The sequence below is a fragment of the Rosa chinensis genome, chromosome 1, assembly GCF_002994745.2.
Source record: "Rosa chinensis cultivar Old Blush chromosome 1, RchiOBHm-V2, whole genome shotgun sequence".
Classification (NCBI taxonomy): Eukaryota; Viridiplantae; Streptophyta; class Magnoliopsida; order Rosales; family Rosaceae; genus Rosa; species Rosa chinensis.
This window is the reverse complement of record NC_037088.1, coordinates 8,541,389-8,685,567: the sequence shown is the minus strand read 5'-3', so window position 1 is coordinate 8,685,567 and position 144,179 is coordinate 8,541,389. Positions and strand designations below refer to the sequence as shown.

General features: G+C 38.9%; 9 protein-coding genes and 3 long non-coding RNA genes across 20 annotated transcripts; 6 read left to right on the top strand and 6 right to left on the bottom strand.

The window, feature by feature from the left end:
* Nucleotides 1–14,383: 14,383 nt before the first annotated feature.
* Nucleotides 14,384–22,557, bottom strand: LOC112182869 (CSC1-like protein At3g54510). Its single transcript, XM_024321428.2, has 10 exons — nt 22,139–22,557; nt 21,237–21,398; nt 20,164–20,227; nt 19,787–19,999; nt 18,249–18,467; nt 17,512–17,810; nt 16,561–16,840; nt 16,089–16,367; nt 15,107–15,340; nt 14,384–14,821 (listed from the first exon to the last, which is right to left on the bottom strand). Exons 1-10 carry the CDS (start codon nt 22,453–22,455, stop codon nt 14,660–14,662), a joined length of 2,229 nt encoding a protein of 742 aa, XP_024177196.1. The 5' UTR covers nt 22,456–22,557; the 3' UTR covers nt 14,384–14,659.
* Nucleotides 22,558–23,718: 1,161 nt separating this feature from the next.
* LOC112199925 (E3 ubiquitin-protein ligase RBX1-like) lies at nt 23,719–24,069 on the top strand. The gene has a single exon (XM_040518795.1). The coding sequence runs from the start codon at nt 23,728–23,730 to the stop codon at nt 24,067–24,069; it is 342 nt and encodes a 113-aa protein (XP_040374729.1). The 5' UTR covers nt 23,719–23,727.
* Nucleotides 24,070–24,750: 681 nt separating this feature from the next.
* On the top strand, nt 24,751–28,524 carry LOC112181906. Its single transcript, XR_002929184.2, has 3 exons — nt 24,751–25,310; nt 26,075–26,179; nt 28,203–28,524. It is a non-coding gene; the product is annotated as an uncharacterized LOC112181906 (long non-coding RNA).
* A 529-nt stretch (nt 28,525–29,053) lies between these two features.
* Nucleotides 29,054–32,371, bottom strand: LOC121052076. Its single transcript, XR_005808020.1, has 7 exons — nt 32,290–32,371; nt 30,848–31,326; nt 30,240–30,386; nt 30,055–30,168; nt 29,840–29,941; nt 29,677–29,757; nt 29,054–29,522 (listed from the first exon to the last, which is right to left on the bottom strand). It is a non-coding gene; the product is annotated as an uncharacterized LOC121052076 (long non-coding RNA).
* A 764-nt stretch (nt 32,372–33,135) lies between these two features.
* On the bottom strand, nt 33,136–35,973 carry LOC112177133. Its single transcript, XR_002927298.2, has 3 exons — nt 35,816–35,973; nt 34,350–34,725; nt 33,136–33,478 (listed from the first exon to the last, which is right to left on the bottom strand). It is a non-coding gene; the product is annotated as an uncharacterized LOC112177133 (long non-coding RNA).
* Nucleotides 35,974–64,893: 28,920 nt separating this feature from the next.
* On the bottom strand, nt 64,894–68,920 carry LOC112199917 (protein FAR1-RELATED SEQUENCE 5-like). The gene is made up of 4 exons (XM_040512713.1): nt 68,461–68,920; nt 67,860–67,956; nt 67,491–67,627; nt 64,894–67,154 (listed from the first exon to the last, which is right to left on the bottom strand). Exon 4 carries the CDS (start codon nt 66,850–66,852, stop codon nt 64,996–64,998), a length of 1,857 nt encoding a protein of 618 aa, XP_040368647.1. The 5' UTR covers nt 66,853–67,154; nt 67,491–67,627; nt 67,860–67,956; nt 68,461–68,920; the 3' UTR covers nt 64,894–64,995.
* Nucleotides 68,921–77,643: 8,723 nt separating this feature from the next.
* LOC112194564 (U-box domain-containing protein 24) lies at nt 77,644–81,256 on the top strand. Its single transcript, XM_024334787.2, has 3 exons — nt 77,644–78,869; nt 78,954–79,254; nt 79,742–81,256. The coding sequence occupies exons 1-3, from the start codon at nt 78,132–78,134 to the stop codon at nt 81,193–81,195; spliced, it is 2,493 nt and encodes an 830-aa protein (XP_024190555.1). The 5' UTR covers nt 77,644–78,131; the 3' UTR covers nt 81,196–81,256.
* A 1,489-nt stretch (nt 81,257–82,745) lies between these two features.
* LOC112176023 (U3 small nucleolar ribonucleoprotein protein IMP4) lies at nt 82,746–87,579 on the top strand. Its single transcript, XM_024313838.2, has 9 exons — nt 82,746–82,985; nt 83,082–83,165; nt 84,244–84,353; nt 84,495–84,545; nt 85,388–85,531; nt 85,813–85,902; nt 86,305–86,411; nt 86,572–86,656; nt 87,328–87,579. Exons 1-9 carry the CDS (start codon nt 82,874–82,876, stop codon nt 87,424–87,426), a joined length of 882 nt encoding a protein of 293 aa, XP_024169606.1. The 5' UTR covers nt 82,746–82,873; the 3' UTR covers nt 87,427–87,579.
* Nucleotides 87,580–97,320: 9,741 nt separating this feature from the next.
* On the top strand, nt 97,321–107,801 carry LOC112179391 (tetratricopeptide repeat protein 27 homolog). 4 transcript variants are annotated; one of them, XM_024317797.2, is made up of 21 exons: nt 97,322–97,843; nt 97,942–98,071; nt 99,136–99,467; nt 99,641–99,722; nt 99,805–100,129; nt 100,601–100,659; nt 101,344–101,433; nt 102,012–102,103; nt 102,233–102,331; nt 102,438–102,515; nt 102,759–102,843; nt 102,929–102,987; nt 103,170–103,239; nt 103,415–103,506; nt 104,168–104,230; nt 104,356–104,422; nt 104,725–104,958; nt 105,849–105,965; nt 106,530–106,682; nt 106,862–107,009; nt 107,212–107,801. In XM_024317797.2, the coding sequence occupies exons 1-20, from the start codon at nt 97,428–97,430 to the stop codon at nt 106,955–106,957; spliced, it is 2,739 nt and encodes a 912-aa protein (XP_024173565.1). In that variant the 5' UTR covers nt 97,322–97,427; the 3' UTR covers nt 106,958–107,009; nt 107,212–107,801. The 4 variants fall into 4 exon arrangements, with proteins under 4 accessions (XP_024173581.1, XP_024173565.1, XP_024173560.1 ...); XM_024317792.2 differs by having other exon boundaries at nt 106,862–107,010; nt 107,215–107,801; XM_024317813.2 differs by lacking the exon at nt 102,438–102,515 and having other exon boundaries at nt 97,321–97,843; nt 106,862–107,010; nt 107,215–107,801.
* A 523-nt stretch (nt 107,802–108,324) lies between these two features.
* On the bottom strand, nt 108,325–109,086 carry LOC112199909. Its single transcript, XM_024340901.1, has one exon. The coding sequence runs from the start codon at nt 109,084–109,086 to the stop codon at nt 108,325–108,327; it is 762 nt and encodes a 253-aa protein (XP_024196669.1).
* A 111-nt stretch (nt 109,087–109,197) lies between these two features.
* LOC112199901 lies at nt 109,198–112,497 on the bottom strand. The gene is made up of 3 exons (XM_024340889.1): nt 111,838–112,497; nt 111,435–111,672; nt 109,198–111,263 (listed from the first exon to the last, which is right to left on the bottom strand). Exons 1-3 carry the CDS (start codon nt 112,495–112,497, stop codon nt 109,198–109,200), a joined length of 2,964 nt encoding a protein of 987 aa, XP_024196657.1.
* Nucleotides 112,498–113,165: 668 nt separating this feature from the next.
* Nucleotides 113,166–124,489, top strand: LOC112199888 (putative disease resistance RPP13-like protein 1). 6 transcript variants are annotated; one of them, XR_005803595.1, is made up of 9 exons: nt 113,166–117,582; nt 117,838–117,871; nt 121,135–121,778; nt 121,868–122,187; nt 122,268–122,354; nt 122,480–122,651; nt 123,022–123,127; nt 123,440–123,486; nt 124,245–124,489. XR_005803595.1 is itself a non-coding variant. In XM_024340878.2 (3 exons), exon 1 carries the CDS (start codon nt 113,499–113,501, stop codon nt 117,573–117,575), a length of 4,077 nt encoding a protein of 1,358 aa, XP_024196646.1. In that variant the 5' UTR covers nt 113,166–113,498; the 3' UTR covers nt 117,576–117,582; nt 117,838–117,871; nt 118,246–119,232. The 6 variants fall into 6 exon arrangements, 1 of the variants encoding a protein (XP_024196646.1); XR_005803593.1 differs by having other exon boundaries at nt 117,838–117,883; XR_005803596.1 differs by having other exon boundaries at nt 117,838–117,883; nt 123,353–123,486.
* The last annotated feature ends 19,690 nt before the right edge of the window (nt 124,490–144,179 follow it).

Here is a 144,179-nt window from a genome sequence, read left to right as displayed (position 1 = left end):
ACCACTTACCCACAAAATATCAAAATACATCTCATACGCTCCACCAACTTATTTTTATCTCCATTCACACAAAAAAAATTTCTTTTTCTCCCAACTATTCTTTTCACTTAATGTTGATACCATTAGTACCCTTCCTTCATCTCTCTCTCTCCTATCTTTGCATATTACTATTAATTTGAATAGTTTCTTTCCTTTTGATGAAACGTGGTGGGCTCATCATGAATTCATTTGTCTAGACTATAATTGCAGTTAAGATTCATCCTCTATTAGAAGGTAAACAGGTAGTGTTCACTATTCAAAATTTATATCGTAGACAGATTAAAGTTGATTGCAATTTCCAAAAATACAAGTAAAGAATTAGCTGAAGAAAAAGAAAAGTTGAGAAAGCTGAAAGATTACAGGTCAAGGCTTACAAGAGAAACTCCCGATTATTGGGATATTATTTTTATAGTCCAGAAAAGAATTTACAAAGTTGAAAAATCAATCGGAGATCTTGAATATATTCTCCAAGATGAACAAAAACCTCTTGATTACTTAAGTATTGGTTAGATCCGCAAATTACTGGTATCAAAGCTTGCAAAGAGCTCAAAAGGGGAATCCCCAATGGGGACAATGTCTGAATTACTATTAGAGAAGTTGAATTCTCTACTAAAATTTTCTGATGAGAAACATCAGAACTTGATACAAGAAGTATCTAGATGTCGAGATCATCTAGAAAAAGTACCAGATATAATCGCCAAAATGGAAAAATTGGAGCACAAAATAGATGATATCAAAGAACTTCCTAAAAGGGAAGAAGAACAGCTAACAAGTGTTGGCAGAAAAATAACCGAACAGCAAAAAACACTGGATTCTATGAAAGATATACTGAAGGATAAGAAAAATCCTCCAGTAAAAGCAAAGAAAGCTAATGGGTTCAAACTATTAGAAAAACCAGAGAAGAATCCTATGCCAAGCATGATTTTTCCAGAACCTTCTACTAGTCTGACTAGTATCAGGTATGAAAAACCAAAGCACTTGGTAGCAAGAGATGTCAAAATGATGATCATCTTTGGAAAAAAGAAAGGAGTACAACTCCTAAATGCTGAAGAATTTGAATGCAACGAAATTGAACAGGAGGTAAAAAACTCCGCAATTCCAAAGTTAGATTTTAAACAAATCTACAAAAGGGGAAAGTTTGAACTGATGGATAGCCATCATTTCAAATTATTGGAATTTACAACCCCTTCTACTACAGGAGAAACAGATCTCTTGATGATCACTCCTGAAGAAGTTGCTAGAGCAAGATCAAAGAATTATCAATTTATGCACATTGGAGCAGTCCAAGTTGGCATAAAACTTCTTGCCTGAGAAGGCATAAACTGTTCAGTTCTATATGTCCTACAAGACAATAGACTAATAAATTTTCAAGCTAGTCTGCTGGGAACACTTGAAGCATCCTTATGCAATCAAGTACCATATTTCAACTGCTTCCCAAACTTCTCAACCAGCTTGAAAGATGCAGCTCATTGTCTACGACTAAGAGGCAAGATAGATGGCATATCAAGGAAAGAAGATATTCAAGAACTCACAATAGTGTACAAAATATATAAACTGATGAGCACCACCGTAGAACCTAAGACAAGGATATCAAATATCTCAGATCTTACGGATATCAAATATCTCAGATCTTACTACTGGATTCCTCACAAGTCAGAAGAACCATTCACAACAGATTTTCAAGGTTAGTTGGAATGAAGTAACTTTTCCTATTGAATGGAAATTATCTGGTCCGAAGAAACCACCAGAAAGTGCGAAAGCAAAAATTTATGAAAGCAAATAGACTGGAGAGATCAGTCTAAATTTTGAAAATCACAGAAAAAGTGATGCATGTCCTGAAAATATCATGATAACAAAAATCTTCTCAGAAAAAGCTACATCACTAGAGAAGCTAGTGTTAGCGGTACTAAATACTCTGAAGAACCATCAGAGCCTATTACTGAAGAAGAATTAGAAGCTAATCTAAACAGACTAGTCAATATGCTTAGAGCAGAAAGGCTCTATGAACTCTATGATGAAGCAGAATCTTGCGAAAATCCTGAACAATTTTCATTTCTTAAATTAGTTTTTCTTTTTTTTGAAAGGAAAACTAATTTCTTCGATTAGTTTTTGAAAACCTTTAAACCAGGAAAGGTAAGAAAAATCCTTCCTTATCAAGATATAGAAATGGAAGACGGAAAAAGCTCCTGTTCCAAAACTTTCATCATTAGAGAAAAGGGAAAACTGAAACTCCCTGTACAGAAAGCCCCTACGGGTAGAAAAGAAGAAAGAAATTCTCAAAGATTTGTCCCATAGGACAATATGCCTAGGGTGCCAATCACAAGCTATGACATATGGCTAAATCTGGATAAAGCTCTAGATAAAAGAAAAGCCATTGACCAATGGGTAGATAGCCTGATGATGGCCTCTGCTCTTACCCTTGAAAAATTTGAAGCACCAGATCTTCAGGTGTACTATGAAACTACTCTCACAGGAGTAGCCAAAAAATACTATTTGTCTTCCAAAGAATCTACCAGAGGAAGAGACTGGTTAGAAGAGATAAAAAAATTCAAAATCTTCGTATGATTTTGCAGTACCCCTGTACGATCAATTCTATGGAGATCTCTCAAATTTGAGTGAAAAGGCTAAAGAAATGGCCAAATCAAATATCTATGCTCTCAAAATCTGTGACATGAGATATTTTGAAGAATACTTGAATGAATTTCAAGAATATTACTGTACGATCGGTGAACTAGAGAATATTGATCTAGTCAACCCGTTGCACAGAAAACTCCCTGAACCATGGAGAACAACTGTGAGAGAAAGTATAGCAAATCGAAAAACCAATTGAAAGATTTTCAGTTGGAGAAATTGCCGACAGAATCAGGCAATTACTGAAGGAGCAATACAAAACCAATCTTAGAGAAAACATGGCCAAGTAACAACTCAAAGGAGTTGAAAATTTCTGTTATGGAATACTGGATATGCCAACCAACTGGGGAAGTCATGAATCCAAGTTCCACAGAAAAAGAAAAGAAAAGAAAAATATTACTCGAAAAGATTCAGAAAGAGTAACAAGAAAAGAGATTAAAAATTTAAGAAAAGTTCTAATTTCAAGAAACAATAGGATGAAGATCCAAAAAAGAAATTCTTCAAGAAAAAGAAGAATCACCAAGCCAACCATCAGAATAAACAATCAGGCAAGAAAGCTTGCAGATACTGGTTATGCAAAGCTGAAGAGCACTATGCCAATGAATGCCCGGAAAATGGTAAAAGATCTACTAAAGCTCTATTTGAAGAATACAAGACTATAGTAGAAACAGCAAATATGAAAGGCTACGAAATAGCCTATTCTGATGATGAAGAAGATGACAGGTCAGTTTACTCTGCCTGGTCTGAAGAAAGAGAAGAATCATCTGATTCTGAAACAGATTCTGAAGTAGAATACTTAGAATCAAGACAGATGAATATTCTCAAAGTCAAAAACTGGGAAGAAAGAAAAACATAAGCAATAATGTCTTCTTATCAGGTGAACCCTGGTACATTCGTTTGTGACTATTGCCTATGTCATGAAAAGAATGGACTTCCTATGTTTTGTGAAGAGTCAAAAAAGACTTATCACAAAGAATGCTTCATAGCTGAAGCGAGAAGAGAAACCAAGAATGGCCTTATTAGCCAATTGGTGGAACAAGAATATGAAGAATATTTCTCTGAGCAAAAAGAGAAAGAGATAGAAACATTGTTCCAGGAAATTAAGGAACCTTCTTCCTCAAAGATAAAGGAAGAAAATATCGATGAAAATATAGAACTGGTAGAACCACCAGAAAATATTCCAGAAGAATGTAAACCATTCATACCACAGGAACAAGCTCAAGAAAATGAGCTACAACAATCAAAAATCATCTCTACTAGTAGATACAGCAACTACATAAAGATTGGATTAAAATTTCAGGATCATAAGAAATATCATCTACATGCATTTGTAGATAATGGATCGGGATTTACAGTTGCAAAGAGATTTGCAATTTCAGAAGAACTCTGGAAAGAAGATAAGAAAAGAATAGCTACTGGTGTCCAGTTTGATGGAAGCCACTTAACTATGAACAAGGTAGCTAGAAATATTCACATCACCATTGATGGAGGAACATTTGTTATAAACACTCTTTGGCAATCAGAAGGCCAAGGATCTGATTTCTTGTTGGGAAATGATTTTATTCTCCAACAAAGATTTATTCAAGATGAAGAAGCGATAGGCTTCAGAAAAGGAGAACGAGTGTTCTGGGCAAACCGGCTTACGCAAGCAAAAAGTGTAGAAGGTCCAAACTTTACTACTCAATATCAGAGATCGCAACAGAATAGTGGTGATCATAAGCCCTACAAACCCAAATTTGAACCTGTGCTTCAAATCAAGCAACAACAAGAGTTGTTGTTTATCAAAAATTCTTCTTCTGAAGAAGAAACTAGTGAAGATGAAGAAGCTAGTTTCATGCATGAGCATAACCTCAAGCACTTCCAGAATGAGCTTGAGTCTCAGAAAATCCCTACTCTTGATAAAATCAAGAAAATGCTCGAACAAAATATCGATGTCGACCCTCAGAAATTTTGGGAAAAAGACCCCATGGTCTGTGAATTAAGATTGCATGATATGAACGCCATCTGTCATGTCAAAGCTATTCCTCAGTACAAAGGGGAAGATAAAAAAGAATTCAGAAAAAGATATTGAAGATCTTCTGAACAAGAGATTAATTCAACCATCCACTAGCCATCATCATGCTCCAGCATTCTATGTGAGAAATCACGCAGAAAACCTTAGAGGAAAAGCTAGAATGATAATTGACTATATAGATGTCAATAAGAAGACCGTTAAAGACGGTTATCAAATTGCTCAAGTAAGAGTACTGATCAACCAGCTCAGAAGAGTTAAAGTCTTTTTAAAATTCGATGCAAAGTCGGGTTTTTGGCAAGTCAAGATGCATCCAGATAGTGTTCCCCTCACTGCATTTGGAACACCACAAGGTCATTACGAATGGTTAATAATGCCTTTCCGCCTAAAACAAGCCCCTTCGATTTTTCAGAGAAAGATGGATGACATCTTCAAACACATTGCGGAATTCTGCATCGTCTACATTGATGACATTCTTGTCTTCTCCAAAAACAAAGAAGAACACATGAAACACCTTTATGAGGTTGTAAAGCTGATAGTTCAGCATGGAATCATCTTAGGAGAAAAGGAAATCTTCTTTATCTTGGATGAAGTTGATTTTCTTGGAATAAACATCAAGGATGGAGTGATAAAACTCCAACCCCATATCCTTGAGAAAATCTGGAAATTCCCAGATAAAATTCCTGATGCTAAGAGTCTAGAGAGATTCTTAGGAGTCATTAATTATAGGAGAGATTTCATTCCCAAAATCTCAGGACTAACAGCAATGTTATCTCCTAAAACAAGTTCCAAAAGAAAATGGAACTTCACTGAAGATGATGAAAAAATTGTGAAGTAGATCAAAGCTCTCTGCAAAAATCTCCCTCCTCTTCAACAACCAGAGGAAAATGATGAAATCATTCTCCAAACAAATGCTAGTGATAATTACTGGTCCGGTGTTGTTCTGGCAAAAACTCATGGAACTAACATTGAAAAGATCTTTAAATTTTGTAGTGGCAAGTTCAGCCCTGCAGAACAAAATGATCCTACAGGAGAAAAAGAAATTTTGGCTGTCAAGAAAACGATTTTAAATTCCCCAACTTTTCTTGGAAAACCATTTACTGTACTCACCGATTGTGCCAAAGTAAAGAATTTTAAAAATTTTAAACTAGATAAAGCTGGTGATAGAGGAAGATTAGCAAACTGGCAATTATTTCTTAACCAATATGATTATAATGTTGAGTAGATTGCAGGAAACAAGAACTATCTTCCAGACGCCTTAACCAGAGAAATGGCAATGTTCAGCCGAAGAGATAGCAACGAAGGTCACAATCCCAGAAACAGAAGAACTAGGAAAGAACATGAAACTGCTGAGGATTCTAAAGAAAAAGTCCTCAAAAGGTTTCTGCTAAGTCCAAAAGGTCTAGCCACAACTGATTAATCCCAGGGTAAATGATTGGCTAGCCCGTCTCAAACGGCAGACGGTAAAGGCTCATCAAGACCATTAAAGGCTGTTGCTTTGCCAAAAAGCAAATCAACTCCAACTGCAGTTATAAATGTTTTTAATTATGAACTAAAAACTTTTGCTGATCCTGTGTTCAGTACTGGCAGGAGGCTAGCATATCACCAAAAAGCAATTTTAGATAACCTCTAATTTGCTTTTCAGGAAAGAATAGTGGAATCATGTTCCCAGCTCTGTTTGCATTAGCTGAAGAACTCCATGAAAATACACAGCAGAGTGCTGTCCAGAATGAAAAAATCCAATATCTAGAAGATCTTGAGAGTGCTAGAGTTCCTGTTTTAGCACTAACAGAACTAGACTGGTATGACTTTCATAATCTTATTGGAAGTCAGAATTCTGCCTCATTTCCTCCAACTCTCTTTGTCATCCCTGGATCGTATGTTGGAAGATATGTGGTCAATGTTCAAAGTGAGCATCCTCAAGAACACAAGCTCTGGCTTGTTGAAAATGGTTTTGTCCATAACCTTTGGACCAAGACCAATGATGATCTCAAGGGTTTACCACCCGTCATAGTCAATACAGTAAAAAATTATCAGAAAAAATGACTGTATCCTCAGGCTGAAATTCAGATCCACTCCTCCATAATGGATTCAAAACAGAAATGGTGAAGTTGAATATATTTCACCATATCATTATGTGACGATTATACAAGGAAGATACCTCAATCCTGCATGCGTCGGATACAACGGCCAGCCAAACTCCAGCATCCCTTGGATGAAGGCCATTTCCCTAGACTATATCCAAAAGATCATTGAAGAAGATAAAGAAAATACATTCCTGGCAACAGGAGAGAAAATCTTAATCACTGCCTATGATCACCCTAAAGTGGAAAGCAGTGACGTTTTCTTATCTCTCAAAAGAAAGGAAATCAACTTTGTGCTGGCATGCTTATAGTCAAGGTTCTAAAAAATGCTAGGCGCTAGTCGGGCAGAAGGCCGGGGACTAGCGCCCAGAGGCCTAGGTGGTGGGCCTAGGCGGTTTTAAAAAAAAAAAATTATAACATATTATATAAATAAAAATATTAAAGGCATTATAATGTTTGAAAATAATGAAAATACTTCAAATATAAATGAGTTCATAGAAATAAAAAAACAATTGGAAATTTGATTCTTGCAACTCTTGTACCTGCCAGAGCACAAATGCACAATCAATTGCACAATACATATTTTCATACCATCCAAAAGACCAAAACTGGCAGAGCACAACAGACTGAATAGAGCACAATGAATCATAAAATTTAATTCCTATCCAAAACTGGAACAAAATCAACAAATGCAAGAGACGAAAACTGGAACAAAATCATACAAATGCAAGAGACGAAAACTGTAGTTAACCAATTCAAAGCACACACATTTTTCATAACACAATCACCAGTAACTGTAGTTGACCAATTCAAATAAGCAACTAAAACCAATACATCAAACAATTCAATGCTTTACCAACAGGTATAAGAGTAGAAATAGTCAAATACAACTACAAATGCCACTCAATTTCAAAGTTTCAAGTCAAAACAGAAAGGGGCATCCACCTTCAAGTTCGAAACCCAGAAAGGCAAAACCGATTTCATCTCATATGTATAGCAAGAGTAACAGATGCAGTTCGAACCCAGAAATCGAAGCAAAGGCGCAAGGCAGCAACTTACCAAGCTTGAAGAATCCGAAATCGGAAAATCGAAAACTGAAATCGAACCCAGAAATGAGAAATCTGCTTCACCCTTGAAGACGTCTATGCTTTGCTGCTTCACCTACTTGAGTTCGAGCCAAACCTAGACTGAACATTGAATACCCAGAAGCAGAAAGTAAGAGAAAACCATAAATCGATTGAAGAGTGAAGAGTGAAGAATGAAAAACAAAAACCCAGACTTACCGCGCACCGTCAGTCCATCACGGCATCACCGTCGAAGAAAGAAAAGGTGTCCGTACGTCGTGCGACAGTGTCGGAGAGAGAAAGAGAGCACGAGAGAGGCGAGGGGTTTGAGTTTAGGTTAGATCGGGTCTAGTTTTAGGCGTTCTAGCACGACTTAAAAAAAAAAAAAAAAAAAAAAAGGGATGGAACGCTTAGTAGCTAACCGCCCAGCCCCCAGTCAGGCCCGCCCAGCCTACCTAGGAACCGCCCAGCCAGCCTAGGCGGCCGACTTTCTCCCTCATGCCTAGCTCGATCGACTAGGCCATAATCGAAACGGCTTACAGACGCTTGAAAATGACAACCACTACAAGATGTATGCAGACACAGACGTAGAAGATAATGAAGTGAAAGCCAGGATGAATGACAACTCTCTTGTCCTAGGCCACAATTCTGAAACAGATGAAAACATGTGAAGTAGCAGGTGTAAAAAGCACTGAAAGCAACTTTGGCTTTTCCTAAAGATGCTTTTGCTTTTCAGAAAAGAACAAGGTGAAAAACATTTCACCTAAGGGAATGTGCTTTTCGCCAACCGACCTCCATTATCAGGAGCACTCATGAAAGCAGACAATAATAGAGTTGTGAAGCACATTTTTATGTTTTGAATTCTGGTTTGAGTTCCGCTCCCTATATAAGAAGCTTTAGTCTCAGTTGTAAGGCATCAGAAAATTTTCATATTAGTTCTAGATCAGGAAATTGAGTAGAAGAGTCTTCTCTCAAGAAGTAAGAAAGTCATAGTAGCAGTGTGCTCTTTTCTTCATGTCTAGTGTGAAGTAATGTGCTTTCATTCCAAGTAAGTATCTGTACTCATTCTTATGGATAGCTAAACAGCTTTTTAGCTGTTGTTGATATCACTTATACCACATACCGCCAAGCAAAAGCAACGACCTCATAGGTGGGCCCCACGACATGGCTAGCCTCGCCTATGGCATGCATCCGGTAGACCGACACCCGAGCTACGTTGTTATGGTGGAGGCCGGCCGGTATCTAGTCAGGAGGCCACTCTCCCATGCTTTCCAAAAGGCTTCAAGAGAAGTAAATATATGTATTATGTCCCACATCGGAAATATAGAATAGAATGAGACTTCTTTTAGCTATAAGAGGAAGTCCTCCCCTTCTTGGAAAGGGATGGGGTCCATGATCCCCACACTTGTATACTACAAAGGCTACATGGCCTTACTCATAGTGAATTCACTAAGTGGACGTAGCCTTGCCTCAAGGGCAAGGTGAACCACTATACATGCTTCTCTCTCTCTCTCTCTCTCTCTCTCTCTCTCTCTCCCCCATCATGATCCATACATGCTTCTCTCTCTCTCTCTCTCTCTCTCTCTCTCTCTCTCTCTCTCTCTCTCTCTCTCTCTCTCTCTCTCTCTCTCTCTCTCTCTCTCCCCCCATCATGATCCATACTTAGTTCTCATTTTGTATTCTCACACAGAAACATTGGCGCTAGAAGGAGGGCCCCTAGGTTTGGGTATGAACCTCCGACCTTGAGCAAGGGTCATGTACGGGAACCACTAATCATGTACACGAGCCTCCGAGTACCAGGAGCCAGCGGGTACACGCAAGACACTCTTCACCTTCCTCAACCAAGCCTCCGAGGAGCCACTAGGTACATGAGCCTCCGGGTACCACGAGCCAGCGGGTACACGCATGACACCTCTCACCTTCCTCACCCAAGCCTCCGAGTACATGAGCCTCCAGGTACATGAGCGTTCGGGTACCACGAGCCAGCGGGTACACACAAGACACCCCTCACCTTCCTCACCCAAGCCTCCGAGTACATGAGCCTCCGGGTACCACGAGCCAGCGGCTACACTCAAGACACCCCTCACCTTCTTCACCCAAGCCTCCGAGGAGCCACCAGGTACATGAGCCACTGAGTACATGATCCTCCGGGTACCACGAGTCAGCGGGTACGTGCACATCCCACTCCCGAGTACCTTCAACCTCATCCACTCCCATGCTCCACTCTTCTCCGGGAGTCTCATGAATCAACAGGTACGCGGGACTCTCAAGAGTCATCGAGTACGCACAAGTCCCCCAAATCCCAATTTTCACCTCCTCCGATTAGCGCAAGATAAGTTCTCATTTACACTTTTTTTTTATATATTTAAGCTAATGCAATGCTTTACATGCTTCAATAACGAATTCTATAATCTAAGAATGCCTCCGACATTTTCTCATTTCAATATCATATCTATTACGCCTATGTGTTAATGTCATGCTTTATTTAATTGTCCGTCAATTAAATTTTCTATATATATACATGTAAACCTCACTAAATAAATACAACATGCATCTCATAAACCCTTTAATCATGCGAGGTACCCCATCGGGTACGAGGCTCAAACCCTCATCCTACCCCACCAGGTACGAGGGTATACGAGGCTTAAACCCTCATCCTACCCCACCAGGTACGAGGGTATACGAGACCAAACCCTCAACCTAACCTATTGGGTATACGAGGCTCAAAATCTCATCCTAGCTACCCCACCGGGTACACGAGGCCCAACCCCTCATTCTACCCAAGGCCACGTCACCGGGTAAAGGAGGCCCACCGGCTGTCATTCACCCCACAAGGTGCTGATATGCTCATATTTTCCTAATTTGTTATGCCTCTTAATCTTGATTTTTATGTCTAGTTCTCCTTATTTATGATTCATTTACATCTTTTAGTGTTTTTGTAGGTTTGTTCCATAGAAAGAAGAAAAGAAGCCAAAATGAGCTAACTAGGATTGAAAGGCAATGTGCAATTCCAAGTCCCAGAATCTGTTTGTGCAGAACATCCAACTTCACCGAATTACTGGGAGTTACTCAGATCGAATCAGACAATGAACCTTATATCAATGGAAAGCTACGGATGTCTACTTTCTGTAGAATTTTACATATCTTGATTTCGATACTTCTAGAGAAAGTTAAGATTATTTGAGTGAAGATAGGTCAGACAGGAAATCTGCTCGGGAATTTACAACCATTCATGGAGAACTCAAGTTCCATGGCACAAGATGGTCAATCCTAATGTTTCAAGGAAGTTAATTCAGATGAGGATTAAATGATGAACTTATTCCTACTTCTACAAGAGATATTTCAAGGTTTTTCCATTCCAAATGAAGAAAGGAATCTAAACCCAAGTTTTACAAGGAAACATGAAGCCAAAGATGAGCAGAAATATTCCCTATATAAGGGAGCACGAATTATACATGGAGGGAGTCTCGGGAGCACATTGAAGACGCCTAAGGAGCGGAGACGACTCATCCATCTTCCCCTTCTTTTCTCTTTCCATTCTTTACATGTTTTTCCTATGTTTTATTTAGTTTTATTTTTCTAAACTCCTTTTCTAGGGCTAGGATGAGGCCCTAGCATGATTGTTTACATGTTTTGATATTCAATTGATGGATTATTAGTTTCTTTTCAGATGAATTCTTAATCTCTACTTGAATTGTTGCTTATGTTAAAGTTCTATTGATTCGCGACCTTTAGGGCTTTGCATCTAGTTATCAGAAGATGAATTTGAGCCATAGCTGCAATATAATTCATATTAGCTTCATGTGATTAAGAATTGTAAATTACATTATTACTTGAGAAAGAATAATGATTTGCTTGATTTCCTTGTTTTCTAAAACATAATGAGTCCTGCATGTTAAATTTATACCTGAGAAGGATAAACTGCATAGTTAGGATATACGACCTTTACCCGAGAGGGAGAGAATCATGCACTTAAGGAAAACTATGGTCTAGAGTACCTGAGAAGGACTTAGATACGGGAATTATCATCTGGAGAAACGAAAGAATCCATTGGTTGGTTCAAAACGTAGATAAGATTGCTTGTGGTTGATTCCGACACCCTAGGCTCATCATCATCACGTTCTTACTTCTAATCATTAGAAACTCTTTTCAATTTCAGTTTATTTAGATTTACTTTTTAAGTTTCTGTTTTCAAGTAATTTTCCCATTATCATAAACTCTTTCAAAACCGTGAAAATCATAAGTCCTAGTTTGAGTCATTGTGTTTGTCTTAGTCTATTTGTGTTTCTTGTTTTGTGTGTTTGTTAGTTTAGTTAACTTAGGTTTTCATATTGTGAGTTGAACTAATATCCTCGTGGGAACGACAACCCCTCTTCTTCCATACACTATATTACATCCACCCTGTATACTTGCAGGAATTCCATCAGGTGCTATGGCTCTAAGCCCATCTACCCCACCAGGAATACAAGGCTAAAACCCTCATTCGACCCCTCCGGGTCAAGGAGGCTCTAGCCCTCATAAATCCTCTACTCGAGACAGGTATCCCAACAAGATCACTAAAGGGTAGCTCCCTTACATAAGCCAAGGTCCAGTCCCTTGCTTTTGAGTCATCTCACCTCCCGATTCTTCTATACACTTGGGGGACTTATTCATACCACTTATCACAAGTGGAGGTAGTACCCGACCGGGACTATCATTGAGCTTCACGCTCATGCTGTCTAGGCATCTCCAAACATCACGTTTGTGCCTTAGCAATACGTGTGAGTTTCATGTTATGGTCTATTAACGGAAATATTGAATTTTTCGCCAATTGTTGATCGCAATAATTAAATTCTTTTTACATCCCATTAATAAGACCATAGGACAAAATCACACATCCTACCCACTCGACATGAGTGAACTCAACCCTTACATTGACTTGGGGGACTCGGCGAGTAACAACACTCCCGATCCTAACACATGTGCATCATATGCATACAACATATACATATCATTATGTATGTGTCATCGTGTTCATCACACATCTTTGCACCATATGGACGTACTTTGTATGCTATCACGACCACATACATTTCAGACTCATACGTCATACTTCAACATTACATAATACGGGTATACACACAATGCGTAACATGCATCTCATATAAACATTCATGCACCTCGATGCATTTTACTCAAATTTCATTTAGATTGCCCTAGCGCAATCAATATGCTCTTTGTACACTCTTATCTTATTTGCAGGTACTAGCTAGATGATGGGCCCCGTGGCACCAACCTGTCATGGAAACTTCACAAGACCTGGAAGAGTCCATTCTTACTTACGGAATTGCGGGACTAGTCTGGGTACGACATTCAACGAGATCATCACTCATACTTGGCGGCATCACATTTAAACTCCCCAACCAAGAAGCGCCTCTTACTCAGGGACTTGGGGGACTTGTTGATATCACTTATACCACATACCGACAAGCATAAGCAACGACCTCATAGGTGGGCCCCACGATATGACTAGCCCCGCCTATGGCATGCATCTGGTAGACTGACACCCAAGCTACGTTGCCATTATGGAGGTCGGCCGGTATCTAGTCGGGAGGCCACTCTCCCATGCTTTCCAAAAGGCTTCAAGAGAAGTAAATATATGTATTATGTCCCACATCGGAAATATAGAATAGAATGGGACTTCCTTTAGCTATAAGAGGAAGTCCTCCCCTTCTTGGAAAGGGATGGGATCCATGATCCCCACACTTGTATACTACAAAGGCTACATGGCCTCACTCACAGTGAATTCTCTAAGTGGACGTAGCCTTGCCTCAAGGGTAAGGCGAACCACTATACATGCTTGTCTCTCTCTCTCTCTCCCCATCATGATCCATACTTAGTTCCCGTTTCGTATTCTCACACAGAAACAGCTGTTTACCTGAGAATGAGGCTCTGAATTTTTAGTCTGTAATTATTTTAAATAAATCATTTCAGATTGCTCATCCACCTCATCAAGTATTACAGTTTCAAATTATATGTTATTGTGTTCTATTGTGTCTGTCGCTATCTTATACTACCTTTAAGTTCAGAATTTCTGTCTCTTAGGAAGATTTGCCTCAGCTTAGATAGAAACAAGCAGCAGTGATTCCGCATGTTAAAGTAACCGCTAGGCAGGGAGCCGTTAGTGAAAAACTTGGGCATATTGAAAGCTAGTTTTGTTTTTCTCATAAGTTTGAACAGGTTTTCCCAAAGAAAAAGTAAGTTTTGAACCCAAAAGTCAGCATAGGATGCATTAGGCACTACTTTAGAAATGACTACCCTTATGAGTCTTTTCCCCTAAAGTTTGTGTAATTGGGCAAAATACCTCATGATTTTGCGCAAACGGGCAAAACCCCAAGATTAATATGCCAATTACATAAAATAGCCAGATTACATTTTACATTTTTGTTAAATATTTTACAAATTTCTCCATCCAAAATATACTTGACAAATGACTGAGAACTATTGGTAAGAAGAAGCTTCCTAAAATTATTGTTGCTGTTTAAACCCAGTACCATTTTCCTTTCACTCGAAAATCAAGGAAAAGATTATTGGACAAGCTGAGCAAATTCAATGTCATCACATAAGGTTCAGTATACATGTCCACCTAAAAATGAGCTACTGTAGAATCAATTGCACAACAGCTACTTCTTTCTCTAGCCCTTGCTACTTATCCCTATACTGCATGAATTAAGCTTCTGACTTGGTGATGCAACAAGTAAAAAGAAGTTACAACATAGTGTGGGGAGATTTTTCCTGCCAGATTTTCCAAATAAGAGGATGGGCATTTGGGAAACAGAGATGGAGAGAGTTTAAATCGATGATGTAGAAACTATGGAAGGTGAATAGCTTGGCTCTGATTCCATCACGTTCAAGGGACGCAAACAAGGTGGGCAATATGCAATGCTGGCACTCTCATGGTTAAACTCCATCTGATTGCACTTCACATCAAGTTCATCAAATTCCTTGGCATTCTGAAATCGAAAGTATCCAAATTATTAAGTTAAGTAACGTTCAAAATATATACTATCGAAGAATTAAGTTTAACTCAGTCAGTATGAGCTCTATAGTTCATGGGACAGTCTAGTAGAGCGGAAGCTGCAGGTGAGATCAATATTAGTAGCAACACGTACATATTCTCATTTTAATCAATATTAGTAATAGATAGTCGCTAATGGAGATGCTATATTTTCAGTTCTTGGTCTATAAATGAAGTAAATTCACAAAATTACATATATAACTTCTTAGATCATGTATACCTGAATGGATAAAAGGTGGAATGTAGGAAGAAAATGAATCTTGCAATACTCATTAAACATCAATGTCAGCAAGAGAAGTGGAATTGTGGAAATGGATGCAGCTGGCTTTGATTTCAGACCGAAAAGACCAATCATTGTAATTTGCATAAGAACGAGTGCAATGAGAATATAATGGTGGATGTATGGCCAATACTGTCCACATGTGTCATAAACTGTTTCATACACATCTTCAATCTGCAACATAACAATCGTTAATATCTAAAGTGCTCAAAATGCTGCTCAGCCATATATATATTCATGGTTGCATGTCTGTCATTTCAGATTCTAGCACCATGGAAGATATGTAGAAATTTTAGAAAATACTGAATTATAATTTCATGAGACAAGCAGAACTAAAATATTTTGAGACTATATACAGCAAGAATTTAATCACTCTGTAGGAAAGAACAGATAAAAGTCCCAGAAGGATGTTTATATAGATATCAGTAGTTCAGTACAGAGAATGGATTCGACAAGGGACTGTTTTAGAAGCTTGAAGAGGCGTGACAGAGACCATTGTGGAAGCCATGAAATGAAAGCATCAGAGGCGGTGAAATGTAAGAAAACTCTACCACCTCAATTTGAAATTGCATCTAATTTTTCTAAAATAACGAATATTATGACATCCTGCAACTGATGAATGTAGCTTTTGTGCAGATCAGACTTTAAAAATGAACTTCTCAAGACTGAAATAAACTGAGAGAGAGAGAGGGAGAGAGACAGAGAAATCGAGTCTCTATTTCTTTCTTTTTGGATTGTAATATGAAAACAGAATAGGGGGTGGGGAGAGACATATCTATAAAAGGATGTGTATGTGTAACAGTAATAGTACTATTGCTACTACAATCTCAATCTCAATCCCGATACGAATACCAACACCAACAACGATGAGAATAATAACAAGAACAACCTTGGATTTTAAAAGCAAAGTTAGAATATCAACCTGATTTATATATACAACATAGCCCAGACAGAAGTAGCCAATCAGCAATGGGAGCAGAAGTGGTGTGACAACCGCATATACCATGCCAATCAGCACAGACAGTGAGACTGAAGGAATGATTCTGTAGTAAGGTAATGAGTAAAGATAAGGAGTTTTCTCTTTCCCCCGGCCATATGTACAAGACTTTATAGCATCCCAACAAAGTAAACCTGGTTGAAGGATCTCCAAAGAAAACCCTGACAGTCCATCTGTCAAAATATATGTCACAAAGAAGTCTGCCTGAAACATGAGAAAGCAAGCTATTAGGTTGAATATTTTTTGCTTACAAGATGAAGATAAAACCATGGAACTTCGTTTGGTCTATAGGACCACAACGAATATACAGAAAAAGGACTGAAACAGCTTTACAAGGATAATGATATATGTATACAGTATACTATACCTAAAGTATTAATGAAAAAGATCAACTCACTTGAGCAGAAACAGCAGTAGCAAGGTGACCAGGAATATCTTTCGGATGAGTAAAAGATTGCCCAATTTCATCTAGTAAAGACCCAGATAACAGGCTCCAAAAGAACACATTTCCGACCAAAAAATAAAAAACCATGTTGGAAGCTTTTATTTCCTCCTTGCTTTTGGATATACAACCAGCTAGTTTAGCCATTCCAAGCATTGCAAAAGGAACAATGTATATGAACCCTTTCAGAACAGCACTTGGAAGATATCCTGTTATGATAGAGCTTAACCCTGGTCTGTATAACATGCCAATAGTAACAAAAGATTACACATAATTTATGATGAAAAAAAAAAAAGCAAAACATTACAGAGAATGACAGAAACAAATATAGAAGATGAAGACTCAGAGCTCCTGATTAAGTTCAGAAGATGTCCAGGAAACCTTGAAGAATCCGAACATAACTATATGCTTCACTACTTATAAAAACTAAACTACAATTTTTCTCAAACTCTGGTGCAACACTTCTAGAGCAAGATTCCAGAAAAGATGCCTTGCATTGTTGCTTAGCAAGTTAGCAATATGCAACGCTTAGCCTAGATATTGGTGGCATATATACAATGGAAAAAAGAGCACAGACTGTATTACAGTAATTAAATTCAAATAGAAGGCAAAATATACAGATGAATATATTACAGTGATTATATATATATATATATATATATATATATATTAAAAAGCAAGATTTGCAAATGAATGTGATTCATCAATTTGCAACACTCAGATATTTACGAAGCAGAAATAATCTAAACATTATTGGACAATCAGTAGTTTCAATGAGTACAAAATGATACTAGTATCTCAACAATAACACGACAGATAACAAACAAATGGTGATGAAGTAATGTGAAGCACATCTCACAGTTTGATGTATCAAAGTTCTAGTTTTATAATCAAGATAAGTCTTACATCAACTGTAAAGCCATGGCTGGAGGAAACCATTTTTTCAGTTTCTCAAACTTGGCTATACCCTGGACAGCAGTGACTGGGATTGCAAAGAAAATTGTAAGAAGAGAGGCTGCAACAATGACACCTAGCCTGCAAAGTGGCAAAACTCTGTATGGTATCACCAGATTTCTCCAAGATACATCCCTCGGTTCTGGAGCCATGTCAGTTATCCAAAGAAGTGGATCTGCATGCTGCTGAGATTGGGAAACTAATGCTGCACCCAACCGAGACTTGAATGTAACAAAAGCAACAGGTAACTCCTACAAGTATACAAGAACTCGGGATGTTTATTTCATCCAAATTACAGATCGAGAATGGTTCATTCAATGATAAGCTAGAATATAAATGTATATTATCTAAAATATAGAAAAAAAAAGTTGACTACTGTTGTTGCAATTATCTTATGAAGAGTTTTAAATACAAAAATCCAAAAGAAGGGATCACATTTCAAGAATCCAAACAAATGTCTTCCAAGAACATGCCTCTGTGTTTAAATGTTGCACAGTATATTCAAGATAGACTGACATTTTAGAAGTTAGATCTATCAATGACAGCTGTTCAATAATATACAAAGTAACAATACTCGTGGAATACCATTCAGAAGTAAATTAAAATAGCAGCTGTTCAATAACTGTTACAGTACATGCCAGATAACCAATGTATGTATTATTAAGCCAATTATCATTATAATACCTTACCTTTTCTTTAAGCATATTTTCAGACTGTAACTGGTGTATCTTATGATGAAGTTCTTCAAGCTTTTCCTCATGTGAAGCTAATTTAGCAGCATCTTGATGAGAATGATTAGAGAGCAAAGGCGTCTCATTATGTTTCTTTCCCATGGTCTCGTTTTGTTTCTTTCCCATGGACCGCTTGCTCAAGTCCTCTATCTTTCTTTCAATGGATTTTGCCTGGCCCTAGACACAAGATTATCTGTATGAGATGTTTATCCAAAATAAGATCCAATATATATAAAGAAGGAGAAGGAATCAAGAACTACAGTGGGTAACAATACACCACAGTCCCTTGTTAATATGTCACAATTCAAAGTGAAAACACCATCATGACATCATCATCAAGAAAAAGTACTGGTGCCAAGGTGACATCTGTATTTAAATCATTACTTACATTCTTATGACTGAAAAAATACAAACATAAGATCCAAGAGCAAAAGGCTATTATAAAAATGCAAACATAAAGCCAAACACCAACAGCTGAGCTGTTTGGAAATTCTGTGGATTTCCATTAACAAATCACTACACAAGACCTTCTTAACCAAAGCTTCATTGTTTAAATACATAGTATCAGGTCCTCAATAAGCAGTGCAAAGGACTGCAAATTTCAAATAAGTAAACACACTCAATTGTTTTAATCTCATGACATAGGATTTCCTTTGAACTTCAGCATATCCATATGTTGCAAGAAATTGTCAATCAAATACAACCACCCATACAAAATAAGTGATTTGTCCAACACAGGGTTTATCAATGGATTGTCTCCTTATGTGAGATAGAAAAAGCTTTTATTGTGTGGCTCAAGTTATATAGGAAATCTTGAATCCCATAAACCGAACTCCAAGAGCTGATTATGTTTCAGAAATATCAATCCAACATGCATTCCATTAAATGGCCGGTTAAGTTGTACAATATCAGTGCAATGCAGGAGCAAGCAATGTGGACCCCCAACACTTAGTAAGAGATCATGTTTACATACTGATACAAACTTCTGCATATTGTTTAGTGACATAAAAAATCACCAATGATTTGCAGACTGAAATCATGTTAAGTGAAATTTTCATTATTAAAACAGATGTGCGCAAACTTACACATTTTGGTCATAAATAACTTATAGGTGTTATCATATAAAACTACTGATCCACAAAATAAAGCTCTGACTGATAGACAAATTAGGGAAATAAACCACAACGTCCATAATAGGCATGATTATTAGAAATGAATCCCATCCATATCTCTATCTCTCTCTCTCTCTTAAAGGGAAAGCAACTTCACCCACATTCCCTGAGCATCTTAATTACTTTTGTGTTTCACTAAATCCACAAGAATCCTCTGATAATAGTGATGTTCTTCAAGAGATGTATACAAGACACTTTGAAGATTATAATTTTTTTTTTCAGGAGAACATAATTATAAAGACTCCTAATATAAGTAACCAAAAAAAAAAATCATAGTGCTGATGTTGATATACAGAGGATGACCTTAGAATGTGGAAGCCTTACCAGCAACTCCTGAAATTCTTTTCCATCGTACAAAATCTGATAAGAATGATAAGCATATGGATGATGCTTAGAGAAGAATTTATCAACACAACATCCGCGAGATCTGTGATCATTGCAGAAGGGAATTTCCCGGACTAGAACAGTGAACTGATCAGGCTGATGCCTAATGTTACGAAGTTGTTGAATCCTTTTAGACAAAATCTCATTATATTCCTGAAGAAGAAATGATGCAGGAAGTCACCTGTTACGCAAACTTATCTGAGTGTTAAGGTCCAAGCAACACTATTAATTCCAAAAACCTCTACTACAACTTTCATTCCTAATATATATTATAATTGATTTTTAACCATATGGTTTGTTAAGAGTATAATATTTACCTTGTACAGTAGATATACTCCATACAGAGATATAAACCATAAGCATGAACAATGAACCCAAAGCCTGCGGATTTGGAAATGAACTTGGTAAGTAAATTGAGTTAGAAGCCTTGTTGATATAAAAACATCAGCAGATAAACAATAAATTAAAAGAACACGCCAGCTTATTTCCCCCTAAGCTGGTTTTCAAGAATGAGCTCTGTCCTTGGGTTTAACATTAGTTGCTCACAGAGAAATTTAGTTATGGAATCCCATTAACAAGTACAAATTTCCATAAATAACTCACTACTGATCAGAAAATGTTGACTGAATAAAGAAAAAGGATTCTCACTCACTGGTGACCAAGTAACAGTACTTGGTCTGAACTATCCAAATCATGTAACATGACCACTATCAATGTGACTAATATAAGAAGAAAGTTATCATGTAAGTTCAGCACTCCAGAAGAGAAGCCAGAAGGTTTGAGAAGCAGAAATGCTCAAACTGCATGCTCTCTAAGGGATCCATTGTCATATGCTTAACATGGCCAGCGCTCCATGAGTGTGGGCTCAACTTAAACATATGAAATGCATAAACTTTGAATTCCTAATGTCTACAAGAAACTACGTACACATGGAGCTTTCCTTCAGATGTACTATAAAATGCCGACACCTTTTCCTATATCTACACTCTACAGAGGTCGTTATAAGCCCTGAGCCTTTTAGAGAAGGGATCCTAGTGCACCATGCCCGTTATTGGAGGTAAACATGTGGCACAAAGACTTTTATATGGAATATGAAGTTACAAATAATTCATCTAGCAGTCATACCAACTCTACAACCATAAATTTGAGATAATAAAACTCTATAATCCATGCTTCTTATTTTATGGAATGTGATATATCATATTTCAAATAAAGAATAAAATAAAAAATTAGAAGTTAGTAGCAGTTTAAATTACCTTGTTTGGACAAGTACACTCAACAGTTACAGCCACAAATTCCAAATTAAAAGATAAGATAGTCAAAATTTGCATTATACAAACTTAACTTCTCCTTATGAATGGCCTCATTTGCACAATAACAACAGTCTCACCTGTTAGAACCTGGACTGATGTTAGATATACTGAAGAGATCCAATGAATGGTGGCTCACAGCTAGATGACTCTGGTGGGCTATGAGTTGACCCTGGCCACAGTAGTTTACTGGAACAAGTACTGCCAATCCCACAAGAGAGCAAACCAAAAAGAATTTGATACTGCAAAAAATTATGCCTGTTACTTCCATCTTAAATTGAATTAGTTTCAACAAAATCCACTAAGGACTGTAAAAACTATTGTCCGTCAGTAATGTCATTCAATGCATCATTACGGTGTCATATCTAAGCTATTGATTTTAAGTCGATAATTTGGTGTGACCTAAAACATAAAAGCTTGACAGCTGGGCTTGCGGCAGACCTGTTTCTCTAGCAATCGAAGCCGTAAAGTCTGTTCCACTCCTATATCTATTTTTAATGATTAAAAGAGATCAGTATGGTGAAAAAAAAAAAGAGCTATTTCTATAAATGACCACAAAATCAAACTCACTGCATATATAATATTACCAATTTTTTCTCTTTTCCTCCACCCTAATTCCTTAGACCAACATCGAGTCTGACACTAAGGACGCCCTGAAATTACAATATTTATCGTGCTGCATTGGAGGGTCATTATGATAGATACAGTATTTTCCTTCCTCCATTTACTTTCAAGGTAAGCAATAAGCCATATTAAAGCAAGTGAAGCACGAATGTTATTATGATGTCTCCTAAGTTGAACCTTTCACATCAATATAGTTCTAACCCTCCTCTAGCAACGAAAACGGCACCAACTAATATCTAAGATGATGTGTGTCGTGTGTGTGTGTGTGTGCAACTCAATGAGCAAAATGATCGAATGCACGGCCTCATATATATAAAAATCAGAGAAAACCGGAATGAAAGCCATGAGTGTTACTGACCCAAACTTGAAGAGCCTGATGATGATGAGGGCGTCGAGGCCACTGGTCTCGAGGATCTCATCCTCGGAGACGCGGCAGGCGCGGCGAATCCAGGAGAGGGAAGGAAGGAAGCGGCGGACAGTGAAGGCTTCATCGAAATCCGGAATGTTGTGGCGGTGGCGCTGCGACGGCTGCGATGACTGCGACTGAGAGAGGCGGCGAGGGTAGTAGATAGGGGTGTACGAGGGTTGCTTCTTCAGGATGGAGAAGAGTGAGAGAATCACGATGGCCAGGCCTATGTTTATGGCCGCCGAAGCTATCAGACTTTCAGGGTTCATAATCCTCGATCCGTTGCTTTGAAAAGCTTTCTTCTTCTTCTTCTACAACGAAAGAAGCAGAGAGAGAGATAGCAAATGAGAGATTGTTGCCACCTTTGGTAGTACGTGGCGAAGTTTCATGAGAAAGATGACGTTATGGTAAAAAGAGGCCAACTGCTTGGACGTTTATAAGCGGCAGAGTTTGCTTCTTTTAAGGGGTTCATGTTTGAAATTTCTCTCTGTTTTCTTCACTTTTTTTTTTTTTTTTTTCAGAAGTAGAATTGCATTTATTTTGCAATTTAGATAGGTACATCAGTTATAGATACATCGTATAGTCATTGTGGCCCATATTCTATCCAAACTTGAAATGAAGGAAACACAAGTGAGTTCCTAGCTAATACATTTGATGCCTGATTGCATTTTCTAAGGCAATATGTACAAAATAACTGTATTGAAAAGATGAAACATTGTCTTGACCTCTTCAATTAAAACATTCTGTTTTCTTCACTTGAAAAAACAAATATCGCTATTGTAAACCTTATTTCTAACTAAAATTTATTTCAAGAAAATTATAATTATAAATTGACCACAATCACGGTTTATCTTTAATTTCAAATTCATGCTGCAACTTCTCTTGTTGACATACTTAATCATCAAAATGCAGTTCAGTGAATCAAATGAAGCATGAGACCTAATTAATTAATTAATTTTTTTACGAAATTTAACCTTTATATATTAAAAAATTATGAAATATAATTAATTAATAAGAATAATATAGTAAATTGTAAAATAAAAATAATTTAAAAAAAGAAGAAGCAGAAAATGTGACAGTTATATGAAAAAGTTGTAAAACCATCGTTAGTAGTAGATTTGTTGGTTAACTTCTGCCTTCGATCAGATTTAATATAAGAATGTCGTTTGTCCCAAAAAAAAAAAAAAAAACTAATATAAGAATGTCTTTGTTGTCTTTGTTCGTCTACAAAGAAACAGCCCCTCAACTGGACTCTCTTTGTTCCTATCCTAGTCTACCTAGGTCTATCTCATTCCTAGTTTAGTTAGGTTATCTCATAGAGTTATGTACGGAATCCTTGTCTTAGTCTAGTTTGTTATTCTTTCCTTTTCCTTGTTAGATTATGAGTTGGTGCGTGGTCTATATATAAAAGACCCGATACCTTGCATTGTATATTTTTCATTAGAAATTTGCAAGCTTACGTGCAAGTCTCGTTGTTCTTACAAACAGAAACAAAGCCAGATTTCCTGCTTATTACAACTAATCCATTGGACTCTGACGTGATGATGGCTCCGATGGGGGTGGGATCGAGCAGTGGTGCAGGTGCTTGTTCTGGAAGCAAGAAGAGCAACAAGCGATTTGAGCTGAAGAAGTGGAACGCAGTAAGTCTGTGGGCGTGGGATATTGTGGTGGATAACTGCGCCATCTGCAGGAACCATATAATGCACCTGTGCATAGAGTGCCAAGCCAACCAGAAAAGTGTGACCAGCGAAGAATGTACGGTGGCTTGGGGAACTTGCAACCATGCCTTCCACTTCCACTGCATCAGCCGATGGCTCAAGACTCGTCAGGTCTGTCCCTTGGATAACAGCGAGTGGGAGTTCCAGAAGTATGGTCATGATTAAAACCATGCATGTCAAAACGAGGCACTTGGTTCTTTTCTCTTGATCACGCGCCTTTGTTGTTTTCTTTTGCATATCGTAGGTGTGGTGAACTGGTGATTGTTAATTCAAAATACCTTTTGCTCAGTTGTGTTAGTATTATGAATTAACTGAGATCGAGTTTTAAAATTTTATTTTATTTTCAATTTAAAATAAGAATAAACGTTTGAGAATTAGTATATATACTAGGCATCGACCCCCGCACGAGGCTGCGGAGTAAGTCTAACTACAGCAATTACAAACGTTCCAAATCTGGTATCTTCTACACCAAAATCTGGTATGTAAACCAGATATGTAGATATTGCAAAAACAAAAACAGATATGCTAACCAAAGTAGCACTATGCCAAAAAGTTAATCATATGACAGAAGTCTAATTTTCTGTCGTCTCAGTTTTTCAGACGACATAAAAATATAACTCTGTTGTCTGAATATGCACTGAAACACACTTTTTTCATTTTAAATAGAAGGGTGGCATTCAGACAACATAATAACTTTGTTAATTCAAGATAGAAATATACCTATAATTTTCATTCATCTGAAGCCGAGAAGGTAGTCATATTAAGGCTGAAATTTTGAAAGTATCCCTATGTGGGACTAGAGTGATCTTTCAAACTTTCTTCTATGTGGGACTAGAGTCCCACAAGTTCCAACATATACTGGAGTCAATTTTTTTTAATTTTTATCTCTCAAATTTGAAAGCCCGCTCTGTCTTTAAGCCCGATCATTCAGTCATTCGGTCAAACTCTGAGCTTTCTCAAGTCTCGAGCAGTTCGCCCCTTCTCTTTTCTTTCCCTCTCATCAGATCTAGAATCGTAGAAAGCTAGAGCAGTTGCAGAAGGCATGGACCCAAAAGCCGTGAAATCGGACCTAGTCCTCATCCTCGACTACGGCTCCCAATACACCCACCTCATCGCTCGCCGCATCCGATCCCTCTCCGTCTTCTACCTCACCATCTTCAGCACCAGCCCCCTCAAGCCCATCACATGGAGACAAATTGGGTTTAAACCCCAGAGTAATTGAGTGTTGGAGAGCCGATTTCAGCCCTCTCTGTTCCAATTTCCAAAAGGTAGCAAATTCCATCCCTAACCCAGAGTTCGATTTCGATTCGCAGCAGTCAATTTGAGCTAGATTGGAGGTCGATTCGCAGTAGGCTATTTGAAGGTATTGGAGTTGGATACTTGGATTCGCAACAGGCCATTTGAAGGTGTGATTCCCGATTTCCCGCCTATATTTATCTGGGTTTGAGTTGTTCTTGTCTAGAAAATCATAATATGTATCTGGGTTTGAGTTGTTGTTGCATATTTTGATTTTTTTAGATATTCTTGTTTGTGGGTTACTATCAATTTTGCAGATATTCTTCTTTGTGGGTTACTGTCAATTTTGCAGATTTTGATCTAGACTTCACTTTGACTTGTGTGGTACTAAAATTGTGAAACTGTTTGCATTTATATTTTGAAACCCGAACCTATACACCATTCAAAACAGAGACCAAATTCACAGAACAAAAATTGATCTACAGTACTGTATTGTATTAGCAATTAATTGATTTTGATATCAGTACATCTACAGGGAATAAAAAGGAAAATAGATCTAACTAAACTCCAAGAAGTGGTAGTGCATGTCTCTAAAAGAGACCAGAAATGGAAGAACGGACACCAAAAGTAGTAGCATACAATACAGTTAAATTTGAATCAAATGTCTGACAAAGATAGGAACACCAAAACTTAAGAAAAAAATATGTGCCTCACTAATAATGATACCAGTAGAGTCCAGTACCATATTCCATAATAATTGAGTGTTAATTGATATGCTGCTCGAAATGGTCATGTTTTGAGGTACTTACTTCCTTTTATTCCTTGTTTCAAAGAATGAAGAGATTTTTATTGGCTACTTAATTTTGATCTCTAAATGTTCTACCCAGTTAGCATGTACTGACTCGGTCTCTTTCCTTTTATCTCGTTTCTGTAGATTGTGCCAGCAATAACTGAGCTTCTGAATGCTCAATTTATGTGGATGGATTATGATAACCCCTTGAAGACTATATATCTGTACATAAATTCATTTGGAACACAGGTTAGTGTTGGAATTATTAGTAACTCTAATTCAATCTACTTAATGAAGAGTGAGATACAGTTTGAAGGTTGCCTGTATCGTATTCATTATTTGATAGTGCATAAATGAAAGTGATCCTATGAGAAAGTATATTGAATTTGAGTTTCTATATGTTCAAACATTAGGACCACAGATGCCATGTTTGGTTACAATCATAATTCTAGTTATCGTGTTTTCTTTTCTCTGGCTCAATCCACTACTTAACTTCTGTTTTTTCCTCTTCATTTATAATTATAATTAACTTTGATACTCAAGGCAGGCAAAGAACTATGAGACAAACAAGAGGCCATCTATTCTTCTCAAAAAAAAAAAAAAAAAAAAAAACAAGAGGCCATCTAATCCACATCAATCTAGTTGACCCTAAATTAATTATCTTACTTGTCTTACGACAATGCCGAGAGAAAGAAACATATATAAGGTGGCTTTATAACTTGATGAGTTCTTGTCTTTAGTATTTGTTGTGGTTGGAGCATCTCGGCTGAGAGTTTTTCCATTACGGTAGCTATGTAAGCAAAACACTTATCATCATCTAGTAAGCAAATTTACTTGAAATTTTTTTCGTTCTTGACGTTCCCCTTTATAAATAATTGACACAGCTATCAAGACTTACCAATTAACAGCTGGAACTTTATGTTGTTTCTATGGAAGGCAGAGTCAGATAGCTTTCACAATTTTCTCCCAGTTTTACCTTCAGTAGTTCATGTCCATCTCCTAATATATTCATTCGTCACAACTACTTGGCATTATTTTTCAGAAAAGCTGTATCTTTGTTATATTTAGTATTTCTTACACACCTCAGGTTCTGTTATCACCATTTGAGTCGAATGACCATGCCACTGAAAAAATTCTTCCCTACGGTAAAAGTTAAAATGTTTATAGAATTTGCTGTGTAACAACATTTTAATGTATGCCGACTCATGTGGAGAAGTAAGTTTTTTTTAAAAATGTAGAGCCATGGGGATCCAAAAAGTCAACTTAGTTTGTGTTTATTGTGAGCTAGAATCGAGGTATAAACATTTCTGCTGGCCCCAATTATCTTTCACCATTATAGCTAGAATCTAGGTATAAATACTTTTGCTAGCCCCATTATGATCAGGCCCTGCTATATGTTGTATAGCAAACTGATAATCTTGGATTTGCATGAATTGTGTTGTTCTTGTTCCTATCTTTGGTCTGGAGGAGATTCTAGCTGTAATTATTTGAAATCTATTGGGGTAACATGTGGATTAATTGGTTAGCAGCCAGCAGCCTATAAAACTCTACTTTAACTCTAAGCTTATTTGTAACAAACAATTCTGAAAAATACAGAAACTTTTCTCTTAATTTCTCTCAAATTGTATATTGTTCTTCATAATTCATTAAACTCTTCTTAAAATTCAGTGTTGGTCATAGCTGAAATAGCTTGTGCTACTGATCATATGGCCATGTTCAGATATTTGTTTCTTCTTACAATGCTCGATTTAAATTTTCCGCAAGTTTTCATTGAGATTTGGTTCATTTTTTTCATTGCCTCACCTTGATTCTTGATCTTGATCCTTTGCTGCTTTTTGTTTGAGCATTTTGTTGAACACCAATGCTTGGAAGCTCAACTTGAGTATCATCATAAATCTCCTTAGTTTTTTATTCAAGTACTAGAATCTGCTTTGTTCATGACTCTTCAGCGTATTGGACAGAAAATTGTAGCGTGTCACTTTCTTGCTTGGAGTGTGTACCCCCAGTAAACTTGATCTGTGAGTTTATGTGAAAATTTGACAGAAATGAAGTGAGAAGCTGGTTTCCACTTTAATTTCTTTATTGTGCATATTTGCTACATAGCTGTACTGCTGAATCAATTTGCAACATTCTGATCATTTAGAAATTACAGAAATTTAACTAGAATTATGAAAAACAACCAAATCCCCAGTCTCAGGTTTAGATAGATCACATTTTACACTTTTTCTTACATTCCAATTAATATTAACTTTCATATTTTCTGTTGTTGCAGTGAGAGAGAAAAGCAAGCAACATGTACACACAAAATGATATTGATGAGGTTCGGGCCGAGTGGGCACAAGATATATATATATATCTGCTTTTGGACATGCATCACCTATATAACCCAGATTTGAAAGCTATAGGGACTAGTTTTTTGCGTTACATGCTCGATACTGTGATGTTTGTTGGGTTGTCTTTATCGATCATGTCTTTTGTTTCATGGATGGGTTGAATTGAACTGATGCATAGCAGGTTGTGTTATATACTGAATGATGAGATGGCATTTTCTGGATTTCCAGATTACCTAATGAACAGTACATAATGATTTTTCAGATTTGATTTGATTCATTTCAGTACTTTCCAGATTACCAAATGAACAATAATTGTGTTGTCTGAACTACCGTTCAACAACTCACTCAAAGCCAAAAGTGTGTTGTTGGATCAAATGGAAAACAATAGAAATGTGAAAATTCTATTGTTGTTTACCAACTTAGACGACAAAAAGTTGTAGTTTTAATATCACCATGTAGACAGATATATGAGAAATTACGTTGTCCATTTAATTAAACAACAACAGGACTAGGAAAATTCCTGTGATCTTAGTAGCTTAATATCAACATAATCATATGGTCCTAATTGATATCAGACGACAAATAGTTGTCGTTCAATGTTAGATACAACCACAAATAATATGTTTCTAATTGATATCAGTGATATCAAACGACAAATAATTGTCGTTCAAGGGTATATACAACCACAAATACTTGTCATTCTAATTGATATCAGACAACAAATACTTGTCATTCTAATTGATTACAGACAACAAATAAATTCTCAACACTTAATATTCAGTTCATTCATATCACAGAAATATCATGAATACTGTCTTTGAAATAGCTATTAAACAATAGAAGATAAAGATTGCTGATGCCTGTTTATATATAAGGTAACACATTTCTGTGGTCTGATATGTTCATAACACACACCTGTACACGTGAGGAATCAATCAGACAACAAAAGACCAAAAACATGTCTGTCGTCTAAGTGCAATCAGACAACAGAGTTTCTATGTCGTCTGATTGCACAAGAGACGGCAGCGCCTCAAACGACAGAAAATCATGCAATCAAACGACAGATCATATCTGTCGTCTGATTAACTTTTTGGCATAGTGTAGGTTTTTATGTACATATTGCAAAAAATGGTTGGGCTTAGCAAAAGGGCTCTATGTTTGTAGTTAGAACCAACTATTTTACATTAACTCCTCTGATGTGTCTTCAGTTGATTCTATCATGTCTGCTGCATCTTTCTCATTTGAGCGGCTGTCACCCACTGAAAGGTGAAGGATTGAATGCATATGCAAATTGCTGATTTGAAATCTGAGATTGACATGTACGAATTAATGAGGTGAAAGCTTACGAAAGACGGACAGAAGGACAACCATATTTAGAACACAAATAATGTATGTTTGTAAGAGAAGTTGGACCTCTATATTTCTTTTTGGCTAGCTAGAGATAATCATCGAAGTTTCATGATGAGATAACTCTCCACCTTTCCCTGCCTGAGCCTGAGGATGAACAATAGAATGTTATATAAAAATTAATTATAATCACTTTCAACTACCACAGAAGCATATGCAAAGTAACCACATGTAGTAAGAAGCAAACTTCATTCGCCTGCAGATCCCACCAATTTAGCTCTGCTTGTCAGAGGACCGCAGAATGCTCTTTTCCAAGGAGACAATCCAACAGCTGTGCCATTAATGGTCAGAATTGTTAATACACAGAAAGAGAAAACCCTACATTAGTGTTTCATCTATGGTGGAATGATATTATAACAATCAAAGGTATATAAAATATATTACCTTACTGAAAGGGTATGCTATGGGGAAAAAAACCACCAGAAGTAATCCTATCAAGTAAGACCCTTTTGCACCAAGACTCGGTCCATATCAGGAACATACAGCTTGAGTAATGATCTAAGAGAAAAAATACATATGGAAGATAAGATAATAGTAGTGCATATAAAGCATTTAACCATGGTCCTCACCTAGTAACAAAAAGAGTTCCACAGCATAACAAAAAGAGTTACTGCTGCTATGAATAAGAGGCTAGGTAAGGTCTTCAGTGTCAAGATTAAACTAATGTATTTGTGCAAGTCTCATCTGATGGGGCTGCTTCATCTTCAATGCTGACACTGAAGGTCATATTCAAAGCATTGACACATCAGTTATAGGACCAATTATAATCAGTTAGAAAAGCTAATTAATGAAATATAATCAGTGAGCAAGGAGCAAAAAGGATAACATTTCCAGCAAACAAAGTGAGGGGTCCATAATTTCATGTGTCTACTCTTTGTTAACGAATCATGCATATCTGTTACTACTTGGCACCATAGTGGATAGGCTATATTGATATATACAGAGATGGTTAAGAAGTGCATTGATTTGAAATTAACTCAAACATTACCAATTGCAGCATAAATAAAAATGTCAAATTAGGATAAAAGCTAAATGATTTAATTCGCTAATAAAAAATGCCATGCTGTAACTCCTTCAAATTTCAAAATAGTAATTGCTGCTAAAGGTCCATATGGACATCATATGCAAAACTCAGAACGGGCATAACCAATAGCTAAGCTATTTGCCCTACGCCAACCTCTCTGCTAGACATCATGTAGCCCAAAACTCTGACTCTGCCCTTGTCAGCAAGTCTACCTTGATAAGTTTATCCTATAATTAAAGATGTCAGTGTCCCCTGCATATGTAGGCTCTCTCCATTACCAAATTAAAAGACTCAAGATTGTACTGCAACTTATGATAGCTTGTTTGCAATGACAAATTTCCAAATTCAGCATTTTTTGCTATAGCCCTTTCTATAATTGACAAATGAAAGACCGCCCAAAACCCAAAATGCACTCTACACAAACCATTATCATGACCTCACGATGTTTGTAAAAGAGTAATCAAAGAGGTCCATTCATGTTTTCAATTTTTTTTTTTTTTGAAATGCATGTTTTAAATATCTTATATCAATTAACAATGCAAAAATTGAGAACTATAGAAAATTAAACCACAGAAGTTAGCTGCTGGAAGGGCTAAATCAGTTGAAGGAGAAGCAGCAGTAATAAGAGAAATCTGCAACAAAATAAAAAATATATAAAATTTGCACATAAAAGCAACAACATAAATGAATTGAAAAAAAAAAAAGTGCAGAATCAAAATATGCTCATTCCCTCATTCTTCGTTCATGTATATATTTCGTTCAAGTATTTTAAGTAAAAATACTTAAAATAGGCAGTTCTAGTATGTACAGAGTGAAACATATTATTATCTCTGACTTGTTCAACTTGGTGTGTTCATGAACTTATTTTAATTCAACCTGTAATTCTGTATACACCCCTGGAATGATGTAGACTGTAGAATAAGGAAAGCAGATATGATGGAAAAGGCTTGCAGATAAAATCACAACATTCTATATGACCATGCCAAATCCTTGCTCACACAGGGTTTCAAGTGCTCCATTTAACTCAACCTAAATAAAAGGAACAAATGTAGTTTTATTTATACTTTCAATTCACCTGTTGACATATATATATATATATATATATATATATTTATATATTTATATATAGGCTTAATAATCCTTCTCCATAAGCTTGTCATCAGCGTGTTTTGATTTGGAAATACCTTTTAGTAATAATGCTAAACAACCTACGGGTTCTTATTCCATGTAATAAACTAACAATTACGAAACAGAAACAATATGCACTTTATCATCCGAAACATCATAAAGCAATTGTACTATAGGACTGTTTAAATTTTAAGATATTATGAAGATCAAGTGTGCTTATTGTGGCATGCAGAACTGAATATGAGCATGCTTTCTGAGGACTTACCATCAAATAACAAATTGATGACAGTAACATATGTAGCTACTTCATAGCATGACTTTTCAAGGGAGCATCATATCCAATGCAAAACTAATTGGGTGATCCGATCTCCCAAACCATGATGAATGAGGGTATAAAGTATCAGTATATGATGCATATTACAAAAAAAAATTTTTAAAAATAAAAAATTAGTCAACTTCAACTTTACCTCAATCGGTTCTTTCTGAGACGGCTCTGTAGTCCAAAGAGTGTCCAAATTGTAGGAAGCTCTCTAGCATTTTCTTCAAGAGCACGAACTATTACTTTCCCTGAAAAAGTGAAGATGACTATTACAAACCCAAAAACCCACAAAAAGAAAATATACCGTCCCACATCAATGAGGGGCTTGATCACTGTGCACCACACTGTGAACATTGTAATATATGAAAGATTTCAAAGTAACAGAAGTACAAAAATAGAATTCATTATCTCTGCCCCCTCAAATACCATAGATTCCTCCCTCTTCGGTGAATTTATATTGTTGTCACTTTCTCGTTTATTTAACTATAATATGCAATCAGATTGTTTGTGGCTGCGCTTGAAGTAGTCAGATGAATATTCAATCAGTCTAATCTGTTTATTTCATTTTTAAATATGAAACCATGAAAAGCTTACTCAGCTGAGCTGAATATGAAAGGAGGAGGTAATAATGTAAGTATGTAACCAAAAGGTGTTGTTGGCAGGGAAACTTTTGAAACTGTACGCCGAAGGGAGAAGTCAATTAAACCCAAATTTAGAGGGAAATCCTTTGAAATAATATCAAATAGCTCTAAATTTGGTAAATAATATGAAAATCAATTTACAGGATGAGCATCGTAAATTCACAATCAATTCAATCATATGATGAATCAATTTACAGGATGAGCATCGTAAATTCACAATCAATTCAATCATATGATGAATTGTTCATCCTCCATCCATACTGGCTTTAGCATGACTGCAGAGTTGACAATTGATTTAACATTTGAATAGGTCAAGTCATAAAAATCATTTGACTTCTCTGACTGGACATGGCTATAGCAATACTGATGCCTTCCTTATTTCATAGAATCGAAAAAGTCGTTTACATAACAAAATAAGGACCAAATTCTCTAAGTTCTACAAACATTTAATAAAAGAAGGTTTCTTACAACTAAATTCTTTAAAATAACTGAAATCTTTTTGTATCATCATTGGCTGTTTGAGGCAAAGCGAGGACTTCTCCAATCACAAGTCCGTTTACAGAATCTCTGCCATCAACTTCTACAGAAACCCTGTATCATCATTGGCTTTTTGTATCATCATTGCCATCAACTTCTACAGAATCTCTGTCCGTTTACAAAGAAACACCTTCTCAACTGGAAATTATGGACTTCAACCTGGAGATGCACATACACAAATAATCAAATATCTGAGTCATCTTCCACTGCAAATCAAATTACAAAGTACAATCAAGCCTCAATTTTGATAAGGGTCATAATCACATAATACACTAAAAGTGATATATTCAGAAAGAACAAAGGAAAATTCCTTTCTCTCATGGTAATACATGACAATTAAATACAAGTTCATGATATCTCAGCAATTAAAAAGTACTCATGAAATGTACACTAAATTATTCAATTGAATGCATCATATCTCAAATCAGATCAATCAGATATCAACTGTAAGTGATAAGACGAAAGGATATTGATCAACTAAGATTCAGACAAAAAATAAAATTACACCAAGAAAAGACAAAAAACACATGGTCCAGTACAGTCCAACCTATCTCTATTTATTGGTAAAAGCAAGGTATACATAAGCAGATGGTTCATGATAGCATATGCTGATTCTTCAAGTTAATCATGAGTGGAAAACAGTTTGGTCCTTCAAAGCCCTCACCACAGGACATAAAACCATTTTCATTTTATCTAAAAGGGATCTAAGAGTAAAATCATAGCTCAATTTTCAAATATATACTTACGTGAAACCAAGCAGTACAAGGGCTAGTGAATGGCCAATCACCATATCAATAAATCAATTTGAGATTCTTATGCGCGATCAACTCTAACTAAGAAAAGATCAGACCAACAAATTATAGCCTTCAAATTTAACATTCACCAAGTCAACTTGCTGACAAAGTTGTTATGAAAGCAACCATAACTGAACCAATGCATATCATCTTGTCCATTCTGAATACAATTCAATATCACATTCTACTTAAATAGAAAATATAAGGTGACTGGAAGTCTAGTAAAGATATCTTACCCCAATTCTGCTCCAGGAGTCGTTTCAGTTTCCTTATTAAGCAAAGCCTGGAGTTTTCCCTTATCCAAACGGGTCTTGGAATTAAATATAATTTCGTATTGAGCTCCAAGTATACGCTGGCGTTTTAACCAAAAGAACTTCTTTTGCAACTCATTTGCCTTCGTGTCTATGACCAGAAGTTGTTTCTTGGTTATCATATGAAACTGTTCTCTGGACTTCTTATCAATATGAGGCGATCGTAACACAGTATATAAGACTCGTGTGTCAGGCAACCGAATCCTCCGCGTGCAAGGCGGAAGTCCCAATGGGTGTTTCGCAAAAGATCGAATCGCAACGCATATTCTGGTTGTCATTACTGCTGCTCCAGCCTCAATGACTATAACACCAAGCAGAAGGCAACCAAAGACACATATCAAAACACAGAAATTACAATTGAAATCAGATGAATATATAGCAAATCAACACAACCAGCCGCACAACTTTCAACAGAACTCCAATTCCCACTAAAACCAAAAATTACACAACTCCAACAACCCAAAGATAGAAACTCCCAAAAAAGTAGTTACAAAATCCAATAGAAAACAGAAAACCAGAAACACCTATATGCCAAGAACGAAGTAATTTTTTTTTTCCCCTAAACCTCAAAAACTGAGTAACTACTCATAAGAAAGTGACAGCAATATATTTAGTCATTCAAAAATTCGGACCACAAATACAGAGAGAGGTGGTAGTGGTATTGGCAAGAGAGATAGGATGAAACTCTCCAAGAATCATATAAGCTCACTTTGCTTTCAGTTTTTCTTTTGTTTTCTGTACTTGTTTAATATCTCCCTAACTGGAATTTTAGATTCCTATATTCATAACTTCGAAAACTATCACTTTACTAAAACCAAACGCTATGTAACTAACAACCAAAGTAGAATCCAACTAAAATAAGGCACGTATGGGCGTCTATACATTAATTGGAGAGATCATGAAGGACCACTTATTCTTGTAGCAGTAATCTCTAGAGCAATGTATGAACTATTCGTCGATTTTTCATGCCTTAGATTTGAATTAACAGCAACATTGAATCTAACATCCAGAAAACGCAATGCATTTGGCTTCACCAGCCACCATATAACAATCAGATTATAAAACTAAGACCATGAAGAGCATTAGCCAAAATTGGATTCAATCGGAAATATAGCAATTAGAAAAGTTAAAACTTTGATTTTATTCTATATAGTGTGCACACTGCAGTCTAGTGTTGTTTGAATCAAAATTAATCAATAACAATGAATTCCCAATTAATCAAATCCAAATCACATAACGAAGTGAAAAGTAAAGGAATTGATGGGTATTTTGGCTCCCAATTCACCAAGACCCAAAAGAGAAATGAAGAAATTGGATTCTGGAGTTGTGGAAAATCAGACTAAAGAAAAGATTTTTTTTATCTACAACGAAATATAGATAAAATGAAGTACCTATAATGGAGATATCGGCGATTCGAGGGGCTCCTTCTGCGATGAAACCGCGGCGGTCGGCGGTGGAGGGCGTAAAAGTAGAGAGTGGAGAGTGGAGGGTGGAGTTGGGTTGAAAGGGTTTAGCGGCTCAAGAAAGAAAATACGGCCGGGTGTAGGTTTTTCTCTTCTTTTGTTTTTTGAATTTTATTTTATTTTATTTTTTTCAGACGAAAGGAATTTAAAAAAAAAAAAAAAAAAAAATTTAGAAGAACAAAACTTGTATTGCTGGATGCACTACTTTTTCCAACTTTTTTGTGGTTGTTTTCTTTCGATAGTCTGCTAACAATCAGGAGGAGGATTTTGTTATCTCTTGGAGATAGCTTTTGGTCAATTTGACTTGTCTTGGTGTTTGAATTGTTCGGCCTGTTGTGTTGTTTGACAGTGCAAGATCATGGTGGCACTGATCGCTGTAAGAGCCTCTGGTATTGGTCTTGCGACTAGGATAGGCTCTGTTGTTTTTGTTCTGTTTTTTGTACTATACTAGCAGCGGTGCCCGCGGTTTGCTGCAGGATGTGCATTGCAACCACGAAGCCTACTTAAAGTTAGGCAGGTCTGTCTCTGAATTGAAGGCTTCCATTTACTACATAGTGCCTTTTCCTAGTCCCTCTTGTTGATCCCCTTTAATTGTTAGTATAGAATTAATCTTAGAAGGACAGAGAACATAAACTAAGATAGCCTATTTGTTGGCAGCTGCTATTGATATTGGAAACTTTGATTAGATCTCAAAGATAGGACATGATCTAATTCATCTTTTGTTTTAGATGAACAGCTTAGGAGAACATGAAGATTCATTCAAAGAGTACATAACCATTACAATGTTTCCCATAACCCACAGAATTTTCTTGAAAAAAACAAATGTAACTGAGAAGCAAAAGACACAAAATATTTATACTCTATGATGAAAAAGCCGGAAAGAATCATGAAAATCAAACCAGGAATGTTGAGGAAACATTGGTTTTTGGGAGCCATTAACAATACAGAAAATAGCAAATGGTCTTGGCAACCAATCCATACCTAGAAATTGACAACCCTTGCTTTTCAGATCCTCAGACTTTTGCTGCAAAAGCAATATAAGGAAAAACATGAGGCAATTTCTGGAATACGCCCTACGTAGCCTACGCCCTAAACGTCCGTTAACGGAAGGGTAGATTCGTAATTTCTGTTCACACAAATGACAAGCATTCTGTGAGGTGTAAAAACTTGTTACCGCGGCGCCATTCATCCTACTTTGCAAGGGCAAAAGGGTATTCTCATTTATGATATTGTGGATAACCTCTGTCTGAGACGTGGCACAGTCAACCGAAGAGGGCACTAATACCAGTATTTGAAGATACCGCGATACAGATCTGAAACAACAGAGGCATTGGGTTGTAGACGAGAACCACAACTCCGGCTTGACCTTGAAAGACAACTACTTGTCAGAACTTCGTGCAGAGGTTCAGGCGTTCATTACATTGGGTAGAAGGAATTTTTGGTCCGGGACTGTGCAGACTGCTCGATACACACCAGACGCCGGTCGCCTGTTCGATAAACTAGAAAGGTACACAATCTATTTGTAATTCCGGTACATTAGTTCCAGTTATAGTGAATTTTGCGTGGTTGAGTATATATGTCTAATTCGGAGTGAAGAAGATTTTGGCTCAATTAGTGTGATTGATAATAGGCAGCGTTGATAATGAGGAACAATAAATAGGATATGTATGAGGATGTCCACGGTGGTTGCTTTGTATACCTATTCGAAAATATACAGATGATATGAACTTACAGATGACCGATTTTTCAGGCGACTTGTTAATTGAGAGAGGCAGTTGTTGTAGAAGGCAATAGGACTTGGAAGTGAACCGCAAGATGGAAGAGGGATGGAAGAGAAATCGTGATCTTTCCCGAAGCAGAAATGATGCGCTCTGCGCTGTTGAGACGTAAGATACTATAGTAGATGTTGTTTCCATTATGAACAATGCAATTCATCAGAGGGTAGAGTATAACAAACTGTTTTGTGTTGTGATTTATATCCGTAACACAGGCAAACAGGAGGTCATGACCGGAAGCGGAAGAACGAAAGCCATAATGTAGAAAAGAAGGTCCATTGCATCCTTTAAACATTATTTTGTGTGTTGTTTTAAAACCATCAGAATTGGACAAACAACTGTTAGGCTTCCCTAATGTTTGACCCACACATGTTTCAGGGAACCGACTCCGCTGTTGTATTATCAAGTGGGTCAGGCATTGATGATTGTATGACATTACCCGGTGGTAAGGAAGAATCAGACAGTCAGGTTACAATCAGGACAGCATGCCGAGGAAAACACTTCACAAAAACTATGTCTTCCCTATCAGCTGGAAAGTTAGTTGCAACAATAGAAATGGGGTTTGGGTCACTTTATGAATTTCGCTGTACGAAAGTGAATCTCCCACTTTGCCAAGTGCTGGTTGAAAATTTTGACGTGGCGAACTCAAGCATCAACATTCATGGAAGGAACCTGACAATCACACATGAGGACTTTGAACGCATAATGGGCGTTAGGAATGGAGGTTGTGATGTGGAGGTCGAAGGAAACACCGAGGACCCTGATATATTGGCCCTGGAGAGGAAGATTTCGGGGAAGGAGAATCAGATAACAATACATGGATTGAGGAGGGTGCTGATTGAGTCTGAAAGCACTGATGAGATATTTAGGATCAGCTTTACCTTGTATGCCCTTGCAACCCTGTTATCTCCAGTAACAGGAATCCATGTCGAACGAAGATATCTTATTCCACTTAAGGATCCAAATGGCCTGTGTTCAAAAAACTGGGCAAAGTTTGCATTTGATAAGCTCGTTGAAGGGGTGTCATTGTTTCAGGGCACGGGGATTGGATTGGCCGGAGGTTGTATTCTGTTCCTTCAGTTGTTCTATCTGGACGTTGTTAGCAATGGCATGTTTGTTTTGTCGAAGACTGTGAAACCTGTTATGATATGGGGCGCGGACGAGGCAAAGAAAATTTATGAGCAGGTGGAGAGCATGGGGGGATGGAAAAGTGAGTCTGTTTATGTGACAAAGAGGTATTTGTGGGACAGAACAATTCAGTACAGTGGATCGGTTGATGCCAGCACAGGGATAAAAACCAATGTCGTGGAAGACTTGTCAGAAGTGATGGCTGATGTGGGTGTCGTTAAAGGGGACATCCGGAATCTAAAGTCAATGGTCGGTCAATTGGGACCAGATATGTGCCGTTTGAGGAGCGCAATTATGACGTTAGAAACATCTCTTGAGAAGCTGAAGGCTGAGGGCCTCTGTCAGCTTGTTTCAGACACTATCATGGGAGTGTTTGAGGATAAGCAGAATGATTATGTGGGCAATGATGGGACTGATGTTTTTGTTGATGGTCAAAAGCAGCATGGTCCAGAATTTGAGTCAGATGACGATGGGATGCCTAATGCTAAATCCAAAATTGTAAGTGATATCATATACTAGAAAATGTACACATATAGAATAATTTCAACATTAATTAAGAATAGCAATATGTTATACACCATGGAATAACACAATAGAGTAATGTGATGTTTGTGTTGGAAGGTTAGTTCTCTTTACTTTGTTGTTGGTTGCATTATTAACGACATCTGTGGTGATACTAATGTTCCTTGCACAGGTCATTTCCAATGAGGTGGTAGCATACCGGGATCGCAGCACTGAGGTTGAGAGAAATGAACAGACGAGGTTCGAAGCGGTGGCCGAGATTTCAGAGAAGGATGCATACTTATTGGCATATCTCTTCAGCAAGAAGGTTTCTGCAGACGACAGTTTTGGGAGGTAATTACGGACCAAAGTTTGATATATGTAACATACGTTTTTGAAAATATTATCTAATCCCCAATTGAACACAAAATAACGAATGAGTAGTTTAATGAATAAATACTTGAACCATGTGCTTTATAAATAAAGTAAATGATGTACTACACCACATAAGTAAATGCACAAAGATGGTAATATCTGTATACACATGACCGGCATTAAATTTCCCTGCACAACAACAACGAAGTTGCTAGGTTCGAGGATTCAGGTGTATCTCGCTGGGACCTGAGCTGCTTGTCCCAACGCAGTCGTTGACTACCGAGGTAGCAACCTTCAACCTAACCCTACTATATTTAATGTGTTATGTTTAATGAATGTGGTGTGGAAGCATATGCATATATGGAAGTAAATGATATTGTATTAACATGCTTCAAATGGGGTTGGCCCTGAACTTAGGTTGTCAACATATCAGCTGCGTACTTGTGCCAGAGCGGATCTGAGAACTGGTTCTTGCCAGATACAGTGTCGGTATGTTATGTAGCCATTCAGACTACTTTGAATATGTGATGATTTTGGAATAAGTAGTGATTGCAATGTAGTACAGATTGAATCTATTTAACGGCTTTTATTTAACCACGAGCCTCTTATGTAATATTGCAGGAGCGTGCTAAGGAGATTTCGGCAGGTATGCTAGTGGAAGCTATTGTGCCTTCGACCATTACACTCTGCAAACTGGGAAGATTTATTGGCCGATTATCGTCATGCAATAAGGTAACGACCTTTGATTTTACAATACCTTATGTAATGAAGCGTGTTTAAATGGTATGTGTGTGATTGTTAAAACTTGAAATATCTGTGCAGATGTTCCTCCCCATCCATGACGGGGTAGTGAAGCATTGGTTTTTGGCTGTGGTGAACATACCGGACGCCGAGTGTGAAATATGGGACAGCAACCCTGTTGATTCTGCTAATACACGCAGGCAGGAATATGCCATTGCATCGGTAAGTGAATCCTCCATCAATACTTTGCAGTTTGTATGTTTTGCTTAACCTTGATAGTTCAACATCTGTCTGTCCAATCGTTTTATTTGATGACAGATGTGTTTGCTTGAAAAAGTATTTGGCAATGAACTGCGAATGGCACCCGACCTGTACGCACGGTTTGGATCATTCTCCATTAGTTATCCAGAGTCTTGCCCTCTGCATCCCAGATCTGAAGACTCCGGAATATTTGTGATAAGAAACATGCAGTTTTACAGACAGCGGTGGTACCTAGGGGTGAGTACTAGCTATGAACAGCAACCCAAATATATGGCTAGTTTAACGTGTCAATACCATAAGGTGCATGACTGTCCAATTATCGTTTTTTTATTTGAATCAGTTTAACTCCTGCGACCAGAGGGTTCGTATGGCACTTGAGATTGTCAATCACCCTACGAATGAAATTCGTGAATGGGTGTGGAGTGCCGCCGCCGAGGAAGTCCCATATGATGTACCTACCACGGGCGTGCCACCATTATCTCTGAAGGAGGATGCAGTTCTCCCAACTTCGGGCATGAAGTTCAATCCACGCCGGTCTAGGCGCGGATAGATTTTCAATGCATGTTCTATTAGTAACCCCCTTAATCACCATATTCGGAACTTATGTGTTAAAGGACTATGTAATGTAATTTTACGGTATACTTTGGTTTTATTTATAATTTTTTTGTTATTTAAATTTGTGGACAATGAACAAGTTGCCACTAGGCTTGTGTAGCAGATTGTTATGTTTGAACTTGATCGGAGGAGCAATTATCAGGGTTTCTAATTCGCTAGGAATTGGTTTGTGTACTTGGAATATGTAGGAATGTTAACAACATACATATATAGCACCACACTGAATACACTAGCTTCAATATTAATCGAGTTGATTACCTTTAATCTCAGAAATCAACTTCATATAATACATGTATTAAGCAACACCGAATGAAGTCGAAGAAGATTTTGCTGAGTGAAATTTACCCGTTATGTAACATTGCCGGCGTATCGGAGGCAGTTCCTGTAACCACAACTGCATCGATCAGGCGCTTCCTTTTAGTATATCATTGTTTAGACATGTTGCCTGCACCATCAAGCACTTGAACGGTAACAATGGATGTAGTTTGGAGGGCCTTACATTTCCTTCGTTCACCCACCTTACATGATGGTTGTGGCCCTTCGGTCCCAATACCCGTGCCTTCATCGGCAGCTCCTACAGTATAGAACTCCTTCCCATTGTTGGGATGATGGGAACCCCCCCCCCCCCCCGCGGCACGACTGAACTGGTGTTTGAATGCCTCAGACTTGTGACTACCCTTAAACCTCCCGTCAACTGTGCGTCCCGGCCTCTTGCCACCACCCATCTCACCGGTGAAATGCTGCTGTCTTTATAGAAATGGCCCAATGATTGGTCCGTGAAGTCATCGTCGTCATGCACAGCGGTGTTGGGACTGAAGGCATTTCTGGCCATGGAGCAATGAATTCTCAACCACACTGAGCACTCCTGCTGCCCTTATGAAAGGATGATATGTATAGCTCCAGTCACTGCCCTTCATCGAATGGCATTATAAATAAGGTTAGAAGGTTTAGGTGGAACGGTTGGAGACAGTAATGGTAGCCCACATTGTCATTATGAATCCCTCCTTCAACCGCATATTAATACAGTTGTCCTGTTGGGTGGATTGCAGCAACACATTAACGGCATGGCTGCATGACCTAGCTAAGTGGGTTGGTGTGGTTCACTTCCCTTGCATATTTCAGGTCTCCATCACTAAGGAAGTGGCAATTTTCGACTTAATTGAGGGCGGGGATTGTCGCATTCAATCTGTTACAAGGCCCATTATGCAGTAGGCACCATTGAGATTTATTGTGGATGTGGACAGGTACACCAGTTACGAGGCCCAGTATGCATTAGGCATCATTGAGGTAGGAGTTAAGAATGTGGATTGTCATATTGAATTTGTTACGATTGCAGTTTATGCTTTAGCCACCAATGATGTATGGTTTAGAATACAATTTAATTTAATGGTGGTTGAACTCAGTTTGTGCAGAATCGTATCTGTATTGAAATTTGTAGACCCTTCCGCCAAAACGTTGATGAAACTGGAGAAGCCAATATTCTGCGTATCATACGAACGTCAAATCTCCTACGGACCATAACTTGTAAAAAACTGTAGGATACAAGATATCATAAACTAACAGAATAACAGTTATGGCATTGCAGTCACGTAAGTAGTCCCAAAACTGACGGCATTTTAATGTACGATTAGCGTTCCAACTTAACCCTAAACTAGTATCGAACAAGGGCAATTTGACAAAAATAGTCTTTGTTACCTAAGTCAATGTCCGACGAATGAAACAAGTGGAGTGAGCCGGCAGTCAACTACGGTGAATGTAAATAGCCACACGATGCGTCGGTAGGCGCATTATGCACCTTCCTGTGGTGACCGTGCCAGAACTTCATATTGAGTGAAGGAATCAAATCCTGCAAAATGTATTTTGCACTCATCTCCCCATATGAATTGTGGCCTGTGGATTGGACCCTGCATTTTACCGATAAACATTCAAGTTAGTTATACAATTCCCTAATAAAGATACACACTGAGGAGTGAATTGATTTGAATAGGTTTTGAAAGTAAAGTGGATATACTGACAGGGTAACCATAGCAGAACCAATAAGGCCTGCCTGGATTATATTCAGATCGTGATATAAACGACATCATGAAGCCATCACACACTTCACAATTAGGACCGTACATTGTGAGGTTCGGACGTGCATAAATGTCCTGCAACCACAACATGAAAACAGAGAAGTCGTATCTACTTTGTGGTATGGCATATGAATATGTCACCCCTGCTTTTTCAGTTAAGACTAGTTATAGCGAAGCACTACATTATATCTCACCCCTGCATTATGCTCGGTGCATCCCACGGTCATCTCGTCCACCCATCTATACCCCCTGCAATATGGGAACCCCTGCAAGATGAACCGCCAACTAAGTATTAATTGGATTACGGATTTGACATAGCTTATCTATATACGCGGTACAAAAATGAAAGGCTATAAAAATCGAAGTCTAGGGCATCTCACGTTGGTACCGGCACACCTCCAGTACGGCCTCAGCTTCTTGATTTCAGGCACCCAATGATGCATCACCGTCATGTTCCCTTCACAGAGAGGGCATCAGGGACTTTCGTCCGGCCCTTCCTTGGGAGGGTGCTTGCCGTCAAAAGGTGGGCATTCTTCAGAGCGTGGTCCTTTAACTACCTGCTGGACCTGGCCGCATAGGTGACACCACCTTTGAATAGGACAGTTGACATCTTCACTGCATGCTCCCGCAGTATTCAACCTGTTTATGTGAATAGCACAGAATGTTAGGTATCCATCACGACGACGACCCATACTGTAAATGGTTAATATACTGAGCCAACTGAAGAATTTGATAGTCGCCTAGCTTTCATACACGGAATAAGAATTTAAAAACCGGTTCGGCCGGAACTTAAGACCGCCAATGTAATCTGAACCACAGTTGATTCAGTTAGAGATCACAATCTTCATTGATGACTATATTAGACAGAGATTAGAGATTTATATCTGTTGTTTAGGATAATAATAATGGGATGGAATCAGATTATTGATGCTACATTCGTGTGGTCTATTAGTTATCGACGAACTGACATTCAAACATGTTTACATACCCGCTAGTTCTGATGTTCCCAGCCGAGTCCATCTCCCCTCCTGGTGGTTGGATTTGCAAGTGGTCGGCGAGTCGCTCAAACGTCTGTTTGCTTGTTTTCAGTGGCTGAAAAGAGAAGAGTTCCGGGAACGGGAGACATTTATGCTAGGGTTTGTTCCGGTGTCTGGGCCGCAGTTGGAATAGGGTTTATTACGGTGTCCAGCCCACTGAAAGGTGGTCCAACATACCACCTGAGTTTATTTTATTTGATTTTTTAAAAATATCAAGAAGCAAACCGGATCAACATTTCGCACCTAGTTGACAGTATATAAAAGTCAACATGAACCCTGCCAGTGGGACCTAATGTAGAGAAAGTGGTGAGCCGGTACGCATATACTTGAATGGACACTGGTTCGATTTTCCCCATAAATCCATGTGATTTATTTTTCATTCTTATTTTTCATTATGGTTGATATATTTATTTTTCATGCATGAGAAAAAGTTACAAAATCGTCACATACTAAAACACATTAGTCTTACAATTGTCTATAAATTGTTCAACATTTTTCTGTATCGAGTATATGCTAAAAAACATGAGGGGGTGTTTTGATTCTTCTACATTTGCCTTTGCTTTTTAATTTCAGCATTCACCTATTTCCTTAGCATTCAATTCTGTTACTTTTGACAATGTTTTCTACTATTTTAGGGTTGCTTCTGTTGCCTATAAAAAATCACCTTGGCCAGGAAGCCGAGAGATCAAGGAACAAATGTCCTTCTTCGTGAGTAGATTGCGGGGCGTGCCAGCACACGGCCAGAAGGCCAAGTGTGCAATTGTAGTTGTAGTAGATGTAGTTCTGACTTATCAAGCAATTGTTGGCCGAGGAAGGAACTGATTCTTGGCCGATAGTTCGCTGCCTTTGGATCAAGGACTTGATGGCTGAAGGTCGGGTGAATTGTGTGTGGTTGTGAGAGTGTGAGTGAATATGAATTGTCTGGTCACAGGGCTTAAGTCAATTGGATCCAAGTAATAACAAGTAACAGTAAAAGTGAACTCGTAACGAATGAAATCTTCAAGATTGATAGCTACTATGCGACTACGAACAGTAAATAACATGATCAAACAAGTAAAGCATAAAGACAATAAGGAGCAAATAAAAGATTCCACCTCATCTTTATCGTTTATCAGCTTACTTTATTGATTAGCAATATCCTCCCAAGTTGAGTTCGAGTTGGAAACTGACTAGAATGACTTCAACAATCGGCCGATGGGCTTTTAGATAATAAATCTCTTTTTCGAATTGATGACTACAGGCCGGCGATAACTAAAAGTCTAACTTTTATCTGACTCAACGTGGACCAACCAAAGTGTCCAATTATTCATCGGCCACCATTTCTAGCTATCAGCCCAAATTACTTGTTGAGCGGCTCATTGTAATTAGAAGTCATTCAAAACTATACACATTAGCTACGTCGGAGTGGACATGCAAATGTGGGTACAAACAGCTTCAATTAGTTGTTTGTTTGTTGATCTATATTGTTTTCTTCCTTTAGTCAACGTGTTTAGTGAATCACTCAGGCTGTGTACTTGAAGGTGAAGATGAAGGCACGGGATCAGACATAAGTGACAACCCCTAGCATGCATATAGATACAATTCTCCCATCAAATATAAGTTGATGCATAACATTAGTGACATGAAGGACATGATTTGGGTACTGCCTGAAATCTAAATATCTAGCTACAACCTGTGTCTTTTAGTTTGGCCCTTCATTTTTTTGTTTAGGAATTGAGAATCCATTTCCAGGTGCTAAACAATTAATCACTTTGTCATGCATAATATGGAGAATTTGCGTTTTTGAATTGTGGTTCGGATTGATCAATTATGGTTTAAACAAAACATGGACATGGAAGATGATGAGGTCGGAAGAAGGATGCTTGAACAGTATGTTATATTTATGACTTTCAACCAAACCTTGTATATGATTGTTGGTTACGAACAATGTAATTAAAAAAAAAAAATTCATCAAATCTCAAAACTAAGGTGTTATTATCGAATGTCAACTTGACCAATTGTCTGGCGTGGATTATAGAAAAACAACAGAAGAAGATATTGCACCCAATGGAACTACTTGTCGATACATAAATAGCCGCCTATTAATAACTGAACTTAATGAGCGCACACGCGAGCGCGGCCCTTTGGGTAGTTCATGATAACCACAACCAAGCAAAACCTACTAAGTTACAAGCCATAAACCATGTTCCGGTTTTAATAAGCAAACATGTTGCCCCCACTAATATCAATACCCAAAGCAGCAATTAAACTGGAATTGAACTGGAATAAAATGTACTAATATCATAGTCCTTAATATCAAAGTCCAAAGAAAATTAAAATCAACTTAACTAAAATGTACTAATATAATTGTCCGTTGAAAAAAAAAACCGCACCTACAAGAATTCCAAAAACATCCAGAAACACAGATGGATGAGCAGAAACATTAACACATTTCAGTTTTCGCCAACCATATCCCCTTCACTCGAAAACCAATCTGTTGCCGTCAACCACATGGAGCTCGATTGCAGACCCTATAGGCAGACTGAGGTCCTCCCTGAATTTGGTGTACCCTTTACTTAAGTAGTGAGTGGTATTGGATGGAACGGCTTACATTCTCCACAGACGTCCGTCAGATTTCTGCACCTTTATCTGAACTGGTGTTCTTCTAGGAAATGTGGACTGAGCAAACTTGGCTGGTAGATACTACAAGAACAGCACAGTCCTTGGTTAGTTACCTCATTGATAAACGATTTCATCCTACATGCATAGTTTATGAAAATTTAACAAACCATATTCGACTTTTTAATGGAATCAAATGGCGCATACTGTCGGGGCAGTTTGGAAAGTAACCCATGTAACCCTAAACCCTAAAGGCTTTAACAAAATACTTACACCGTGACATCTCTGGATTGTGCATTGGCAGGATCTCCCTCTACGCCATGAAACTGGCACCCTTTCCTCCGGAGGTTCGTCGTCGCCTTCTTCAACTGCATCTTCATTGATTCCTTGCTCCATATCTTCCTCCATATCTTCCACCCGTGCCCCATCCTCATCCCTATGGTCCTCCTCAGGGTCCAGATTCCCCTCTTCTTGGTCAATACCATTGGTATGTGGAGCCGCGTCTGGAGCACGGGTGAATTGCAGCGGCGTCGTGCAAATGGTTCCTCGAACAGTGTCGAACACAAGAACCGAGAACCGCAGATTTCCCAGGTAGGTGAACACACAGCACCGACGTTTTCCCAAGCGATTCTCCAAGTGAAAGCGTTCCCATTCATGTACGAATCTTAGCTTCCTACGTCCTCCCGTGATCTCCACCTGCTGGAATACTGGAGGATCCGTCTCCCATCGGAAGTCACAAACAGCAGGGGCTCCGTCCGCAATCAGCCTATCATGGACGACACCTCTTGGTACGACAGGCTGACATTGTCAAATGCGCCCAAAACAATATCAGTCGGTAATAGGTATTTAGGAAGTATACCACATAAACCATATCAGTGATGGGAAATTGTTACTTACCACAGTGACCGTGTGATCCCAAATGTCAGATACGAAGCCATCGAATACCCCCCTAATAGTGGGTGATGTGGGAGGCGGGCGACCGAATCTGGGTAGAGGAGAAGCGTACATCAACGCCCCGTTCACATCATACCGGCGCACGACGAACTTCATTCCGCCTTTGTACTGGAGTAGCAGCACCATTCGACCCTGACCGTGTCGGACATTGTCGAGAAAGCTCCCCAACCAGAACCCAGCCAATGGTCCTGCCCTTGTGGGGTAACCTTCACATAATATGAACACTTCCTGCATCCATCCAAGACCAGTCGAGCGACGTCAATGTCATCGTCCCTCAAGTGCTCCCTACTAAAGCGCGGTGGAATTTTCTGCAAAATCAACCATCAAAATTATACGACCACCACCTAAATAACGCTAAATTTCATATAAATACAACCCAATGGAAACCATAACTGTTGAATTGAAAACCAAAACACTCTTAATTGCACTGTTATGATAACCCAACCCATGAAAACCTAACAGTACTCCAACCCCAACCAACAACTCACCGCATCTTCGACGTTCTGTCCCGGGTACCGCACAACGACGATGAAGCTTGGGTGAAACATTGTGCTGAAATCGGCCATATCTGCATCAAATTCCGAAACTGGAATTGAAATTGAAGTACATGATCAGTACCAGTACGAAAATCTACTTACAAAATGAAAATCGCAATAGCTGCTTAACACACCTTCGGATTGGTATCTGCGATACTGTCAGCCGTACCGGAATGATAATATGGATTGATCAATTAGGAGTTCAATCTGGGTAATTAGATGGGGAGGCGACTGTTGCCTCTCGTTTTAGGCAATAACCTTTCCGATTCTTCGTTCGGAAACACGGGCGGCTTGACTTAATTGATTACGTGAATCGATAGTGGTAGTGAATTTACCATATTGGGTCTTACATTTACCATACTATCCCTCCAACGTTATCTACATTATCATTGTGTAGACTAAGGGTTTGAACTGGAATTTCCGACGTCAAGACATTAATGATTACCGTTCTTGGGAAGACGTGGTCTGGCACGGTCGCACTGGTTTAAGAGTCATAAATTAAGTGAGGCCAGCCTATTGAAGTCGCCTCCTCGTAAATATCTCCATTTATCCCCTTACCTCCCCAATGTATCATAATTTCGTTGATACATTGTGGCATACATTGTACATCATTATGTAAAATGTTACATGTATAGTCTTCTTTCCTAATTACATCTTCGACGGTACATACCACCGAGACAGCCGATTGAAAAAATTCACTGTAGTCATTGTCGTGATGAATACTTTGTTGCATTGCGTAACATTTTAACATATAAGATCAATCTCATATTACGACCGTTTAATGAAAAAGTCGAAATGCAAAAAACATTTCAAATGTTCCAAGTTAACATTTGCATTCTTGTTAATGTATTTATCTAACCAAATATTAGTGCAACGTCTGTATTCTTGTATAATATGTTAATATATTGAAAATGAGATCACCAAAATCTCACCTTGTAATCAGTGTTTGGTGTTCACAATGCTTTAGGTGAGGCTTATTAAGAATGGCATGTTCGAGTAACCAAGGTTTTAAGTTTCTCCGAAACTGCCGAAATTTTTGTAAATTTCGTAAATTTGAAGTACCGAAACGAAATTCATATGCTATATCATTTACGTCAGGAGTTTCCCGAAATTATCTGCTACCAAAGTACTCATGCTCCAAGTCTCCAACCACATCATGATTCTATTTGCAATCGTGAGGCAAATTATGGAAATGATTGGGGGAGTGGCAAATCATGGCACTACAACCAATATAGTAGTGATGATCATACTACTTATCCTGGTGCAAATCGTGAATACAATTCTAGAGCTTGGGATGCACAAGGAAGACGCGATAGCCATTTGTCTCTAAATGAGTTTGAATCACTTTCTTCAAGTCTTCACTCAATGGACATAAGAACTCAATATAGTGAATTAGTGATAACCCTAACCCATTCCATTCTCATTATCCTCATCATGAAATGAGTTCTAACTCAGAAAGTACTTACAGAATTGGATCAAGCTCAGAAGGTAGAAGCAGATATGGCCTTTTTGATCATTCTCCATCCCAAATGCCGTATATATGCTTCATACAATGAAACACCATATTGGGCAATTCCACAATATCCGATATATGGATTGCATGTGGGAAGAGATCAACACACACACATTACCCATGTGATGAAGTACCAAAATTATTGCGAGTAACTGAGATCATATATTAATGTAGCAAATTACCGAAATCGAAACCGAAACCTAAATAGTTACCAAAATCGAAACCGAAACCGAATTTTGAAACCTTGCGAGTAACTGAGATCATATATTAATGTACCAAATGGCATGATAGGGTTTAGGGTAAATCAAAATGTGTACACAAAGTTATAATCAACATGAAAATCACACCATTGTTGTCTCTGGTCAATTGTTTGTGCCGTTGTCGGGATATTGGTTAACGGGGTCTACAACTTGGAGGCTTCTTCATTCATGCTTCAGTGTTTCGGTTGCCTCATGGTCTGGGGTTCAAGGTTTATTTGTCGAGACTTCTTCTTTTATGTTAGGTTTATGGATTTAGGGTTTATAGAAAGTGTTAATTTGTATATGTCGAACAATAGTTTACGCATATAAGCTATAAATTTACTTATAAGATTCACACGATTCCGCATAATGGTATGAATTCCTTTTGCAATAAATAAAACTAGCCTTCTCCATACATGCTCTGCATGTCAGCATGTGTAGTAGTTTTTTTATTTTATTTGAGAAAATAAAAAAGAAAAGAATTGAATAAAACAGTTATTGTAGAGAGAGATAGTGAGAGAAAAAAGTGGGTTGTGGGATAACTTTTTTTTTTTAAGAAAAATTTATTTTATAATTGTCGTATTTACCCTTGTGATTTAATTTATTATCAAAATATTTTAATCTTTTACGGTTATTTTTGTCAAAATTTTGAGTTTTGGCTAACAAAGGCTCTTCTATTAACAATAGTATAGATGTTAAATAAAAAATAAGATTTTTAAAAATAAAAATATAAATATAAATATAAATATAACGACAACCAAATGGTCTGAATCCCGTTCCAACCTACACAAAACATGCCACTGAAATGGGTATACAGATGGCATCACCGGGTTGCCACTGAAAAGGGTGTACCCATGGCATCACCGGGTTGCCACTGAAATGGGTGTACACATGGCATCAGCGGGTTGTTTCACACTAACCCATGCATAGTGTGGGGGACAGAGTGTAGTGGACAGTACGCCTCCTAGGAATGTTCTCACCTTCCATCCATTTCCTTAGCAGAGTTGTCCAATCGCACTTATTTAAAGACGGCTTCAATCATGTCATGTTGACCCCACTTCAAGCAGTCCAATTTCCCAACAAAAGGGAGAACGTCTTCCATGCTCCGAGGAACAAATTCTCGGGCTTTTTGGGTCCACGCACATGACTTTCACGTGCCTACTTATTAAGATGAAATTCACATGGGAAAGGCTTAGCCTGTTCCCGGTCATTTGTTTCTCAATTAAGTTTTTACCAGTTATAGGGTGAATCTATTTGGGTTGAATTGGGTTTTACCCAGAGCAGACCCAAGTGAAATGATGAGCCAATCTCTACACCTGTAATTACCTCTGATGATAAGAGGGAGATCTTGGATCAAGTTATGTAGCCTGAAAGTGTTCATCACCGTGCTCGTCACCCATCACCACAACCCATTCTCTCTAGCTACATTCTTGAAAACTTTTTCTCACCTTCAGCTATTTAGTTTCTAGGACGCCATCTTCTCCGGGCAATCCTTGTGTGGGAGACTTGGACGGGCAGGTTGATGGGGTTGAGATCCGGCATGAGGGGATTAAGGGCTGATCGATAAGGGCGAGGTTAGGTGACCGTAGAGATCGACGCAGTCAATGGAAGGTAGCGTTTGGCTTGAGGATGATGGGACGACGGCGGGAGAATTCCGGATAAGCTGCTGGCAGTGCGTTCCTTGCAGACCTCAATCCTTTTAATCAAAGAAGAAGAAGGGAAGAAAAAACAAAAAACACGGGTGCAGGGGCTGGGTTTGTTTATTTTATTTTTTTCGATGATTTTTTTTTTTTTTTGGTTATAGACTCTCTCTTTTTTTGTTTGTTACACCTTAATCTCTCTTCTTCTTCTTTTTATTTTTTTAATATATAATAAAGTAATAAACTGAATTTGTTTTGATTTATTAGTTATTGTTTTTGTTTCGACCATATTAGTGTCATAGAAATAAAATAAAAAGAAAGATTGAAAAAATTAAATTTTCTAAAAAGATGTTGACTTGATTAAATTTTATTTATAAATTTAACGTTTAAGTGTTTAAAAAAACTAACTACGAATATCAAGTCCCTCGAGTTTTTGGACATGAGTAATAGAGGTATATCATTTGAGAAATGGTCTTGAAATGCTCTTATGGCCCATTTGGATGGCAAAAAATCATGGTATGGAATCAGAATTAATATCATTTTCCATTCAGATATGTTATTTGGTTGTAATTAGAAATTGAAAAGAAAATAAAAAATTAGATCTGACTGGAAATTGACTCCCTCATAAAACCTTAATAGAATTACCTAGTCAGGGAGTGGTATTCTATTTCCATTTCCCACTATCAAAGGCAAAATTACATTAATTATCCTTATAAAAAATTTATATTCTCACACCAATATTCCTTATAAGTTGATATGTACTTTAATTAGTAAAAGGGCATTGTTGAAAATTATAATTTTATATTTCGTTTTTATGACTTACCAAACACTACAATAGGAATGGAAAATTAATTCCGAAAAATGTTTCAAACACTCACATGGAAATACCAAAACATATTCTATTCTATATCGGTCTGGAAAATAAAGTAAATCTTTTTTCTATTTTGACATTCCTACTAACCAAACGAGGCCAAATAGTATTAATTACGGATTGGTAAATTGTGTTTTAGGGTTAGTAATAATGAAGACATTATGGTTGACAGAGTAGATGGCTGTTGAATAAAAGTCAAAAACGGATAATATTATGAAAATGAGTATAAAATATCTCAATCAGTGCATCCAACGGTTGGTTTTCCCAAAGTCTTATGTTTTGATGAGATTGCTCTAATAGGAATGTAGTAAACAAATATAGTGTTACTAAGGTGTCACCGTTTGACGATATGGATCGATTTTTCAATTTTCAATTTCGATTTTTAAGATCACACAAAATCCTTAATGTGGTCCAAACTAAACTCTAAGTTCAAATAGCATCAAAGACCGATCATTCATCACCACAATATGAGTCTTTCCCATCATCTGGAAAATCTTGAGAGTTAAGTAATGCTTAGAATAAATTGGAATACACCCAAATCAATTAAATTGAAATACACGCCCAAGTCTACGATTCCGGTTCCCGTCGAGCAGTACTTCCACCATGACCATGACACCGGCTTCTTCAGCTCCGACGACTTCCACCATGAGCTTGTTCGATTCAGTTCACGACTAGATGGTGAGGGGAAGGAGGAAATTGGGCGAAGAGAGAGAGGGAGATGCGAGGAGACTCAGTGTTGATGTTAAAGTACTAACGTCGACGTTTGTGAGGTTTATGGCTTTTTCTGGTGTCAATTTAATAGCCATTAGATCAAGTTAGGCTGACGTGGCGAACTCACAATGATATCCAAGCAGATCTTAGCAACTTCTTTTCTAGCAGAGAAGCCGAATCCCTTTATTTGACATCTAAATGATGGCAGATCAGATTAATTTTTTTACACAATATCTATTAATACGCTATAAATAGATGGGTAATATCAAATTTATCGATTTTCATTTTTGATTGTTTAGATCACACGAAATCTTTATATGCCTACGAAATCTTTGTCATACACACAACAATTTATTTTATGGCCAATTTAGATTACCAACAAATATATATTAACACTAACAATGAAAAAACATATTTCGAAATTAAAGGTGACTCTCCATAAAATGTGAACACGTATGTTGTATTGTGAATGAGGATAGTTGATGTATCCGGTTAATGGTTTATGAAACAAGACGTGGACAGTGGTAAGTCGAAATGCTTACACTAAGTTATATTGAACATATAATTCCACAATTTATGTATCCGGTTAATGGTTTATTGGGAATATTGGTTTTAAGGGGTTTAGATATACAATCTTCTTCATTTGGAGTATAGATACTTCGAGATACTTTGTTGTTTAATGTGTAGGGTTTGGATGTTGAGGAACGTTCATTATTTACATCATGTTGTGGGGTTTAGGGTTTAAGAGGTTAGAAACTTTGGGGTTTAGGAAGTATTTAGGGTTTAGGAAGTATTTAGGGTTTAGGGGGAAGTATTTAGCGTTTAGGATTTAGGGTTTAGGGTTTAGGGTTTAGGGTTTAGGGTTTAGGGGGAAGTATTTAGCGTTTAGGGTTTACGGTTTAGGGTTTAGGGTTTAGGGTTAGCGTTTAGGATTTAGGGTTTAGGGTTTAGGGTTAGCGTTTAGGATTTACGGTTTAGGGTTTAAGGGGGAAGTATTTAGCGTTTAGGATTTTGGGTTTACGAAGTATTTAGGGGGAAGTATTTAGCGTTTAGGGTTTACGGTTTAGGGTTTAGGGTTAGCGTTTAGGATTTAGGGTTTAGGGTTTAGGGTTTAAGGGGGAAGTATTTAGCGTTTAGGATTTTGGGTTTACGAAGTATTTAGGGGGGAAGTATTTAGGGTTTAGGATTTAGGGTTTAAGGTTTATTTAGGGTTTAGGGCTTAGGGTATCCTGTTTAGGGTTTAGGGTTAGGGGTTGGCACATGGGATTCGCTACTTTTAAGGGACGGCAGACGTCACTGTATATGACGTAGCCCGAAACGATGGTTCTTGAGCCCAAAATCAATAACCCAAAGTCAGTATCAGAGCCCTACACCATGCTGGGGAAGGTTCCATGGTCAAGTCACATCAATGGTAAGCAAGGTGTCGATCATCGGGTAGACGGCTTCAGGGTTCATTCAAAATCAACGGTACTGATATCCTCCACCACGTGGTCAGGCCGTTCGAAATTATGGAACTGTCTGACGACTGTTTCCGCACACCAATAGAGGAATGAGTAACTAATAACTTGAACTAGAAACATGACATCACACTATGACATCCCCTTCCATTTAACCATTGGGCCACTTACTGGATCCTGAAAGGACTGTAACTAGTTGGGCAAACGCCGTGTGATGGAATCGTTAAAAGGAACAGCCCCATTCGACGTGGTCTTTCATCCGACGAACGACGTAGACGTCAACTGATCAGGTATGTTTGATGAAGGGTTTGATCATCGATAGAGGTAACGTGTCTGATTTTCACCATCTTGAACCGGGCTAACTGAATTAGGGTTTATGACAACGGAGCGATTGGCGCGGAATGCAGGCAAATTTATTGTGTTCTGATATCGAGACATTGTGATCGGTTGTTGGGGACGTGGCTCAACTACAATCACTCACCGAGTGAGGTCCAGTTTATATGGTTTCAGATCTGGTATTTCGGTTTCACATGTTGTTCCCAGCTAGGTTTCCAGACACCAGATACTCTTGAGGTTACAGTAGGTTGAAAAGGAGAGTTTTGGCTCAGGGTTTAGAGGCTCGTAACCATACAATACAACCTTCCACAGAGCGTCCATAGTGAGAGGAGGCGCCTGCAAAAGTAAGGATATTATTCTCCACGCAACTATTCCATGATTTTTCATTCTCTGCAAAGTTAGCGTTCTGTGATTACATGATTACCATTCAGTTATATCTAATTAGCTGACCACCTTCGTGGGTTTAAAGAAACTGAATGCTGTGGTTGTCTCTGTTTGGTCATTAAATGTGTGGATTGTTCTTAAATGTTCTTTTTTGTGGTAGTTGGGTACTAGTAGAACAAAATGACCATTTAACTGTGTGATGCTACTTTAGGAACATAGTATTGTTGTGATGTACTGTGATAGTAGCCTAGTATTCTAGATCGGGGTCGTTTTATAACATCACTCAGAATGGGTTGCTGTTCACACTTGGGTCTTACACTCAGTGCCAACTAGTGAGTTGGCACTGTGGGATGTAGATCTTAACCGCTTAAAACTACCAACAGTGCGGGTCATAATGGATGCACATGCAGATGTGGGTACATAAACGTGCTCACCTTGTGTATCGAGTTGTAGGCTTTTTGCACAATTGTGATTAAATGATTATCTTCATTTTGGGCCTCCAGAAGTTGGTGTTCTCCATATATGCTATTACAGATCTAGTTTTATTTTTATTTTTCTGTTTAAGGCCCAAATATATAATTGACGATAATTGTAGTTGTGCGAAGATCCAATCCCTGAAAAAAATAAAAAAAATAACAAATATTTGTTTTTTAGGCAAATATTTGTAATTATTACCCAATCCCTGATTATAAAGGAGTCTGGCCTCCATTGCATGACGACCAAAACATTTAACTGAATTTTATCAAAAAAAAAAAAAAACATTTAACTGAATGTTAGATCTTCGCTGATTAGTCTGGAGATTGTTAATTTCAGTTTTCCGACATAATATGTGATTTGGATGTTGACTATGGATAATGATATTGGTTAATGGAATTGAAATTTCGTTAATATGTTTGAGTTGTTTCGTTAATTCAGATGAAGGCCCGGCGAGGTAATCTATTCGGTTCTCCACCAAATATCACGGGAGCCACTGGAGCAAATGACTCACCCAATACCCCTAATGTGGCTACGAGATCAACTGAACTTGTTATGGGGGACTTGGTGACAAATTCGAAACCCTATGAGTTCACACTGACCGTATCTGGACTCTCCGTTGAAAAGGTGGCTGCCATAGCTGAGATGGGCTTTGATGGTCTCTTGCAGATTGGATGCAACACTCTTGTTGGACCTGTCTGGAGGCTGATGGTGCACAGTGTTGACCTCGGTAACCGCAGAGTGTCGATAATGGGCCAGAACTTTGCAGTTACTCCACATGAGTTTGGCCGTGTAATGGGAGTGCAGGATGGAGGCTCTGACTTTGAACTGGGGACTGCCACAGACGTTGCTGAGTATGGCATGATTGTGGAAGACATGTGTGACTAAGAAGGAAGGATCCAGTACTATCATCTGAAGGAAATAGTACGGGACCGTGAGGAAGCCGACAACAAGTTCAGGATCGCATTTTCCTTGCTTGCACTAGGTTTGGTTTTGTGCCCTACAACAGATGACACTGTTGACACGTCTCTGATTCTACCCCTTCTGGAAACGGGATGCATTGGGCAGAAGAACTGGGCTTCCTTTTGTCTCCAAAGATTGCTAGACTCTGTGACGGCCCAGAGGGAATATGGGGACGGTGTTGTTGGGGGGTGTGTGCTCTTCCTCCAAGTTCTATACTTCGAGAAGGTCGGCTCGGCTTGTTTTCATATTGATAGGTCTATACTTCCACTTAAGGCCTGGGGGGACTTTGAGGTCAGGGAGCTGATAACCAGGGTTAACCAGGGTTAGGACATATGGTGGCTTTAAGAGTCCAATTGTCATGATGGAGAGGAACAAGCGGGTGAAAATGGCTAGTAAATGCGCCGATGATGATGGTGAGTTTGGACTCGGACTGAGGAAGTCAGTTCATGCGGACATCTTCGACGTCAAGTTGGAGCTCATGGGGGTCAAGGGTGACGTGTGGAGGCTCATGGATGCTTGTGGGAGGATTCAGCCTGATGTGGCCCAACTAGCAAGGAAAGTGGAGATTATAGCACATCAGATAAGCGGTTTGAGGGAGGAATGTGCCGACATGGTGAGGATCCAACTGCTGAGATCGGCAAACAGGAGGGGGGATGACTGCAACGTTCACACAGTCCCTGTGTGGAAACCGCGGAGGAGGGATGGAATGGGGAGTGGAGATTCAGTCCTCCATGCTGACACATTTCAGGAGGAAGCAGAGAGCTTGCAGCGAATGAAGGTAATGTCCCCAATATATCATATATACATATATATAACACTTGCCTTAATGACCTTCATACGGCACTTTCAATTAAAAAAGAGGTTGAATTTGTGAAGTAAACTAGGAATTGGTTTGTGTATGCAGGCAAATTCAAAGCTATGTGATAATGCTTTTGGTAAGGCAGTCAAGGCTGTATCTGCCAGCTCAAGCAGTCCTGGTGCCGCCCCAACAAGAGAGATGAGAACATATCAGGGCGGGTGTGTGCCTGAATCCAAGGCAGTTGTATCTCCACATGCCAGGGCCATGTTCACTTATGCAGTCACCCGCAACGAGGAGGTCAATCATGTGATTAGAATGGGCTGTAATGGAGCAGGGCTCACTAATGCCAAAAGTTGGATGCTGCCAGGACCTTACATGCTGATGCACCCTATAAGGAATGACGACATTCTCCTAATCAATTACATTTTCATGGGTGGGAAGAAAGTTACGGTGGAGGAGGGAAGGTTAGCACACAAACTCGATAGGGTAGTAATATTCATTTGTAGTAGTGTTAATTTTTTTTTTAGATTTCCTTGATAACTAACATACTATTTTATTATCCTAAAATGGTTTTTCAGTACTGATATTATTGAAACATGTATTATGAGTCGTTGTTTGTGGGTGCCAATAAGTATAATGTAACAACATCTATGTTTCGTGCAGAACTACGATTGCTTCAACCGGGAATGAGAAGGCACTACTTTACAGTGATGAGGCCTTATGCTTGGGGCCAGCCACAAATGTTTCCAGCTTTGTGAGTTATCCAAATCTCCAGCCTCGTATGGATAGATGATAGGGAAAATCAATACTTTTAAAATATATACCCCTTCATCTTACGTTTCCACTGTGTTTTTAACTTAACAAAAAATAACCCTTTACTTTTGGGTGGAAGGTCATCAACTTTGTCGCAGAATGCTTGAACAAGGATGGGAGTGGGGACTGGTTTTTTCCTACTTACTTCTCGTTGAGTTGTTACGTGCTTCCAGTAACTAAATGGACATATGTGCATTAGTGCACACAGCCTTGGGTTTCATGAATGATGAATTGCCATACGTTTTGACATTAGGAAAAGGCCAGTTCGTACAATGCAGGGGAATCGTTTCGGGAATGGGTGGAGCACACAAGGACACTGTGCAACCTTGATAGATTCAACGGTTGCATGAAGAATTGCAAGAGGGTGAGTTGAGGTTACGAACTTATGCTGTCAGTTTGCGTTGCCCGATCAATTTGGGACTCGGATGGACCTAAAACGATTATCTTTTTGTGTATGCAGATGTTTTTGCCGATGCACGAGGACAAGGCCGGGGGACATTGGTTTCTGATGGTGGTTGATCTAGAAAAGAAGGTGGCTGAGGTTTGGGACAGTCTGCCGACTCTGTCATCAGCAAGCAGTAGATGGGACCATGCACTGACAACGGTAACTAACACGCACATCTTCACCTTGACCATCCGTTGTAAATAATTTCAGATTCAACTGGGTTATGCGTCAAACAGCTACATCTATCTAACTGCATGCACCCTAACCATGTGCATATCCACACTAACATATACGATTGACAATGAAAGGATTATATATATGAGGATCCTGATCGATGTACCATAAATTGTATTTGCAGCTGCGCCATCTTGACCATTGCTTTTACTTTGACAAGTTGAGGATGGAAGGGACCAACACTGACTTTGGGTTATTCAACTATGTTGAGCCTGTAGATGCACCTAAACAGGCAAATGGTTTCGACTGTGGGGTTTATGTCATCCTTAATATGATGCATGATACGCCCAAAATAGACGCTCAACTTAACCCTGCAAGATGTAGTCGTTAGCAATATAGAGTAAGCAGGGATCGTTCAAGCCGGGGATTGAGGGTAACTATATTAATCACACAAAAGAAAACAAAACAAAACAAAACTAACACTAAAGAAATCGTCACACACTAGAAAAGAAGAAAGAAAGATGGAGGGTCAGAGAGGGGATAGAAGAGGGCGTTGCAATCCTAATAACAAAACTGATTTGGGGTTTTTTGGGTTTTCACGAAAATAAACAGAAAATAAAGAAAAGAAAAGCGATTTTGAATTTAAGGTTTGAAAGATATGGATGAAGATGTTAGGAACTCGGAAATCCACCACCAAAATATGCTTGAGACAAATTTATCATCCTAGATTCAATTACTAAGTCGTGAAAAAGGTTTCAATCAAGAACAAACCATGAAGCATGCGTGAGTTCTTATTACTTCCCTAGATTACTTAAGCAAGATGAACGCACCATTACTAAGCCTTTAGAATAAACAATCAAGGTATAGAACGCTATCCTATCAACAATTTATTCTAAGCATTAATCACATGTGGAAGTTTTATTGAACAAGTATGCAAAACTAGTGTGGAACGCCTACCTAGCATGCAATCCTTTTTATTTGGTTTCACCTATTGTCCTATAGGTTTTACTACCATTGAAACAAGCATTATTAACCGTTTAGGAGATTAAAATACCTATTTCTAGCCCCACTCACATGATCATAATATTTTATGTGCGCATTCATAAAACATAAACATGCAAGAGTTATCTGTAAACCAAAACCAAATAAACAATTTCACCACAAAGCAATCACGAAACTAGGAATCAAAATATTATCAAAAACATATCTTAGGGGCTTCAAACCTCGCCCCTAACAAAAGTAGATTAGCCACACATTGTCTCAAAATTCACAACTAGAAACATATAAGTTTGGATTACAAGAAAATAAAAACCGTAAAGGGCAGAAGATGAGAGCCACGAATTCACTTTTAGGCAGCCTTGAACGCAAGAACCCCCCTCAAGATGGTACACGGCAAGGCTTGATGAAGATGGATGACGATGTGCACGGTTTTTGCTCTTGGAGGACTTGGGAATTTCAAGACTTTGTGTGCTAGGGTTTATGGCAGAAGATGACGCTGTAGGGTGGTGTCTTTTCAACGTTTGCAGAAGCCCTATGTGTATGTGGAGCACCCCCAAGATTCCTTTTCCAATTCTGCTTTGAAAACCTCCCCTAGTTGCTTGAGGATTACTCTTATTGGTGCACAATTAAATGATTTCCAAGCCATAATAATCTTCTAAAAATCTTGAGGAATCCTTATAGGACTCTCCTTCATATTTGCAGCAGCAATAACCTTCCAAAAATGCCCTGGAAATCCGTCCAAAGAAGAATCTCGGCCAAAATGCCCTGTTTTGACTAGGATTCAATTTCTGTCTCTGAAGCTTCCTTCTTGGACAAGGAACGACTTCTTTTTGCCAAGTTTCTGGATGGTTCTTGACTCCCACGTGCTCTATGACATCATATCATCTAGAATGATCAATAACCTTCTAGAAGAACTCCAAGAAAATCGCCTGAAAAGATCTCCCAAAAAGCTTCGTGAAAAGCTGACAGTTTCTGCCTTATCGGGAAGCCTAGTTTGTGCTTGATTTCCTGCTGCCTCATTGACACTTTTGACCAGTTCTTTAGCTCTTGTTGAAGTATAACATCATGTATTCAATTATCGCTGGCCCTTTCTGCAAAGGTGCATCTGGAAGGATGCAAGAATTGCTCCTCAAAACCGTTCCCAGAAAGCTGATTCTGAAACTGCAGTTTTCTGCTTTGCAGCAACTGTTTTGCACAATGATTTCCGTCATCTTCCCTTGTAATTTCTGGCCAAAAGGTTGATCAAACTTGGTCCTTTGCATCAATAATTCATGTTTCATGGCTTCGTTGCTCCCTTTCAGCTCTTATTTCTCTTGAATCACTCCACAAACTACCTAAAAGAAAAAACAAAGTTAAAACAGACTTTTTAAAGGAAATAGCTAAGAAAAGTGTAAGGGATTTCACACTCTATTTATCACATTTATGCTCCTATCAATGCACTACGGGACCAATTGGCTGAAAGGGGTGAGGCTCTGTTAAATTTACTGAATTGGCATCTAGTTGACGTATTAATTGTGTGAAATATGTTCATCAAAAAATTGTCTTCAATGCAGGCCGGGTCAAATGCTCTTAGAGCAAGGGTGTTTCTTCGGTGTCTCAAAGCCCCTGATAATGAGAGGGCCACGGTTACACTAAGAGAAGCACACTCCTTTGCTGTTGAGAAGGGATCTGAGGGAGGTTTGAAGGAGGACAAGATAGTGGAGCCAAATGGATGGGAAGGGATTGATCTGTCGGAGTTTGATGAACTAGATGATGATTTGGGAGTTACTCAAGTTGGTGATCCGAGTACAGCGGCAATTGGTGAGTCAGGCATAGTGAAGAGGAACATGGACCTTAGGGAAGGCTTTCCTAAGGGAATGTTCTGTGATTAGGCTACATCTTGAGTCCTTTTGGAGGCGGTCGAGAAGTTTATTACCTCCCGCCGGCTACTATTAACAATATTTTGTGAAGGTGGAAAGCGGCGTCGATGAACAATGGAATGCGGAAAGACCCGTGGCTGGAAAAGGACAACTGGGTTAGTTTCCATCCATTAACATCATACCATTGGTTGGTTCATGTTAATGGATTTTTGTGTTAGTTGGTATACAGAAACCACAATTACACGCTGCATCAATGATGTCCAAAGTGATATATCATCAACTTTGAGTAGTATTTGCTTCCAGATGCTTAATCACATTTGTGAAAGTGTATTAAGGACATTATATTGGATGATTGGACCTTCAGTTTGTTATTTATGTGAATCACCAATTCAGTATTTGTTTAAGGGAGCAGTTCATGTAGGAACTTGCGGGCAAGTTGTACAAAAAATAACAGATCAACTTTAAAAAAAAAAAAAAACAACTAACAAGGACGGTTGCCCCATCCACACGGAAGGCAGTTACCACTCGTTTGGGTCCTTATATATTGTACATGTAACTTGCAAACATTGACATCCGATAATTGAACATTGATCATCCGGTACATCACCTCACATTAAGCAAGTACCGACCGTATTTCCTTAGACGTCACTGCCAGAATGCCATACTTCAAGCCACTGTCTCTGCCTGGAAGGCGCCGAAGACTCAACCCGAGAGCGGCCAATGACTTCACACTGCCTCTCGTCATATGGCAATATATTCTTCAGTTTGTTGTCGCCGATGACCTATACACAATTCTACAGTGTAGGAGTGTTTGTAAGACTTTTATGAGACTCATTGATGACTTCCATGTCTATTCATGCATAGACATGGCGGGCATATGTGGTCCTTGGGATATTGACATTTGTGAATCATCGAAAGTGACGCGATGTCGCCTGTTTGCTAAGCAATGCTTGGAGGCGAATAATCCGGAAGCACTGTTCCGTCAGGCATTCCGAACCATGAAGAAGTCCGGCAACATTCCGGTGGCAACCCAATACTTACAAATGGCATGCAGGGGGGGCACAATCTTTAAAGGTTGGTATAAGTGGATTGACTACCACGACATTGCGTATTATGTGTTGTGCATGTTGCAGATCATCAGGGGAAACCAGGAGGTCCGAAATAAGACACTCAACGACATGGTTGGTCGGTTGGATTGGAGGAAAAGTGGCTGGGAAGTACAATATTGTCGACATGAGGCTCACAGAAGGTTGGATATTGGGCAGCCGACGCACTCTGATGTCTTGAAACACATCCCTACCGACTACTCATTCCTTCCGGAACGATGTCAGGGTTGCGGTGAACATTCGTTCCACCGTCCGTTCTTACGTAACATGTGGTTAGTTAACTCTGATAGGAATATGGGTGAAACTTGTGATGTTTGCAAGTGATACATCGAGGCCTCAAATTTCTACTACAAGCTACGGAATTCGGCATTCTCATTCCAACACCTGCTCGATTGGTATGCATTCATTGACGACATTCCCCGCATCTGAAGCAGGCTGATCGGACAACCTCGACAAGAAGTGGAAGAATGATAAGGATTAGTGTGTGTTCCACCTACTAGGGCATTTCTATATTACCTCTATTTCAGTGTACGTGGTTTGTTTTGCAGTTCTGACGACTAACGTCGCAGTTAATGTTCTAAACCAAGTTTCGCCACTGTAATTTGTTTAATTTAAGTTACTAATGGTAATCACTAGTGTGTTTGTGTTAATTTTTAACATATACATTGTCGACATTTATCGTCACTCTCAAAATGGGGACAGGTCGGTTATCATTCATGAAATACAATTTCCATCAGATAATTGTAAACATGGGTGTGACCGTTCCGACCAAAAACCTGGATTATATTGTCAATACAACACGTACATAAACAGTGAACAATAGCAGGCAGCAGGCAAAATATATGCTATAAATATTTTACGTGAAGGGACTTAAATTGTTCCACCAAAAACTAAAGCTAACAATGTCTCTTCCTACTTGTGTCAATTGAGGAAAGGAAATATAATCACCACAAAATAATCCATCATAATCGGAATGCATCAATCCGGACTACATTCATGAACCAATTCGGACTTAGGTAACGCGAAAATGAAGCTTAATTCCAACTTGTACCTCATGGGATCCACTTGGGGGGTGGATATGAACAGTCCGGTTTCAGCTGCGTAACATCATCATTTGGGGCGGTCTGGTTCAGGTTGAATGAAAAAGGCAGAATACCGAAGGATGAGGAATGCTGGGATGCAACAAAGAATGGGAATTGACCAATACCACCAACTCTGCTAGCGCCATTGTCATCAAAATCAAGCTCCATACCATACTCAGTTACACAAGGTGTGGGATGATATGGTAAGTCTGCGGGAAGATGAACTGAGGCAGGGGGATCAGGGGCTGCGGCTGCCACATAGGATGATAGGTGTGCCATATTTGGGACTGAAGGTGCAACATCAGGTACCGAACCTGAGTAAGCTTCAACACAAGGTACTGTATGATGGGAATCTGCATATCCACGATTTCGAACCCCTTCTTCACCGGCTGTACAGGTGCGCCTGTTATGACCGGGCATAAAACATTTACCGCAAATCCGCTGCTCTTTGTTGGCATTTTCAGTGTTTGTTGTGGGATTAGAGGGCATGCCCTTTGTGTGGGATATTTTCGGGTCCCTCACAACGTTTCTGCTCGGAGGCACTCTTGATGTGTCCATGGGTGGATCTATCTTGAACTCACTTGAGCTTTGAACTAGCCTTGCAAATTCATTCATTCCTACCCTGAAACCTTCATCTGAAAATGAGTAATTTAGGCACGCTTTGGACACTTCTGATATGAGGCAGAATACCTGGCCACCTGAGCTGACTTGTCGTGATCGGGGACCTTAATTTTGGGTGCAACTGTTGAATCACCGACACACTTTGTCCAACGTTTGGTTATCAAACAAGCCGGATATCTTGACACAAGCTGATCTTTCAAGACATAGAAAATGTGACCACAAGGAATACCATCTGATTCAAAAAGTTTGCAGGAGCACAGCCATGTTCGGTTTGTCGGGTCTGAATGGAACTCAACACACCACCGTCGTTCAGGCCTATCATATTGGGCAAGGTAGAACATCACTGTATCAGAAATGGGAAATGGTACTTTCTGCACCAGAACAAACCTCCTCTCAAACAAGATTTGGGACTTAATCATAACAAAGATGTCGTGTGTGAACAGCCTACATGCGTCTTCCTCTATTCCCCTCATGTGTGTCTCATATACTGGAGCACCGTTTTTAGACCTGAAGTTGTCATACAGTACGCGATTCCGGATGCGGCCAAGTGTCCTCTCCATTCTTGGCATAACTTCACATAACCTAGTGTGCCTCCCAATCTCCTTTTTCAGCTTTGCGTGCATGCCTTCGACGCGCTGGGTACTGCACATTCCACCGAAGAAGTGCCCTCTGAAGAATGCTTCTGCCCACCTCTCCCGTTTGTTATACAAACTTATAACCCATGCATTGTCCGACAACCCATTTCTAACCACAATTGACTGCCAAGCTGCCTCCCATTCACTGACACACATTGAGGAATAAATCATTTTTGAAAGACTTTTCTGATCTGCAACATCCTTCACATTCTGCGATATGTTTCTTCCAATGTGCCATGCACATAACCTGTGCCGAGCTATTGGCATCACTCGCTCAACAACCTTTCTGATTGACTCATCGCCGTCGGTTAGGATGGATGAAGGTTGTTTATAATCCATGGACTCAAGGAAGTTCTCGAACACCCATGTGTACGTATCCTCCCTCTCATCCCGTATAAGGGCAAACCCTAAAACAACTGTAGCTCTGTGATTATTGCACCCAACAAATACAACAAGAGGCTTTCCGTACAAATTTGTCTTGTATGTGCTGTCCATAATGACCACATCACTATATGCGCTGTAGTCCAAAAATGATTGGTAGTCCCTCCAAAACAGATTGGCAAGTCTGCCTTCTTCATCCAAACTGTACCTGCAGCAGAACTCTTCTGACTCCATTCCCCTCATGTTCATCCAAGTGATGGCAGCCTGTGCATCTCCATCCATCTCAGCATTTTTCCTCAACTCATAAATCTTGTTGTACAGATCCTTCATCAAGAAGCCAACACCGTCGTGTCCCCCGGCTTGCTCTACCAGTTGCTCATACGCCCTACTAGTGTGGACTTGTGCGCGGCGCAGGCACTGCACCTGAGCAACATCTTTGTCTTCCACGCGACAGTTTGACCGCAAGAACTGAACTTCATGGGACTTTGCAAGGTCATGATTGTGCTCCTGTACAAACTTAGTCACGCGGTATAGCTCCTTATCTTTGCAATATCGAACACTAAATGAAACCGGGCAGTTAACTCTTGTGTATCTTACTCCCCTCGGTATTATGTTCCTCCTTGATTTTTTCTGCTCGCCAATCTTCTCATTCTTTGCAGTTTTGTTCTTATCCACACCTTTTTGCTTCCTGCACTTGATACTTGCCAATCCTTGTTTTGAACAGACCCACTGCCTCCTTACCACCAAACCATTGCCTTCCTTCTGCAATCTGTCCCTCCTTACGCTGAAACCAAGTATTCGTGAGTACAGCGAGTAGAACTTTTCTGCCTCTTCTACAGTTGGGAAGTATACCCCCATCATATCATCCATTGTGAGGTCTTCGAAGTGCTTCCCATTCAGCTGTGCGGACCCCGTGTGGTTCACATATTCTATTCTTTCAACAGCGCACTCCGGTAATGTTTCCTCCTCTTCAACTACGCCTGGTGATTTCCTCAATTCACCCGATTCACCAGGTATTATACTGTCATTTGCCTCCTTTGTACGCGCTGTTACCTTAGTGCATTTACCAAACCGAATCGAAATTTCATCCTCTGATTCATCGTCTGATGATAAACACTCATGATAAATATGGTCACTGTACCGAAGGCCCCTTCGTCTGTGTCCATGTTAGCCTGTAATTCCAACACGGAATGTCAGAGATTGGACGAGTATCTTCCAAGCAAACAATGAATTCATATGTCTAGTAATTTATCTCTAGAAAGGCTAACAGTTCATTTCTATATGTACCACTCATTTAATATGTTGCATCCACCATCCAAGTCATCGCAGCATCCTTCATTCAGTTACCTTATTTAAAAATTTACACATTAAATGCAAAGCTATATCAAGTAGACAATGCATAATCTTCAGTAACTACCACACAACCTGCAGCATTCTTTTTTGACGAATTATACATTATCACTACAGCAGCATACTGAAAGTCAAATAATGCTACTAGCCTTACTCACCGTCTGTGATATGGAGTGCTATCAGTTTCAGCACCTCAGCTCACTTGAACAATTTGCAGCAACACCACCAAATCCCTTACTTCAAAATTCTCGTATAAGCTTCCTTCAGTTTCAGTTCTTCACAATCAACCTTCCTCCTACAAACAAATTTAAATAATGAGTACATGGCTTATATCACTCCAACCTTTATTCAACATAGTAAATGTTTCAGATTTCCCTCTCCCTTTTTATCTTTTCAGGAACAAAGACATGCATTATCATCTCAAAACATGATAATGAGTATTATTGTGAGGCACCCTTATTTTCAAATACCAACAAAACAAATAGAAAAATACTACATTCCAGGAAAGGCGGGAAATGTTGTTGTACCTGAAAAAATTAAACTGGATCAGTGGCGACCTTTGCTTGTCTTATATAACTGGACAACCAGTTCCCTGCAACAAGTTCTTCACAATCACCCTTCTTCCTGCAAACATTTTTAAATATTCAGTAATTAGACAATACGCATGGGCAAAATCAATTCAGCCATTAAAACATAACCCAAACATTCACTGTAAAACAAACTTTTAGGATTCGTTACATTTACTGGTTGTTAACTACACAGTTTGTTAAATTCAGTTGGTTCACAAAAAGGGTTCAATTTGATAAAATTATCAGTCTACCACACACTCAAATTCAGGCAGAAAGTCATTGCATTTGTCTCTTTTCAGTTCTTCGAATGCATTTTATAACAACATCAACCAACAATTAACTAATACCACAGTTTATTGGTCTGTCTCCTACTTTCAAATTTATATTATTTCCCCGTTTTCATTCACCACCTAATTTGACTTAAGGTGCCTAAACAACTGAATCTTTCAATAAATCCTAAACAACTGAATCTTTCAATAAATCCTAAACAACCGAATCTTTAGACAAAACTATCATCAATAAATCCCCAGACATGCGTCTCATCAATATACACACTTACCAGATCCAAGCGACCCTCTAAGCGCCTCCAAAATCTGATACAAGGGACAATGTCGTCGGATGTTTCACTTCATCGATCTCCTCGCAGTCGTCTACAAATTTTACACCATTGTTTATCGATGATGACGGCTACTCTTTGCCTACTCTTTCCGGGATCCCTCTTTCCTCTAACAGGTATACTATGTGGCCGCTGGGAGTAGGACGTCGCTGTTTCTTTTTGCATTTGAAAGGGGGCCGTGGCTGTTTCTCCATCACCCGAACCATTAACCTGCATTTTACCTCGTTTCGCATATTACCTGAATACCCTCCGCCCTCCACATTGACGGCAGCGTTTTAACTGATAACGAACGTTTTCTCTGCAATTACAACGCTGCCCTTCTAATTCAAATCCTGAGGACCAGAAGAAGCCACGACGTCCGGACCCACACGGGCGCACCCTACGTAGGGCGTATTCCAGCCGCTCCCAAAACATGAATCAGAAATTAAGTAAAGGTAGGAGGAAATTTTTACAAATTAAAGGAAGGATTTCCACTTTATAAAACAAAACACTTATTGAAGAATTTTATTACTAATTGTACGAAAATAACATTATAGACAAAAAAAACACTAATGATGCTTTGTAACAGTACACTAAGACTTCCTACAAAGCAAAAAACACACAACCGATCCCTCTATGGATCATTCTTTGATATCTCTCCAGATCGCTCTCTATGAGCAGAAAAGCGATGAGAATTAGCTTAGAACAAAAGGCAGTTAATTGGTTGAACCTCAGCAACACCAGCATAAGAAATATCAACTTTGGAGGAGCTATATATGTTATGACGCATTGTGGTTTCTATACATGCATCAGTTATAGCAGCAACTATGCTAGTAGCAAATATAAGCAAGCAGAAGTACAAAAGAAAATTGAAAGTAATGTCCACGGTCTTTAATCAATCTTTTCTTAGTACAGTATAATTTAGTACAGCTATATCTTTATTGTTCTTTCAACATACACCATTTAACCCCATTTCATGAACCTATCTTTAACTAATTAACTACCCTGTTGTCCCAACCATTTCAGATAATTGAGTATTGCTTTGAAAAAGTCCAAATTGGAAAACAAAATAAGGGAAGCCAACTGAATCAAAGTCCAAGTCATATCTATGTCGAACCAAATTTGATATCATTTATGTCCTCATGACTGAAATTTATATCCAAAAAATAAAAATAAAAAAGAAGAAGAAGAGAAAGAACAGTAGTTAACTGGGAAAAATGTTGACATTGTGTATAATCTTGGTTGTAGTAACTTCAAAAACCCAAGATTCTAAACCCTATATAATTTTATTCTATATTTGTGGCTGATGTAGTAAAGCATAACGCCAAAACCCCCATTAAAAACAGAATAGTGAAAGACTGAAAGCCAAATAGGAGACAGAGCATTTCCATGATGCTACAAAGATGGCCATAAGATGTGCACGTCTGATTTCGAATAGGGTAACAATCAAGTCGACAAACTAACTCAGAAAGTTATTAATTTCAGTTTTTCCTTTTGAATCTGCTAACACAATTATTATTATTATCCAAACAAATAAACTCTTTAGTTTCTATTCTATAGGAAAAACAGAAGGAATAACAGCTGGTTATCCATGAAGAGTAGAACTGATTAAACTCTTTGAAACTAAAGTCTATAATCATCGATGGAATGCTGAATAGAACAATCAGTAATATATTGATTTAGAAATACAATGTTAAAAAATCATTCTTGAAAACAGAACACCTCGCAATCTTAAATTGTTCCATGAGGAGTTTAAAATAAAATCTGACAATCAAATTTCAATTTTTCTATCAATTGATCGCTACAAATTATATTCACATATGATGACTGAATGGATAACTTTACACATTAGCTCGTACTGTTTAAACTGATTGACATCCCCTTTTTGAGATAAGAAATTACTATTAATGCTTTAGTTGTTTCGCTGGATTTACCAAAAGGTGTGTTTGCGACAGAAAACTAAATTAACCTCCCTACCAAAAGGAGTTACATGATTTTTTTGTTTTTGTTTTTTTTATCCTCTGCTACCCATTTTTACCTAGAATATATTATATATAGGGTCAAGGGCACACCCTTTTGTTACTAATCCCCACTTACTCAGAATCATCCGCTAAATATGGTTCTGAAACGATAACCATAGAAGCAAAAAAAAAAACTATTAGCTCTGCCATGTGATTTGCTGATGATCAGTTCCCACAATCTTTTTAAGAAAAGCGATGATCATATCAATTGAAACCAGAAGAAAAGAAGGATCCCAAATAATTGAACCTTATTTTATAATCCATTTGAACCCAAAATCAAACATCAAAGCAAACATCAAATACAGATTGATTTCATACAAACAGATAGTTCAATTCTAAAACAAATAAGATTTTGGAGTAACAGGGTCGAATCGAAAATCTATCAGAAACAAACCAGTCAATACCAACCAATCTGATTGAACAGAACATGACAAAATATATATCTATGAAATCAAGCAAGCCACCATCTAATGAAAATTGTCAAATTACCAAACATCAGAAACAAACCTTGAAACCTTTCCAATCAATCACCGAAATCCCAAATCCAAAGATAAACAAAAGCCCTAAAATGTAAAAACCCATAACAATTCAAGACCAACAACCCAGCTAACAAAAAGGAAAAGCAAAAGAAAATGGCCAAACCACAAAGGTTAATCTAACCAGAAACCAAAGGAAAATCTCCACATACCTTAATCAAACCAAAGAAAGAACACAGCAAGAAAAAGTTTCAAATCAACACCAATCGCTCTTCTTCTCCCTGTTTTTCTAAACGTCTTCTATTTCCTAAAGAGTAAAGACACAGCGCCAAAACCGACATGGCTTCAGACACCAATGGCAGAGGCGTAAAAAAAAGATAAAGTGAGGACGAAACCGTCCTTTCAGTCCCTTATAAACAGTCAGGAACAGTGCACTCACGTTTAGTATATAGTAAATTTTTGTTTTGTTTTTTGTACTATATGTTCTTGTTCATGTTTGGGTCCTTGTACTTCGTTTCATCTGTGTCAGAATTGTGGCCTAGGATAAGAGAGTTGTCATCCATCCTGGCTTTAACTTCATTATCTTCTACATTTGTATCTGCATACATCTTGTAGTGGTTGTCATTTTCAAGCTTCTAGATCCACTGCAACCATGCCATCTTGATGTTCAAAATAGATATTACCCTTAAAACTTAATCTGCTTGTGAGCAAATCAATAAGATTTTGTTTCGCTAGGGTTTCACACAAGAAAATAAGCATTGACTTTTTGGCTTGAACTAAGTTGATCAAGGCTCTCTGTGTTTTAGTGTTAACTATTCCCCGACAATTCCATACCAGGACGTTGCCAGGAATCATGATCTGAGAGTTTTGCTTCTGATGCAATCACGGTGGTGGAGGTGTCACACAAGGCGGCACTTAGGGTTAGTACTAGTGTCATCTCTCCCTGAGCACCCCCTCGCTTATATACTTTAAAAAAATTATTATCCTTAAATAAATAGCTTTGTAGAAAATATGAAAAATAAAAGGGTTAAATACTACTTACTCCCTATACTTGTAGGGTTTCATCGTTTCAGTCCATGACCTTCGAATTTCATCTAAAAAGTCTCTGAACTCCCAATTTCCTCCCAATTGGTCCCTGTCGTCAAGCATCCGTCAAAAACTCCGTTATCTTCCCCTAAAAAGTCTATTATACCCTCAATTACTTTAAAAAATATATATATATATATATATATTTCTCTTCCTCTTTTTTTTTTTTTTTTTCTTTTTACCTCTTCTTCTTCTGGCTCTCTGGCCTCCTTCTTTTCATCTCCTCATCAAGATGGTTCCAATCCACAGACCTTCAAGAGGTGAAATGAAAAAAAGAAACAAAAGAGAGTAAAATAAATTTAAAAAAAAAAAAAGTAAGTGAGCGCATAATAGACATTTTCAGCAACTTTAACAGAAAATTTTGACTGCATGGACCAATTGGTAGGAAATTGAGAGTTCAGGGACTTTTTAGGTGAAATTCGAAGGTCAGGGACTGAAACGATGAAACCCTATAAGTATAGAGAGTAAACAATATTTAATCCAAAATAAAAAAATAAAGGGCTTTTGTATGAGTTGTATTAGTTTTGCCTAAAATAAATTGGATACTATGTTGAGGGTAGATCAATAGCCACATAATTTATAGTTTAAAATTATACTCTAATTCTGAACCATTGTATTAGATAACAATTAATGGTTGAGATTAAATAATAATTTTTTTTATAAATGCATACTTTAGAACACAAAAGCATATGCTTATACTTTTTCCTTTTTTTCTCAATCCTTCATTTACTACAGACACAACCCGATTTGGAATATCAAATCAATCAAGATTATCTATTTAATTAGTATCTTCTTTAATGCACTCATCTTTGAAAAGGATATTAATTTTGTTAGATCCAATTAATAGTCATTAGCAAGGGCTAGAGTCTCTTGAACATGAAATAGACAAGAATCCGAACTCTATCAAGTAAATGCAAACCTTTTATAAGTTTATTTTGAGCTTCTATAACAGCAAATTATAGTACAAAGAACAAACTCTGTGTCTTTTAGGCAAAATCATGAGTTTGGCTAATAGGCCACTCACGCAATTGTTGTACCAACAAAAATCCACTTCTTAACAAACAAACAGGAGTTACTCCTCATCCATAAACCACTTAAGGTGCGCTCGCCATTCAAGATAGTTATAAACTCCAATAAAATGATCTGAACAGATAGGCATTTTAACACCTTATACCGAGCTAAAAGCCTGAGAATGTGCAATTCTTAGGTTAGGCCATCCCAATCCACTAAGTAATAAGTGACAGTGGCAAGAAACCTTCCTTGGCGGTCGGTCTTTCCGGAACATTATCATGTCATTAACTCCCTGTCAATACCCACCCGAGTATGCCTACTAGCGACCAGAAGTCTTCATCGTACCACCATGAAATCAACTTGAGTAACATAGCAAGCAAGAGATCCAAAATCGATATGTATTCCCACGCACTCGACCTCGATCTCTGATGCCGATCACACGCGCCTCAACCTCAATCCATGTGCTATAGACCAACGATCAAACCAAGCCGGAAAACGTTCTGATCTCCTTCACCACCACGCAATGCTGAACTTACGCCTAGCGTTCCCATGACCCCCAACAAAGCTTGCTGGTGCCAGAAAACATATGGCAATCAGAAAGTCTTTGCTGCCGCGCTTTGCTCAAAACCTTAAGGCTCTACTGTGTGACTTTTCCTCTAACTTCACTTATTGCAGGGTATCAATTGAAAAACTCATTTTAAATTGTTTAGAGGTTAGAACAAAATTCTTGGTTTGTTGATTTTACTCCTTAATTAGGTACTGATCAAGTTGCAAGTTTACCAAAATGAAAGTTCTTTTTCAATTTTATTTTCTTAATATATTATTTTTGTTGCAACAAATGAATATAAATTTAGTGTTTTTAAGTTATCTGCGCTAAATGAATTTGAAGGAGAATGAGAAAAAAAAGTTAAGGATTAAATACTTGTTACTCTCTGTACTTTGCACCGAAAAACAGTTCAGTCTCTCACATTTTAAATTAAACAATTTAGTTTTTATTCTCTCTAATTCTCGCACAACAGGTCCCAAAATGACCATTATACCCCTCACTTTCTTTTTTTATATTATTTATTTATTTTTCTCTCTTTTTTATTTTTATTTTTCCTGCCTCTCTCTCTCTCTCTCTAAACAAAACCCCTAATTCGTATTTTGGGTATTCAATTCATCATCAGATTCATCAAAACGTCAAATTCATCATCTCAATTCAATTAGTACAAATCAAAGAAAGAAAAACAAATCTATGGGTTGGACTGTGGAAGAAGACGAGGGTGTGGCACATTTGACACGCCGAAGGAGCAGCTCTCGCCTACGACGGCCCCTCCAGGTCTCTCCGCGGCAACAAGGTCAAGACCAACTTCCTGACGCCGTTGACCAGAGGAGATCTCTCTCTCAACCTCAATATCTCCTCCGCCCAGTGGGCCTCTCACTCTGGTCGTCTGGTTGAGTTTCTCCACACCGACTTCCTGAACAACGTCGTGAAGAGCAAGGAGGCGGCAGGGAGATCGTTTGTTGTGTCCGGTGTTGTCTGAACCCGCTTGGATCTTGAATTGTTCAAATCTAACACTGTGTGGTGGTTAAAATTAAATGGGTCAACGATGGCGGAGCGACGATCAGAGTGGAGGTCGGAGAGGTTGATGGTGGGGGTTGATTCGGCGTCGGGTTGGGTCGTGGGCTGGAATTGGTGTGATATTATGGGTGGGTGGATAAAGATTTGGGGAATGGAGGAGAGACCCGAATCGACAAGGCCTTTAACTCCGAGCTTGGAGTCATCGAATTGCTTTACTTCTTCAGCTCGATCATAACCCTATTCGCCGATCATGATACAATTTGCTGCCATTTCATTTGTGACAGTTTTTGAGTTCTCTGTTATCTTTGTTTAAGTAAGTGCGTTTTATGTCACTGTTTTTGAGCTATGTCATCGGATATTTTAGGTCAGAGAGGTGGGGGGTCCGATCAACTCTAAACCCTAACCAGAAAACGGGTCGCCGTCAATGTGGATGAACTCGAGGTCAGAGATGAATTTGGAGAGAGAGAGAGAGAGAGAGAGGCAGGAAAAAAAAAAAAAAAAAAAAAAAGAGAGAAAAAATGAAAAAAAAAAAAAAAAAAGGAAGTGAGGGGTATAATGGTCATTTTGGGACTTATTGTGTGAGAATTAGAGAGAATAAATACTAAATTGTTAATTTAAAATGTGAGAGACTGAACTGTTTTTTTAGTGAAAAGTATAGGGAGTAACAAGTATTTAATCCAAAAGTTATTAATCCAAAAGTTAATTAACTAAAAACTAGGGGGCTGTTGATCCGCCTCCTTGTTATTATAGAATATGAATTTTTTATCTAACCTTATTTTTGGTTAATTAATAACATAAAGTTGGCTCATCTTAAAGGATAAAGAATATACATATCATGGTTGAGTTTGTGGTGTGATTTACAACGGTACACATGACATTTGTCTTCGTGTAGAGGTTCCTTTTTGTCTTGGCTTGGTGTACTCTACTTTATATTCAGAATTCCACTTTGTAGCACCGGACTGTTGTGATAATGTTGGTGTAGACGGCAGGCGTTGTTTGTTGGCTTCTGATAGGAATATAGGATTGTTGTTGTGTTCGACTCCTGTATTAGGATTGGAATTACACTTCACTCCTATATCATTAACAAATATATCTCTACTACTAAGCCAAGTTCTCAAAAAGCTTCACCAAACTCCCTTAATTACTCTTATTGAGTTAATTGAAATAATTAAATATGAAAGTTATTATAGAAATAAATAAAATAAATAATTAAAAATAAATAAATAAATAGATAATTATAGAAGAGAGACGTGAGTAATAAGAAAAGTATAGGATATATAACGTCAAATCTAAGATTGATAACTGTATTAATTTCAAATTTCCAAATCTAAAAGCAAGTAGATAAAAAGATAAATCAAAATTAACGACCTCTTTGTTTTTTTTTTTACCAGCCTTTGTGAGTCTATTCACATAGAGAAATTTTATTCACACACCTCTAAATACTAAATACACATTCCTTTTTTCACACCCCCAACATCACATTTTATGGGTAAATTAAATTACTAAAAGAGATATTTATATTAACAATAAAGAAACATAGTTGGAATTAAGAAATATATGTAGTTTTTTTTTTTTCCAAGTCTACCTCAGATGGATATCATGAATTTGATTCTCAATAATTTAGCATGCATGGAATCGAGCCTTCTTATCAATCTAGTTTCAAAAATGTATTAACTATCCAAATGATATGGACAAACAAGAGCAAATGAAAACTGTTGAAAAATTCCTCAAGAACTCTTGTGATGTATTGTTTTGTTTCGCTCCAATTTCATCATCAGTAGTTCACAAATCTCAACAATTGGCATATGAATATTATCTTGGTCTAGTTCTCAATGACAAGCAATTCCCCATTGGCATTTGAGTATGTTCAACCCAACAAGTGAAATGCAATTAAAACATTCTTTGGGTGCCATTGTATTAACTTTAGTGATGACCATGTGATTTACCGAAACTCTCATATTGAGCCATTGAGGAATTGATGTTGAGTCTTCTAGTGTAATATGCTATTCTCTGGGTCTTGTTTTTTTTTTTTTTTTTTTCCAACTGCAGCAATGCAATAGGTAGTCTTTCTTATATAAGAAAAAAAAGGTAGTCTCTTACCAGCTATTTATTTCAATTTATTTCAGCAAAAAAAAAAAGGACATGTATTTAATGAAAATATATTGTGTATTGTGAATGAGGATAATTTAGGAAGTTTGGGGTTATATTTCTAGTAAAATATTAAAATAAAAAAGTTAATAGATTGTGTATTAAGCAAGAGATGTGTATCTATCATTTAGCAATGTGTGAATAAAATTTCTCGCGCAAATATAAAGATAAAAAAACTAGTATGCATAACACGGGCCGGTCCAACATAACTGTGAGATCCACCCCGGCTGCTTTTGTGAAACCCATATTTATATCCGAAAATGATCAAGAGATTGAGTAGATCATTACGTGCTCGAAGTGCTGATAAGGGTTAAAGGAGACTCCACCACTGATTCCAAGGTTACGCATACAAGACTTCAAAGCTAGAGTCAGTCATCAAAGTACGAGGTGGGTTTTGAATGTAGACCGTTGATAATCAAACCAACGCGAATATGAGATGTAGAGCGTCTTACCTGAGAGAATGGAATGTGAACTTCTATAACCACGACAAAGAAACTATTATTAATTCATGATCTCAATGACCAAACCATTTTAAAGTCTTGCAAGATTAAAAAAAAAAAAGATACAACCATCCAAATTGCAATAGTATATGAAAAATGCACCGAGGTCACAATGACTCGGTGAGATCACAATAATGCATCGAAGCTTTCCCGTAGCACACCTTCTAGAATGTATTAAAGGCAATCAAACCAAAAGTAACTCACTTGGAGTCCCCCAAAATTCTTCAACAACTTGATCCTTGGATCATTACCATTGAATACTCGGAAATAAATGCAGACAGACATGCGCAGTTGACCCAGACTTAATATAAAAACCTCCGGCAGACTGAAACCATTAAAAAAGACATCCAAACTACCAAAGCAAGCAAATGGAAAACAGACATAGAATGGAACCAAAAAGCTTGTGTAGACAGAGAAATAATGGCCATTCTTTGACTCCTTCAATGGAAGACGAAGAAGAAGAGGAAGATATTTTCTTCTTGCAAGTAGTGATAATAATTTACCGAGTCAAAGCAGACAGACACTGACCCTTTTGGTACCTCCTTCACCAAAATCCAAACTGCAAACGTCCAAGTACAATCCAACCCTTCTTTTGTTTCACTTGTTTAATTCTTTTCTCTTCAAGACGGCTAAGAATGAATATATCAGTCTATATTTTTGAAGTCTTTTGCTTTCTCTTTGGGTTTGGCCTTTTGATTTCACATATGATGCAATAACTTTGGTTTTGCCCAACAGTTTCCTTGTTTCTTCTCTCTTCTGTTCTTGAATATATATATATATACACATACATCTCTGTTCTTGGTTTCATAAGCTTCTGTCTTTCTTGACAATGAAACATATGGAGGAATTGGGTTTTACAGAAACAGTGTCAGAGCTAAAAGGGTTGGTTCATGAGGTCATTTCTCTGGCTCAAAATTCTGAAACCCAAAGAGAGGTGCTTGATGAAGTTGAAATCCTAGTTGGGAAGTTTGACCCGATTCTTGATGATTTAAGGGACAACATTAAGTTTAAGGACCACCCACCATTGAAGAAAGCTGTGGAGTCTCTTGGGTTAGAGCTTAAGCGAGCCGAGGTTTTAGTGAAAAAACCTGAGACCAAATCATTTACTAAACAAGTTGAGGAAGTGGTTCATGATCTTGGGAGGTCATTAGGCCTAGTGCTCTTGGCTAGTCTAGAAGTGTCCACAGACTTGAAGGACAAGATTGGGGCATTGCACAAGGATTTGATGAGTACCAGGTTTGATATGAGTTCATTTCCAAGTACTAGTTATGATTCTGGGGTTGTGAGTGAGTTGGAAATTGAAGAGGAAATACAAGAGGTTAAAAGGGTTTGTTTTGGTATTGATGATGTTGCTTTGCAATTGAAGTGTGGTGATGATGAACAGCTAAAGTATGCTCTTTTGGAATTGAATGAATTGATTGGTGATAAAAGGGTTAGCAGTGAATGGATTAATGATGAGGGTGTTATTCCGATTCTGTTTAATCGGTTAGGTTCAAGTAATTCAGACAATCGGTTGAGTATAGTTCAGTTATTGAGAACCATTGCTTCAGATAATGCTGATAACAAGGTAATCTTTCTTTTCTTCACATCAATCTTGGTTATAGGATTTTTAATGTGGATTGGCTATCTTACATTGTAAAGTAGTGTGCAGGAGATGATGGCAGATGTTGGGCTTTTGTCTGCGCTTGTGAAAGTTTTGGTACGAGATGAAGAGGAAAGGAGAGAAGCTGTAGGGCTGTTGCTGGATCTTTCAGGTCTTCAGGCAGTCAGGCGCCGTCTTGGCCGTATTCAAGGGTGTATTGTTATGTTGGTTGCCTTGCTAAATGGGGATGATGCTGTTGCTTCACATCATGCTGGGAAGTTGTTAAAAGCATTGTCTAGTAACACGCAAAACGCACTTCATATGGCAGAAGCTGGTTACTTCAAGCCACTAGTGCAGTACCTCAAAGAAGGTGAATCACAGCTTCCTAGCTCTCACTTTTGCATCTCTTTTGTGTTATGAATGTGTTTTTCATGATTATGTATGAGCTTTCTAATATTATTTAATAGCAAAATTGTGTAACCATAGCTAATTATCAAAACCATAACATTGGAAAATGAGTGATCCTTCTGTTATTTGAATTAATTTGTAGCTTATCATAGGTAAAGGATCTTAGTATTGCTTTCATGCATAACTTCAGTCAGTGATGATCCCCCTTGCATTTGGCCTTGGGTTTATATTTTTAGCATCTAGCAATACGTACCAATTAAAGCTGAACCAACAGATTCAGTACTTTACAGGTTCATAGGTTATCATACAGCTGAGCTATTTAGCACATAACCAAGGGGCTCAGCAGATATAGATCACTTGTCTTTGGTCAATGAGACATTTGACTATATTAGAATCTTTTGAATTCCAGAACAGTTGATAATTCATACATACCATGCCTTTGTATGCAGGTTCTGACATGAGTAAGATCCTGATGGCGACGGCACTCTCAAGGATGGAGCTCACTGATCAAAGCAGAGCATCCCTTGGAGAGGATGGTGCAATTGAACCTCTTGTCAGAATGTTTAGCACAGGGAAGCTCGAAGCCAAGTTATCTGCTTTAAGTGCCTTGCAAAATCTGTCTAACCTGACAGAAAACATCCAACGGCTGATCAGTTCAGGCATTGTAGCATCTCTACTGCAGCTACTCTTCTCTGTAACATCTGTGCTCATGACACTTCGGGAGCCTGCATCGGCAATTCTTGCAAGGATTGCTCAATCGGAATCTGTTCTGGTTAACCACGATGTGGCTCAGCAGATGCTTTCACTCTTAAATCTTTCCAGTCCGGTAATCCAAAATCACCTCTTGCAAGCACTTAACAGCATTGCCTCCCATTCTAGAGCATCCAGAGTTAGAAGAAAAATGAAGGAAAACGGTGCATTTCAGCTTCTCCTACCTTTCCTGATGGAAACTAACATTAAAATCAGGAGCAGTGCCTTGAATCTGCTTTACACTCTCTCTAAAGATTTGCCAGAAGAGCTGACAGACCAACTAGGAGAAACCTATATCAAAATCCTTATCAATATTATCTTGTCCTCAACATTGGACAGTGAAAAAGCTGCTGCAGTTGGCATACTTGGCCATCTTCCCATCAGTGATAAAAAGGTTACAGATATGTTAAAGCGAGCTAATTTGTTGCCCATTTTGGTATCCTTAATGACTTCAAAATCCGAAATTTCAACAGAAACAACTTGCTGGTTGGTAGAAAGCATCACGGGGGTGTTTATCCGGTTCACAAATCCCTCTGATAAGAAATTACAGCTGTATTCAGCAGAACATGGGGTGATTCCTTTGCTTGTAAAGTCACTCTCCAGTGGATCATCGGTTGCCAAGTGCAGGGCTGCAACTTCACTAGCTCAATTATCGCAGAATTCATCATCTCTAAAGAAGTTGAGGGCATTAAGGTGGTCGTGTGTTCCTCCTTCTGCAGATGCAATTTGTGAAGTTCATGGAGGCCACTGCGTGGTGAAAAGCACATTTTGTTTAGTCAAGGCAGGTGCCATCTCTCCTATGATCCAAATATTGGAAGGTAAGGAGAGGGAAGCAGATGAAGCTGTGCTCGGTGCTCTTGCAACTCTCTTGCATGATGAAATTTGGGAAAGCGGAAGCAATTACATAGCCAAAAAGTCAGGCATTCCGGCGATCTTAAAAGTCCTGGAATCAGGGAGCATCAAGGCTCAAGAGAAAGCACTGTGGATATTGGAGAAGATATTTGAAGTTGAGGAACACAGAGACAAGTATGGGGAATCTGCCCAGGTGGTGCTCATTGATCTAGCCCAGCAGGGTGACTCCAGATTGAAATCAGCAACTGCAAAATTACTGGCCCAACTAGAGCTGTTGCAAGTTCAATCTAGTTACTTCTAAGACCAGTGTCTGTGTTTATAAACGTTTTATCAAATCCGTGTGCTAGAAATATTTTTTCTTTCTAAATTTTATCCACAGTATAAATATAGGGATCGTCTACAGTACATTAATGTACCGATATATCAAGTAGACTAGGTTCAATACAGAGGTAGACTAGCTCAGTACATGGGTAGACATGCATGGAGTTAGTCTATCCTTATACTGAGCTAGTCTACATCTGTATTTTTTTTTTTTTTTTGATCAAATTGAGACATACCAATAGTATGCTCCGTTCATAGATTAAGAAATAGTACAAAGACTACTCCAATAAGACACTTATGCTCTGAGTAGCCTATACCAAATACCAAACACCTCGCCTTGCAGGCAATCTATTCTACCTATTCACACACGCCGAGCACGCAATTGTGGTACGCTAACAACTAAGTACTTCCATAAATATATACATTATACATATACATATTTTGTAAGGCCATAATCTATACTATTATCAAGAACAGTAAATTTGGTTTCCTGAACAAAATTTCTCGTAACATCCTTTTTACATTAAAAAAAACTTAATAAATCAACAGCAATATAGTAATTAGCAAAATCAAGATAATTAGCAAAATCAATGTAGTAATTTGTAACTGCATTCGCCTCTCACATGCTCACATGCGTAGCATATATCAGAGAGGTTGCAAGTACCAGTTATACCACGTCCCCCAATCTATGTCCCAAATCTCATATATATGCAGATGCAGGATAAAGTCATGAACATACCCCTTTGTCTAGATAACGATCTAAAATTTTCTCCTACTGATTCAAATATTCAATCACTAGCAAAAACTCTAATAGGAGCCTTTTCTTTGTTTAAGTAGCTATCTTCTATAAGTTTTTTTTTTTTTATGTATGCATTATTCCATGAACATTTTCTCTTTTGATGTAAATACTACTTTTTCATGAATAATTCTCAGGTTCCCCTGGAGTAAACGAGCACATGCATCCCCTATTGTCATTAACATATTTTCACTTTATAATTTTTTTTAATTTTTGGGTTATATCGGACGGGAATTGAAATTGTGATCTAGCATAGTAAAAGACTCCAGACTCAATTCCCACCCCCACCACTTGGGCAAGTCCCATGAGCTTAATTATTTCATAATCTCACACTCTTCACATTATAAATTACCATTCAAAGATTTTTTTTTATAGAGATATCCACTGAATCAAAATTGAATCGACAACCGAACGGTTACTACTTCAATAATGAACCGTTCATGTGTTTTATACAAATGAATGACTAAAGGATTTATAATGTAATTGATTTTTTACGGAATTAATTTTTACTGTATGTTATAAAATATAAACATTTTGATCATGAAATTATGAAGTAAAAATATATTAATCACAAAGGGAGGTGTGAATGAACTCATTACTTTATGAGTAAATTCAAAATTATTTTGTCCAAAACACTGTTACTTTAAACTAGAGGTTTTTTTTTTTTTTTTAAAAACTTTTTAACCCATACGGCTTAAGTATGAAAAAGCAGCTAGAAACGGCGTCGTTTGCTATTGCTCTGCTCCTAAACCCTCACGCCGAATTAGACGAGAGCGAAAACTCGAATCCTGCTCCTAAACCCTAAACCCAGCAACACCCTCTAAACCCTGTAGGCCCTTTTGCTTGGTTCAGAGAGCCGAATATGTTGAGGAGAAATACGAGGTTAGAGAAGGAGTACTTATTCAGGAAGAGTAAAGAAACCCTAGAACGCACGCAGTACGAGAAGAAGCGCAAGATTAGACAAGCTCTACAAGGTATATTGAGGGTTCTTCATTTTTCAGCTCAAGCTTTTGTTTTTGGGGGGTCTGTCAATTTGTAATTGTTCTGGGCGCTTTTGTTAATTTTTGCAGAGGGAAAGCCAATTCCTACTGAGCTTCGAAATGAAGAGGCCAAGCTTCGTCAAGAGATCGATCTCGAAGATGAAAACACTGCTGGTATGATTCTATTGGAATGCAGTTTCTGTTAAAGCCTGAAAATTTTATTTATCAGGTGGCATTGGCCTGAAATTGCAGTAATTTTTTGGTGTTTGTTGGTAAATAGAAGTTGTGAATTGCAGTAGTTTGTCAGTTTTTGTTGGTAAATATATTTGGGAAATTGACCATTTGAGGTAATGGAGGTACTTTTGCTCATGTTTGTTGATCTAGTTTAAGTTCAAGTAATGAGGAAGGAAGATGTTATCTTTGATGCTTCTGTTGATTTAGAGAAGGAAATTAAAAAGAATGTCAGAAGAATGAGTAGTTAAGTTTTGGTGATTTTGGATGAGTGTTGGAATAATTAAGCGGCTGGCTCTAGGCTATTGAATATTCATTGTAGTTTCAGAAGTTAGGATTGGATTTGAGACAAACAACTATCAAGTTCGTACAGATAATGTGGAATAGATGTTTCAAGTTGTAGTTGTTTATATGAGTTGATTGTCGGTTTGCTGTTTAAATTCTGAAATCTGGAAAGATCTTATGCCAACTGTAGTGCTACTCCATATAAGAAGTTAAGTTAACAGATGAGGTATTGTTAGCTAAGAATAGGACTTTTCGAGGATCTTCAATAGAATTTGAGTATAGAGAAATTGAGACCATGTAGTGCACCTTAGAGTTACTGAGTCATTTTTAAAGAAGTTGAGTTCATGAAAATCTAGTTTCCGCTGTAGGACAAAGCAATGGTGGGCTAGGAAGTTTTAGAACCTTTAAGAAATAGGTTATTTGAGAAGAAAGAGAAGGTTTTAGCTGCTGGGGTTTTAGAGAAATTAGGGAATAGAGAGCAAAGAGAGGAGAAAACAGAGAATAGGGTAGGAGAAGAGAAACCAAAGCTCCAAGCCTTCAAGAAAACTCAATTTTATTTCATTCCAATCTGATGGGGATTACAATTTAACATGTACAAGACTCAGGATTATAATTGCTTCTTTAACATGCAGTTGATAAATATTTGAAAAAGATACTTTTACATGTAATTGTCATTTGATTTTTCGTTTTACATATTATCATGCTGTTGATTCTTCATGCATTTTCTAAAATCTAGTCCCAAGGACACATATCGATGATGAGTATGCCAAAGCATCAGAAAGAGATCCCAAAATTTTGCTAACTACTTCACGGGATCCGAGTGCTCCACTAATACAATTCACAAAGGTTGGCCTAGTCTCTTTTTTCATTGCAGATCATATAATTTAGTCATCTAGATGCACTTTCGGCATCCTTGTCGTGTTGGAATCATGCAATGTAGTTTTCGATTATTGACATTTTTTTTTCTTGAAATGACACTTGCTACAGGAACTGAAACTTATTTTTCCTAATGCACAAGTAGTAAATCGTGGTGGTCAGGTTGGTGCCTTGTTTTGCAAAGATTCTTTGTTTTTTTTTTCTTTTCCCGATAGTCTTTTCATGAATTTGTGGTTTCTTAATGATGCATTTGGTATGGCAATTTTGAATTTTGTTTCTGTTATTCTTACGTGGATATTAAAACTATGCCCAGGGCATTTGAAGTATAGATACAAACATTACACCCTCCGTGTCATATTAAAATTTGTTCTTGAAAACTCAGTTGCTTAACCATTTTATACAACCATAAGACAATCAGCTTGCTAGCTGCCTTTTGCCACTAGTCATGTCTTTTTAATGTCCATACAAATGCATCTGTAAGGAATGGAGCTACCGTCCTTGTGTGATTAATTTGGAACTTCAGCATAAAGCTTTTCTCTTCCATGCCTTCTTTCTTATCAATATTATAGACTTGCATTTTGTGTGAGTAGCAACATGACTTTGCTAATGTAAAATGTCCGGTTATTTCAGCTTCATGGACAGTTTTGATTCTTCAATAGAGTTGAAAACTTGAAGATCTGATGCTATATTGTTTACTTCTTTTCCTGAATGCTACTTGTAGAAAAATAACTTCTCTTAGTACTCTATTAGGAGATTGCCAGGGGGCATTACCTGAGTTCACAAGAAGTATAGAAAAATAAGATAAAATGAAGTAAATAAAATTGATAACAGAATTTGGAAGTCTGAAGAAGGCTAAAATACTGGAGATAATATTTGTCTTAGTGTTACCTGGTATGTGGACTATAAGTTTTGGAAATCTGAAGCGTTGGCCATCTTCCATTGTTGAGCATCTACTTGACTATAATGATTTATTTTTTTATTTTTTTTTTTCCCAAATCATGCAGGTTATTTCTGAAATTGTTGAAAGTTGCCGTGCACATGACTACACAGATGTTGTGTTGGTGCATGAACATCGTGGTAAACCTGATGGTTTGATTGTATGCCACCTTCCATATGGACCAACAGCTTATTTTCAACTATGCAATGTGGTAAGTAGTGTAATTAATCTTTGTGTTAGTGTAGGACAAATATAATGATATTAAAACTGATGTAAAACAGCCGGAAAAAATCCAGATAATAGCAAATTTATTGGGGACTTAAGCAGCAGAATTTAGGAAAAAGTACACCATACTTTATTAATTGTTTATGTTTAAGCTTGCTCTTCCATTTCTTTGTTTTTTCCTTGCTCTTTCTTGCTGCTTTTGTGACTGTCATTCTGCATTGGATCTATCATAGTCTGGGCATTTTGATAATAATTTTCTACTTATAGGTTTCAAGACATGACATCAAGGACAAGAAAGCCATGGGAACGGTGCCACAGGCTTATCCACATTTGATTATTAACAATTTCACGACTAAGGTATCATATCTCATCTAAAGATTTCTACTCTAAATCTTAATTGTTCTCTCTCACTCACTTTACTGTGCCCAGTATATTGGCAATATAATTGTTCATAGATGACAGTCCTTGTCTAAATGAATAACTATTACAGTTTTTATCTCTTAATTATTGACAAAGAAAATCAAGTTTAGCTGTTGGAAGCACCATTTATCCTACTTGATTTGATTTAGGTGCTTCGGTCACTTATTTTGATGGTAATATAAATGGATACACACACACACACACACACACACACTCTCTCTCTCTCTCTCTCTCTCTCATTCATATGTATAGTCACATCCCTCCATGTTTGAGTTGTACCTATTAACTTTCCTATTATATAATTACATTTACATTTTCTTGATTGCTGATTGTTGATAGTTGGGTGAGCGGACAGCAAATATTTTAAAGCATCTTTTTCCAGTGCCGAAGCCAGATACAAAACGCATAATCACTTTTTCGAATGAGCAGGACTACATTTCATTCAGGTTTGTTGTCTCATTCACTTTTTAGTATTGATTTAGTGAGCAGTTGTACCTTTGGATTCATCATATAACTTAGTGATATTTTCTTATCTACCAATCTCCTCTGTGCCTAATGTGCAAATGCGTTGCTTTGCTTTTTCTTTAACAATTTGAGAACCTACAGGCATCATATTTATGACAAGCCTGGTGGTCCAAAATCCATTGAGCTGAAGGAGATTGGTCCGCGGTTTGAGTTGAAGCTTTTCAAGGTTAGTGCTTTTACATTCATCAGTTTACATTCACATGATGTATGTTATTGACATTGTTTGGACAACAGCTGTTAAAGATATATGTTATGAACACCCCTGGCCCCTCATAAAATGGTGGCTGCGGCATTTGTTTTTCTCTTTTGTGTAGTTTAATTTACTATCCTTGTATATAGTGTTCAATTACTTCTATGTTGTTTAATGTTACCTTCCTTCCATATGGCCCATAAAACTTTTACGTTTAAGATCCCGATCTAGGTTAGGAGAATACTTTCTCTTGGATATGTTATCTTCTTGGGTAATGTTTGAAAGATGCGAATTTGAGTTTTTTCTCCAATTTTAGCTCAACCAAGCATAGCCTTCAACTAGAAATGTTCATGCACCATACCAAGCAATCATTTTCAATGGTTGGAGTATGTGTTCCTTTAAAAGTTAAAATGAAAATGATGATACACTGCCAAAAGTTACGTCGGCATTACCAAATTTTGGAATGTAGTTTCTAAACTGCTTGCCAGTTTCTTCTATTGATGAAATGTCAGTTTCTTTGTTAAATAATGTACTTTCCTTGCTAATGTGTCACATTATTTGAGATCTCTTTATATCAACGTTCTCTTGGGAAGTTTCGTTGATATAACTTTGTTTACAACTTTACACTTTCTGGCTTTGTGTTGCAGATAAAGTTAGGAACAGTGGATCAGAATGAAGCCCAGAATGAATGGGTCCTCAAACCGTACATGAACACCGCCAAGAAACAGAAGTTTATAGGGAATTGATGCATTTAAGTTTCTAGTTATAATTTTGGTAACCAGTCCTTTCTTATCTCTTTTTCGGTTGGTTGATACACGCATGTATTCGTACCAACCTATCTGTATGAATGTATGATTTTTTTTTATAATAGATTTCATATTATTTCTATTTTCGGACAAGAGCGGGTGTGAAATAGTCACTATGAAACGACATACCAAATTAGAGATTTTTTCTTCTTCTTCCCTTTCGAACCAACTGATGCCTGTTTTATTGGGTATAAAAGAAAAGCCTACAAATTGAGGATAAAAAATAAAAAAATAAAAAACCAACTTCAATTTACCTACTTGAGTTCCGGAAAGGAAACCCTTTCCTTTTCTGTGTTTGATAAGCACAAGTTTCGGGGAGTAGGAGCATTCGAGATGTGCTTCTGCATGATTGTAATCAATTCGTTTGAGTGCTACTTATAAAAGCTCTTTCATTGATTCATAAAAAAAAAAAAAAAAAAAATTTGGGGAGTAGGGGAAAAAGTGGATGAAAGTGAATTTTTTTTCCCGCTCAATGAATTTATTTTTTTTTCTCACTCTTTTTTACTCAAAAATTATAAATTTCTTATTAATTTTCCCAATAATTTTCAAGTGTTTCCTGTCATCAAAGTGAAAAATTCATCAAAACTTTATTTTCCCAATCTCTACTACTATAAAGAAAAATTCTTTCTTAATTTCAATAGTTCAGCAGAGAGCTCCAAAAACCTCGAACGGTCTTGGGTCTAGGGTTTGCGAATTCCTCCTCGTCCGGCGGCGCTCATGGTCTGCGTCGGTCCGCCTCGTCGTTAATGGTGCTGTCGGACGGGTGTTTGAACACCATATGCCTAAAAGTCTCGTGGGATGGGATTTGGCTTACAATTTAGCTAGATGGTCTGACGATGAGCACCGGATGAAGTCTTGGGCGCGGTGGGCGGCAGCAACGTGAGTCGCGCTTCGTCGAGCCACCTTCAGGATCGACGACGTGATGGCGCCATGGCAGGGGGCTGGATCGACTGCATCTTGGGAGGCTAGGTTCGAAGTGGCATGACTTAGTCGGGTTTCGACGTGGGTCGCGGTTGTGAGGTCTGGCGTGGGATTGAGGCGGCGAGGTCGGCGTTGGATCGGTGGTGTTTGAACCCAAAATGAGCATTTTGGCCTGACAAGACCTGTCTTGGAGAAATTGAGCCAATGTCAGTGGCTCAAGCTATATATTGTCGACAAGTTCAAAATATATTATTTAGAGGCTAAATAAAGCCTACCTGCAGAATTATGGAAGATTATGCGAGCTGCAAGAAAAGGAAATGATGGAAGCATGGAAATGAAAAGGAAATGATGGAAGCATGGAAATGAAAAGTCAACTTTAGCACATTTTCCTACTTGGTCTAGGAGAAACCGAGCTAAACAAGGAAGGAGGGGCGGCAGACTAACCAAACGAAATCCAAATGAGCTAAAACTTTCCAGATTCATTCTAGACATCCCAAGGATAATTTCTTATGAATAGTACAAGAGCTAGTTTGGAGTGGAAAATCTTCAAACAATCAGTCCAATTTTCTGAAAGACAAAACTGGAAAACCGGACCTATAAGGAGTCCAACAGCGTTTCCGACCCAACCACATGGAAGTAAACTCTGAAATTTTACCAAAATGATCTACACTCATGGTGGATCATTTGATATGAAGAAGTCGAAGGCCCATTCTGAATTCTTGGTAGAGATATAATTGAAGGAATAAAGGAGCAGAAAGTGACTCAAAACCACTCCAAAACTCATCATTTTCAATTCCATTAGTTTCTAAGTGCCTAACCCACCATAATTCCATTTAGTGCTCCATAATTCCATCAAGTGCTCCATGATTCCATTAGTGCTTAATAGGAAAACTATCATGATTCCATTAGTGCTTAAATAGAAAACCCATCATGATTTGTTTAAGGCCAACCACTATGGCTTGGTAGCCTATATATAGAGGCTACAACAAGTAAGAACACACAATTCATCAACTAATCTCTACGACTACTCAAGTCTTCCCAGAGAAACCCCTCTCCTTCTCTTACCGGTGACCACACTCCAGTCCTAGAATCCTCAGGAGCCGACTGTCAGTGCCACCAAACCCTCTGTCAACGTGCTTCGGTCCTAGTCTCCTCGGGAGCCGACGGTAGTACTGCGACCACAACGGTTATAGAACCAGCCAAGCAAGGGTAATGCCTTCGCAACCCAAGAAAGCTAAAGTCACACTTTAGCAAGATCTCAATACTTCCCGGGGATTTCGCTCTGCTCAATCTACAATATTGAGTATCGATTGTGTGACAAGAAGAAACTGCAGCAAAGTCCTCACCACGAGGCACAAAGAATCCTGCGACGAGGTTGGTGCTCTCCTCGTCCTCAATCGCTCGAAAGAAGTCAGGTCAAGGGACACCCCCGACGACCGCACCCGAACTGTGCTGGCACGCCCGCGCAGAAAAGAGACTGTTGACCAGCTGCAACAAAACTGGAGCCAAACATTTTGGCACGCCTAGTGGGACTCTACATAGCGTTTCTTCGTAATCGTGACCATTGGGAAGTCAAGCGCAAACCCCTACCAAAAGGTTTACGTTAACTGCCCGAAGCACAAGACCTCCAGTTACAACCCGCACTCTCATGCAGACTGTCGTGGTCTTTTGGAAGAACAAGTAACTCAAAGATTTTCTCTCAACTTGCAATCACCAGACATGTCAACTGAGCAGGGAAGAAGTAAGCCGCCCGCTACTGAGGGCAAGAATTTTGTTACTAGCAAGGTGGCCAATGTCCCCTTTACCACAGTAGCCGCTGCGGTTAGCGAAACAATTGAGACCGATGAGTTCACGCCCCTCGTCATCCCAGAGGATGCTAGCATCGATGAACAACTCTGCATCCTTACGGTCAACAACGACAACTATAGGAGACACCTGGCCACGTCGATCGTGAGGACTGAGCAGCGGCTTCACGATTTCGATCGACGAATGAACGAGAATGCCCAGAAGGCTGATGAACATGCACAAAATCTTGCCAATGAAGCCAGGATTCACGCAGATAAGATTGCTGACACGAATCTCACACAATATAAGGAGCTTCTGAGTGCTGTTAACACCTTTAACACACAAAGCAAGGATACTACAGCTGACATCGCGGCAATGCGCAAAGAGGGGTCCAATCTCGCGACCCAAGTTGCCATGCAGCAAGCCAAATTGGGACAAGCCAAGGAGGTTCTGAATAAAGCATTGGGAGATCCCAACACCATCCTCGGTTCCCTTGGCCAACCCTCTGCATCCGGCAAGTACATTCTGCCTAATGCCAGCGAGAAGGCTAGCAGCAGTATTGCCACATCCTCTGCAGCCGCCACCATGACGTCTACCAAAACCAAGGACAAAGCGTTGGTGATTGGTGGCAAAGACAAAGCAATACCATCGACTGCGCAAAAGAGAAAAACTCTGAAATTCGGTGACGGTACCCTGGCTGATCCTGTTGTATTTGCTCAGTATGATAGTGATAGGGCAGAGAATGTCTACCAAGAGCTCCCAGGGAATTACTATGGGATTGATCAGACGGGCACTCCAATCAAAATCACTGCTTTGGCCAAGGATGTGTCCGCACCAGCGATTACTCTTCAACAACCCAGTATTCCCTGGGTCGTTCGCCTAGAAGATAGAACAACAACTGCTAGCCATGCGGTACCTCCTTTGCAAACGGCCCATCAGACGGTGGCTGCACCTCCTCCTCCTGGCCTAGATTATGTGCGATGTGAAGAGGTGGAGGAGATGATTAGGTTGGCTAACCCTAGGGCCCACCTCGATGGGGTTTATGAGGGACCTTTCCCGCCACACATCATGCTCGCACCTTTCCCCAGAGGCTATAAGAATATTATATTTTCTACTTTTTCAAGGGAAGACACCGAGAACGCGGCAACTCATTTGGCCAAGTTCAAGGTGCAATACGGCCAGTACCAGAATGATGACAACCTCAAGTGCAAAATCTTTGGCACTTCTCTGTCTGGAGCTGCTTTTACATGGTTCTCTAAACTCCGCCCAGGGTCGGTGGCAAATTGGCCAGCAATGGAGAAACTCTTTAGAGAGACTTTCAGAACTATAGAGCCTGAGGTTGATTTGGCTTCCCTTACCCAGATGTCCCAACAACCTACTGAATCTGCGGTTGCTTATCTCCAAAGGTTCCAGATTCAGAAGGCTAAACTGAACATGGTTCTGCCAGAAAGAGAATTGGTTAAGCTGGCAATCAAGGGCTTGGAGCTGCGCTAGCGAAAGAAGCAGCATGGTAGCATGATACAGTCAATGGGCGAGCTCATTACTGAGGTAGGTAGCTTCGAGCATCTCCTCAGAGAAACGGATGCTAAGAAGAATGCGTCCAAAGGAACTTATGTGCCTGGCAAACACCATATGGTGGCTGCCCTGAACTACCAGCCAGCCACTTATGATCCTTATTATCAAGGCGAAGAGGTTTTCCAGGATGATGATGAGGAAGAGGAGAATGATGTTTCCGCTTTTGAGCTGACAAGAAGAAAGAACCCCGCCTTGAAACAGTTGAAAATAACCAAGGAACCAGTCAAGCTCAAGTCCGTAACCTTCACCAACCTGAGTTCGCGACGTATACCTATGATGCCAATAAAGTGCATGAGATATTAGATGAAATGATAACCGCGAAGATGGTAAAGACTGACTTTGGACCCTTTCCTCGCCCCGATCAGCTAAAAGGAAAAAAGTATTGGTTGTTCCATAATCTATGGAACCACAACACGGCTGACTATGTTAAGCTGAAGGACCAGATTCAGGTATGGCTCAATAATGGTAGTCTGCAGGTGGAGACTCCGTTGACCGCAGCAGCACTGGTTGATTTGAATCCCTTCCCTGACACTGGGGTCAATATGGTTGATGTAGTTTGGACCAAGAAGGGCCAGAGGAGGCCAACCCTGGACTTGACAACCAGAGGTCAAGAAGAAAAGAATGAAGAGGAACAGGTCCCAGCAAACCCGATTTGATTTTTAGATTCCGGCAGTGTCTCAGTCCGATCCTTACCTCGCTGGAATCCTTTCCTCCTCTATATCACAACCATACCGGCCTTGAAGGACCATTCAAAGTGTGGTGACCGGGATCGTGGATTGAGGGTCAATGGTGGAGGTTTCTCAGGCTTGGAGATTTGATTTCGGACAATCCAGGTAGAATCTGACTTAGCTCCAGGTATGAAAGTTGTTCCTCTCTTCATTGTGTACATTTTGACTAGTTGGATTGTTGTGATTTTGAGTTTGGCCGGCGGCGGTTTCGGCCAGGTCATGGGCAGTTTCTTATTCTGTATTTGTTCTCCTCATCGATACGAGCATTTTGATATATAATACGTAATTTTTGGAGATCGTATGAATATGTTAGGATTTTTAGGGTTTCGATCGTCTCGGTTTTCGATCCGTGAGGATCCAGCCGTCCGATCGACTTGCAGTTCTGTTGTATTGACCGTAGAAGTGTTCCGGAGATTTGGGTGGTCTCGGATGAAGATCCAACCGTTGAATCATCCTATAATTTCAAGAAGATGATCCTAAAGGCGATCAATGAGGATCCGACCGTTGGATCGTCGTATAATTTAGAGAAGATGATCCTCGAAGTGATTCATGAGGATACGATCGTTGGATCATTGTATAATTGTGTTTTTGTGATTCGTGTACTGAATTGAGCATGTACTTTGTTTAGGTGATTGACAGCGCGTTCAGTAATTTACCTAAATTTTTGTGAAGACGCAGCGGGAATTTCGAGGTGATTAATCACACATTATTCATTTACGAACGGAGTTAATTTTATAGTTTTAGAGGTTATTAAATTAACTGCAAATTATAGTTGATATTAGTAGGCATTCCTAAGAGAATGGCTATATATATATATATATATATATATATATATATATATAGGGGAAATTACTGGTCACACCCTGTACTTTGGGTGCGTCGACAGTTCAGTCCCTCGCTTTTTAAATTAAACAGTTTAGTCCTTATTCTCTTTAGTTTTCACACAATAGGTCCAAAATGACTATTTTACCCCACTTCCTTTTTTTTTCTCTTTTTTTTTTTAATTATGTTTTCTGCCTCTCTCTCTCTCTCTCTCTCTCTCTCTCTCTCTCTCTCTCTCTCTCTCTCTCTCTCTCTCTCTCTCTCTCTCTCTCTCTCTTCCCCTGCCGAGTCGACTAAGCCACCACCATCTCCGTTGCCTCGAAGATGCTGAGTTCACCACCGTCTTCGTCGGAAGAGGACTAGACGGCAGTTGACAAGGCGGTTGGGGATGGAGATCTCGTACCCGGAGTTGGTGGCAGAGCTAGGCTTCGGGGACTAGAAGGCGACGTCCATCCAAGTCGGCCTTGCCGTTCCTTCACTCACAGTCAAGCAAGACCAAAACTGACCCACCAGAGAAGTCCCTCAACCCTTATAGCAACTGTAACGTCGTCACCGCGGTCAAGTAGCCGCCGATCAAGGAGGAAACACTGGTCCATCCCAATCAAATACCACCACAGACCTAGCAACGCCACCGCCGTCACTGGGCCACCATCACTGCGCCTCCACCTGGCCCCGATCTCTGTCCAAATTCCAACCACAGGAACAATCAGCTCAACCTCCAATCTAAACCCTAGCAGCCAACTCATTGGCAAAGAAAACGAGGCCTCAGAACCACAGATCGACGACGCTTCAAGCACGACGACTCTATCCCTCCATCTCATCCCTCTAATCCGCCTGTCCCCAGCCACCCCTTGCCGAGCCTTGCTACCTATCCCACAATCCAACACACCCAATCTCAGCTTAGATCGGATCCGACTTGGATCAAAAGGATCGATCCTACCACCGGCCAAAACTCGGCCACCACAGTCACCAATTGAAAGCACCATCAGCAGATAGAGCCCGTCCGGTTGCACGCGCCACACGCCGACGAGGGTACGCCGCCGGACAAGAGGAGTTGTCAACGAGGAGGAACTCTAGTTGTTTAGAGAGAAAACGAGAGCGGCTATGCAATGCCCAACAAATAAAAATGTTTCCCTCTCTTTGTTTTTAGGAGGGGAGAGAGAGAGAGAGAGAGAGAGAAGCAAAAAAAATAATAAAAAAGAGAGAGGAATTAAAAAAAAAAAGGATGTGAGGGGTAAAATAATCATTTTTGACCAATTGGTCTGAGATTTGAATGTCTGAGGAGTTATTTGTTAAAATTAGGAGGGTATGGACTGAACTGTCGACGCATCCAAAGTACAGGGTGTGACCAATATATGAGAAAATATTTATATTTACATGAAATATATATGTATTAGTAGATTTTGTGGTGGTGAAACAATATGCATGATTGTGGTAATTTTTTGTTTCGAGTGTTTACTTTTCGGAAAACAATATGTTGTGGTTAATGTTGATTTAAATTGTTTTGAAAAGTATTGAGATTTGTGGAACATTTTTAAGTCAGGGGTGACTGTATTAAATGTTTTGATATGTGAAGATCGGGAGGTCACGAATGTGACCATGACATAATATCAAGAACCAAGCCTTTGGTCGGTTGATTGGTTACGATAAGTTAGAGCTCTACTATGTCTGCTAGTTTTCTCGTATATTTATGGCGGTAATGTCGAGATTATTGGAGACTCATATATACGAGTTTTTAATGGTATCTCATGGGGTAATGTCGAGATTACTTGGAGACTCATGAGTACAAGTTTTTAATGATATCTTATGGGGGTAATGTAGAGATTACTTGAGACTCATAAGTACGAGTTTTAAAAGAGAGTCTTGAGAGTATTCTTTCTTTTATTGTCCAGATGAGACTTGAGTTGTCATATTGATTTGTTGAGTTGTCAAATAATATGTTTTTGTCACGGTGGTAACTTATGTTGTCCCTTCGGTGGAAAGGACATGGAATGTTGGAATGATTCATTGTTGAGTTGTTTCCTTGGGTTGTTTGGCGTGAGTTGAAGTATTTATGTTTTTGAGTTACTCATATGAGTTTTCATAACCTTACTGGGTTTGTTGTAAGTGCACATGGCAACCCGGTGCACTATTCAATGGTGTAGGGGTTAATCCTGCAGGTCAAGGTAATTGTGGTTGAAGCTAAGGTAGCTAGTTGGTAGCAGTACATGTAGGAAGCTAATTTTGTTGCCTTTGCCATGATTACGACTTCCGCTTTGTTGTAGGCTCTGATGAGCTTTTACGTTTATTTTGTTGAGACAATTTAATTTGTAAACGTGTGTAATATATGACTCTGCAGAGCGAGTATATATTGTAGTTATGGTTTTAGGATATCAGTAAGTACTTTTTTTTTTGAGAATAAGAAACTTTTATTAAAATAAACCAGATTACATAAAACGGGATCGACCGGTGGTGGACAAGAATTCCCCACTCTCCTCCCTGAAACCTAAACCAGTTACGGGTCCGTCATGAATGACCTCTATGAGCCAAAAGGGCCCAACCCCTAACCACCTATATCGCCCAACCTCTCGGGCTACATAAAATTCCGAGAATATCAATACTACCTCATAGACAACCGCCAGAAAAACCAATGCCCTCTTCAACATCGTGTCCCAAAGGTACCAGACCACGTGCAAGGATCGCTCGTCAGCACATTGACCATAAGATAAAACCAACAATAGATCAATTCGTCCCCAGGAAAGACACCACATCCATGGCACCTCAACTTGACCCAACCCTAGCTCAAATGAGTAGGGACATACTAACGACCAAAAAAACCTAACCAAATTACTAACAAAAAAAACTACCTTAAACAAAAGCACAAACCAGCCGCTGCATTCCTCTTCTCTTCCTCCAGGTGTTCCGCCGGTAAACCACCACCATAAATCAATCCCTTCGAGCTTGTCTCGCCGAAGAACTGCAACCCACGCAACAATCCACACCAAACCCCCTGCCGGTTTTCGATGGGATCCAGACCAAAACCACAGACCCAAACCAAAAATCGAGAAGAAATTAACTGTACCCTATTGCCTGTTTGCTTCCACCGGCTTGAGAGCCTGAAACCACCATTGAAAGCTCCACCATCGAAGGCTCCGACTATCGACACAACGAAGAGCAGTAACCAACCCCATACAATCCATGATATGCCGCCGCCACGATCTGGTTGTTGGCCACCTACTCCATGTTTGCACCGTCGTCGAACCCCAATCGCCCATCAACCACGCTTGCGCAATCGCCTGAGAGGAGAGACGCATCATACAGAGCCCAGACCAATGAAGAAAAAACAATACCTGAAGCCACGAGACTCCACGAACTAGTCCGGCAACACCCGCCATCTGTCGATGAGGCCAGAAGCCATGGTCGACGCGGAGGCGCCGCCGGACCAGCACTGAACAATCCCCTGAGTTTCCCAAACCCTAGTTTCTGTCTCCTGTTTTTGCGGAGCGTTTTGGGTGCCCCTTATTCTTTGATATCAGTAAGTACTTGGTTTAAAAGGAAAAAGTTTTTCAGATATTTTGTATTGATGGCTGAATATTCATGCATGTGTAAGTATGAGATTACATATATTGATTTTTAATTGTGTTTAAAAATCGGGCCGTGACAGAAGTAAAAGAAATAAACAAAAAAAAATTAATAGAGAGATAATTATGGAGAGATGCGTGGGTAGTGAAAAATAACTGCATTTATTCCAAATTCCCACGTTTAAAAGCAAATGGATAAACTGATAAACCAAAATGAACCACCTTCTGTTATTTTTTACGTGATTTTGTGAGTCCGTGCAGGTGCATGGATAAAAGGCTAGTCCATAAAATGGTAAAGGAAAAACTTTCATTTCCACAAACCAAGCAAAATGATAGAAGTAGAGAAAAAAGAACTGAAAAAACCGAAGCGAACCGAGCCAAAATGACCGACTCGGTCCGGTTCATTTTGAAACACTCTCCTTAACTACCCAAAACCCCACGGTCCCTTTGAGGCTTGAGCTCACTAAAACCCCTGTCTTTTGGCCTGAACCTCTCTAAAACCCTAACCTCCAAATTCCTTCCCCCTTAACGTTCAAAAATTCCTGACAACATGTCTGAACCGTCGCCGGACCTCGCTATCCTCCGCGGCTACGAGCTCCGTCTCCTCCGCTGCACCTTCCTCTCTCCTTCTCCGCCGTCCGATCATGAACAACCGTCCGATCAAACCTCGCCCACTCACCCCCTTTCCCCTCTAATCTCCTCCCTCCTCACTTCCATCGAGTCCGGCCGATACCTCGAAGCCCTCACCTCCGCCGACGCAAACCGGCTCGTCTTCAAACTCACCGATTCCGACTCGCTCGGCGACCACGACCCCGACCGAGTCTACTCCGAGTTGCTCCGCCGCGTGGAGTCGTTCATATGCGAAGAAGCTGAGGATAATGGGAAGGACCAGGCCTATAGAGTCGTCGTCGTACTCTGCATTGCCGTAGCTGCCTTACTTGCTTTCACTCAGTCTAACCTAACCGGGTGAGTCCGAGTCCGATTCCGAGTTCAATGAAATTATAGTTCTTTTTTCTTTTTCAATTTCTAATTTTCGGTTTCAATTGGGAATTTTGAAACCCTAGACCTTTGGAGGGGCTGCCAAGGTGTCCGTTGCCACTGGAAGTGCCCTTATGTGATGAATGGGACGATTGGGCGCGGAATCAGCTTATGGCTGCTGGCTCTGACTTGCTTGGAAAGGTCTATAATATTCAGGTATTCTCTCTTTTTATTTATTTTGCCTTTTCACATTTTGTCAATTTATTTATGCTTTGCTCTGATTTTGCTAATATAGGCACGAAATTCGGCATTTCCAAAACTAGCTTGGTGTTATAACTTAGATAACTATATTTTAGAAAATGCGATTTCTTTACCATATTGGGAACATGAGAAGCTTTATTTGGCAGTATGAGAAGTGGTATTTGTTGGGAAGATCAGGGTACCATTGTGGTCCCTTGCTTAATACTTGTTATTCAATCCAAGCATACTTCTCACATACCAGTGCTATATCTACTTTGTACCTTCTCTTCTTTCCCTTCTTTGTAAGGATTACCCTGAAACATAGGAGCATGTGCTATTCCTTTGCCCGTGGAAAATGGGGCCTTTGTTTGGTTTACTTATGACTTATAGGGTAAACTTGGCTCAAATCACGACATTTCGTACTTGGTTGGGACAAGTGTTTAGTGAGTTGGTTTCTGATAAGGTGCTGTAGGTGGATTCAGTGTTGGTTGGCTTTTACCCTGTGGATCATCTGGAAAGTTAGATGGGAGTATGTGAGCATACTTACCCAATTCCGTTAAGGTCATTTATACAGTTTCTTTTGCAGTTTTGACTTGGAGACTTTGTATCGTGCTGTTTCGGGGAAAGCTTGTGTCACTATTTGTGAAAGCTACCCTCTTATCAAAGGGATTACTGCTAATCAGCAGCATATTCAGCTGTTCAGATTGGCTTGCCAAGCAACCCAAAATGAGGATGGAATGTGAAAATTGGGCCTCATTGTTTTGCAAAAATGATGGCCTTTCTACTCCACCTTATGTAGATGTAGATGAGAATTGGGAGTGATGGCGCTTGCTGTAGGTTTTGGTTATTTGGCTGTTTACTGGGATCCTTTTTTTTTTTTTTTTTTTTTTTTGTGTTTTAAATATCTTCTCAGAGTAAACATCTTGTTTGGATATTGTTAGGTTTAGTGACATGGATTGTTTATTGAATGCTGTTTTGGTCATTTTTGTATAATCACACTGGTGCTTATTTAACATGTGAACTGTTATTCTGTTTTGTAGTATATAATTTATGCAAAGATATTGGTCATGAAGATGAAAGATTTGTTATTTGAAGGAAGTCTGTCTTGTGCATATGGAATTAGGAGCCTTTCATGGTGGCTCGCTAGGGTCACCTTTCTCCATCAGCACATTCTCGATGAGCGGTCTTCATCTCTGTTCGACCTTTTGCATGTCTTTACAAGTGAAACTTTGAATCATTTTGGCACGTTGGAGAAATTAACAAGTTATTGGGGTAACAATTTGCGTAATGGCGAGGGATCAACACTCGTCTCAGTGATTCATCTGGAAGCTGGAATGATGGAATACATCTATGCATGTGTTGATTCATGCAGGTGAGCCGCCGAGTGTCATGGGGATTTCTTTTTGGCATTTTGGTTGATATGATTCTACTATCTTGTAATCTACAACAAAGCCATCCGATAAATAATGAGAGGCTGAATAGGTTTTTCTCATACTTTTATGATCCCTTCTTTAATTTTTGCTGGGGTTAACTGTCTGGTATCAGGTTGCATTTTGAATCAGCTGAAGCAGCAGCTGGTGTTAAGCTTTCAGTTACAGGGGTTCTTGGCTTCCGTACTATACATCAGGTAATGTTGAATGTGTGTAAATCTTTTTATTATTTACGCTCAGATTCACTTCTTACCTTTGGACATCATTTCTTTGGTAAAGGTTGAACCAAAGGCACAAATGGTACTTTTAGCAAACACAACTTCATCAAAGAGTGGGGCTCTCTGTTCCTCTGAAAGCCCTGGCCCTCATAGATACGATTCTATTGGCAGAAATGATATATCTAAGCATCCATCTGAGTCCCATGAGGCTTCTGATATATTATTGACTCCAAGATTGGTAGAGAATGAGAGTGATTCTGGAGTTATATCAGACGGCATTCAAGTTGGTGGTGGTGGTGCTGACCCTTTGAGTGCAATCCAGCAGGCAGTGATCCTGGCTAAATGCCTTCTAATTGAGAAGAGCACACGACATGATGACATGCAGAGTAAGTTATTTTGATATATTTTTGCATTTGTATGAATGCGTGTGAGCAGAAGAGTTCACTACAGTAGTTGTATTGATTTGTCATCAAGTTTCTGAATGGGGCATTTAGCTCTAGATTGTACCTTTGACAGAAATACAAATTTACTTAAATGCAAAGTTTTAGCTTTTGTTGGTGCAAGGAACCACAGACATCTACCATTGAGAAGGTGACCTTGTATCTAGGAATACAAGTGAATTTGTAAAACTTATTCAGGTTCATATTCTTGAGGATCCTTTCTCTAGAAATGTGTTGTATACCTGGTAAAGTTATCAAAACAATATGTTGGCCACATTGGTATAACATTCTAGATTGAATTTAACTATCATTTAAAATAATTTTGTTATTTTGTTCTTTGAGCACATTAATTTTTCATACTAATATATTTGAGTATCTACTTTTGATTATTAAACAACCCAAATTTTTATTTTTCAGGATGGGAAATGGCTCCATACATCGAGGCAATTGATTCTCAGCTATCATCATATTTTATTGTAAGTATTGATTTCCTTGAATATATTTTGTATAATATTTAAATTTCCCTATGTTTTGTCACTTTTAGATTCTTTCTGATGACGGTAATAAATGTTGGTTCATATTGTAAAAGTTTGAATCTGGATAGAACGGAACTTTTGTGGTGGGTAAGACAATGGAGGTATTACAAAAATGTATATATATTCTTTTATGAATTATTCATTTAAGTTAGTTTCGATATGTTTTATCATTCTCAGATCAATAATTATAGCTATGGTTTGAAACTTGAAATAACTTGGTTGGTATGAAAATACTATTTGGAATGTCTCCTAAGCTGTATCTTGCTGAAACATAATGCATTGAGTGGTAGTATTGGTTGCCAAACTGAGTTCCTGACAAAGTGACTTTATTTCCACTCTGGTTTGTTGGACATAGATTTAGTCGCTGACTCACTATGGAGTATAGCTCATGTAAGTTATAGTGTTTTACAAGTACAAGGCACGGAAACATGGATAATCTGAAATGAGCATATACCCTATGTAGATATTCATACGTTTAATGACTCATGCTGAAATATGGTTGCTTCGTGGTATCTTTAATCATGAACTGCAAGGTGTGTGCCTAGAACTTATCCTTAATTGGTTTATTGCTGTTCTTAAATTTATATCAATTTTAATTCACATAATTTTTTTTCTCTTCATCAGATACGACGATGCTGTGATGTCCTACGTATTCGGTGGGAGTCGAGACGTAGTCACACAAAGGAACGTGCATTGACGATGATGGAAACATTGGTATGATCTGGCATCTTTATTGAAGTTATGAAGCTGTATCATGGATATTTTCTGCTTTTCATTCAGTGCTTAACTTTCTTGTTTTCTAAATATATCCAGCTTGGGTGAATTTTTTAAGTCTTAGAATTCCATTTTAATTAGTAGCTTAGAAATGTTAGAAGGCAACAACACAGGGTTTGAGGCAAGCTCTCCTAAGTACTTAAGATGCTCTTTCTTATTGGCAAATGTTAGGCAAACTTGAATCTATATTTCCTGAATTATTCATACTCACCTGCTTGATTTACATTCTTTTTAGTATGGCTTATAAATGCTAAATTATAATTACCAGCTGTGCAGTTAGCTAAGCACTGTATTCCTATACATACAACACACAGAAATTAAGTATTATTCAAAGACATGTACTTTAAGTTGTTTGTTGGATAGAGCACTCTTCTGATATCTGCTTCTCTTAATGCATATTTGACTTTGAACTATCAGTGCTTGGGGTGATATTGTTCCAGCTCTAGTGGTTCAAAATTCTCAGTTAGTTGTTGGAAGTTTATTTTATAGTAGAAACTCAGAAAAAATTGTTATTTCAGGTTCAGGGCATCAGCGATCCCTCTCCAGGAGTGGCAGACAGGATTCCTTTCTGCTATGGGATTTATATCCCTACAGTTTCAGCCTTGCGGAAGTATATCTTCATCTTTTGTTGACTTTTGATTTTTATAGTGGGTTTGTTTTGCTCTACAAATGTTTTTTTTTATTCTCTCGTTGTTTCTTATTTACAGTGCTTGCTGTTATTTTTCTCGTTCCATTTTAGGGAATACGGTGAACTTTGTGTCCGCTGTGGTCTGATAGGAGAGGCAGTCAAAATTTTTGAGGACTTGGAATTATGGGATAATCTAATATTCTGCTATAGGTATGAAGCAACATATTGAAAAACTCAATTTCTCTTTTATGTATTATTTTTCATTTTCATGCTTCCCTTCCAAATTAAGTCATGTGAGATATCATATTAAAAACAGCCTATTGGAGAAAAAAGCAGCAGCTGTTGAACTGATCAAGACACGGCTTTCTGAAACACCTAATGACCCCAGGTTATGGTATGTATTGGGCTTCCTTTCAACTTTTGTACGCAAAAGAATTATTTGTATTTTAAAAAGTTTAGTTTAGTATGGGTTGCTATTTTATTTACATCCACCATTCTTGTGTCTATGATGCATCACTACGTATGAATAGTGATTTGCTTAGTATCTCTTTTCTAGGTTCATTCACCTACAAATCTATAATATGTGAATGAAAGAATTTAGAGCAAACCATATTGTTTACTTGAAAAAGTTTTGTAGGTGTTCATTGGGTGACGTTACTAATGATGATGCCTGCTTTGAAAAAGCCCTAGAAGTTTCAAACGATAGGTCGGCTCGGGCTAAGGTGATCCCATCCGACTATTTCCTCATAAATCTTTCTCAGTTCACTTCTGTAGAGTTTTCCTAATAATGCTTGTTCTATGTGACAGCGGTCTCTTGCACGCAGTGCATACAACAGGGGGGAATATAGAACATCAAAACTTCTGTGGTATTTTATCTTTGAAGCCTTCCTCATTCTCCCTGCTTCCTAGATATAATTTTGTTTGGTTGATAATCATCACAACTCTTGTTTAGTAGTCTTGTTCTCGTTTTCTTTTTTCTTTTAAAAATGAAACTTTATAACTCATTAACGATATTAATGGATGATGATATTCTGTATGTCATATTCAGGGAGTCTGCAATGGCCTTGAATTCTCTGTATCCTGATGGCTGGTTTGCCCTAGGGGCTGCTGCATTAAAGGTAACTTATTTGATCCATAAAACGTTATATTATTAGGTTCAGTTATTATTTTAATTTTTTGATCACACACACACTATCATGTATCACAATGGTAAGAGTGACGCATCATGCGCCGTTTTACCTTCTTATCTTTCAATTTTTGAACTTTTTGCTGAGTGGCTATTCAATATTACAGGATAGGGATATTGAGAAGGCACTAGATGGCTTTACACGGGCTGTTCAGCTTGATCCTGAAAATGGGGAGGCATGGAATAATATTGCCTGTTTGTATGTGTTCTTCCCCTTGTGCTGTCTTGCACGTCCATTTTAACAATAATTATATGCTATAACATACATTCTTTATCTGAAATTAGATGTTTGATAATTAATGGGGAGATCAGCTATGGCTAGAAATAGAAAGTATTGATTGAAATTTTTTGTTGTATTCTTTTAGCAGGGACAGTATCTCGCTTTATTTTATTTATTATTATTTTTTTTCAGAATATATTTGATAAATTTGGGTCTACACTATGTCGTCCACTGTCCACTAGATTCACATTTTTCCTTGTTAAAATTTCAGACTTAAGGTTTAAGGGATTTGAACCCAGAAAGATCTCTTCTTTGTCAAGGAGTTAATCACCACTTTGTAATAAGCATGTTTATTTATATAAAAAGTAACAATAGAACTGGAGTTGGGTTATTCTGTGTAGTCCATGCATTACAAGTGAGTAATTAATTCTATAGTTAATTATATAAAAAGTAATAATAGAACTGGAGTTAGGTTGTTCTGTGTAGTCTATGCATTATAAGTGATTAAGAAGAATGGGTTCCATGTCATTTTGATTGTGTTTATTATCTGATTATACACGATGATACACTGTAGTTAATAGTTTATATTCTAGCAGCTCATTTCATCAATTTTTTAACTCTTGCTGTACCAATTATGCAGGCATATGATAAAAGGGAAGAGTAAAGAAGCTTTCATTGCATTTAGAGAAGCACTGAAGTTCAAGTTTGTTCCTTCTCCATTAATACATTAATAAAACTGTCAATCACTCTCTCTCCACTCCGCCCCCCCCCCCCCCCCAAAATCATTACTTCATTTTATTTATTGACACTTTCTATGCCTGGTGACAGACGAAACAGTTATCAATTGTGGGAGAACTACAGCCATGTTGCTTTAGATGTTGGCAATGTTGCTCAGGCAAGTGCTTTTCTCCAAAGAAGTGGCATATATATTTCACATGAGATATATGCTTGGTGGTGTGTGCAAGTCTTAGCTTTTCTGGATGATCGCATAGGATACTGTATGAACTGCAAAAGAAAAAAAAAACTTTAAAAGATAAAATAAATATGAAAAAGTGGTAGTTAGAAAGTAATCAAGCAAATCTTTATGTATAAGGTCTATAATGTCTAGATGCTGTTCACTGCTCAAGATCATCCTAGGCAGTCTATGCCATTCTTTCATCATTTCTTAGCTTTTTTATTGTCTATTATTTCTTATAGGCTCTAGAAGCTGCACGGAAGGTGTTGGATCTTACTAATAATAAGAGAATTGATTCTGAGTTATTGGAAAGAATTATGACAGAGGTGGAAAGCATGGCTTCACCTACTAATTCAGCAATGACTGATGATGAAGATAACTTTCTCGTTTGTGGCACCACAAATGCAGCATCTGAGGTGGGAAAATCTCGGGAAGCTGAGCACTTAGTAGAGTTCCTTGGAAAAGTTCTACAACAGGTGCATTTCACTTTTACTTATGCTTCCGTAGTTCAAATATGTGTATACTTTTCTACTAAAAACAACGCAAACTATCTGGTATCAAGCAGTCGTGACGGTTGCACTAATTTATCATGTCCCGGCCCTAGTACACTGCTGCTTCTGTTCATTTATAATTTTTTTGATTTACAACTAGTTTAAAAGCTTAGTTGTTAGGATGTCGGCAATCACTATTTTATATTCTGATTGATCCCTTGATATATGGGTTCTCTGCATAACTAAAGGGTCCAACATGAAGATTCAACTAGGAGGTTTCAATTAATGAGATTTCATCTCAAGATCTGCTCGGATTCCAAGACAATCTTGTTCATTTACTACAATTAAGTTCAACTTTTTTTCTTTCGTTAAAATAAAAAGCGACTATGGTATTAAAATTTCTTGTATATGAATCCTAAATCTCTGGTATATAACACACACACACATGTCGCCATTTCTTATCTCTCTGTCCATTTTGCTAATTTTTTCCCTTCCTTTGTTCAATGAGATGGGGCAATCAAATACTTTTGAATATTTGTGCAAGATCTATTTTCACAGTTTTTTCGATGAGCATTTGTACAATAGAAAAAAGTAGTAGTTGGGCTGGTTGCATGATGTCAAAATAAACTTAAGGGTGAAGAATACATATTTTGATTTCGAAGCAAACGGGTGCAAATATTAAAGCACTACAAGAAGTTTTCCAACTTTTCCCTCAAATCTGTCCTAACACCGGGCCCTAAATTTAAGCTAATTTGGAGTTATAAATGATGGTCTCATAGTTTTAGCTATTTCGAACTGTTTATCTTAGTTAAAGACATTGGGTGATTAGCAGATTACACTGACAACGGATGTTATGTTTTTCTTTGTGTATGTAGATAGTTCGGAGTGGAAATGGAACAGATATTTGGGGCTTGTATGCTAGATGGCAAAAAATGAAAGGAGACCTCTCAATGTGCAGAGAAGCTTGGTTAAAGCAAGTCAGATCATACCAGGTCTCTAGTGCTGGGTCACTTCTTTTTTTTTTTTTTTTTTTTTTTTCATTTTTTCTTTACTTCTTCAAAAAATTATTCACAAATAGGAGAAGCTTGTTAGGAATGTGTTTTCTCTACTTGAGTGGGGAAGTTCTTAAGCTCCCAACTGGATTGTAATATCTATAATTGTACTATTGAGAACTAATCCCCCATAAGCCCAGATGAAACCATTCCACTATACTATGCTTCTTCTAAGTGTGAGGCACATAGATCTCATTCTCATGTCTAGATATTGTAGTTTTCCGAGAAAGAATGTGTGTTTTGAACGCAAGTGGAACACATGCTTAGCAACAAAATACACAGTAAATAGAAAAAATCATACTAAAAATGTGATGGTCCTCATCAGTGGTTCAGTGTAGAAAATGTATTGCATATTGTGATGAATATAAACAATGATGCGTTTTCTATTTGTTAACTTGATTATGTCTCCTTTTGTTTGGTTCATGGTTACTTAAACCCTCAAAACCAGTTATAATTTCAATCACATATTCTTTAGAATGCTATAATCACATGGAGTATTTTCAGGGGTCTGATTTGTGGAAAGATAGAGATCGGTTTAAAAAGTTTGCGAAATCCTCCTTGGAACTCTGCAAGGTGTATATGGAGATTTCTTCATCTACTGGCAGCCGTGATGAACTTCTCTCAGCTGAAAGGCACCTAAGGAACATAATGAAACAGGCAAGATACTAGGCATTTCAGAAAGTTAACATTGGAATATGTTACTGCCATTGTTTTTTATTTTTTTTGACAGTTGATATACTATAACACAAATATCTTCTATCATTTGAAATCTCTTTAATTCCTATAGATGTATCACTATTTTTGTGACTAAATAAGATACATTTGGGACATGTCAGGCAGGGAGTTTCGCAGACATGGAAGAACTTCAACATCTTAAAGCCTGCCTTGATGAAGTGAAGTTAAAACTTGATTGTGATAGTGTGTCTACTTAAAACTTTCTCTTGGTAGTGCCTTCTTGGAATTTTGATGTACATACAAAAAAAAGGTTAGACCTGCTGCTATACCATCTCATTTAATAAATTATTATTATTTTTATGTGTAGCTTTTCATGATCACATGTCAAACTATAAAAATCTTAAGTGGGACTGGTATAAGAGATGTATTGCTTCACAATCATGGTAACTGGCTTGGGAGTAGTTTTGTAATTGTCAACTATGATTCTAACTATTAGCGTTATTGTTATTGCCAGGAAGTCTGTTCCACCCTTGGTTGATTGGCAGGTTTACGCTGTTAGCCTTCTAATGACAGCAACACTGGTGGCCTCCTACTGGATCTTCATTGAGTTCATATCGAGATGAAGTGCATGTAGATATATCCTTTTTACAGTATTTACCTCTCATCATGTCGGAGAGTGAGAAGAACTCATTTACTTGACCTGGCCTCTGGAGGAATGGTAGCTGCTGTTGGGTTCATCCGACAGAACCTTTTCTGGTTATAAAGCAGATTATCAATTTTGCCAAATATAATCAGAAGGAAAAATGTTCAAACATCAGTTTTAGGGTAGGCCTATACAGTTAGGATCTGTATTCTTACTATAGGTTGGCAATCTCATAGATACTAGTGAATTTGCCGAATTTCTTGAATCCAGTTGATGAGGAATTTGAGATTCTTCAAAACTTCCAGATTGGAATCGATTCCTCATAGAAACCCAAATCAGAGACCCAATGTTGAGGGCTTTCAGTGATTAATATAGTTCCAGAAACATAGTTATTTGTCTTGCCACTATGAAGTTGCACTTATGTTTTCAATGCCATAGAAATTAGAACAAATTATGCATATGAAAGCCATCTACATTTTTTGTTGCCATATGGTAAAAAATACGCTGGATTGTATAGTATAAATAGTACACTGAAGCGCAACAACTTTAGATGACTAATTGTTTTTTTTGAGGGAATAGAAATTTTATTACTAAGTACGATTTAGATCATACATGAGGGCATTCAGGATTAAATCTGGTGCATTTACAAACCATTCATCATGGACATTAGATTCAAAGCTGTAACTAGCAAGTCTTTGAGCTACTGAATTTGCCTGTCGAGGGGCAAAACTAACACTGCCATCAGGACTAGAACTCAGCAAACCTTTAACGTCTGCAATCAAAGCACTCAACGGGGAGAGATCATTCAGCCCCGTGTTGATAGCCTGCACTGCTACTAGGCAGTCACTTTCCACTATTGCCTTCGTTACTTGCATGGCTTCCAGTAGCTCCAAACCCTTCTTTAAGGCCATCAGCTCAGAATGCGGAGGAGAGCTTACATAGCTCACTCTATGAGAAAAGCCAGCAAGAAACTCTCCTTGATTATTCCGGAGGACCCCCCCCCCCTGTTCCACCATGTTGAAAGCTTGGCAAGAAGGCCCCATCCACATTCATTTTCAAGGTATCTACATCAGGCGCTAGCCATCTTTTACTAGCTTTAAGTGGAGCCCATGTAGGATTAAAAGACTTTTGGGATTGCAAATATTCCTCATACCAAGCCAGGGAATACGCCACCAAACTTGAGCTAGTTTGGGAATGATTTCTCCACAATGCATCATTACGGTTCCTCCAAAGACTCCATAAGAGGATTAACAATTTATCAAATAGTGCAGAAGGTAAGGTGGTGGCTCTCTCCAAAAGCCATTCCTTCCAAGGAAGAGTAGACAAGGGAAGGAAGAAAGGAGGAGCACTCAGTATATCCCGGGCAACAGAACATTCACAAAAAACATGTTCAAGAGATTCTACCAATTGAGAACAAACAACACACTGCAACTCACCCATATAGCCTTTAGCAGTCAGAGCTACTCGAGTAGGAAGAAGATTGAGGGCAGCTCTCCATCCAAAAATAGCCACTTTACTTGGGACTTTTGCCTTCCACAAAGCCTTCCATAATGGAGCATAAGGGTCTCCAGTAGAAGCTGAAGCAAAGATATGGCCAATGGAGAATTCACGAGCCACTATGTATGCAGATTTAACTGAGAAGAAACCTTTTTTATTAGGCTTCCATGCCACTTTGTCAAAACCAAATCTTCTACTCAAAGGAATGGATAGAACATTTAGAGCCACTTCATCATCGAAACACATATGAACAACATTTCTATCCCAAGTCCAAGTGTTTGTGTCGATTAAATCCGAGACTCTTTCAAAAATAGTATCATTAGGTTTGACAAGAGAATGAGAAGCAACATTAGGAATTCACTCATCCTCCCAAATATTCACAGAGGTTCCGTTCCCAATACGCCAAAATAGACCAGCTGTAAGTATTGGACGAGCTTCCATAATACTCCTCCATGAGTAAGAATGGGTGATAGACCTGTCCGCAGTGAGAAAAGATCCATTAGGGTAGTAAACAGCTTTGAATACCTGAGCCACCACTGAATTAGGATTGGATAAAATTCTCCACCCTTGCTTGGATAACATGGCTAAATTGTGGGAATGTAAGTGTTTGAACCCCATACCACCTTGTTCATTTGGGAGACACATTCTGTCCCAAGACCTCCAGTGGATCTTTTTCTTTTCATTTGTACTTCCCCAAAAAAATTGAGAGCAAAGCTGCTGAAGATCGTCACAAAGAGACTTTGGCAACAAGTAGCAATTCATAACATAGTTAGGTAAGGTTTGAGCAACAGCTTTGATTAAAAACTCCTTACCTCCTGCACTGAGAATCTTGGATCTCCAACTTAATAATTTCTTGGTGAGTCTCTCCTTTAAGTACGCAAATATAGCTGTTTTATTATGTCCAACATGGATAGGTAGCCCTAAGTACATACCATGCTCCTTAACACATTTGACACCCAGAACTGCAGCTAATTGGTTACTTGAGGGCACCCCCACATTGCCACTAAAAACAACACTAGATTTCTGAAGGTAAATTGTGGCTAAATCGTGGGAATGTAAGTGTTTGAACCCCATACCACCTTGTTCATTTGGGAGACACATTCTGTCCCAAGACCTCCAGTGGATCTTTTTCTTTTCATTTGTACTTCCCCAAAAAAATTGAGAGCAAAGCTGCTGAAGATCGTCACAAAGAGACTTTGGCAACAAGTAGCAATTCATAACATAGTTAGGTAAGGTTTGAGCAACAGCTTTGATTAACAACTCCTTACCTCCTGCACTGAGAATCTTGGATCTCCAACTTAATAATTTCTTGGTGAGTCTCTCCTTTAAGTATGCAAATATAGCTGTTTTATTATGTCCAACATGGATAGGTAGCCCTAAGTACATACCATGCTCCTTAACACATTTGACACCCAGAACTGTAGCTAATTGGTTACTTGAGGGCACCCCCACATTGCCACTAAAAACAACACTAGATTTCTGAAGGTTGATCTTTTGACCAGAAGCTTGAGCATAGGTAGAGAGAATATTATTGAAGGCCTGACATTCTCTAACAGAAGCTTCCCCAAACAGAAAGCAATCATCTGCAAATAATAAATGATGGATAACAGGAGCAGAAGGTGACATAACCAAGCCTGCGATATAACCATGCTGAACAGAAGATGAAATCAAAGCAGAGAGGCCCTCGGCACAGAGGATAAATAGGTAAGGGGAGAGTGGATCCCCTTGCCTAATACCCCTAGTAGGTAAAATGAAGCCCGTAGGTGTACCATTAATCAAAATAGAATAACTTACAGACTTGACAGTAGCCATATTAATATTCACCCATTTTTTGCAGAAACCTAGTTTCAATAGTATGGCCTCCAAGTATTGCCATTCAAGTCTATCATAGGCTTTAGAGATATCAAGCTTCAAGGAAAAGAAACCCTCTGCTTGTCTTTTGAGCTTTTTCATAAAGTGAGCAACCTCAGTAGCCACTAGAGTATTATCCGAGATGAGTCGTCCCGGAACGAAAGCACTTTGCAATGGAGATATGATTTGCAGAAGGATCTTCTTCAGCCGGTTAGCCAAAACCTTGGAAGCAATCCTATATACCACGTTGCATAAGGCAATTGGTCGCAGATCAGATGCAAGCTTTGGCTCTTTGATCTTTGGGATGAGAGTAAGATGAGTGAAGTTTGACTCTTGTGAAATCTGCCCTGTAAGAAGCACTTCTCTGACTGCCCTACAAACATCAGACTCCACTACATCCCAAAATTTTTGAAAGAAACATGGAGACATACCATCAGGTCCAGGGGATTTGGAGGGATGCATTTGAAATAAGGCTCTTTTGATCTCATCATCTAAATATGGGGCTAGGAGCTCTGAGTTCATATCTTCAGTAACACGAGTTTGGAGACAATCAAGAATTGTCTCTATAGCCACTGGATCAGAGTGTTCAGAATGAAAAATGGACTCATAATACCTAACTAAAACATCTGCCACTTCATCCGGTTTAGAAGTCCACTGACCATTCTCTTTCTCCAAACCTTTAATTTGATTTCTACATCATCTATTCGATGCTCTTCGGTGGAAGAAGGCAGTATTTCGGTCACCCTCTCTAAGCCATTGTATCTTTGAACGTTGCCGCCAATATGTTTCATTGATAGACATCAATTCGTTCAGTCTGGTCTGCAGTGCTCGTTGCTCATCAAATTGAGAGGCCTCATAGTGTGTCTTCATTAGCTCATCCAGTTTTCCTTGGATAAGTTTCAGTTCAACCTGTCCCTGCTGGAACACCCTCGTATTCCAACTAAGGAATAAGTTGCCATTCTGCTTTATTTTCCTGCTAACCTATGACATAGGTTCACCAGTCGTAGGAACATCCAACCCTTTTGAACAACATTAATGCAATCTGAATGGTGTAACCACATTTCTTCAAAGCAGAAATGTCTAGGATTTCGGTGCAGCGGAGGCCTCTCCGGATTAACCTCTATAAGAAGAGGACAGTGGTCGGACCTGCTCAGAGGGAGGGTGATAACCCGGGAAAAGGGATAAAGCTCCCTCCAATGGAAATTCTGACACGCACGGTCCAATCTTTCTTTTGTAAACCGATTTGACCAAGTATATATAGTGAGAGCCAACAGACCCCATATCCATCAACTCACAGTCAACCAAAGCTTGACAGAATCTATTCATCTGGGCTACACAGCGAGGTGGACCACCAGACTTGTCAGCCAGACAAAGGATTTCATTAAAATCTCCAGCAACTAGCCATGGAAGACGAATCTGTCTAGCTAGGGTTCGTAGTAAATTCCGAGTGATGTTCTGATTTGCCGCTGTGGCTACACCATATACTCCTGTGAATTGAAAGGCACCTTCAGAACCTACAGCACCAACTTCGACGTCAATATGATTTGCAGAGTAGTTCCGGAGACGCACCGGAACCTCGTTACGCCAGAACAATCCAAGCCCCCGACAATCGTCCTCTCGAGGTGAGCAGATGACTCCATCAAACCCTATCCTCCTACGAACCTCTGTAAGCAGATCAGGCGCAGCTAGGGTTTCAGAAAGAAAAACAATGCTGGGATTCTGCTGTCGTACAATATTGACTAGGGCATCCTGAGTTTCAATATTGTTGAGGCCTCGACTCCAAACGAGAATCTTAAAACGCTGCATGAAGATTAATCTCAGAAAGGGATCAAAGTAGGTGCCGATCTAGGTTTAGCTAGGGTTCGTCTAGGGTTGAGAGGGAAGCTCTCCTGAGATTTTACTTTAGATGACTAATTGATTGATAGAACGAGACTAAATTGGCTAGCCGAATTATTTTACTTTGCTGGTTTATGCCTTATTGGAGTTGTGCGCACATTTAAAGCCACGCTAGCGGAGGAGCCACAGTAGGACCAGGAAGGGAATTGGTGTTTTATTTATTTATTTTTCTTAAACATGGAGTGAAAATCATATATTGTGGCAGGAAAAGTGAAGCCAACAGTAATGAATACAATCTGAAATGGGGAAAACAAGTTCACTTTCCACTGAAGAACAGGAGGGAGCTTTGTTCTAGCTCTGTGCCATTACCTTATCTGGGACAAACTAAATTAGGTAGTTTTATTGCTAAAATTTGTCACTCCCACCCAATATTAATATGTATGTAATTATGTATCTTTATAATAGATTACATTCACAAATACATAGTTCATGATATAATCAGATTAATTAATTTTGTATTTAACACACATGATTTTCTTATATCAATCATACTCTCAATTATGCACATTGACATAGCCAAAGTGCCTGAACCAATTTAGTCAATCTTTCCCCTTTATCCCCACAAAAGGATGCTTCCAGATTGGCTTCACTTTCGCTTTCCACTTTCCAGCTTATGAATCACTTTCCACTCGGAGATAAGTATTGAAAGAGTAGAGACCCCTCTTTTTATCTCTTCAATAATTTATCTTTCAGGACACTCCAAAGCAAAATCAACATCAAAGATAGATTTTCTCTAATCCAGCACAGAAACGTTGAATCCATATATTTTCCAGGGAACAAATTCTATCATCATTACTTTATAGCCGAAAGCATGAGTCCCACATTAGATAGAGTTTTTCGGTCATGATGTTCAAGTGAATCTTTTCAACAAGAGAGAGAGAGAGAGAGAGAGAGAGAGAGAGTAGACTAGTATGGCATTGGGAGAGATCTTTCTTGCGGCATTCCTTCAGTTGCTGCTGGACAGGTTAACGCCTCGGGAGGTCCTGGGCTACTTTGGAAGCTTGGGAGGAGTTGGCAAAAAGCTGCAGAAATTGAGGGAAACACTGTCCGCAGTTGCGGCGGTGCTTTCCGATGCGGAGGAGAAGCAGTTGACGAACAAGGCAGTGGAGCTGTGGCTGAATGACCTCAGACACTTGGCTTACGATATCGACGATCTACTCAACACCTTTCCTAATGAGATGTTAGAAGGCGAGCAGCTCAAGCTTCACCAAACTGGCACAAGCAAGGTACGAAGCTTCTTTACCAAAGGTCCTCACAAAGTCAGGTTCATTTTCAATATGAACTCCCAAATAGAGGAGATTTCTAATCGCTTGCAAAAGATATTTGACCTGAAAAAGAATCTTGGTTTGAAAGTGACTGGGCTTAACTCTACTTCAACATCCTCATGGCAAAGGCCACCAGGTTCGTATGTGTTGGATGGACCTGTGGTTGGGAGAGATGAAGACGCAAGAAAAATTGTTAAATTGTTGTCCAGAGATGTTGATCCTTCTTCTACCACCAATTATCAAGTTGTTGCCATTGTTGGTATGGGAGGAGTCGGCAAGACAACGATTGCGGGACAAGTCTTCAATGATGTAGCTGCAAAGGAACAGTTTGATCTCAAGGTCTGGGTTTCAGTGTCCGATGACTTCAATCTTGAAACGGTGACGAGAACTATTTTTAAGAAAGTCACATCTGGGCCATGTGATATTGATGATTTCAGTCAACTTCAAGATGATCTGAGCAAGGCGCTGGATGGTAAAAGGTTTTTGATTGTTTTAGATGATGTCTGGAGCACGTGTGGTTATGATTCATGGACAAAACTGCAAGCTCCCCTCCGTGGCGGAGCCAAGGGAAGTAAGGTAATGGTGACAACACGTGATGAAAAAGTTGCAGTATTAATGGGAGCTCGAGCCGCTGGAGTTTATTATTTAAAGAGACTATCAGATGAATGTTGTCTACAAGTATTTGAGCAGCATGTTAGCAATGACAGGCCACCAAATTTTGACTTGCTTAAGAAGAAAATTGTTACGAACTGCAATGGATTGCCATTGGCTGCAAAAACTCTTGGTGGTGTTTTACGTTGTAAAGAAACTGACAAGTGGGAGGAAATACTGAATGACAAATTATGGAGTATATCAGATGGGAGTGAAATACTCCCAGTACTGAGATTGAGTTATCTTTATCTCCCTTCAACTTTGAAGAGGTGCTTTGCTTATTGCTCAATACTTCCCAATGACTACAAATTTGAGAAAACCCAATTAATCCTTCTGTGGATGGCAGAGGGTTTTCTTGAGCAACCAGAAGGGGCTAAAGCAATGGAAGATATCGGTGACGAATATTTCGGGGAGCTATTGTCTCGGTCATTATTTCAAAATTCGGGCAAAAACAGTTCACATTATGTAATGCATGACCTTGTTGGTGATTTGGCACGATGGGCTGCTGGAGACACATTTTGCAGATTAGAGGATAAACCGCATGGTAGATGTTCTCCAAAGACTCGTCATCTGGCTTACACTTCTAGTAAGTTCGATGGGGTAAAAAGATTTGAGACATTTTCTGGAGCAAAACGCTTGCGGACTTTCCTACCACTTCCTGTTTCCGGTGGTTATGAGAATTATCTAACTCGTTATGCTACTTCTGATTTATTGCCACAATTGAAGTACTTGCGGGTGCTCTCTTTCAATGGTTATAAACTGACCGAGCTGCCAAAATCCGTAGGTAAGTTGAGACATCTACAGTACCTTGATCTTTCTCACACATTAATAACGAGTTTGCCTGAGTCAACATGCATGCTTTACAACTTACATACGTTAATATTAGAGAATTGTTCAAAATTGAAGACACTACCTTCAAACATGAGCAATTTATCTAATTTACGTCATCTCAACAATTCAAACATGCCTTCATTGGAAGAAATGCCTCCCCAAGTAAGTCGGTTGATTCATCTGCGAACTTTGCCTAACTTTGTGGTGGGGAGATCCGGGATTGGAGAGATAGGGTCATTGCATCTTTGTGGAACCTTGAGCGTTAGAAGATTGGAAAATGTGATTGATGTTGGGGATGCGAAGAGGGCCCAAATAATGAACAAGGAAGGGCTAAAAACCTTGCAATTGGAATGGAGTGGCACAAGTGAGAAGGAGTCGGAGGTGCTCTGCAGTTTAGAACCTCATAAAAAGCTTCTACACCTCACTATCAAGGGCTACAATGGTTCCGAACTTTCCAAATGGATTGGACGGCCTTCATTCTCTGATATGAAGTTTGTGAAGTTAGAGGACTGTAAAAACTGTCGATTCTTACCCCCTTTTGGCCAGTTACCTTGTCTGAAAAGCCTTTGGATAAAAGGACTGGCCAGTGTTGAAAGTGTGGGTGCTGAGTTTTATGGAGAGTGTAGCTTGCCTTTTCAAGTCTTGGAATTCCTAGGGTTCGAGGATATGCAAAATTGGAAGGATTGGCTTCCTTGCAAAATAAATGAAGAAGTTCGAGTTTTTCCATGCATAGAATTGCTTGACATCCGTAGTTGCCCCAAATGGAAGGGTTGGTTGCCCAAGATGGATTCATTATCACGTATGTTTATTAATGAATGTGAAGTGTCAGTGGTTTCAATAGCCAATTATAAACATCTTCATGATTTGACCATCAACGGTTGTAAAAGGGTGGTGCACAGAAGTGGAGTTAAGTTTGAGTCACTGGAGGATTTGGGGTTTTCAAGTATTCCGGAGTTCAGACTCGAAATAGATGGGTTCATCAGAGGATTACCAAAGCTTCAAAGATTGTGGATTACTGATTGTGAAGAGTTGACATGTCTGTGGGAGAATGAGGATAGATGGCTGCAGCCTCGGATTTCTAATAATATTGGAGGCAACATCTCTGACTCCCCCTCTCACTTTATTCAAGAGCTAAGAGCACTCAAGGAACTTCACTTAACTGGATGCTCAAATCTAATTTCTTTTCCAGAAGCTGGTTGGCCACCTTGTCTTGAATATGTAAAGATGGAGTCGTGTAATTCTTTGATGCATTTTGTGAGGCATCAGGTACCACCGAGCATAAAAAGATTAGAGATAGCAAAATGTCAAAATTTGAAACTATTAGTCAAGGATGCTGAGGAGGTAGAGAGTTGTCTGGAGTACTTGGAGATAAAAGAGTGTGCATCTTTAACATCTTTATCAAGCAAAGGAGGCCGATTACCCAGGACGCTCAAATATCTTTGGATAAGTGACTGTGAAAAATTGGAGTCAATAATCAGAACATTCCACGATGACACCTGTCTTGAACATATTCACATAGGCAGGTGTGCAAATCTCAAATCCTTACCAGAGGGGCTATGCCATCTCTCCATTCTTCGCAAGTTAAAGATACGCGAATGTGGAAGTCTCGTTTCCTTCCCGAGAGGAGGGTTGCCATCCAACCTGATAGACTTTCGTATCGTCAATTGTCGTCAAGCCCTCCCCAGAGGCATAGGCAACCTCAGCTCTCTTCAGTTTTTGCTGTTGGGATACTGTGGAGGTTTGGCATCCATTATAGAAGAGGGTTTCCCACCCAACCTAATTAATCTTCATATTTGGACTCCCGAAAGCTGCAAGCCTCTCTCAGAGTGGGGGCTTCACCACTTGGACAGACTCACCTCTCTTAAACAATTGGTCATCGGTGGTGTAGATCCAAATTTGGTGTCCTTTCCGCCAAAGGAGGTGCTGCTCCCTAAATCTCTCATTCAACTCACCATTGGAGTCTTCCCAAATCTGAAGCGCCTGTCATCATCTTTTCAATCACTCACCTCTCTTGAATCGCTTGACATTATTGAGTGCCCAAAGCTAGCATCTATTATCCCAGAACATGAGGATCATCTGCCTCTTTCACTTACACAGCTTCGCATCTATGAGGGCTGTCCGCTGCTCACAAAGAAATACCAACCAGGTAAAGGACGACACTGGCCCAAACAAATAGCCCACATCCCTTACGTTTATGTTGGAGACTACAAGGACGAAGCCAAAGCCGACCGCTGGGCATAGAAATCAAGTACGTCAACTTTTACCGAAAAATAAAACCTTGATTCATTCTACTACCCTTTTTATATTATGTTGTTTTAATTGTCAAAAAAGAATTATGTTTACCTATTTTCCGATTTCTATTGTGCTTATGTCTCATTATACTTGCACTGATTGCCAATTGAAGACCTTGAACCCTAACATTATGACGCGGCTAGTCAATCCTTACTCTAAGTTATCTGCTCATGCTTCATCTGTTAAGTTTCTGTTTGTGAATGTTTTGCAGACTATAGAGCCGCAAGAAGTACAAGATTGAGAAAGTAAGTTCTGAGGTATTTTTTCTTCTTTGCATTGCTGCCTTTTGTGGATGTATGTGATCTGCTTCAAAACCTAGCATCAATTCGATCTGAATTGGATCCTTCTGCTGTAAATTTGGGATCTTTAAATACCTACTTTGGCTTTGGATAGTTAGAGATTTGGGATCTGTTTTGTTGTTCATATATCTATCTGTCTGCATTTATGTACATTTGAGGACATTTAAAAGTAGTGTATTAGCTAGCATCTAAATTTTCTCTCATTGATGCATTGACAAACCGAGAATAACTGCCAATTTTGGATGAATAGTAAATTGACGATTACAATTACGTAAAAGTATTGGCAATTGGCCCTAGTATATTGTTGCACTTGGTCTTAGGGCTGGTAAAAATGGAACAAGTCCAGTAAAATCAAAGTTGGAGTAAGCGCGAAGCACAAACTAGAGACAGATGGTGAGGGCGGGAGATGGACCGGACAACAAATAGTTGTTATTCAATTCCAGCATACTTCTCACTTATGGTGATGATGCTGCTCCAATGCTCTACCTATCAACTGAGAGAATGAATCTTGCACGGATGGCCTTGAGATCATGCAAAAGTCGCCATGAGGCCATGATTTTAGACTGGGAGGCAATGAATCTAGCTGGGAAGATGAGGTCATGCAAAAGGTGGCCATGAGATCATGAATCTCGACAGAGAGGCCTTGAGATCATGCCAAGTAGGTCATGAGATCATGCAAAAGAGGCCTTACATCTCGACGAGGAGGCAATGAATCTCATTGGGAAGGCAATAAGATCATGCAAATGTGGCCACGAGGCCATAAATCTCACCCAGGAGGCCATGAATCTCGCCGAGATGATCTCAAGCAGGAGACAATAAATCTCGCACGGAAGGCCATGGGATCATGTAAAGGTGGCCATGAGGCTATGAATCTTGACCGGGAGGCCAATCTCGCCAATAAGGCAATGAGATTTTACGAAGGGTGACCATATGACCATCAATCTTGACAAGGAAGCTCAGAGATCATGTCAAGGAGGCCTTGGCTGATCTGCACATGAACGAGTGTGATGCAGGGGCAGCAGGCATGTGACAATGCTGCAGGGGCAGTAGGAGAGACACGGGTGCTCAAGGGTTGCAAGAGCAGCGCACGGTATGGCTAGCAAGGGCTAGGAGCTTGCGGCAGTTTTTGGTGAAAGAAATTTCGGGTGTTAGGGATTTTTTTTTTTTTTTCCCTAGCTAGGGCTTGGGGTAGAGTATTGTGCTGATAACGTGTTGTAGAGAATTAGATAATTGTATTGTATTCATCTCACCATGAGGTTTATATAGGGTTACATCATGTATACAAAAGGTAATACATAATAGCTATACTAATCAATCACACATTACAAGTATGTCAATCGCATACATTACGAGTCTGTCAATCGCATACATTATGAGTCTGTCAATCGCATACATTAAGCAATACCTATTGCATGAATAGTCATTATCATTTACAACATTTTGGATTAGACCAAACAATAATGTTTTAATATGGTCACAATTTGATGCTTACGAACGCTCTTAGTCCGAGCATTATGAACACTCTTAGTTCGTTAAGCGTGAATCCCCACAATTCCGTTTTATTAAATAATCGAACTCATGTTCGTATATTGAAAATCCTGCAGAGAATAAAGGAATTTAAAAGACAAGAAAGTACAAACTTTAATCTTTAAAACTTACTTGTTGAAATTCAGAGCAGATTCGCTTCTGAATAGCTCCCACGTCGAATGGTGTACAAATCTCAAAACGACTCCAATAGGGCTGAAATTTTGAGGTCAAATAGAAGAGGCATAGACGAACAACTTTGATGAAGGAAGGATTTTGATCTGATGTCCCAATCAAGACGTTTCGGGGCGTGAAAACAGGCTGATCTGCACAGGAACGAGCGTGCTGCAAGGGCAGCAGGCGTGCGACGATGCTGCAGGGGCAGTAGGAGGCACACGGGTGCTCAAGGGCTGCAGGAGTAGCGCACGGTATGGTTAGCAAGGGCTAGGAGCTTGCGGCAGTTTTTGGTGAAAGAAATTTCGGGTGTTAGGGTTTTTTTTCTGCCTAGGGCAGTATCGTGCTGATAACGTGTTGTAGAGAATTGGATAATTCACTACAAGAAAATGACTCTTTTACCGTTCACATTTTACGGCGTGCATTAATGCGTGCCGTAATAAGCACACATTTACGGCGCATTTTCACGCAGGCCGTTAATACCCTTTCTGATATGGTCTTTTACGGCGTGCATCTAATGCGTGCCGTAATAGACACACATTTATGGCGCATTTTCACGCAGGCCGTTAATACCCTTTCTGATATAGTCTTTTACGGCGTGCATGTAATGCATGCCGTTAATGTCATTGTTCATTTAGTCTTTTATGGCATGCATTGATGTGTGCCGTAAAAGTAAAAGGCCAAAAATTTTCACTAAAGTTTTTATTTCCCTCCATCTTTTCCCTCTACACTTTTCATTTTTATTTTTTTCATTTCATAACACAGCCTCGAGCCCTCGTTTCTCACTGCCTCACTTCCAGTCCACGACCCTATCTCATTTCAGTTTCTCTCTCTTCCTTTCGCTCTCTCTTTCTTCACTGGCCTCTCAGTTTTCTCTTCGTCATCGACAATTCGAGATCGCCAAGGAGACCGCCAAGGACTGGGTTAAGCTCTTCGTTTTCTCTACCTTCTTCCTTCGCACATCTCTCAGCCGGATCTTCCTCCTTTCCCTCCAGGTCCATCTCTGCTGTTACTCTTTTCTTCAATCTTGTTTTCGTCGGTTTGTTTTGACTTAATCTTGCTCAGTTATCATCGTTGTCGTTTATTCTTCTTAATTTCATATCCAGTTATGATTAGATCTTTTGTAAAGATCCAATATTGGGGCCGCTAAGTTTGTGAAGGAGATGGGGCTCAATTATCGAGCTGCACTTAGCAATATCACCAATTTCAAAAGAGAGGTTTTTGGGTATGTGACTTTTTCTTAGAATCTGAATCTATTTCTGGGTTTTCGTTCTGCCATAGACCCATTACAAAGTTGGAACTGACTCATATTTGATCTCCATTTTTGGTTAATCCACTAGCTCCGTCAGACTTGTTGTCATTCTCGTCCTTATTATTTGTTTTTTGTAAGTTGAATCATGGATTTTTATTCTTGTTGTGCTGTTTTGATTGTCAAATTTGAAGTGTCAGTCTAAATTTTTGGTTTAATTCCTCTCCTCATTTGTGGTCTTCTAAATGTGCCTTTTGCAAAGGCACTTCAGAAGTGTCAGTCCCAGTTCATGGTGGCACAAGATGGGAGGCTTAGAGCCACTTCTGAGATCCTAAACAGTATGAAGATCATTAAGTTACAATCCTGGGAAGAGAAATTCAAAAACTCGGTCAATTCCCTTCGAGAAAGAGAATTCAAATGGTTGTCTGAGGGACAATCTATAGGAAGGCTTATGGAACTTTACTCTACTGGATGTCACCAACCATTATCTCTTCTGTTGTTTTTCTAGGGTGTATCCTTTTCAAAAGTGCCCCTCTGAATGCAAGTACTATATTCACAGTTTTAGCTTCACTAAGGAGCATGGGAGAACCTGTGAGAATGATACCAGAGGCTCTTTCAGTAATGATCCAAGTCAAGGTCTCATTTGATCGGCTAAATGCTTTTTTGCTTGATGATGAGTTGAAAGATGATGAGATAAGGAAGCTCCCATCACCAAATTCAGATGAGAGCTTGAGAATACAAAAAGGCATTTTCAGTTGGTATCCTGAATCAGCAATTCAAACTCTGAAAGAAGTGAACCTAGAAGCAAAATGTGAGCAGAAAATTGCAGTTTGTGGACCAGTTAGAGCTGGAATATCATCACTTTTATTTGCTATACTTGGAGAGATGCCCCAAATTTCAGGAGCTGTAAGTCTAAAAACAGATGATAAATTTTATTTGCCATGCACTAGGTTTGTGTTTGTGGTTTCATTTGCTTACTTGTTTTATGCTTACAGGTCGATGTATTTGGAACCATAGCCTATGTTTCTCAAACTTCTTGGATACAAAGTGGGATAGTTCATGATAACATACTCTATGGGAAGCCAATGGACAAGAACAAATATGAGAAGATCATAAAAGCTTGTGCTTTGGTAAGGACATAAATAGTTTTGATCATGGTGATCTTACTGAAATAGGCCAGAGGGGAATTAACATGAGTGGAGGGCAAAAGCAAAGGATTCAGCTAGCTCGAGCTGTCTATAGTGATGCTGATATCTACCTCCTAGATGACCCATTTAGTGCAGTAGATGCACACACTGCAGCAATTCTGTTTCATGTAAGAAAGATGTAGTCAACGATATTTTGAGGCATAGTCTTATTGTAAAACAGGTCACATAATATGAATGACTTATGCAGGATTGTGTCATGGATGCTCTAGCAAAGAAGACTATGATTCTTGTGACTCATCAAGTAGAATTTCTGTCAGAAGTTGACAAAATTCTGGTATGCTTTGGGTTTTGTTAGAGATTAATGAAGACTTGACTTGTATTATTTATGAAATCACATGAATATTTTGTTAGAAAAATAAAAGACAAATGAACATTTTCCATGTATAATTTCATTTCCAGGTAATGGAGAGCGGACAAGTTACTCAATCCGGAATCATCGATTTGTATGGAACAAAATCCTTTTGGATGAACTTATCAAGTTCAAGGTAAGATTTTCCTACTGTAAGGTACGATTAGTTCAAGGTCCAAATTATGTCGTTTCAGTTCCTTTAGTGTACGAGACACTTTACAGGTATGCTCTTTTTTTTTTTTTTTCCTCCCTCTTCCTTTTGGTGCTACTGCAGCTGTGCTTTTTATTGATGAAAAGGATTTCTATTGCATTTAGTTAAGTCCTTTGGAATATTAAGTAACAGTATCTAGCTTATCTAGATTCTGAACGACATACCTAACTTTTCATTTATTTTTTTGTATTATTGATCTGTTTCTCACTTGTATGACTGGTTTTCAATTCTGAAACTTTATACTGTAATAGTAGCAATAAGTGATGAACCCTGCTTGGGTTTGTTTATCCAGATCTTTAAGTGTTGCACTATTATCCACCCCGAGCTCTTCTCTCTCTCTCCTTTTTTTTTTTGGTTTAAATTATTTATTTTCTCTTGCAGGGGGATCCAGAAACAGATTTCTACAAGTTCTAAAGCTCGTAAGCTTATTGCACTTTCATTCCTAAGGATCAGTTTGGCATACATGGAGTTTAAGAGAATTTATGAGGTTGAATTACTATGCATTTTTGTGTTGTTTAAATCAAGCTATTTTCTATTCTCACGGGTGATCTTAGGCACATAAAACTAAAACCATAAAAATATTTGGATATTGGCTCGTGCTGCGTTGAACAATTCTCACTTTAAGCCATACTGTTTCTTTTGTGTAATTGCATTTACTTAATCCGGACAAATTGCCCACCTCAAATTTATATTCCAGTTTTCCGCACCACAGAGTTAAAGATCACAAGTTTTACTGAAGCCCAGATCTCCAAATGAAGAACCCTGGTTCTACATTTGATATTATTTATGAACACTGCAGAGTCATGTTCCGTGGCATTGGTGTTCTGAAGTTTGCTGCTTTGTTAGGTAAAATCCATCTTCAATACTTATAATTCAGTGTTGCTTTTTATCTCAGAATTGAAGAAAATACCATTATTTGGGAAATAACAGCTAGCTGGTATGTAATATAATAAGAAGAGTTAAAGTACTAAACTTTTATTTACTAAATCAAGTTGGGTTGTGTGATTCGATGTGTTTGTGTGTGTCTGCAAAATCTGTGTAGGGTAGTTGCATTTGTTAAAATGTATGTGCATTGTGACAGTAAATCATTTATTTAATTAAAGCAGAAATTTTCACTATATACCTTGAGAGGCTTAAGCAAGTCCCCAAATTTATAAGTTGTATTAGACATGAAGTTTTTGAGGATTTAGTTTGGCTTTCAGTAAGTTGGTGCTCTGTTTTGGCTTTGCTTATGTGTTTGGATTGTTGGTGCAGTACACATAATGGATTGAGAGGTATGTTTGATTTATACTTTTGATTTGCTTTCTGGTGATGATGAAGGTTATACATGTTGGTTTTGTGGTCGAAGTGGAGGACTAGACCTCACATTAATAGTTTTCTTACTTTATTCTCTAGGCAAACCCAAACTAAACCATTTGATTTGTGCAGAACAAGAACTTTGAATTGATTAAAAAAAAAAAAAATCTATATCAGTATGTGTATTGTGTAGATATGCATTTTAATTGGCTTTTAGTCTTTCTGGATTTGCTTCTGCAATGTCTATCATTTCTTCTGTTTTGCACTTGTGAAAGAATGAAACACTCACTTCTCAATGCATGTTGCAGTTACTATTCTATGCATGGACATTTCAAGAAGCTGGATGAAGAGATTAAAAGGGGAGCTGCATCTTTGGAAGTAGAAGCCCAACTATCTCAGGTTTGCAATTGTCGATCACTTCAAAGTGGGACAGTTCGTGATAACATACTCTACTTGATTGATGTAATGACTACTGCTACTTGTACATTTTTAATTGTCATTTTGTAAATTAAATTACTTATAACGATAATCTGATTGAAATGTTTCTCTTACATCTAATTTGTCATATGGATATGGTGATACAAATGTCAAATTGGTAAAAATATAAATTTTTTTTTATTAAAAAAAACCTTATTTACGGCGTGCAAGCTGCGCCTTAAATAGGAACTCAATCACTCTTTTACGGCACACATTATACGCCTTAAATAGAAAGTCTTTTACGGCGTGCAACATGTGCCGTAAATAACATGAGTGACATTTCCGATATCACTTTGACGGCATTCTTGGGTGCACTTTAACGGCGCATTTTAGTGTGCCGTAAATGTGGTACGTCTTTTACGGCTCCGGCATTTACAGCCTGCTTCTGTGCGCCGTAAATACCCTTTTACGACACACATTGTGGGCAGTAAAAGACCATTTTTGGTGTAGTGATTGTATTGTATTCATCTCGCCATGAGGTTTATATAGGGTTACATCATGTATACAAAAGGCAATACATAATAGTTATACTAATCAATCGCACATTACAAGTACGCACATTACGAGTATGTCAATCACATACATTACGAGTCTGTCAATCGCATACATTAAGCAATACCTATTACATGAATAGTCATTATCATTTACAACAAAATGCTTCTCCTTAGACCCATTTCTTAATTAGGAACCAATTCCAATGTTTTACAGTCCTACACCCATGTCATCTCTTTTTGTCTACGTTTAGATGGACTGCAAGCACCTAATCTCTTCTTGCCCACATTAAATGGGCATGAAAATTCTCCACCTCCAAAAGTTGGGCCAGACCAAAATTACCTAGGAAGTTCAGTCCATTTTTGTTATTTCAATTAAATCAAAAATGGAACAAGTCCAGTAAAATCAAAATTGGAGTAAGTGCGAAGCACAAACTAGAGACAGATAGTTTATGATCCCCGGGATCGTAACCGGAAAATAACATCGTAAAAACAGGAAAGTAGAGAAAACTAAAGGAAATAAGTAAATGAAAAGCTTCAATATTCTTCAATGATCCCCGTTACAAGTCCTATTGGCTATTTAAGCATAGAAAATATCTAGATGTAGTGGACTAATGTAACAGAAAGCCCAAATAGGCCCATACAACAATGACAGCCCATATAAAAAGATAGAATCATAACATTCCCACCCGCTCAAAGAACAAGCTTGACCTCAAGCCTGAAATGTCTTCCAACTTCCAACAGGTGACATTGTACTGTGGAATTCGATGGTTCATATCATTGATCTTAGCAATACCTGTTAAAGGTTGATCATTGTTGTACCTGTCAACCTCAATACTGAGTTGAACATATGATGCAGCAATGGTACTCATTGCATGTGTGACTGATATCAGCAGTGCACCAATAATCAGAAAGTTGGCAAGTGAAAAGGTCCTCCATGCAAATAGCCAAGCTTGAAAGGCTTGATCTATGTTAGTCAGTACCTTAGCTGGTCTCCCTGCTTCATCATCCAAGTCACTTCCCAAGCTACTGTCAATTACCATAGCTTTGACTTGCTTCTCTTTTGTTTTTGTGACAAATCCATTAATGCAGCTTTCTTCATAAATCTTCATCAAACACGAAGTAAAATACTTACGAGTCACTAGAACCTTGAGATTCTTCACATGTATTTCTGCAATGCTATACAAGATAGTGTAAGATCATATTGAACTAGATATATAAAGCTGGTATGCACACGAGTTACGGCAATAGCAGACAAAGAGAATGGAGCTAAGTTATTGGGATTTAATAAAACATTGGTGATTTAATTAAGTTATAAAATCATTAATAAACACTTGATTAAAGCCATCTGATTTGAATTTAAATATTCAAGTTATGCATTGATTAGAATAAGGGCATGTCTGAATAGATAAGAAGTTATGAGCAGTTTCCTTGATGGAAAGAACTGCGGTAAACTGCAAAACAGTTATAAAACTGTTTATCAGATTTGTTGATTCCCCTGCAAGAACATAAACGTTTCTCTATAAATACATTCCTATCAATGCAAAGAGAACTTGTCGTATGGATCTTGGAGAAGGAATGGATTGCACCAATCAAACTGGTCAATTACTTGAACTCTATATCTAATCCCAGTCTGACATAGAAATATGTTTTAGTTTATATATATGTTCCGCATTTGAGTTGCAGTAAGCTAGTTTCAATTTTACAAATTGGTATCAGAGCATCTATGCTTAGACTAAGATTGATATATCTATGATTCTGAGCTCACATGAATGCTAATACACGCTTATATGATTATATTGATCTGGTTATTTTTAAAATCTGCAATATTGATATGATAAAGCCTGTATGCAGAATTAAATTCTGTTAGAATAAATGTTGTGTGATTTCATTGAAGTTCATATGCTACCACAGTAGTCATGAATAAATTGACATGTTAAAGTTCATGAAATGTCATATAAAGAATCAATGTTGTTATACTTTATGCTATCATAGTAGTCACAGTAAAAGAGCATTATAGTTTTCTGTAAGAAAACATTGATCAAGATAACATTATCTGAATTGTTATATGCTTCCAAATAAGTCATTTCAATTACATCAGTATGATGATATGTGTATATGTAAGAAAGAACATTAGTTGTCTTTTGAGATTGTATATCACAAATGATATCACTCTTATTTTGACAAATGTTTATTTTAAATATATACACTGTATGAAATGCAAATTATCAATTTTCAATTGGGAAATTATATTGAGCCAATGGTATATAGTTACCATACTGAATACATCAATACATATTGCAGCACTACATTTTCCAATGAGCATCAGTAACATTGAATTGCTCAATGGATCCAACTACAAGAAATGGAAGGGAGACATTGAATTGAACTTGGGAATTCTAGACTTTGATCATGTGCTAAGGGAGGATCCACCACAGGAGCCAGGTGCTAATGCAAGCAAGGAGACTAAGGACAAGTACCTGCAGTGGCATAGGCATAATAGAATGGCCTTGATCTGCATGAAGAAAAGCATGACAGATGCAGTGAAGGGAGGAATTCTAGATTCTGAAAATGCATGGGTGTTTTTCAACTCCATTGCAGACAAGTACAAGGTGTTTGACAAATCTGAGACTGGAAATTTGATGAATAAACTAATCAAGATGAGGTTTAATGGACAAGGAAGCATCAGGGAGTACATTATGCAAGGGATGGACACTGCTAGAAAGTTGAAGGGCCTAAATGTGACAGTTGAAGATACTTTCTTGGTGTATCTGCTACTTAACTCATTGCCAGACCAATGCAGTCATCTCAAGAGTCTCTACAACACTCAGAAGGAAAAATGGAGTCTTGATGAACTCATCTCCATATGTGTACATGAGGAGACTGAGGTACTCAAGAGGGGTAAGGCTGTAACCATAAACTACATGGGAAACCCAGTGAACTACTTGGGAAAATCCAAGATTAAGAAAAATTCTGGAAAATACTTCAAGGGAAGTTCATCTAAGAACCCTGTGAAATCTGACTTCACTAAGGGTAAATCTCTCAATGCATCACCAAGTCAAGTGAAATGTTTCTTTTGCAAGAAAGTTGGACATTTCAAGAAGGACTGTGATGGCTTCAAGAATTGGCTGAATAAGAAAGGTAACTTTTTACTCAAATCTGTTTTCTCTATTGAGTCAAATGGTTTTGAAACTGACAATTCTTGGTGGTTTGATACTGGTTCACCTATTCACATTGTGAACTCATTGCAAGGATTATCCAGAATAACAATCCCAAGAAGGAATGAGACTAAAGTATGTATTGCAAGTGGACAAAAAGTAGAAGTTCAAGCTGTAGGAATTGTCAAGTTATTGTTTAGGAATAAATTTGTGTTAGAACTATCTAATGTGTATTGTATTCCAAAAATAAAGAGAAACCTAGTATCTAGTTCTCAATTTGTAAACGATGGTGATTTTAGTTTTTCAAGTAATAATATTAGGATGTTGTTCAAGTAAACCCTAATTTGTGTTTGGCTCAAACTCTAGGTTACTTGACCTAGTGGTACTAGGGTTAAATTAGAAGGATCTAGATTCTTATTCAATGTACGATTACTTTCCTTGTATGATTGAGATTCTATACATTGTAATCCTCTATATAAAGAGGCCCCTATTATCAATGAGAATACACAACGATTTCCTCTCAATTTCAGTTTCTCTAAAACACGTTATCAGCACGAAGCACTAACCCTGAAACCCTAAATTCGTAGCCCTCAAATCCCAAAAACACCCTCCACCCACCTTGAAGCCACAGACTCCATGAACTCAGAACAGGCGGAGCCACCCCCAGGACCGGCCGGAATCAACCTAAACCGGCCGTTGGAAGTGACTGAACCGGACCCAAGAAGAATCCGTTTGAACTCCTGCCTGGTTCGCAGTCTTCCTGTCCACCTTTAATCGTCATCTTTTGACAGAAGCTGTAGCCCTACCCCAGAATCCCGGAACCAGCTAGAAGCTCCCCGAAACAGGTCATCAAAACCCTGAACCGACCAGTAAATCCCCTGATGTTCCTAGCCGGTTTGCATCTGCCAGATTTCTGCAAATCCACCACCGAGCCCAAAAACTGACGCAGCCCTAGGCCCAGAAGCTGAGGTGCAGCCCACAGCCCAGAAGCTTGACCAGCCTCTGCCCAGACAGAGGGAAATCTGAAGCCTGGAAGCAGAAGAGGTCCAGCCCAGAGCCACGTCAGCACCTGTGTCAGCATCCAGTCAGCGTCTGAGTCAGCACCCACGTCAGCGTATGACTGCCACGTCAGCAGCTCGGTCAACTCTGGTCAACACCGCCGGTGACTTTTCCTGTCAACTTTCCGGCGACCTTCCGGCCAGTTTTCAGGCGACTTTTCCTGCCAGTTTTCCAGAGACTTTTCCGGCCATTTCCAGCGACTTTTTCCGGTCAAATTTTCCGGCGACCTATTTCGAGGTATTTTTTTACAAAACGTTCCCGTTTTTTTTAGAGTTTTTAAATTCAATTTCTCTTCTTTTTTGGGGACATGCAACCTCCCTTCTTCTCCCCCCCTTTCTTTATCATAAGGGAGACCAAATTAAGCCGAACTGTGGGGGTTCGTGCTCACTCCAAGCTTGAAGCTTGTAGAGTTCTCCAAACTTAGAGTTTATTGAGATAAAACGATCGACCGCAAACATCATTGTTTCGATCTAATCCAACCCCTCTTGGAATCGAATTTCTTGGAAGTGACTACGCTCAGAAATTTTATTTGTTTTCGTGGTAGCCTGTTTCGCTCAGAAACTAACCCTAATTTCTTGTTCTCTTTCAGGATGAGTAACCTGAACAAATTGGACTTTGCTCCATTGGGAACAACTGGCTCTGAATATCACAAGTGGGTTCGTGATATCCGCCAGCATCTCAAGGCCGATGGAATCTTGGATACGATTCTTGAACCTAGCCAGGACGTGCTAACTGTTGAGCAAGCTCAAGCTTTGGAAGCCAATAGAGAAACCTTAGAGTCAAATAAGGCGAAAGCCATCATCCTAATGACTCGTCATATGGATGATTCTCTCCAGTACGAGTGTATGAATGAAGAAGACCCCAGAAGGCTGTGGGTCTCACTCGAAGATAGATTTGGCAACGTCCGTGACTCCCTGCTTCCTGACCTAGAAGTGAGATGGCATAGCCTCCGTTTCTGTGATTTCAAGTCAGTTCTTGACTACAACTCGGAAGCACTTCGCATTAAATCCTTAATGGAATTCTGTGGTACAGAGATCACAAATGCGATGTTGATTGAGAAGACTCTCTCTACTTTCCCCATCTCTGCATTGATGGTTGCTAAGAACTATCGAATCGATGTTACTGCAAGACAAATCACAAGGTTTCATGAGCTCATTGGAGCTATGAATGTCACTGAAAAGCATGACAACATCCTTGTGAAGAACTATAATTCGAGATCCGTGGGAACAGAACATATTCTGGAATCCAATTATAGTCGCGCCCCAAAAAGAGGGCGCCAAGAGCGAAACCCTAATCTTAGGGATACTTCTTGACGTTCTGGTCCATATAATCGCTCTACTTGGGAAGGTAATCGCCAAAATAGCCGAACACGGAACCGAAGAGGTAAACGTGGAAAGAGAGAGGGAGGCAACGCCTCTGGCCATGTTGGTGGCGCCACCAACACTGAGAGCCATCTAAATGACTCTTTCAAAGTGCCTCAATCAATGGAGTTTGAGCAAAGAGATGTATGTTCTCGATGTGGAGTGTCTGATCATTGGGCACACATTTGTAGAGCTAGTGAAGAAATTGTCATCGCCTACACAGCATATTGTGAAGCAAGAGAAGCTCACTATATGGAACAAGAAGATCAAGAAGATGAACTAGAGTGAAGGGTTGAAAACTACAAATCTGGCTGGGATCAATAGATCGCCAATTCTGTTTAAGTCTTTATTTTTCCAAGAGATGTAATAGGCAATTGCCATATATTTTTGTAGTAAATGCTAATGGTTTAGTATTTTTTCAAAGTAGGCTCACCCAAAGTAAGTGTGATGTCTAGGAAGGTTATGAGATTAGTGGTACTTAAGCGAGCCTTGCTCCACCGATATCTCTCTACTTACCTGGTCACATTTACTTTGGAATTACCAAAAGAAGTTAGACGACTACCATTGTTTTGCATTAGCTATCATTTTGGATTAGATTTTGTTTGGTCAAAGTGACAATGATGTAACTCTGTTGGGTTATAAATAAAATTTCGAGTTCTTTTCATCATGACTCCATTTTGATTCTGAGCATATGACTTTTGTGACTACGATGGTTGGGTCATCAGTATTAATTCAAGGACATGGAATAGCCCAAGTTCCACTTGCCAAATGGCACCTTAATTACTGTCACAGAAACTCTCTACGCTCCTAGGGTCAATCGCACCTATGAATAGCCAACGGATTCCATGCGAAAAACGCATGTAGAGAACGGAAATGAGTTTCTTTGCAATACCTCTAATGATTGCGAACAAAGGCGCATCTTAGAGAAGTTTATGTGTCTCTCTAGTGGACTCTATGTCACTATTCGAGCTATTAATCCAATAAAAGTTATGAGAGAAGATCTCTTGGATTTAGACACATATTGACTTTATCACGACATGATAGGTCATCCTGGTCATGATATGATGATCCGTCTACTAAAGACTTCACATGGACATCTTTTCTCTCGAGCGAAATGAAGCATGAATCAAAAGTTGATTCCTGGACTAAGTGTGACCAACGCTGCTACCTAGGGCGCCACCTCCGTCCACCACCAGCCTAGGGCTAGCGCAGTCCCTATCCATAACACCATGGATGGCGTCCATCATGGTGATGGCGCCCCAAGTGATGCTGCAATCACCAACTTGCCTCAAAATAGCGTTTCAGATGCTCAGGCCTAACCAAAATTCTCATTGGTTGCTTCTAAAGCCTCTCGCTCATTTTACAAAGTCCGTTCCTTAGGGAAATTAGGACTGAGACCGTCCTATGCAAATGATATGAAAATACTCATTATGTTCTTATATAGAATCCGTAGGGATTCTGTGGACTATTTCAACCAACCTGCCGACGTTTAAATATCTCATGATGTTGGCTGACACGCAAACACGCTGGTCACATGTTGTGCCATTGTCCACTTGTAATGATGCTTATGCTACACTCCTAGCAAATATCATATGACAACGAGCTCACTCCCCGAATCATCCTATTCAGTCAATTGGATTTAACATTGCTAGAGAGTTTACATCGAAGACTGTCGATGGTTATTGCAATGGGACTGATGTTGGACATCATATTCCCATGTACTACCCAAATGGTCTCGCGAAAACGGCTACGATGGTAGTCTGGACATTGGTAATGCGCACCAATCTCCTTATATCCGCTTGGGGTGATGCAATATCGCATGCAGCTATGCTAATTCGTCTACGACCCACCGCCACTCCATGTACCTCTGCGTTACAGCTAGTGACTGGGTACAAGTATTGTACTTACACATATTTGAGTGTGCCATTTATGTGCCAATTGCGCCGCCACAGCACTCTATGATGGATCCTTACAGACGAATGGGCAACTACTTTGGATTTGAGATTCCAACAATCGTCTGTCACTTAAATGCCCTTGCTAGGCGATCTACTTACCTCTAGATTTGCGGATGTCACTTTGATGAGACAGTCTTCCTGTCGTTAGGGGGAGATAAGAACACGGATGTTTAGCAGGAACGACAGGAATTGTCGTGGCCTGTCCCCACTATGTCTCATCTTGATCTCTACTAAAGTGACGAGATCACACAAATATGCTGCAAACATGCCTGCAAGGAAGGACGTCCCTACGAGAGGACGTAGCGCCACCCTACACGGAGGTAGGCATGGCGCCAATGCCATAGAGAGTGGCACTTTGGCGTTACAGGCCATGGCCCCAGCTAGGATGTGTGGGAGGCCCGTAGGGTCGAAGGATGCTTTGGCACACTCCAATCCTTTGATCATCGACACTCAAAATCCGTCTCATGAGAATCTTTCGGGTTATGGTTATCGTTGGGGGACGCCTCAACGTCAGAACCTATTCCTGAGAATATAGAGCTCTTTGAAAATTACACTAGTGTACATGAGACGTGGGATAGAAACTCCATCATAATTGATGATGTAGTTGCGCATTTCGTTGCGCATGAGTTTGTTGAGTCTAATGATATCGAACCACGCTCCATTGATGAATGAATGCCAACGTAGAGAAATTTGGCCTAAATGGAAAGATGCGATCCAAGTTAAGATGGATTCTCTAACGAAGAGGAAGGTTTTCAAGCTAGTGATGCCAACACCTCCTAACATAAAACCTGTTGACTAATGGGTCTTCGTTAGAAAGTGTAGTGAGAAAAAGAGATGGTAATCTCACCTTATGGTGCAAGGCTTCTCATAAAACGCCCTGGAATCGACTACGATGAGACATATTCTCTCGTAATGGATGTCATTGCACTCCACTACCCTGTCAGTTTGGTAGTTTCCAAATAACTGAACATGCAGCTTACAAATGTGGTCACTACGTATCTCTATAGGGATCTAGATACGGAATATACATGAAGGTTCATGGTGAACTTCATTTACCCAAGTCAAGTGGCTCTAGACCACGGAGCGCATTTACAAAGAGGTTGAAACGCTCACTAAAGTGACTACTTGATTGGGAAGGGATATGCCCACGCGTTTCCATAACAAGTTTTGGATTCTATCGCGGTTCATATTGGACATGATCTTCATTAGAAGCCCTTAAAGAGTTAAGGGAAACCGCTGAACACTTAAAATCCAATTTCGAGATGAAGGATTATGGAAGAACACGATTATGTCTCGGTTTGGAACTTGAGCATCGTGTCGATAGATGCTTAGGCATTTTGACAAGATCAAACCTTCAAGCACCCTCATGATCGTCCGTAGTCTTGATCCTGAAAAGGATCCTCTTCTTCTGAAGGATGATGACGAAGATGTACTAGAGGCAGAAGTGCCTTACTTGAGTACAATAAGCTCATTATTGTACTTAGCTCAATGCACAAGACAGGACATCTCATTTGCAGTGAACTTGGTAGCTAAGGTATAGCTCTGCGGCAACGCGATGCCATTTTGATTGGTGTAAAAGACATCTTTCAATACTTGAGATATACGATTGATATGGGCTTGTTCTATCCCTATAGAAAGATGATGGATTCTGACCCATCACACACCAGAAACGCCGCCAACGCTGGCCTGCATCCTCTGTCCTCACCCTAAAAACGACATCAGTGTTTTGGAAGGTTTTGCTGATATTGTGTATCTCTCTGACTCATACAAAGGTCATTCCCAAAATAGTTAAGTGTTCACCATGGATAAAGATCGTGATATGTTGGAGGTCTACAGAATAGACCCTAGTCGCTATATCTTTGAACAATGCAGAGATTATTACTCTTCATGAAGAGGTTCGTGAATGTATATGGATTGGATCCATAATTATGCATGTTCGAACAATTGTGGTTTGAAGTCTACCACAGATGAGCCTACGAGCATTTAGGATAATGCTGCTTGTTTTGAATAAATGAAGCAAGACTACATCAAAAGCGACAGCACCAAGGATAATCAGCAACAACAGACTCTCCTCAAGATCAAAGTGAACTAGGTTCAATCTGAGGACAGTGTGGCAGGCTTGCTCACTAAGTCATTGCCTAAATTCCACTTTCGAGAAACATGTTGGTTGCATCGTTTGCAGAAGTTATCCGAACTCCCATAACCATTGTCATCAGGGGGAGATGTTTAAATGTATGGTCTCGAAACGTGAAGGGTGTGTTGTGCTCTTTTTTCCCTTCGACCGAGGTTATTTTTGTCCCACTGGGTTTTTGTTACTCGGCAAGATTTTTAACGAGGCAACGAGAGAAGCACCGCATTTGGGCAACACAAGGGGAGTGTTCAGGTAAACCCTAATTTATGTTTGGCCCAAACTCTAGGTTACTTGACCTAGTGGTAATATGGTTAAATTAGAAGGATCTAGATTCTTATTCAATGTATGATTACTTTCCTTGTATAATTGAGATTCTATACATTGTAATCCTCTATATAAAGAGACCCCTATTATCAATGAGAATACACAGCGATTTCCTCTCAATTTCAGTTTCTCTAAAACAGATGTTGTTTTATAAAGCTGATTTTTGTTTTGGTAATGCTGATATTATTGATGGCTATTGGCATGTTAATTGTGTTAATGAAGTTTTCTGTAAAAATAGTTGTTATGCTGATGTGTTTTCAATAAATAAAGTTTCTGGTGTCAAAAGAAAGTTCAAGAAAAATGCATCTTCTTTTCTATGGCATAAGAGATTAGGTCACATTTCAAAATTTAGAATGCAGGAACTAGTTAAACAAAATATCTTGCCTACATTAGATTTCAATGATTTTGAAACTTGCATAGACTGTTTAAAAGGAAAAATGACAAATTCCAGAAATTTTAATTCTAAAAGAAGTGAGCATCTTTTAGACTTAATGCATACAGATGTGTGTGGACCATTTCTAGTTCAAACCATTTGTGGAAATTCATATTTTGTCACTTTTATTGATGACTTTTCAAGATATTGTTTCATCTATCTCATTTCTGAAAAATCACAAGTGTTGGATTGCTTCAAAATTTTCAAAAATGAGGTTGAAAGACAAACTGAGAGATTTATTAAGATGGTGAGATCGGATAGAGGAGGTGAGTATTTTGGCAAATACTCAGAAAAGGGACAACATAAAGGACCCTTCGCTTTATATTTGGAAGAGTGTGGAATTATTGCTCAATACACCACACCTTACACTCCTCAGCAGAATGGGGTTTCTGAAAGAAGGAACAGGACCCTAATGAACATGGTTAGGAGCATGTTTGTTAGATCAGGCCTGCCAAAATTTTTATCGGGAGAAGCCTTAAAGATAGCTAATTACATTAGTAACAGAACTCCTACAAAAGCTGTGAAAAATATTCTATTTGAGCAGTGGTTTGGATATAAACCAAGTCTAAACCATTTTCATGTGTGGGGATGTAAGGCTGAGGCGAGAGTCTATGATGTGGAGAAGAAAGATAAGTTGGATTCACAGTCAATATCAGCATTTTTTGTTGGATATGCAGAAAAATCAAAGGGGTACAAGTTTTATAATTCTGCAATAAGTTAAAGAATTTTTGAGACAAATAGAGCAACATTCTTTGATGAGCTATTTGATCAGTGTGAGGCAGTAATAGATGCATCAAGCACAAGTCAAAATGAGAAGAATTTTGAGGAATGGTTTGTTTATCCAGAAATTGTGGTTGAAGATAATGCTTATAATCAAGAAAACATGATCATTGGAAATCAAATTCCAATAGAAGTTGTGCAAAATGAATCAGTTGCAGTAGTTGAAATCAAGCAAATAATGGTGTGGAATTTCAAGAGAATGAAGTAGGTGGAAATGAAGCAGTTGAAGCTGTTCCAAAAGTAATTCCAGTGAGAAGATCAACAAGAGAAAGAAAGCCTGCAATTTCTGATGACTATCATATATTTTCTACTGAGGTGGAATTTGATTTGGGAGAAGATAATGATCCTGTTTGTTACAAGGAGGCAATGCAATCTGTTAACAAAGAAAAATGGAAATTGGCTATGGAGGATGAGCTGCTGAGCATGTCAAAGAATTGTGTGTGGAACTTGGTGGAAAGAACAGCAGAAATGAAGCTTATAGGTTGCAAATGGGTATTTAAAATCAAAAGAGATGCAAATGGAAAGATTGAGAGGTATAAAGCTAGATTGGTTGCAAAGGGTTACAACCAAAAGGAAGGAGTGGATTATAATGAGACATTTTCACCTGTGTCAACCAAGGATGCTTTCAGAATCATCATGGCTTTAGTGGCACATTATGATTTGGAACTGCACCAAATGGATGTCAAAACAGCATTTTTGAATGGAAACTTGGAGGAAGAAATTTACATGCTTCAACCAGATCCATGTGGAAAATGAGAACAAGATTTGTAGTTTAAAGAAGGCCATTTATGGATTAAAGCAGGCTTCCAGGCAATGGTACTTGAAATTTGACAAAGTGGTCACAGATTTTGGATTTAAAGAAATAAACTTGATGAATGCATATATTACAAGATCAGTGGGAGTTATTTGATATTTTTAATTTTATATGTTGATGATATTCTACTTGCCACAAACAGTGTAGCCTTGTTGAAATCAACCAAAGAATTTCTGCAAATGAATTTTGACATGAAGGATATGGGAGAAGCACACTATGTACTTGGTATTGAAATTGAGAGGGACATAAGCAAACATGTGTTGGGATTATCTCAGAAGCATTATGTGGATAAAATATTGCATAGATTTGGTATGGAGAAAGGAAGAAATGGTGAATCACCAATGTCAAAAGGTGATAAGCTTCACAAGGGTCAATGTCCATAGAACAATTTCCAAAAGAAAAGCATGGAAAAATGTTCCATATGCAAGGCTGGTAGGAAGTTTAATGTATGCTCAGGTCTGCACAAGACCTGACCAGTGTTCTAAAAAACGGCCGCCCAGGCCGCCTAGGCGCTGGGCGGCAGCAGACCGAGGCGAGTAAGGGCTGATCGGTGGACTTAGGCGGCCGACTGGGCTGCCTGGGCGTCCGTCTGGGCGGTCTTGCCGATTAGGCGGTTTTCTTTTTTGTGAGACATAAACTCCAAAACAACTATATTTTCTCCCCAAACCATTCAATCCCCAAAACTGCAAATAGACCGAATTCGCTCTCCTCACCGCGCCTCTGCTCCACATCTCCACTGGAGCTCCCCCCGAGCCACTGCAGCTTCCTCCCAAATCAAGATCTTGAATCTGAGAAGTGAGAACTGAAACCTTGTTTTTGTAGAGTTATTCATGAGGTGATTGATGAACAATGAAAAAGAAGAAAAATTGATGAAGAAAAATATGAGAGACGGTGGAGGGTGGTGGACTGGTGACTGTTGGTTTTGCGTGAGAGGAAGAAAATTTCAAGTGAGAGAGAGAGAGAACAGCGGGGCTGCTGTTTGTCGAGCGAGAGAGAAGATAGATGGGCAAGTGGGGCTTGTCTCCCACTCTTCCACGTTTCCTATATTAAATTATTAATTATATAAATATTCAATCAATTAAAGAAGAATGAAGATAGAGAGGGAGAGGGGAGGAGAGCAGGAGAAATAGAGAAAGTCTTTCACGGTACCCTTTTTGAAGTCCACTTTCTATAGAATATCTTATTATTATTTTTATAAGTTATAAAGTCTTCATATATTCATTTAAAGTTTTATATATACTCTTATATATATTTTTATATGATATAAAAATAAATAAAAATTAAAAAGTATAAAACCGCCTAGGCGTCGCCTAGGCGCCTGGGCGCTCCTCCCCAGCCAACCGCCCGACTAGCGCCTAGCGATTTTTCGAACCTTGGACCTGACATAGCTTTTTCAGTGAATATCCTATCCAGGTTTCAATCCAATGCAGGACATGAATATTGGGTTGCAGGGAAAAAGGTTTTAAGGTATTTGAAAGCAACTAGAGATCATATATTAATCTACAGAAGAGTTGAAGATCAAGAACTGAAGGTAGAGTGCTTTACAGATGCTTCTTACAAGCAGGATCCAGATGATTTAAAGTCAACATCTGGATATATCGTTATGCTTGATGACGGAGCAATATCTTGGAAAACAAGCAAGCAATCATTAATTGCAACGTCAACATTCCAAGCAAAATATATTGCTATCTTTGAAGCAACAGCTCATGCATTGTGGCTTAAGAATTTTATTTCAAAACTAAAGATTATTGATTCTGCAGCAAAACCAATGACTATATATTGTGATAATGCAGCAACAGTTTTCTTTTCAAAGAACAACAAAAGAACTTAAGCATCTAGGAATATAGATGTGAAGTACTTCTCTGTAAAAGAAAGTGTGAGAGACAAAGAGGTGGACATTGTGAAGATAGGAACAAAGGAACAATTGGCAGATCCCTTGACAAAGGCTTTACCAGTTGCTTATTGTTGGAAAGATTTTCAAATTATAAAGAAAAGAAAATAGAAGAGTTGTCAAACGGTGTATATATGTGATATATACAGAACTAAGAAGTGGTTATGACATGTATTGAAAAGGTGTTTCAGACCAATTAATATTGCTGATTTTGAATTCAAAATCAAACAATATCTGTTGGCAATTGTATATAACTGTTGGTGAAGAGTTATAACTCAAACTGAAATGGTCTGATAACATTTTCAAAAGGTATAACTACTCCTATATATTATGATTAGTTCTATGCAGAAGGAGATACGCTGACCTGCTTCTTCTTCTCTGTTTCTTTCTTCCAAATCATTCAATCAATCTTCCTCTCTCTTACAAAAATAAATCTAGAAACCATAAAACTGCAGATATAGTTTCTAGTAACCTTGAGCCTCTTGAAAACCTTTAATCGAGTGTTGGGTTGATCTTCATAAGTGCAAGACGCCGATCAACAATAGCAGGATTGCTAGGCTTCATTGTATCCTAAAGACTTATTTGATCAAACCCCTTTGCACACAAGTTAAGTGGGGCAAATATAGTCTAAAGGAAAGCATAAATTCTTACGTGCCTTTGAAGCATTTTTCCTTTACTAGCCATAACCTACAGACCCAGACATTCAACACTTGTTTTGTGGGAGCATGTTAAGAAGATGGGAGTGTTATCTAGTATTGATGCTTAAGTTATTGAAATTGTAGGTTTACTATGTAATGGTTGCAGTATTAATAAGTGCTACAATATTCAAGTGATTTGTTTATCACATTTAAGTCTATTGCTTCATTTATATATAATATGAATTTAACTGAATATTGCATCTGCATTATCATTTCAAGTATACATGAAGTACTGATATGAATCAATGATATTATGCAGTAGATATTAATTAGACTTATTTCCAAGATTAATCTGGAATCAATAATGCTTATAGAATTGTTGATTACAATATATGTTAAGCATATTAGGTTCTTTGCATTTGTGGTAATTCATGTAATTGTGATTACTGTGTTGTGATTTCAAGGAACCTTGTGTTGTTAACACATTGCAATTCTTGTAATTCAATGCAGTTTGTTGCAATTGACAGAATTTTGAGAATTAGATGAATGTTGTTTAAATCCAGTGCACACTACAACAATAGTTTGGTTCCTTTTGTAGAGAATATCATGTTTCATAATTGTAATTCAATTAGGAGATGTCGTAGGATTACCCGGAGATGTAATATGATCACCTACCTTGTTTGTACTCCTAGATTGTAGTAGTAGTATTGTAGCACGTTAGGCTTCTCTTGTATAAATATTCTGTATTATTATCAGTAAATATCAATCATCATTTAATCAATATTCCCTTTTCTCATGGTACCAGAGCAGGTATCAAACCCTACATCCTTTTAGCCGCTGCATTCTACCTTCTCGTGCAGCAATCTTTTCCTCATGGCAGGCATGAATGATATTGTCTCTTCAGAAGGAAGCAAATCAGATGCTTCCAACCCTTTCTTCATTCACCACTCTGATCATCCAGGGTTGGTATTGGTCACAAAACCTCTCAATGGCGATAATTATGCCACATGGCGAAGAGCCATGTCAATCTCCTTGAATGCCAAGAATAAACTTGGTTTCGTCAATGGCACCATCAAGCCTCCTTCATCAGAAACCAATCCTGACGATTATGCAGCATGGTCTCGTTGCAATGATATGGTTCACTCTTGGATTGTGAACTCGATTACTCCAGATATATCTGACAGTGTGATTTACTACACTACCGCACGTGAAGTTTGGGAGGATCTTCGTGAACGCTTTTCTCAGAGCAATGCTCCACGCATCTTCCAAATTCAGCGTGAGATTGCTTACCTCAAACAGGAACAGCTTTCTGTTGCAGCCTACTACACTAAGTTGAAAGGTTTGTGGGATGAATTGGGTTCTTATACAGATTCAATATGCACTTGTGGAGTACAGCAAGATCGTCAAAAACTGATGCAATTTCTTATGGGATTGAATGAATCCTATACTGCTGATCGTGGACAGATTCTTATGATGAATCCTCTCCCATCGGTGCGTCAAGCCTACTCTTCTATTTGTCAACAGGAGAGACAACGTGCTCTTGGTGCTGCTCAAGGGTCAAATGACATGACTAGTGCTGCCATGGCTGTCAGGAATGGAAGAACAAATTCTTTTCCTCGCTCAAATCAACCAAATCGGCGTGCTGGTTCCTCTAATCGACGTCCCCACTGCTCTCATTGTAATGAAGATGGCCATTTTGTTGAAACTTGTTGGAAATTGCATGGTTATCCTCCTGGGCATGCAAAGCACAAATCTAAGAATATCGGAAATCGTGGAAGTGTGACCTCTGTGAACAATGTCTCTGAAAGCACAAATAAGGATGATTTGAAGCCAATTATCTCAGGTCTTTCAGATACACAGATTCAACAACTTTTGACAATGCTGAATGTAAATGGCAAAGGTAGTGACGGACAGACTTCTCAAGTTAATGCTGCAACAACACCAGGTTTGTCTAAAACTTTATCTCGCCGCTGGATACTTGATAGTGGCGCAACAGATCATATAGTTTCATCTTCAGACATATTGGCACATAGCAATAAAAATCACACTTTGCCTCCTGTATTACTTCCGAGTGGAGAAAAGGCACACATAACTTCTACAGGATCAGTACCGTTGAATTCCTATTATTATCTCCATAACGTGTTATGTGTACCAAATTTTAAAGTTGATCTCATGTCCATTAGTCGGCTTACAAGGGGATTGAGTTGTTCAGTGACATTTTTCCCTTATTGGTGTATTTTGCAGGATCTGGGTTCGAGGAGGACGATTGGTTTGGGTAAGCAACGTAACGGTCTCTACTATTTGGTGGCATTAGCGACGGAGAAAAACATGTCTAAACCACATCACTCATCACCCATTCAACCTGCTTGTCACATGACCATGTCCTCCACCAACCTTTGGCATTGTCGTTTGGGCCATGTTTCGTCTCCTCGTCTAGATTATATTGCTAAACATTTTTTAAATATTTCTGTTAGTTCCAATAATGCTTGCGATGTTTGTCCATTGGCAAAGCAAAGTCGTCTTTCTTTTGGTACTAGTTATATTTCATCTGTTAAACCTTTTGATCTTATTCATTGTGATATTTGGGGCCCTTATAAGCATCCTTCTCTTTCTGGTGCTCATTACTTTCTTACTATTGTGGATGACTATTCCCGCTTCACTTGGATTTTTTTGATGCAACATAAACATGAAACTCACTCTTTGGTCAAGCGTTTTTTTGCTTTTGTATCTACTCAGTTTTCATCTCCTATTAAAAGTGTACGCAGTGATAATGGGGCTGAGTTCCTTTCTCTTCAAAATTTTTTCCAGGAAAATGGTGTGCTTTTTCAACGTTCTTATGTTTATACGCCTCAACAAAATGGGGTAGTCGAACGCAAGCATCGTCACATCCTCCAAGTTGCACGCGCTTTTAAATTTCAAGCTAATCTTCCTTCCAAATTTTGGGGTGAATGTGTACTCACTGCTGTTCATGTTATTAATCGTTTACCCACTCCAATTCTTTCTTTTAAAACTCCTTTTGAGCGTCTTTATTCCTCACCTCCTTCCTTTCGTCACCTCCGTGTTTTTGGTTGTTTAGCTTATGCTACCAATGTTAATGTCACCCATAAATTTGCTCCTAGAGCGGTCAAGTGCATATTCATCGGTTATCCTACTGGTCAGAAGGCCTATAAACTCTATGATCTCTCTAGTCACAAGATTTTTACTAGTCGTGATGTTGTTTTCCATGAAACTTTTTTCCCCTTTAAACTTGCTGATCGTTCTGACCCGGAGCTGCACTCCCTTCACGTCCACCCTTTGGCCCAAATAACAGGCCCTACTCATCAGCCCACCCATGCTCAGTCTAATCCCATCGTCCACCCCGTTGACCCACCTCACGGTTCCAGTTCGCCCTCCACTCAATCACCGCGCCGCGTCAACCCTCCTTCTCCTTCTAGTCCGACTTCCCCTCGTTTACCACCCCTGCAACCTGGTGTCTCCCCGTCCCTACCACACCCACAACCAGTTGGTCCTGCTGCTGCTCCAGATTGCGTCGCTGCCTCCCAAACGCCACCATCGTCTGCGGTTGTGCCGCCCCCACCCATTCAGGAGTTTCCGCCACCCCAACCCGACCCGCAACCTCCTATACCAGACCTCCAGCCTCCTGACCCCAATCCACAACCTCTCCGTCGCTCTGCCCGGCCTACTCAGCCTTCCGTTCGATTACGTGATTATGTGTGTTCCCAGGTTACCTCTGCCTTCCCAAACTCGTCGTCTTCTTCTTCTCCAGGTTCTGTCAAAGGTACGCGCTATCCTCTGTGTAATTATCTCTCATATCATCGTTGCACTCCTTCGCATCGCTCCTTTATTGCTCAGATTACCCAGGCCACAGAACCCAGCAGTTATGCTGAAGCTGCATCCCACCCAGAATGGCAGGACGCCATGCGTTCTGAATTGCGAGCATTGGAGGACAATCATACTTGGACTCTCACTTCTTTGCCGGCTGGGAAAACACCTATTGCTTGTCGTTGGGTTTACAAGATCAAGCATCGCTCCGATGGTTCTATTGAACGGTACAAAGCCCGTTTGGTTGCCAAGGGCTTCACTCAGATGGAAGGTATCGATTATCATGAGACTTTCTCCCCTACTGCAAAGATTATTTCTGTTCGTTGTTTATTATCCTTGGCTGCTGCTCAAAATTGGTCCATTCATCAGTTAGATGTCAATAATGCTTTCTTACATGGTGACCTTGATGAGGAAATTTTCATGTCACCTCCTCCTGGTCTTCGGCGACAGGGGGAGAACTTAGTTTGTCGCCTTAACAAGTCTTTATATGGTTTAAAACAAGCCTCTCGGCAATGGTTTGCAAAATTCTCTGATGCTATTCAATCAGCAGGGTATGTTCAATCTAAAGCAGATTACTCATTGTTCACTCGCAAACAGGGGAAGTCATTCACTGCTTTATTGATATATGTCGATGATATATTAATCACCGGTAATGATCCTATCACTATTTCTGGTTTAAAGAATTTTCTCAACAGTCGCTTTCGTATTAAGGATCTTGGTGATTTAAAGTACTTTCTTGGCATAGAAGTTTCTCGTTCCACCAGTGGGATTTATATTTCTCAGAGAAAGTATGCATTGGAAATCATCAGTGATGCAGGTTTATTGGGAGCAGCTCCCATTGATACTCCTATGGAGCGTGGATTGAAATTATCAGATAAAGGAGATCTTCTTAAGGATGCTTCATGCTAC

What these genes read in the sequence shown, in the direction of transcription:
- LOC112182869 (XM_024321428.2), bottom strand. Translation starts at nt 22,455, where the DNA reads ATGAACCCTGAAAGTCTGATAGCTTCGGCGGCCATAAACATAGGCCTG. An exon ending in ATCAGTCCAGGTTCTAACAG is followed by an intron (nt 20,228 to 21,236) that starts GTGAGACTGTTG and finishes CCAAATCCGCAG; the next exon opens with GCTTTGGGTTCATTGTTCAT. An exon ending in GAGTATATCTACTGTACAAG is followed by an intron (nt 20,000 to 20,163) that starts GTAAATATTATA and finishes TTTCTTCTTCAG; the next exon opens with GAATATAATGAGATTTTGTC.
- LOC112199925 (XM_040518795.1), top strand. Translation starts at nt 23,728, where the DNA reads ATGATGGCTCCGATGGGGGTGGGATCGAGCAGTGGTGCAGGTGCTTGT.
- LOC112199917 (XM_040512713.1), bottom strand. Translation starts at nt 66,852, where the DNA reads ATGGATGATATGATGGGGGTATACTTCCCAACTGTAGAAGAGGCAGAA.
- LOC112194564 (XM_024334787.2), top strand. Translation starts at nt 78,132, where the DNA reads ATGAAACATATGGAGGAATTGGGTTTTACAGAAACAGTGTCAGAGCTA. An exon ending in CAGATAATGCTGATAACAAG is followed by an intron (nt 78,870 to 78,953) that starts GTAATCTTTCTT and finishes AGTAGTGTGCAG; the next exon opens with GAGATGATGGCAGATGTTGG. An exon ending in AGTGCAGTACCTCAAAGAAG is followed by an intron (nt 79,255 to 79,741) that starts GTGAATCACAGC and finishes CTTTGTATGCAG; the next exon opens with GTTCTGACATGAGTAAGATC.
- LOC112176023 (XM_024313838.2), top strand. Translation starts at nt 82,874, where the DNA reads ATGTTGAGGAGAAATACGAGGTTAGAGAAGGAGTACTTATTCAGGAAG. An exon ending in TAGTAAATCGTGGTGGTCAG is followed by an intron (nt 84,546 to 85,387) that starts GTTGGTGCCTTG and finishes CAAATCATGCAG; the next exon opens with GTTATTTCTGAAATTGTTGA. An exon ending in ATTTTCAACTATGCAATGTG is followed by an intron (nt 85,532 to 85,812) that starts GTAAGTAGTGTA and finishes TTCTACTTATAG; the next exon opens with GTTTCAAGACATGACATCAA.
- LOC112179391 (XM_024317797.2), top strand. Translation starts at nt 97,428, where the DNA reads ATGTCTGAACCGTCGCCGGACCTCGCTATCCTCCGCGGCTACGAGCTC. An exon ending in CCTAATGACCCCAGGTTATG is followed by an intron (nt 102,516 to 102,758) that starts GTATGTATTGGG and finishes AAAGTTTTGTAG; the next exon opens with GTGTTCATTGGGTGACGTTA. An exon ending in AGAACATCAAAACTTCTGTG is followed by an intron (nt 102,988 to 103,169) that starts GTATTTTATCTT and finishes TGTCATATTCAG; the next exon opens with GGAGTCTGCAATGGCCTTGA.
- LOC112199909 (XM_024340901.1), bottom strand. Translation starts at nt 109,086, where the DNA reads ATGTGTTTCGATGATGAAGTGGCTCTAAATGTTCTATCCATTCCTTTG.
- LOC112199901 (XM_024340889.1), bottom strand. Translation starts at nt 112,497, where the DNA reads ATGCAGCGTTTTAAGATTCTCGTTTGGAGTCGAGGCCTCAACAATATT. An exon ending in ATCACCCTCCCTCTGAGCAG is followed by an intron (nt 111,673 to 111,837) that starts GTCCGACCACTG and finishes CCTATGTCATAG; the next exon opens with GTTAGCAGGAAAATAAAGCA. An exon ending in GATACAATGGCTTAGAGAGG is followed by an intron (nt 111,264 to 111,434) that starts GTGACCGAAATA and finishes ACTCTGATCCAG; the next exon opens with TGGCTATAGAGACAATTCTT.
- LOC112199888 (XM_024340878.2), top strand. Translation starts at nt 113,499, where the DNA reads ATGGCATTGGGAGAGATCTTTCTTGCGGCATTCCTTCAGTTGCTGCTG.